The 142,147-nt window shown below is 32.7% G+C and overlaps 11 protein-coding genes and 3 pseudogenes across 41 annotated transcripts; 5 read left to right on the top strand and 9 right to left on the bottom strand.

Annotated features, from left to right (window-relative positions):
• Window positions 1–7,506: 7,506 nt before the first annotated feature.
• On the bottom strand, window positions 7,507–10,145 carry LOC111314923 (cyclin-D4-1-like). The gene is made up of 6 exons (XM_022916542.2): window positions 9,571–10,145; window positions 8,970–9,056; window positions 8,766–8,864; window positions 8,475–8,676; window positions 8,210–8,334; window positions 7,507–8,063 (listed from the first exon to the last, which is right to left on the bottom strand). Exons 1-6 carry the CDS (start codon window positions 9,898–9,900, stop codon window positions 7,821–7,823), a joined length of 1,086 nt encoding a protein of 361 aa, XP_022772277.2. The 5' UTR covers window positions 9,901–10,145; the 3' UTR covers window positions 7,507–7,820.
• Window positions 10,146–21,124: 10,979 nt separating this feature from the next.
• Window positions 21,125–23,635, top strand: CUTA (Nitrogen regulatory PII-like, alpha/beta). Of its 2 annotated transcripts, XM_022917365.2 has the most exons (6): window positions 21,125–21,400; window positions 21,498–21,613; window positions 22,058–22,120; window positions 22,655–22,686; window positions 22,948–23,042; window positions 23,308–23,635. In XM_022917365.2, exons 1-6 carry the CDS (start codon window positions 21,213–21,215, stop codon window positions 23,387–23,389), a joined length of 576 nt encoding a protein of 191 aa, XP_022773100.2. In that variant the 5' UTR covers window positions 21,125–21,212; the 3' UTR covers window positions 23,390–23,635. The 2 variants fall into 2 exon arrangements, with proteins under 2 accessions (XP_022773100.2, XP_089605679.1); XM_089749553.1 differs by lacking the exon at window positions 22,058–22,120 and having other exon boundaries at window positions 21,139–21,400.
• Window positions 23,636–26,280: 2,645 nt separating this feature from the next.
• LOC111315543 (14-3-3-like protein B) lies at window positions 26,281–28,736 on the bottom strand. The gene is made up of 4 exons (XM_022917364.2): window positions 28,174–28,736; window positions 27,860–27,982; window positions 26,654–26,770; window positions 26,281–26,542 (listed from the first exon to the last, which is right to left on the bottom strand). Exons 1-4 carry the CDS (start codon window positions 28,669–28,671, stop codon window positions 26,522–26,524), a joined length of 759 nt encoding a protein of 252 aa, XP_022773099.1. The 5' UTR covers window positions 28,672–28,736; the 3' UTR covers window positions 26,281–26,521.
• A 677-nt stretch (window positions 28,737–29,413) lies between these two features.
• LOC111315545 (uncharacterized) lies at window positions 29,414–31,732 on the bottom strand. Its single transcript, XM_022917366.2, has 5 exons — window positions 31,430–31,732; window positions 31,242–31,319; window positions 31,087–31,165; window positions 29,850–29,923; window positions 29,414–29,766 (listed from the first exon to the last, which is right to left on the bottom strand). The coding sequence occupies exons 1-5, from the start codon at window positions 31,526–31,528 to the stop codon at window positions 29,695–29,697; spliced, it is 402 nt and encodes a 133-aa protein (XP_022773101.2). The 5' UTR covers window positions 31,529–31,732; the 3' UTR covers window positions 29,414–29,694.
• Window positions 31,733–33,465: 1,733 nt separating this feature from the next.
• LOC111315541 (glucose-6-phosphate isomerase 1, chloroplastic-like) lies at window positions 33,466–38,738 on the top strand. 2 transcript variants are annotated; one of them, XM_022917359.2, is made up of 14 exons: window positions 33,466–34,044; window positions 34,163–34,285; window positions 34,533–34,631; window positions 34,739–34,822; window positions 35,455–35,598; window positions 35,676–35,741; window positions 36,081–36,149; window positions 36,238–36,345; window positions 37,101–37,153; window positions 37,250–37,388; window positions 37,486–37,642; window positions 37,821–37,899; window positions 38,345–38,411; window positions 38,490–38,738. In XM_022917359.2, the coding sequence occupies exons 1-14, from the start codon at window positions 33,496–33,498 to the stop codon at window positions 38,622–38,624; spliced, it is 1,872 nt and encodes a 623-aa protein (XP_022773094.1). In that variant the 5' UTR covers window positions 33,466–33,495; the 3' UTR covers window positions 38,625–38,738. The 2 variants fall into 2 exon arrangements, with proteins under 2 accessions (XP_022773094.1, XP_022773096.1); XM_022917361.2 differs by lacking the exon at window positions 36,238–36,345.
• On the bottom strand, window positions 38,640–57,276 carry LOC111315542 (uncharacterized). 13 transcript variants are annotated; one of them, XR_016330685.1, is made up of 8 exons: window positions 56,639–57,275; window positions 55,022–55,112; window positions 54,588–54,748; window positions 54,331–54,358; window positions 54,054–54,162; window positions 53,751–53,883; window positions 53,442–53,530; window positions 38,640–39,052 (listed from the first exon to the last, which is right to left on the bottom strand). XR_016330685.1 is itself a non-coding variant. In XM_089749300.1 (7 exons), the coding sequence occupies exons 1-6, from the start codon at window positions 56,894–56,896 to the stop codon at window positions 53,802–53,804; spliced, it is 729 nt and encodes a 242-aa protein (XP_089605426.1). In that variant the 5' UTR covers window positions 56,897–57,275; the 3' UTR covers window positions 46,747–47,241; window positions 53,755–53,801. The 13 variants fall into 13 exon arrangements, 6 of the variants coding, with proteins under 6 accessions (XP_089605426.1, XP_089605425.1, XP_089605424.1 ...); XR_016330683.1 differs by having other exon boundaries at window positions 53,755–53,883; XR_016330686.1 differs by lacking the exon at window positions 38,640–39,052 and adding an exon at window positions 46,747–47,241 and having other exon boundaries at window positions 53,755–53,883; window positions 54,588–54,745; window positions 56,639–57,276.
• Window positions 57,277–67,706: 10,430 nt separating this feature from the next.
• LOC111315535 (rho GTPase-activating protein REN1-like) lies at window positions 67,707–81,889 on the top strand. 5 transcript variants are annotated; one of them, XR_016330678.1, is made up of 27 exons: window positions 67,731–67,917; window positions 68,076–68,178; window positions 68,330–68,371; window positions 68,537–68,578; window positions 68,681–68,722; window positions 68,857–68,946; window positions 69,441–69,477; window positions 69,697–69,773; window positions 70,788–70,858; window positions 70,970–71,048; window positions 71,618–71,762; window positions 72,148–72,267; window positions 73,170–73,247; window positions 73,571–73,626; window positions 73,721–73,790; window positions 74,187–74,271; window positions 75,434–75,677; window positions 76,357–76,584; window positions 77,200–77,517; window positions 77,724–77,773; window positions 78,061–78,121; window positions 78,205–78,288; window positions 78,986–79,098; window positions 79,182–79,345; window positions 79,649–79,700; window positions 80,708–80,899; window positions 81,137–81,889. XR_016330678.1 is itself a non-coding variant. In XM_089749294.1 (26 exons), the coding sequence occupies exons 1-26, from the start codon at window positions 67,805–67,807 to the stop codon at window positions 81,209–81,211; spliced, it is 2,724 nt and encodes a 907-aa protein (XP_089605420.1). In that variant the 5' UTR covers window positions 67,723–67,804; the 3' UTR covers window positions 81,212–81,275. The 5 variants fall into 5 exon arrangements, 3 of the variants coding, with proteins under 3 accessions (XP_089605421.1, XP_089605420.1, XP_089605422.1); XR_016330677.1 differs by lacking the exon at window positions 69,441–69,477 and having other exon boundaries at window positions 67,707–67,917; window positions 68,134–68,178; window positions 68,870–68,946; window positions 80,617–80,899; XM_089749294.1 differs by lacking the exon at window positions 69,441–69,477 and having other exon boundaries at window positions 67,723–67,917; window positions 68,134–68,178; window positions 68,870–68,946; window positions 78,986–79,099; window positions 81,137–81,275.
• A 1,449-nt stretch (window positions 81,890–83,338) lies between these two features.
• Window positions 83,339–85,348, top strand: LOC111315537 (uncharacterized). Its single transcript, XM_022917357.2, has one exon. The coding sequence runs from the start codon at window positions 83,862–83,864 to the stop codon at window positions 85,116–85,118; it is 1,257 nt and encodes a 418-aa protein (XP_022773092.2). The 5' UTR covers window positions 83,339–83,861; the 3' UTR covers window positions 85,119–85,348.
• A 389-nt stretch (window positions 85,349–85,737) lies between these two features.
• Window positions 85,738–87,422, bottom strand: LOC111315536 (aspartyl protease AED3 pseudogene; annotated as a pseudogene). Its single transcript, XR_016330679.1, has one exon. The product of XR_016330679.1 is annotated as an aspartyl protease AED3 pseudogene (transcript).
• A 2,232-nt stretch (window positions 87,423–89,654) lies between these two features.
• On the bottom strand, window positions 89,655–92,668 carry LOC111315116 (universal stress protein PHOS34-like; annotated as a pseudogene). The gene is made up of 5 exons (XR_016330676.1): window positions 92,344–92,668; window positions 92,144–92,247; window positions 91,848–91,962; window positions 90,843–90,940; window positions 89,655–89,960 (listed from the first exon to the last, which is right to left on the bottom strand). The product of XR_016330676.1 is annotated as a universal stress protein PHOS34-like (transcript).
• Window positions 92,669–96,916: 4,248 nt separating this feature from the next.
• On the top strand, window positions 96,917–104,670 carry LOC111315534 (ubiquitin carboxyl-terminal hydrolase 16-like). 3 transcript variants are annotated; one of them, XM_022917354.2, is made up of 11 exons: window positions 96,933–97,684; window positions 98,345–99,722; window positions 99,809–99,897; window positions 101,046–101,131; window positions 101,227–101,389; window positions 101,503–101,623; window positions 101,765–101,922; window positions 102,767–102,851; window positions 102,932–103,144; window positions 103,715–103,776; window positions 103,863–104,670. In XM_022917354.2, exons 1-11 carry the CDS (start codon window positions 97,401–97,403, stop codon window positions 104,548–104,550), a joined length of 3,327 nt encoding a protein of 1,108 aa, XP_022773089.2. In that variant the 5' UTR covers window positions 96,933–97,400; the 3' UTR covers window positions 104,551–104,670. The 3 variants fall into 3 exon arrangements, with proteins under 3 accessions (XP_089605419.1, XP_022773089.2, XP_089605418.1); XM_089749292.1 differs by having other exon boundaries at window positions 96,937–97,684; window positions 98,345–99,698; XM_089749293.1 differs by lacking the exon at window positions 103,715–103,776 and having other exon boundaries at window positions 96,917–97,684; window positions 103,863–104,020.
• A 7,327-nt stretch (window positions 104,671–111,997) lies between these two features.
• On the bottom strand, window positions 111,998–113,330 carry LOC111314922 (AT-hook motif nuclear-localized protein 17 pseudogene; annotated as a pseudogene). Its single transcript, XR_016330833.1, has one exon. The product of XR_016330833.1 is annotated as an AT-hook motif nuclear-localized protein 17 pseudogene (transcript).
• Window positions 113,331–116,729: 3,399 nt separating this feature from the next.
• On the bottom strand, window positions 116,730–122,886 carry LOC111315533 (uncharacterized). Of its 8 annotated transcripts, none has more exons than XM_089749379.1 (9): window positions 122,687–122,886; window positions 120,641–122,521; window positions 119,931–120,047; window positions 119,699–119,825; window positions 119,157–119,267; window positions 118,697–118,799; window positions 118,019–118,586; window positions 117,855–117,911; window positions 116,730–117,043 (listed from the first exon to the last, which is right to left on the bottom strand). In XM_089749379.1, the coding sequence occupies exon 2, from the start codon at window positions 122,489–122,491 to the stop codon at window positions 121,100–121,102; it is 1,392 nt and encodes a 463-aa protein (XP_089605505.1). In that variant the 5' UTR covers window positions 122,492–122,521; window positions 122,687–122,886; the 3' UTR covers window positions 116,730–117,043; window positions 117,855–117,911; window positions 118,019–118,586; window positions 118,697–118,799; window positions 119,157–119,267; window positions 119,699–119,825; window positions 119,931–120,047; window positions 120,641–121,099. The 8 variants fall into 8 exon arrangements, with proteins under 8 accessions (XP_089605505.1, XP_089605499.1, XP_089605501.1 ...); XM_089749373.1 differs by having other exon boundaries at window positions 118,482–118,586; window positions 122,687–122,885; XM_089749375.1 differs by having other exon boundaries at window positions 119,157–119,225; window positions 122,687–122,885.
• Window positions 122,887–135,675: 12,789 nt separating this feature from the next.
• On the bottom strand, window positions 135,676–136,955 carry LOC111315114 (transcription factor bHLH30-like). Its single transcript, XM_022916715.2, has 2 exons — window positions 136,269–136,955; window positions 135,676–136,188 (listed from the first exon to the last, which is right to left on the bottom strand). Exons 1-2 carry the CDS (start codon window positions 136,467–136,469, stop codon window positions 135,676–135,678), a joined length of 714 nt encoding a protein of 237 aa, XP_022772450.2. The 5' UTR covers window positions 136,470–136,955.
• Window positions 136,956–142,147: the final 5,192 nt, after the last annotated feature.

Here is a 142,147-nt window from a genome sequence, read left to right as displayed (position 1 = left end):
TGAATAGGCTCATCTCTTTGGGTTTTTTTTTTTCCATTTCTTGGCCTTTTTTCTTTAGCCCAAACAAGTTCTCTTCAATCTTGTCTGTAGTCAGTTCTAAATTGGCTCTATCTTTGTTACTTTACAAACCTTCTTAACTGTCTCTTCTTATCAAGGCTTCGATTTCATATTTTAGGTTGACGTAATCTTTAGTATTATGACCTATGTCTCTATGAAAGGCATATATTTTGGTCGGATCTTTCTTTGTGTTATGTTTTAGTGGCTTCGGCTATTTGAGGTTAAAATTTTTTTCACTTTACATTAAAATCCTCTCTCATGAGATATTCAGTACAATGTAGTTCCTTTCTCCACTAGGGCTTCTAGCTTTTATATCATCTTCCTCTATGGGAAGAATCATAAAAATCCTTACCTTTTTTACGACCAAAGAGGATGATAAGCTTTTTTTATTTCAATCATTGATGAGAGGGATGAGCCTTTCTCACATCGATTATTTTTTATTGTAACTTTGACATTTATATATTTCTCAGCTATCAATAGGACATTGGCCAAAGTTTTTTGTGGTTCCAGTGACAAGGTTAACTTTAGGTGGTACTTTTTATTATTGAGTCCACTAGTCAGAGAAGTTACAGCAGCTATTTGTTCTAGGTATTTAATCCACAAAGCTTCCACATTAAAACGCATGACATGGTTATTTAAAGATTCATTGTGACCTTGGTGGATCGACATCAAATTCAGAGTTATCTTTTTCACTCTTTGATTATTCATAAATTTAGATAAGAAAGAGTGGTTGAGCTCTTTGAACATTATAATTGACGTCAATTCTAGGCTAATGTATCAAGATCGAGTTGTGCCCTTCAGGGTGGTAGCCAAGCCTTTGCACATCAAGGTTTTGTCTACTTCTTACATCACCATGTTAGTATTATAAAATTTCAAATGATCGAAAGGTTAAAAGTACCGTTATAAGTCTCTAGGGTTAGTATTTTGAACCCCTTAAAAGGTATGGCCTTATTGATTTTTTTGGTGAGGGACGAAGTTTTCAGAAACTTAAGCTCATCTTCAAATACCACTGTTTTGGTTTTCAGCTCTTTTTTTATGGCTTGTATTTGAGCTTTTAAATCCTTATTTGGTTGAGGTCCAAAGTTTGTCTGCTTGAATTTTTAGGTTGTGGCATGTATCATCGAATTATGACTAGGGTAATGGCGAACTGGAGTGTTATGCTCATTTTCTTTGAAGTGCGAAAAGGTTTTCAACTTCTCATAGCTTGATTATCTTACTGCAGCTCCTCGATCAGAGGTGATCATATTATGCACTTTCGAAACTTGTGACGGGGTTATGGTTAGCAACATTTGTTTAAGGGCATGTATATGCTTGGTCAAGGCCTGAAATTGTTTCATGGTTGGGCCTATATATGATAGCAAAGGTCATTATGAGTGCTAGTTATTATGTGTTTCTATTCCAGTCGGGATGGTCGTCTCTCATTCCTTTAAGATTCTCTTTTTGGTGGTATTGTTTCGTGCTCGGCTAGTGAATGAAAATATGCTCTTACTTGGTGTACCAAATGTTTGTGCCGAGTTTCGATCTCAGGGTGATCCTAGAAAGACAGAAGAGAATGGTGGTTACAGGCTAAGACAGAGAGTGTTCCTTGCATTTTCACTTTGAAGCGCAAGTCAAAATGAATGATGTCGAAAAAACAAATAGAAGTAGTATGAACTTGCCTTAACGGTGTTTGAACCTTCATATTTATAGATAAACAATAGGAGACCATTAAGGGACAACAAAGATGATACCGAACTGATGTGACACTAAATGTGTCAAATCGATCTGACATGTCAAGTTAGCATAAATCTCAAAATTATCTCTAATTATCTACTAAAGTTTTTAACAGAAAAAAAAATCACTATGCCTTTTTGACCACTAAATGCCTCCAACACCTTTTATAATGCAAAATGGAAACAAACTTTGATTACCAACAAACAAGATTCAAAATCCATATCCGAAAATTTCACCTTTTTTTTTAGAAATAAAATTGCAATTTAAAGACAAGGAAAGGGGATGCAAATATTAAGATTTGAACTTCAAATTTATTAAATGTTAATTTTAAAGGATAATGATATAAACTAAATGAGTTTAACTTTGAGTTAAAATTTTCACCTATTAATTAATCATATGAATTTAATATAATGTATAAGATTATTGTTTGACACGAACTTTTACAATAAGCTAATTTTACACTTGGTATAAATTCATAATTACGTTAGTCTAAAAGTGGTAAAAAAATTAAGCAAATTGGCATAACAACCTTCAAAACTGAAGCAATGGTCATTATGCATTTACCTAAGAAGAAAAAGTGGCCTGAAAAAGATCATGTTTACATACCATAAGTTACAAGTTTTACACAATCTAAAAGTGCCAAACATTTTCGTTATTTTTAACTATAAATAGTTTGAAAAATGATACATTTTCATCATCAAAAGAATCCATGCATTTTATCTATAAGTTGCATTCGAATCCATGATTCATCCAGTCAAACTTTTGTTCGAAAACATATAGATTACTTGTCGTGATTCCTTTTGAATTACATTAGATTAAAGGTGACAATTTAGATTCTCACATTGTATTTTTGTCAATTATCAAAAACCATGCCAATTACAAGTTTACGGCTCCATTTACTTTGTGAATTAACAAATTATTAATTAATTAATTCTCCATTGTTTTCTAAATTGATAATATGATTTAAGTGTTTTTTAGTATACAAATCAGTGCTAAATTTGAATATATTTATAAAAAAGTTGTAATTTGAGAATAAATAAAAAAATTATAGGTAATATGATTTGAAATTTACATTTATTTTTAAAGATAAATATATAAATCAATTAAACTAAACACTGAATTTTTAAATTTTTTTACTAAACTAAAATAAAATAAAATAAACATAAATGAAACAAGGGTTATTACTAATTAGTAATTGCCTTTGCATTTCTTTTGACAAATCACAGCAAATTGTTGGGCAATGTGGGTGAAGAAAATGAAGAGAAAATGGGGCAAAATACAGAACAAAAACACACAAGGACGGAGGGGAAGCAAAAAATTGTTGGGAAGTGTGGGGACAAAGAGTTAAACAAAAGTGAAAGCAGTTAGCTTTTGAGTAATCGGGCGGTTGGGCCATTGGAGTCAACCTGTTGTCAGGTACTAAACGTACCATTTATCACCGCATCAAAGTGGGCAGCCGGACAGCTGAAAACACGAGAGAGATGCGGTTGAATAAATTTGAGTTAAAATTTTAGTTCTCGTCATTTTTTTTTAAATTTTAATTAAGACCTTATTTATGAAAAAATAAATAAATACTATGACATGTGACTCAAAACATTGCATAGTTACATGTGATATTCATTAATTTTATCTACAATAATGAAATGAAAATGACATTTTTATATTGGAATTAATGAGTGGTAAATCATTGTCTCAACCCCTAGGGCATACTCCTTTTTATTCCTTGGCCAAAGATTTTATTACACGGCTTAATTACTTCTATACTACTAGAATGAATAGAAACTATCAAATAGTTAGTAATCTTTTACTTTCAATGCACCATTTCTTTTAGTGTTTTATTTTTGTTTATATTTTTTATGGGTTCATGTTATATATGACAATTTAAATAATGATAAAATATTTAATATAATATCTGAATTTAAAAAAATTTTAATATGATATTTTAATTATAAATCTGTTAATTAATATGATTTTTAAAAAATTACTTATGCATCACGTATCATTATTTAATCATATTAAATATGAGTATCATATTAATTAATAGATTTATATTTTAATATCATATTAAAAGTTTTTAAATTTTAAATGCCATTAATAATTTAAAAGTTATTTATAATATTAATTTTTTTATTTAAAAAAATAAAAGAGAAACGAACTTTGCTTTGCTATCTTTTTTTTTTATTAACAGAGAAATACTAAGGCTCTATAAGAAAATATTTTTGTTTTTTTTTTCATTTTTTAGAAAATAGTTTTTGTTTTTTTTTTATTTTCTAAAAATGTATTTGGTAAATAAAAATAAAAATTATTTTTAAAAAATGAAAAAATAAATAAATAAATAAAATATTTAATGATATTACTATTAATGGCATTTAATTAAACTTGCTCATAGGTCAGGCCAAATCTTGCATGATATTTTAACATTTTAAGCAAGCTCAGATCGAGCCCTACCTAATTTTTCAAGTCTCATTTTTTGTCTAAACGTGTTTTTATATGTAATAATGAAGTCAAAGTTTGCCTAAAGCATTGGTATTTAAAATTTGAGAAATTTTTTTAATTATTAATTTAATTAATTTTAATTGAATCTATGAGTTATTGGATTTTGATTCAATTTAATTTTGTTGAATGCAATTTAAAATTGGATTATTATTTTGTATAAAGAAAAAAAATGAGTTTTATCATATTATAAGTAATAAAATAAATGACCTTTTATCCATTAAAAAAAATAAATTTTGTCTCGTTATGATAAAAAATATGTTTTTAATTTTCAGGCTTGGTTGGACTCAAGCCTTAAATAATGAAACCCAAGTCTAATTCTATTTTTTAATTGGGTCTCATTTATTTGTTTAAATTTATTTAATGAGTTTAATATTTATGTCTAAATCTTTTTAAAATTTCAAATAAACTTTTGAGTTAGGATGGGTCACCTAGCTCATGAGCAAGTCTACATCTAATTATAAATATAATATATATTTATTAATTAATAATATTAAGTATGCAAATATGATAACCGGTAAAACACAAAGAAAAAAGTAATACACATCCCCTTGTTTTTGTAATGAAAAACATCTTCTTTTTTCCATATTTCAATCCATTTTCAATTTTGTTTTTCAAAAATTTATTTTCATTTTCAATTATCAAACACATTTTCAATCATATTTTTTATTTTTTAAAAAATAAAAACAAAATATGATTTTATTTTCTAAACTAAACACTACCTTAAGTTTTCTAGTGGATTCAGTGCCTATTTTCCTAGAAAGTAGCCCAATGTAGCCTTCAATTATTGGAGGTCCAACAAGGCTTCAAAGGAGATACTCATCTTTATCTTGGCCTATTATTAGAGAAGACTTGGATCTCTTATCTGTTCAACAGTCCATCTCATGGCTACTCGAGCTTAAACCCCCCCCCCCCCCCCCGCGCCCCCTTTTTATGGCCCTTTGCCTGAGAGATGGAACCAAAATCATTGTCCATTGATTGGTCGCATCTCTACAATTTTCAGCTTTTTTTTTTCTTCGATTCTCTATCCAACCTTTCTCTTTGTTTATACAGTCTCTGATCTCATAAACAAATAGTAAATAATAATAATAATTGAAAGGCGGCAGGGCATGTCTTGATTTGTAGAATTTTATATGGCAAGTGTAAACTTGTAATGATGACCACATTTTCTTGCCAATTATATCAATGAGCAAGTTAGGACAAAACAAATAACTGCTGTAAAAAAAAAGTCAAGATAAATGCAAAAGCTTTATCTTATAACATTTGACAGCTGAAAAAAAAAACATATTACTTATAATTTTTTTTATTATAATATTATAATTATTCAATTAAAATAAAAATTTATACAGAGACTCGTCACTTATAAATATAAATCTTACATAATTTTAAATTATAATTAATTAATTATAATATAATTTTTATAAATAATATGTTTTTGAAACAACATACTCTTACCTTAAAAAATACAAAAAAAAAAAAACGTTAATACCATTGAAGTAACAGTTTATGGTTGTTGATATTTTTAAATCTCGTTTCAATGGCTGCTTGTCGAGATTGATAGTTCAGTTTGTGATAATTAGCACTTAACCTTGTTTGTCGAGCTCTCTTATGTCACATTTCCAGGTTCTGGTTCATTTTTTCCATGGTTTGATTAGAGCCTTGAATGTTGTTGTGATTTGCCTTTTTATTCTTGGGGTTGTTAATTTTGCATTTATAGTGCCCAAAGTAGTTAAATTTTCAGCAACATTTGGGCGTCTTTTATCTGGCAAAGGTGGCAAAATGCAAAGCCAATCATAACTTAACTGACTACTATTTCTGGGCCAAGGTTAGCAATAGGTTTGGATGGGAAATTGAATGTACTGGATTTTAATGTGTTTTATCTCTGGGCTTTAGCTGGCCTGATTTATCTTTGCCAACTAAGAAACAGAGGGAGAAAAACTGTAAAATCAAGTTCACAAAGGCCATTGCTTTGAGACCTCCTGACCCTTTCAGCTTTCTCCAAGGTTCCATTTTCATGTTTCGAACAGAGAAAATAGCATCGTGCTCATGGGGGGATCATATTCATAGCATTCTCGGCCTCCATTACCGTTTGAAAAGCAATGTCAGTTCTAGAAATCAAGGGCATCCACTCGTTTTGATTGACTAGATTTGATCCAACTATTGACCTTGTTAATGTTAGCGGGGTCCCAAAATTAAGTCGTTATGAATTGAAACAGTAGTAAACAAAATTGCTGATATAAAAAAACTTTTCTCTGAGCTATATCTTAGATTAACATTAACTTATTAAGCGTTCAAACTGAGGATTCTGTGAATTTTGGTTGTAGGAATGGTCGGTTTACACTTTCAAGGATCTTGTCTTCTGTTTCATATATTTGTCTATGTTTCTTACATATCTACTAACTGTGATCTGAGGTCTGTTTGAAACATGTAAATTGGAGCCATAATTTTGTTGCTAGTTAATGTCATTTTCCCACTTTGTGGACATGGTGATTCAGGTTTGTTAGGAGTTTTTCTTCTCGTATAAACTTTTATTTTATTTTTTTAAAATAGGTTACGTGAGAATACGAGAAAAGGTTGCAGATGTTGAAATTTAAATTTAAGACATGCTAAATATCATCTTTAAAGACTCAAGCTCAATGCAAGGTAAATTTCACTGGCCAAATGTAAATTATTCTTAAGAGGACTGCTAGAACAGGATAGGAAATTTACTCTTGCAATTTATTACCATATGGTTTTGAAAGAAATTAAGTTTATTTGCTTTTAATGTTCCATATGATGGGTGCAGTTAGTTTGTGGTCACAAGCTAAACCCAGTTATAATTAGATAGTCATTTGCAGGGTTCTCCTTTTAACTTTTTCCCAATTATGTACATGTTTATTATATAATTCATAACTGATGGAGAAACAGGAAATGGCATCACCATTCTATATTCCAAGCAAAAAAAAAAAGGGAAGAAAATGAAAATCTTTTTTAGTTTTGTTATTCTTTGGTTCCTTAGTTGCTTTGCCTTTTCTATCTTCATCTTCAAACTTTATAATATTAGAATAAAAATAATTGCAAATAAACCAAACCATTTTACAAGCTGAAACAGAAAACAGACCATTTTTGCAAATTTATCTCATTACTTTTTTTTTTTTTGTTTTCTTTTTCTTTCTCCAAAAAACCCCTCCTTCCTACAACAAACTGTATCTCACAAAGCAGAAAAAAACACTTTTTTTTTTTTCATTTTTTCATTCCCATTTTCCCACGTCTCTGTTTCTAGTAGTACTAGCGGTTAAGAAGTCTAATATTATTTAACAGCTGGTGCCAACAGCATGAAATGCCTTGATTCACCAATCCTCCATGCTCAGCTCATGACACAACTTATTGAAGAACACTACCATTCATGTAGCCTTTTGTTCCCCTCCTTTCCCCCACATTTTCTATCCTCTCTCTCTCTCCCATCCTGTGCTTTTTGTTTTCATTTTGGTCCTGATCACCTTAAAAAACACACCCAAAGCTACTATGTAACAATAATAAACATATAGGAGTATTGATTATCTTGAAGTTCATCAGTTTTACAGCTCCACTTCATAGGGTCTGTTCATCTTTCTCCTTTTGGTATTGGGACTGGTATGTGTGTGTGAAGAATTTGCACATGACCCAACTGTTGTGTCATCACTTTTATAGCTCAAGCATGCGGCATCCAGCACCCCAATTGGGCTCTGAGGCACAGATGGGTCAGATGCATTTCTTTCCTTAACAGACCCACCAACTAATGACAAATCATGAACCAATTCCACACACTTCAGCACTCTCTCCTGCAAAAAAAAAAAAAAAAATCAATAAACCCTCTCTTGATTCAACATAATGAGCAAGTAATCAAACACAAAATAATATAATAAACAGCAAAATCAATAATATATGTTCCCTCTTTTTAGTTTGGATTTTAGGCCACCAACTTTACCTTTTGTACATGCTGAGTGAGAACAGAAATTGCTTTATCAGTGTCCACTTTTCTGGTTTCTACAGCAACAGATATTGCTACTGCTGCTGCAATCTCAGAAGGCTTGAATTCCAAGAAGTCAATCCCTGCATTCAATTCCCACCCACCAATAACATCAGATCCCTCTCAAACCTCTCCTTCATATTTGTGACCGCTCCAGACAAAAGAAAATTATTGCAAAAATAGTACACTTGTCTTTGTTCAACTGTGAGGAACTGAAAAGGACCTTTTATTGTGCTTGAGATGAGTTGGGTTGATCTCAAGATTGAGCTTCTAAGTGGGATTTTATCATCATTGAGCTTGTAAAGGAAATAGTCCATGAAGGAGAATGGGGTGATTGCTTGCATTCTCCAATTCAAGGTGCTCAACACTAGAAGCTCCATTCTTTGTATGGTTCTAGCTTCAAACATAAATTTAGATTCTCCCACCTGTTAATGCTCAGAATCATCAAAACTATAGCTAGATCAAACCAAAATTTAAACACCTAAGAAAACTATTAACTCTGATGGATTTTAACCTGTAAATCTAAAATCAATGGAACTTCAGTCTCCTCCTTTTTAGCAGCAAGAGATAGACATGCCACGGCTAGTAATTGTATCATCCAAGCTTTACCCTTCTGCATCATCCGAGATCGGATACAATTAAGTAAATGGAGTTTGGTGCAAAGGTAGGGTAAGACCAAAAAAGAAAAATCCCATGTTTGATTGGTTTTTGAACTTACGGGTAATTCATAGGCTGAGAGAAACCTGTCCAAGTAATTTATCGATAAATAAGCACAAAGAGGTCCAAAACCGTAATAGGCATGAACCTGTTGAACAAACAGGGCAATTAAAATCAACAATGAGAGAAGCTCAAAAGAAAGGAATGATGAAGGCAAATAATTGAATCGAACAGGAAAGGAAGCATAACAGTTCATACACTACAATAAGGACTAAAACGAGAAAGGGATTATACAAAAAGCAGAAACAGTGTGAAGCCGCTGAGAAAGAAATGAAGAGATGAATACAATTCACAAATCAGCATTGGCCCCAATAGCAAAAAAGAAAAAGAACCCACCAAAAACATATCAGATTACGGAAAAAAAGATACCAAAACAAAGAGAAAACCAGACCCAGTTCATTTCATCGACCTCAAGGAGTTTCGAAAACATAATCAGGATTAATCCAAAAAGGGTTTACTCAACAAAGCACAGAGGAAAACCATATAAATCTGGGATCTAAACCAAGACTTTAACTCTCAAACAATCCTAATATTGACAGAAAAAGTCCTATTTAGTGAAATAAAACACTCACTCTCTAAAGACTCATAAATGTGAAACCCACCTTCCAAATCCAATCAACAGCTTCTTTTCTAGCCTCCAAGTCCAAATCTCCACTTTGTAACCTCTTCAAGTAATCAACATTAGGCAAATGCTGATATTCTTTCTCAACCATCAGAGCCAAACACTCCTCACTCTGCAATGGCAACCCATCTTCATCAACACCATTCAAGACTCGGTTTTGATTCAAGTTTTGAAAAAATCTATGATTCCATGTTGACTCAAACTCTTCCAGCTCAGCATCTCCACCAAAGTAATCATTATCATAAAAAATGCTGTTGTCGTCTTCTGCACATAGAAGACTCGAAACTGCACAATCAAAAGTTGGTGCCATTGCAGACAAAAAAAAGAACTCTAATCTTATTTTCTAAACAAGAAATGGTAATAAAAGCGTGGGATGTCTATTTATATGCGAAAATTATTTTCCTTTAATCAAAGAATTGAAGAACAAAGAAATAGTTTTTTAAGGGTATAATAATATCTGTAAGAATGTAAACAAATTCACTAAGAGGGAATGAAGCTGAAGCAGTCTCCTCTCTCTCTCTCTTCCTCTGTCAGGCTTGAGGGCTTGAGGGGCTTGAAAAGACTGCCCAAGAGGAGGGTCTCTTAAGAAGGAAATCAGTACCCTTTTTACGGTAAAAGCAAGAGAGAGGGACTGTCAGAGAGAGAGAGAGAGAGAGAGAGGGAGGGCATACAGATATGAGAATCAGAAAGAAAATGTAATGTAAGCGCAAAATAGGGACACCAACAAGGGCAAATACAAGATTTTCATTAAGAAAGAGAAGAGAGAAGAAGGGTTAATGCTTGTGCATTAAGATGTCTTAGTGCTTTTGAGCTTTTCTTCCTTTACTCGTTTACAGCAAACTGAGGAATAAGTAATTTTTTTGTCTGTTTTGCTACTTGTATTATTAAATTAGCTGTCATCAATTCTTTTTTCTTCTTTCATAATCATGGGAATTTTGTAAATTCATGACCCCATCTTTCTGTCAAAATTCTTTGAACGTCAGAGAAAATAAACTTATCCAACATAGAAACATTTGCCTTCTACTATCATTTTTTTGGCTCCAAACAATCTCATGGAAAATAAATTTCCATGAATACTACCTTTACCATCGATGGTTTGTCAATATATCACATGTTACATTTCTTAACTTCATATTTACCTTTCTACCTGGAAGATGACGATGAAGAAGAAAAGACAGGTCTGGTTTTGTAATTTGGACCAAAGTGGTAGGACAAGATTGTAAGATGGAACAAGGTAAAAGTGATCAATGGGACCTTGACTCTGTCTTTTTCGTCCCATGCTGACGCGTGTCATCTGATTTTTCAGACGATGACTGGAAAAATCCGTTTCTTGCAGACATGTACAATAATACTGTACTTTTTTGTCTTTGGACTTTTATATACGTACTTTGTACAGAAAAAAGTATAATCTTTTTCCCTTTCATACGCTTGCAGTTATGAAATTTTAACCCTTTTTCTTTTTTACTCTCATGCGGGTAGCTCTCAAATGCTTTGGAATGTACCATTTCAGTAACAGTTCATCCACGGCAGTTTTACACCATTTTATTTTTGGTATCTATTACATTTTGGAATTTTATGCGTTGAATTGTTTGGAAGACAGGAAATATTTTGCAATTTGGTCAAATTCTGTACATTTGGTATGGTTGTTTACTTAATTTGTAAAAAGTGAAATTTGTTTCCTAAAATTGTGGTTCTATAATTGCCCATTTTTTTTGTATAGTTTCAGTGAATATCATGTGATGGATCCTCTAAAGACAAATTCCAAAGATTTTCTTTGGCAATATTATTCTTTCAAAGTTTTTTTTTTAATATATATATAATAATTTAAGGATAAAAAAAGTTAAGAAAGTTAAGTTTTGATTCAAGTTAAATGTTAACTTTTAAAAAAAATTATATAAATAAATTGAATTAAGTTTTGGATTCAATATAACCCTTTTGAAGTTGTAGTAAGATAAATCATTCAAACATAGATGAAACTTAATGCAACAATATCCTTGCATAATTTCCATACCTAGTTATTTGTAATTAAACATGTTAGTGTAAATATTGAAGATATAAAATTATTGTTTTTGGTAAATCTAAAATTTTGAGAAAAAGTTTTAACGTATGTAACTGTGTCACTTTTTTTAATGTTTTATTTGTCTCTACCGTATTATTTACTTAGTAGGTGTGCAAAAAGGTTATAGGCAATAAACATTGAGAATATAATAAAGCTCAGTGACTAACTATATTTTGCATTGACGAAATCAAACAACCGGCAATTACCAGCATATCACAAGATAACTGAACTTTTATAAAGATTTTTTGCAGTAAAATTTTTATAAAAGAAGTCTGCAGTTTGAAAAAAGAGGGAAAGTTTCAAAAATTATTTCATATCTTCTTTAGAAAACTAGAAGATTCTTTTATAAATAGATAAATATCTTTTCCTATAGACATGATTGCTTATTTTGAATAGAAAAAATTGTATGCTTTTGAACAGTTGAAACTGTTTATTTTGAACAAATTTATCTGTATGTTTTAAACATACTTAACTATCTGTCTTTATTTTTTTTTTTCTCTTTTCTAATGTGGGATTATTTCTCATATTTTATTTTGAAAATCTCTAAAAATCTCCTACCATTTTCAAAATAATACAGACTTATGATAACTTTGAAAATCAATTGCATAAACGAATGGATCTTTTGATTTGAACCTTCACTTAATGAAAATAAGATAAAATTAACCAAAATCGTATGATAGATTATGCCTTGAACTAGCTATTCTATTTAGCTAAATGAACTTATCTCACACAATGTTTTCAACACTTAATGAATGCTTAGTATCCAGAGACACATTTATGGCTATGTGTTTGCATCTTTTTTTTCATGAGTGCTATTAGAGCCAAGGTTTTAAGCTCTTAGAAGTGATCACACTTCACAGTTACATAGGTAACTCTTATCAAGAGTGTTATTCTAATTATAAGACTCTAACATATTTATGTTATGAGTCTATTAACAGTATATTACTTGTCTTTTCTTTACCATTGTAAGTATCTAACACTTTACCTGAGATGGCATTAAACATTACTATAGTGCTAGTAGTCATATATAGATGATATACTTTGTTTCATTGAACTTAAGACTTGACATTATGCCGAGCATTGAGTCGAGTTTTCATCATGACGACTTTATTTCATGAGCTTGAGCCCCATCTCTATTGAGGTATTTTTTTCCAAGTCTCTAACAAGATTTTTGGTTAAAGGATCCGTCAAGTTTTCACTTGATCTCATCACTCTATCTAAAATTAATTGTCAAACATAACTATGTCTTAATCCAATATATTTAAACTTTTCATTATATACTTAGCTCTATGCCCTTACTGTAGTTATTTCACTATCACATCGAATAGAAATTGGAAAATTTGGTTTAGGCTATAAAGGTACTTCATATAATAAATTTTTTAACCATTCAACTTTTTTAACTATTGCAGCTAATGCAATAAACTTGGTTGCTATGGTGGAATTAGTTATGCATATATGCTTTTTGGAATCCCAGGAAATGGCACCCCTACCAAATACAAAGATCCACTTGTTTGTAGAAGCATGATCTTTTATATTAGTAATCTAACTAACATAAGAATATCCCTATAGAACTGAAGTATATCTACTATAACGCAATCCATAATTGATTGTTTTCTTCAAATATCTAAATACTCTTTTAACTATTTGCCAATACAAATTACTTGGATTATTTGTGTACTTACTCAGCTTTTCAACAACAATTGCTATGTCTGGCCTTATATAAATCATTGCAAACATCAAACAACCAATTACTCTTACATATTGTAATTGATTGATTGTTCTACTAGTATTAGATACTAATTTTAGTTGAAAATTCATGGGTATAGATACTGGAATACAATAAAAAAGATCAAACTTTTTAAATACTTTTTTAATATAATGCAATTGTGACAAGATTATGTCACTATCATTCTGGATTATTCAAATTCTAAGAATAACATTCACTACACCCATATCTTTCAATGAAAAGTTATTTAATAAAATTTTTTTTATTTTCTTAACTTGTTTTAAATCAGTGTCAAATATTAGCATATCATCCACATATAAGCAAATTATGACTCATTTGCCATTTTCAAATTTGCTATATATGTATTTATTTGACTCATTAATTCTAAAACCATTAGCAAAAACGATTTCATCAAATCTTTGGTACCATTGTATTGATACTTGCTTAAGTCCATACAAGGACTTTACAAGCTTACAAACATTGTGCTCTTGACCTGGAATGATAAATCGTTTCATTTGTTTCATATATACTTCCTTTTCTAATTCACCATTTAAAAATATCGTCTTTATATTCATCTGATGTATAATCAAATTGTAAATCGAGGCAAGTGAAATTAAAAGCCTAATTGTAACAGTTCTAGCTACTAGAGCATAAGCATCAAAGTAGTCTATCCCTTATTTTTGTGTAAAGTCCTTGGCTACCAGCCTTGCTTTAAATTTATTTATGGTTCCATCCACCTTCATTTTTTTTTTTTTTTGAAAATCCATTTACAACCTATTGGATTATAACCGAGTGGAAGGTTAACCAAAACCTAAGTGTTATTTCTCATTATTGAGTTCATTTCATCATTTATTATTTCTCTAAAAAAAATAAAATCTTGAGACTTCATTGCCTTTTCATATGTAATAGGATCAAACTCTGCATTAAAACAATAAGAAATTTTATTGTTTATGCTTTCACCAGTCCTTTACACAAGAAACATAAAGAAATCTAGTTCAAAATCTTTTACCTTTCTAACCCTTTTGCTTGTCTTTATTTTTAACAAGATTTATCATTAATTTTAGTTTGTTCCAATGGATTTGGAATTTATTTTCCACTTATAGGATGAATTGTTTATAGTTGTCTCGAAATAGATTTAATTTATTTTCATCAAAACTTACATATCTTGATTCAATTTAACATTGTTAACTGAAATTAAATCATTTGGTTCAATAACCATGAACCTATATGCTTTATTATTTTGTGCATATCTTATAAATATGCATTATATTCCTTTTTCACTAAACTTTTTCCTTTTGGGTTCTGAAAATTTAACTATAGCTCTACATCTCCAAACCTTTAAATAATTAATATTTAGTTTTTTTTTCTTCTATTGCTCATATGAAGTTATTTTTATTTCTTTGTTAGGAATTCTATTTAGATATGACAAGCTATTAATAAAGCTTTATCTCAGAATCCTTGTCCAAGATCAGAATATGATAATATTTATCATTTCTGTTAAAACCTTATTTTTCATTTCAGATACTCCATTTTATTGTGACGTATAAATAACAGTAATGTAGTGAATTATTTTTATGGATTCAAAGTAACTTGGACTATAATATTCTCCACCCTTAGTTGACCTCAAGCACTTGATAAAAAATTTACACTGAAGTTCTACTTTAGATATATATATTTTAAACTTATCAAGTATTTTATTTTTGAAATATAACAGATAAACATAACAATGTCTAGTACAATCTTTTATAAATGTGATAAAACATTTCTTTTCAAATAATGTAGGAGTGCTATGCATGTCACAAACATAACTGTGAATTAACTTAAGTAACTTTGTATTTTTTTTAACTTAGAAAAATGATTTCTGGTAATCTTAGTCAATATGCAGGTATTATATTTATTAATATCTTAACTAAATTCAAGAATTAATAGAAGTTTACTTATATTATGCAATTTTTTATAATTTAAATGACTTAATCTATAATGCCATAATATGAAAATTCAAACATGTAAGCAGAAACAACAATAATATTGAGTTTGAACATTCCCTCATACATATTCCTTTTTCCAACAAAATTTTTTTCCTTAGATAAAATAAATTTATCTATCTCAAATACAAGTTTAAAACCAAACTTGTTCAATAGACTTTCAAATATTAAATTCTTCCTAACTTTTGGTACATAATAAATATCATTAAAAGTTAAAGTTTTTTCATAAGTGAATTCAAGGTCAACAGTCCCTTTGCCTTTGATTGTTGCTGTAGAAGAATTTTTTATGTATAGGATAGTACTATATTCACTTGGTTTGAATGTTGTGAACATGCTTTTGTCCTTGCACACATGTTTTGTTACCCAAAAATCAACCCACCAAGATTCATCATTTTCAAGCATGTTGATCTTAAAAATCATGGCAACAAATTTTTCATAAGTATCCCCTTTTGAGGAATCATTTTTCTTCTATAGCAATCAACATTCTTTCATAAAATGTCCTAGCTTACCACAATGGTAACATGAGCCTTTCTTTTTCTTCTTGAATTTAGGTCCATTAGCAATATGCTTGAACTTGAACTTTTTTTTGTCAAGCTTTGTAATCTATCTTTCCGCCAAAACATGAACTTTGACATCACTAGAACTGAAATTATATTTTTACTTTTTGTATTCTTTTTCAATTCGAAGATGATCAGCCAAAGTCTCAAGAGTGATTTCTTATTTTTTATGTTTTAGACTTCTTTTAAAGTCCTTTTATGATGAAAAAAGTTTGTCTATTATAGATGACACAATAATTGTTTCATCCAAACTCATATTATATTGTTTAAACTGATTAAACATTCTTTCAATTTTATACAATTGTTCAATCACAGAACATCTATCAATCATATGATAATTATTGAAATGACTATAAAAAAATTTCTTACTTGTTACATCCTCTGTCATAAACCTGGTTTCCAATTTGTCCCATAACTCATTTGCAATAGTCTCATTTTGGTATGTATCAAACATGCTATCAGAAAGATTGTTCAGAATATAACCTTTACACATGTAGTTTGCATTATCTCATTTATGCCTCTCTCTTATTGCAGTAATATATTCTTTTGTTTCATTTTCTTTTAGCTTGGGAGTAGTCAAAATATATATATAACCTTCAAGATTGAAAGCAAGAAATGCATTTTCTTTTGCCATTTTTGAAAATTACCACAATCAAAACAATCCAATTTGACAAAACTAAAAATCAATTTCCTAGGCATTGCTTTAGTAGCCATTATTGAACCAAATAAAACCTTAAGATTGTTAGTGCAAATACTGAAAATCTAAAATTATTGATTTTGGTAAATTTGAAATTTTGAGGAAAGTCTCCAATGCATATAATAGTGCCACTTCCCTTAAGGTTTTATTTGCCCTCATCGTATTATTTACTTAGTAAGTATGCAAAAAGGTTGTAAGCAATAAATCTTGAGGATACAATGAAGCTCATTGACTGATTGCATTTTGCACTGACGAAATCAGACCACTAAGCAATTACTGGTGTATTACAAGATCACTGAACTTCTATAAAAGTTTTTTGCAACAAAATTTTTATAAAAAAAATCTAGAATTTGAAAAAAAAAGAAAGAGTTCCAAGAATTGTTTCTATATTTTTTTTTCAGAAAACTAGAAGAATCTTTTATAAATAGATAAGTGTCTTTTTCTATAGATATAACTATTTATTTTGAATAGATAAAAATGATATGTTTTTGAATAGTTAAAACTATTTATTTTGAACAGTTGAAACTGTTCAAATTATTCATTTTGAACAGACTTAACTTTTTGTATTTATTTTTTCTTTTCTTTTTTTCAATATGAGATTATTTCTTTTATTTTATTTTGAAAATCTTTAACAAAACATTCCTTTTCCTGTTTGTTTTCTTTTTATTATTTCTTTTAAAACAGAGGTTGGAACTAATGATTTCTACTTAAATTGTTTCAAGTTGAGTTATAAACTATAGAAGTCGTTATCAAGAATTCAAGATAAAGTTGGTGCACTATTTATGGAGAAATCAAATGGAACCGGCAGATGGTGTGTTCCCGGTGACTGGAAAAGCTAGAATTATAATGATGATGGATTAAAAATCTTCTCAAAAACAGCCAAACAGTCCAGCTTTGTAGTAGGAGAAAGAAAAAAAAAAGATTAAAGGATTGTCATTTTATTGGCCAAAGAATTACAAAAAGAGAAGAGCTTTTGCTTTTCTTTCACTTTTAGGAGCGTCTTGATCTTTTGGATTCTGCAAAAATTAAAGTACAAGCATTTTTTTTTCTCTCTCACATTCAGCAAATGACTGCTTAGATTTGGATAATTACCCTTTAATTTGAGACATTAACTGTGTGACACTGTGGCTAATCAGTTGTTTAGTGGACTTCCAAAGTGTGATTAACCAGACATTGCCAAGAACACTGTCTGAATCCTTTGATCATTTGACAAAAAAAAAAAAAAAACCCCTCTGAAAAAATGTCATCATTTTACTTCCTGGGTAATGGTGTTAAAAACCAAAACATGTATAGACGACTAATAATAATATTTTCAAGTCAAAATGAAAACCGTAAAGATCAAGAAAAACATCTATGGACAGTGGTCCATTCCTGATTTTTTCGTTCTAGAGGTTCTCATATCCCACACAGATACCCCTCGACTAGGTTTAATTTTTCCTTATGGCAACCAATGCTTTTCTTGCTTATAAAATTTTTTTTCTTGGCGCCAAGGTTATCATTTCAAGTGAGCTTTGCTGATTCAAAACTTTCAACATGTTTAATTTTTCTCTGTGCTTTGTTTTCGGGTACTTTCCCTTCATTAAGGTTTTATAGGAATGCATAAAATTAAATAGTCACAACTGGATAGTTATTGATAAAGTTGCAAAATGCGATTGCCAATGGTGGAATGGTGACTAATGTATTATGATCGAAAGCCAAATTGGTAATTAAAGGTGAGAAAGCAGTTGAAATGAAAATCTAGTAAAACATTGCCAATTGCTATACAATTGACGACAAGAAACATTGAATTCAAAATTCAATCCTCATGATTAATCCAAACCTCAAACGGTAAAAACTTAAGACTGAATCAGGGTTTAACCTTGGATGCTTTTGTTCTTGATGCACTCATGAAAGACGTGCTTAAAAATCAGTTGTTAAAGAGGCTTTATTTAAGGACACAAATTTCTAACCCTTTTTTCCTTCCCCAATATTCTTTTAAATTTCTCCCTTTTGTTTTTCAGCTGCTTCGAAATTTACCTTTTTTCCCCTTTTGTAGTTTTCACTAGAAATTCCTTTCTCAGTTCAAAAAAAATAAAATAAAATGAAACTTCACCCATATGACCCGTGTCAGTTTTTTTTTTTTTTTTTGGCGCTAATCTCAAAAACCATATTCCCATTTTCCTTTTCTTAAGACTTTTTAATTTTGGTCTAAAGCAAGTCTTCTCTTCCTGTTTGAGATCCGAGCTCAACAGATAAGTGTCATGCCACACCCATTACACCATTTTTTTAACTCATCGCTTTGGTTTTGCAGTTCTTCTTCTGTCAAATGTAAGGCAGATGACTAGATTTATTAGTTCAATATTTTTTGCATTTGACTGAATATTCTCTCTTTCCTCCTAGTGTCAAAGACTCAAAGATCACAGCTAGTACTATTGGATTGTTGTTCATACATGTTTGGTCATGTAAATTTTCGTATTTCTGAACATGGTTAACTAGGGTTTTCCAATCACAAACCTTGTTTGTTTGATTCCATTACATAGTGTCCAGTATCTTGAGTTACCAATATATTTACTGTATGTTGTGTAACAGATCAGAAGGAAAGCTCCAAGCTGTTCTTCAAATTTCCCTAGTGTAAACACTATTGTTTCTTAACAATGACACACGATGAACTCTGCAAATCAAGGAATCAGTAGTGATCCAGATTCGGGAATGTAGCTTCACTGTATTAGATAAACTTGATTAAACTATTTGTTTTACTAGGGTTTTGCTCTTTGGGGCTTTAACTGATGATTTTTTTTTTCTGTTTCATATTAAAACTCACCCAAGTCCTTGAGATTCACCCCATCCATAATATAACGCCATAGCTAGTCATTTAAAATCAAAAGACAACAAGCCGATCATTGCATAGTTTATTGATAGAACGTTACATTTTTTTAATTTCAGTGATAAAATTCAAAGCAGTTTTAAATTAAAAAAAATCAAAGATAAGAAGAGTAAAAGAAAACAAAAAAGTCTATCCCTTTGCATTGGTTCTATTAGATCTTGGTCATCTAGGTATGCGCAACACCTCCAACGCCATGGACCACCATCAAAAGCATCCAGAACATTCGCCGTATCTCCGGTGTCTCCACTATTCACCACCTCCATTAAAAATTTCCCATATGGATTAAGATTGGGTCCCCATGTGTCCCCGTAACTCTCGTGTAATTTTTTTTAATTTTTCGTCGTCGTTTAATTCAGCCAATTAATCAGTCATTAACAATATACTTACAGTGTTTAAGCCAGTTTGAGCTGGCAAAGTCCCCTGCATTGGCTTAATCTATGTCTTTATCAAAGTAATCAACATATGTACAAAAGGGCATACCGGTTTAGCTCTTGGGCCCATTTGCCTGTAGAGAAAGCGTGATGGGAGGAGGCAGTTCTTTCAATTATTTTTGCTCACTTTTATCACAACAACAGGGATTATTATTATTGATTGAAAATGAAACTACTCTTAAAATTAATCAGTCAAATGTACTATTAGATGTCTGGAAGCTAATGGACAACTAAGAAAATTGGTGTAGCAGCCAAGCTGGCCTGGATCAAAATAATGGCTTGTATGGATGAGCCTCTCTATAGTTCAGTGAGTCCATGTCTTAGCTTGATTTGTCGTTTCTTTCCTTTCCCTTTCCATCAAGTTTTATTCCATTTTATTTTATATGTTTGTCTAAACTTTGCCTCTTGAGTCTATTGTTTTTGTAGCTTGTTAGGTACTTGAGAGTAGCTCCTTTTGCTTTCCAAATAATCTTAACTTGGTTCTAATACCGTCATTGATTAATAGATTGCAAGTACATGAAGAAAATGTTAGCTAGATCTTTCTACGAGCTGAGTTGCACATCAAGCTTGCAGGTCTAACTCGACCCAAACCAACCCTAGACATAATTTCTAAAGCCTAACGCGACTCGGCCTATAAATATATATTTTCAAAATTTTAATTTATTTTAAAATTTTTTATTTTATTATTTATCTAATTAAAGAAGATATTATATACATAAATTTTTTCAAATTTATAATTTTTAAATATTAATTTTAATAATATTTTAACTGATCCAAAAATAATCGAGGTATAAATATCTCTTTTTAAGTGCTACCTAAGGTGATATGATAAATGCAAAAGCGACCTTCCTTTTCACATTTACCTGCCTTGGGTTGTATTAATAAAAAATGGGTTTCAAATTCCAATGACAAATGAAAAAGCATAATTGGATTGGTCCTCTTGATTCAGTTGACAAGTAAGAACTACAAATTTTGGGTTTGAACCCATTTTTTTCATACCAAAAGGCCAGTGAAAGGAGCAAAGCTTAATTTTCAATGGGCCAGTAGAAAAGTAAATAGTATACTACTAATCCAGCAAAAGAAGAAAAGAAGCATAGGCCATTCCATAATGGGCCAAGAAACCCAATGATTCAATCTTTTTCTGAATATACACGTGGCAAAATCAGAGGAGCACAAGTAACATAAGAATGAAAATATTCTAAAATTGCCTTGCACTCAGGTGAGAGTATCGAACTAAACTCTGAACTCCAACTCCAAGCAACGAGCCATCTGGCACCAAATATAAATTGAGACCCAAAATCAAAATGGCTGCCACTGTCTGCTGTAGGGCGTCACAACTTGTTTCATCCTCCACAATACGACGCCGTCTGCCACTAGTCGGTGCGTTTTGCGTCCTCAGTTTGGGCTTTTCCAATCTCTGCCCAACTCTCTCTTCTTCCAGTTACCTCAAAACGGGTTGTGCTCAGTCTCTCCCCTTTGTTCCTCTACTAAGGTATTTTTTAGTTTGCATCCGCCTTTATAAAAATTCAAAATTTAACGCTAATTTTCGGTTGATTTTGCTCTAATCTCCGTTGGAGTTCTTGTTTTAGATCGAAATTTAGTACCCAATCACCGGACAAGACCGTCCACGCTGTAAAAATGGAAGGGAATAGCGACACTGTTCCAAGCATCGTCGTTTATGTCACTGTTCCTAACAGAGAAGCAGGTTGTGTTTTTTGTCCCTTTTTTTTTTTTTGCTGAAAAGAGTAACTGTGAATTCTGTCATCAAATGGAATCTGGGTTTGGGGAAAACAAAACATATTTAGCAATTTCAGCATTTGGGAATTTAAAACTAATTGATCAAGAGTCAATTTTTCAAGCTTTGTTATTTTTTTTCCCTCCTTTGTTGTAATCCGATTGTGGGTCTTGCTTTCATTAGTGAAAAGTTTTGCACTTTAGAAATAAGTGCAATGCTGAATTAGATTTGCTGATTCACTTTGAGACGGCATGGTAGAAATTTCTTAGCTTTTCTGTTATCCTTTTTGCTTCTTTATATTTTAAGTTGCCTGATGACTTTGCTGGAGGATCCATTATCATGTAGTGAATGTATAAAGTAGTTGAACTTGAAAGCACCTTTCTAATTAATGCACAATAATCAATATATATGCAGGTAGGAAGTTGGCTCAAAGCATCATCAAAGAGAAACTTGCAGCATGTGTAAATATAGTGCCAGGTTTAAGTCTATCTATAGTTCTTTTGATTTGTGCCATTATATGGCAATCTTTTTCATTTGAACATGATCTGTTTTAGGCTATGATTGCCAATTTAAGCTTGCATGTTTAAATGTAAATATTGAAATTATCGTGCAGACGGTTAATAATCTTTTAATGTTATCTTGTAGAGACCTTTGCAATAACTTGTTTCTTTAGTTCATTCATTTCAACATGGCAATTTGAAATGAACCACCTTGTAGCTTGACTGTCTTGCTTTGTAATAGTTAATGTGGCTTCTAACCACCTCTAGATGTTTTCAAGAAATCTTTTATCTCTTGGTTTTTTTTTTTTGTTATGTGATTACATTCATTTTCATAAAATCCCTCTAATTGAATCCAGTTGGTCTCCCCCCCTTCCCCCAGAGACATGCACATATTGAAATCATGTTTTTTGTAATTTCATAAGGGACTATTCCTTATTTCTGATTTATATTCATTTGAATAATAGTTACCGAGATAGATTTCTTATGAATCATGAATATATTGTGAAAGCAGGTCTGGAATCAGTGTATCTATGGGAGGGAAAGGTACGAACTTTCTTTTGGATACTTTCTTCTGTCGGAATAATGCAAGTAAAACATTAAAGCTTCAGTTTTCCTAACAAATTGAGATATATTTTGAGAATCTATAAGAAAAAATCCTTTGACTTTCAGAGCTTTTGCTTAGGCAGCCAATCTAAATGATTCTGATGGTCTTGTGTAGCTAAGTTTATATGCATATATACAAGCAAGAACAAAGTAATTAGGTTGTCTTATTTTGTTTAATCAAATTATCTCTATTGGCTGCAGATCAACACAGATCCTGAGGAACTGCTCATAATCAAGACAAGGCAATCCCTCCTGGGAGCTCTGACAGATCATGTCAAGGCAAATCATGAATACGAGTAAGCACAAAGCCTCTTTCTTATATTTTCAACAAAAATATTAAGACTTGAATTCAAAGTTCGAAATTGCAACTACAACATTGATAAGTATTGTTTTAAAAAGAAAAGAATCTGAGTGTTCCTTATCCTTTTGGGACGCTATTTTCTGTTTACACTGAAACTTTTGTTGAATTTCTCTCAAGCTAAGAAAAGAGCACCACTTTTTAAATTAAGAAATGACATTGGCTGGATTGTTTTCTTGACCTTACTCTTACATTTATCTCAGTGTACCAGAAGTAATTGCCTTGCCCATCACTGGTGGCAGCCCCCAGTATCTGGAATGGCTCAAAAACAGTACAAGGGACTGAATTTCTCGGATGTAGTATGATGTGCTAAGTGTGTGAAACCATTTAAGTGTTAACTTTAAGGGTGCCCGATCTCATATATGGTTTTTGTGAATAGACGGCTTCTTCTGGCTTGAATAAAGGTGGTGTGTCACATTTGTAATAGGAAGAATCAAATCTAGTTATGATGGGAAGAAATGTTTGAGTTGGTCGCTTTGAATGTAAGACAAGGAATTTGCCTTGATAAAAAATACAACCTGTTATCTATCATTCCGGATATTATTTCATTTTTCCCCTTAGGCTTTGTTTGGTAACCATGAAAATGAATTCCAGAAAATATTTTCCTCGTTTTCTTGTGTTTGGAAGGCAGAAAATAATAGTCAACTAAAAATGATTTCCGGTCAACAAAAAATTTAGTAAAGGGATGCGAAAATTGTCTTCCTTTTTCTTAGGGCAGAAGACAATTTCCACAGTGGCCACTTGCTTCCATCTGCCTCAGCAACTTTAAGAAGTACTTCAACTCCATCCTTTCTCTCATAATTCTTTCTTCTGTCTTCAAATCATTTTTTTTTTCATAACCCACCATGAATTCCATGGATCTCGTATAAAACTTCCCATCATAACCAAAAATTCTGCATCCGCCATCTTTAATCTCCTTCATCTCTTTCTTTACTTCCAATATGCATCATCCTGCATCACCAACCACCATGAAAATATCTTGCTTTTCCTTTCCATTTGTTGTCTCCAAAACAACCCATTGAAGCTATACAGATTTTCATGAAATTTTGGCGAAATTAAAGTCCGCACGTCAAGAGTTTGATTGGAATTTTATCAATTATAAATGGGTATCACGAATTTTTATGAATTTGTTTAAATTTTGATTTGAATTTTGATTAATGTGAATGGATTTGACATACGAGTTGATGAATGTTGATAGAAAATGTTTTCTGTTGTTGTTATCCAAAAATTTAAAAATATATATATTTTCCATAAAATTCTTCAAAAAATTGAAAACTTTTCCTTTTCGAAATGGATTTTCATAGAAATTATCTTCCATTTGGAAGTTATTCTCAGTTTAACAAAGGAAACCTTAATTTGGAAAAAAGAAAGCAGAATAGAAACACACCTGTCCTAGCTCAAGTTCACTAATATAAGCATTTCTTTTCTTTCTACCTGCATGCTTTGTAGACTGTAGTTGGATGGTAATGGTGGTCATTAGGCAAGATGGTAATGTTCTACATTCTGTATTTCCGATACTTAGGTTTGGGTGGGAGGGGAGTCAGCATTTTGATGCAATGGTGGGTGGGTGGCCATTATTTTACGACAAACTAGATAGTTGAGGTTGAACTGCCACATTTCCTGCGTTTCAACAAGGTCTCTTTACTGTCTTTTGATACGAGGGAGCCTTTTGATCATGGAGTAACCTTTATTGTCAGATGATAATGACTACCAATAAATTTGGTTAGGCCTCATTGAAAAGGTTTTCAGCATCTATCTCAACGAATAAACTATGGTACGGTTTGCCTGCGATAATGTTTAATTTTTCAGAGTTTGAAGTTTTGGGGTCTATCGGAATCTGATATAAGGGTTCAATTATAAAATATATGTTTTGATAGAGTAAGAAGATTTTGAATATTTATCTCTAAGATATGATAATATTTAATTTTTTACAAATATAAAGATTTAAAGTTTATTTGAGAGTTTAGTTTAAAAATTTTATCATAAAGGCACGTTATTTTTATCTTAAGAGAAGAAATTTATATGATTTTTATTTTAAAAAGAAATTTTAGTAAGAGAGATTTTGGATTAGATTTGTACAAAAGTTGAATTATTCTTTTAAATTTGAAATTTTCTTCAAATTTTAAAAAGATTTCGATGAAAAATTAGTTCGTTAAATGAATTTAAACGTAATTTTTAAATTCGTTTAAATTTTAAATCAAATTTTAAATAAAAAATTTAAAATTCAAATTTTACGATCTAATTTGAATTAATATATTTATAAATTTTTTATTTACATATATATATATGAATTACATATATTAATTACTTTATATATATTAAAAATAAAAAATATATATTTTATTAAACTTAATTTTTACATATATATAATTTTTATTTTTAATTTTTATAAATACATGAATTAAAATAATCTTATTAAAATTAATTTAATCATATTTTAAATTTTTATTAAATAAATTAAATTTAATAAATGAATTTGAAAATTATTTTTAATTTAAATCAAATTTTAAAAATTTCAAAAATCTAAAATTTTAAACCAAATCAAATTTTAACAAATATATAAATTATTAATATTAAACATAAACCCGATCCAAACCCGATCGTAAACACCTCTATTTTCGATCAATTCCAAAATATCTTGAGGTGGTGCCGAAATTTAGGGAAATTCATGTTTTTTGAGTTATACAGTTATGAGAAATTGTCGGGGCTTGTCCATATGAAAGATAATTGTTCATTTGAAAACTTATCTTGGTTGACGTGGCAACAGAATGTAACGTCCAATGCGACGGCAAAATGATGACGCTTTATCTTTAGTTATCCACCGTTTTCCAAATGCAAATTGTAAACACCACGACAAATTAGTATCCATTTGATCCAGCTTATGATGTGAGAGCCCTTTCCTTTAAAGAGATTCCCTCATGCTAGCCATCTAACAACAAATCACAGCAGATGGTGATATACCCCCTATCATAGGGTTTATGTGAAGAAGACAAAACAAATGTGTAGGGGTAATCTGGTCATAAAAGAGGATAACAATGGGACAAAAAATGGAATAGAAAGGCTAAGGTTTCATGGCATTGGTTTTCTATTCTACCCTTCTTTCTGTTTTTAATCCCTTTACGGCCCTTTTCAAACCTACTTGCTAATGCAAATTCTGCCACAGTAAAATTTTGCCATTTTGAAAAGCAAGTGACGCAGTAGACTGCAACTGTAAGGTAAATATAACTATTGCCAAATGCTACCTATCCAAGCCACTTCCAAATTCCAAAAACAAGTTTAGTCGGGGAGTATAGCAACATCATGCCATGGGTTGCTTCCCATTTTTAAATTACACACTTTAATCAGCATAAACAAAATGACATTCCAAGCCCACCTCCTCCAGAAGAAGAATAGGACAAATACAGGTTACAACACCTTCTACGGCTCATCTAACTGGTCCTGCATGACAACCAACATCAAATATATTTAGGCACCGTGTCAAAATCCCCCTTAACATGTTTTTCATGTATATGTAAGTGTGTGTGTGAGAAAGGGAGGGAGAGGAGAGACCTGCACATCTGAAGTCCAGAGAGTAAGGTTATCCCTTAGGAGTTGCATAATGAGAGTGCTGTCCTTGTATGACTCTTCTCCAAGTGTGTCAAGCTCAGCAATGGCTTCCTCAAATGCCTTTAAAGAAAAAGAGATATTTAATGAATATCCGACATTAATTTATGATTTATTCTTACCATAACTGGCATCTACACATCAACGTCCAATCATATTGCAAAGAATGTTCCAAAAAACTAAGTCAAGATACCAAAAATGTTACCATTTATATAAAGCATCCAAGTAAGGTCTCCAAACAAGTTACAGCCATTATTTTGCAATAATTTCAGAGGCTGGCTTCATTCCATTTATTTTCTCCCCATAAACGCAAACAAGAGAGATAATAGGGAAAACTCCAAACAATTCATCTCCTAACATACATCTGTTGAAATTTTAGAAAATTTGTACTAACTCGTTCACCACCTAGCTACCACCCCTAAGTTTGACAAATTTGTTCACTAACCAACTGTCAGAAGCAACAATAATGAAGACACCCACTACCATCATTTCATTCCTCAATAAGTTTTGTTGAAACTCTAGTATTGTTGGCTCTTTAAGGATTTGGTTTAGCAGATCTGCATCAATACATATATGGACTATAGGTAATACCAGGATGACACTAGTTTCTTGACAATCCTGATTACACAAATATCAAAATTAGATGGGAGTTTAAGGTAATAGAATGAAATGGAGCTATATATTCACAATAATAGAAAAGAAAATTATTTATCACTAAATCAATTTTAGTTGAATGGATTAAAGCTTATTCAAACTAATATCGATTCAAGCTTTAATGTAATCGGCTCCAGAGAAAGTCGACTACAGCAACACAATAAGTCAAAGCAACCTCCTCCTAGGCCTACTAGACATTAAGGCACAAAATTAAGGATACAAAACATTAAATAAAGAGCATTTGAGATGGTAAAAATTGAATTTAATAGCTTAGCAGAAAGGGAAAAAAAGAGAACTTCCAACTGCACACAACTAAGCTTTATAAAACTGATAAGACTAAGACTAAATTAGATATGATATACTCTTACATGCAAACAAAAAAGACCATGAATCAAAAAATCACATTGCTATACATTATTCATCGGTTTACGCAGGACCACGATGTATAAGACAATAATCAATGTTAATATGGCAAGATACAAACGAAGGAAAACGCACCTGCTTAGCCATGCTACATGCCTTATCAGACTGATTGAGAATCTCATAGTAGAACACCGAGAAATTCAGCGCTAGCCCCAGCCTGATGGGGTGCGTTGGTGCTAGATCCGCCAGCGCAATATCCTTCATTCAATTCAACACAAAATCCAAAGTTTCAAATTCAAAAAATACAAAAATTTTTAAGATCAAAACCATAACCTAAAATCATAATCCCCAAGTCAACATCCAAAATTCTACTCTAAAAGTCAACTATTTAGTCAAAGCTTGGCTTCAAGTTCAAAAAACTCAGATCTCTTTTATACGAAAAAAGTTACCTGAGCAGCCTTGTAAGACAGCATAGTATCCTCAGCAGCAGCTTTCCTCTCATCACCAACCTTAAACTCCGCTAAATACCGATGATAATCTCCTTTCATCTTCAGATAGAAAACCTTGGACTCACTCACGGCCGCAGATGGAATCAGATTTGATTCCAACAAAGTCAAGATACTAGCGCAAACATCCGACAACTCAGCTTCGATCTTCGATCTATACTCCTTAACGAGCACGACATGTTCCTCGTTCTTCCGACCTTCTTCTTTCTGCTCAATGGAAGAAACGATTCGCCACGCAGCGCGTAGAGAGCCGATCACGTTTTTGTAGGCGACCGACAGAAGGTTCCGTTCCTCGACGGTTAGTTCGGCAGCTGGAGTTGAGCCGAGGACCAGCTTTTGCATAAACTGGACCATCTCCTCGTAGCGTTCAGCTTGTTCGGCTAGCTTGGCTAAATAAACGTATTGCTCGCGGCTTAGGTTGTCGGGGACCGTCGTCGCCATTTGCCGAAATTGGTGGGCTCTCCAGGTAGAGTAACAGAGGACTTTTCTTAGGTTACTTTTTGTGCGTCGCTGAAGTTTCAGAGAGATTTTTTTATGAAGGGGTGAGGAGGGTAAAATGGTAATTACAGCAAATGGGATTAGTACAATAATTGTCCGTTAGTTGGTTTTTTTTTTTTTAATATATAATTTTGTTTAAGAAAAAAAAGAGATTAAGACGGATTTTGGGTAAAGGGAAGTGGGTTTAGTTTGGGGAATCTGATTTGAAAAGTGGTGGAAAATTTTTGGACTTGAAATGAAATCGGGCGGTTTCGGAGATAAGATTAACACGTAAATTGGGACCCAATCCAGCTTTAAACGGTGCGTTTTTAGAAGCTAAAACAACATACCTGGTTGTGATTTGATACCCAAGCCAGAGCCAGAATCAAAGCATCGGCCTTTATGGATCTTTCGATTCCCACCAGCTGGCCTTGGGGTTTTTAAACTGTATTTCTTTTGGCGGCTGTTTTGTTTCAGTAGGCCAGAAAAAGTCGTACCAACTGGAGATCATTTTCCTATTTTGTAATACACTGAATATCTTCTGAAATTCAAAATAATTTTCAAGGGGTCATTGAGAAGGCAGCTATTCAATTTGGGGCTTGGGACCAGAATCTTGATGCAAACCAGACCCATATGTAAAATGGGTTATTGAGGAATGTTGGATTTTTCTTTTGAGCTTTTTTTTGAGGTTTTGGATCTATCATGCTTCATCACAAAAGATGCTAGTGTTTGCTACTACTGAATTAACAAGCATGCATTGGACAGTTGGTCATGCCCTCATAAGATGGACAAGCATAAGATGTTACAGATGATGTTTTAAATTTCTCTAGCTCACTATACACAACCCTTGTATAACATAAACTTGTAATAAATCCAAGCTTGTCCTCGTCATCGACTGCGCTGTTTGCATTATCAACAAATCTGGGCTGCTCAATTCAAGCATTGTGACAAATATAAAGAAGAGACCTCAATTCCTCCTGCTTAGGCCTACCAAATAGATTGCCTAATCCCAAGACCATTACATGTTAATATAAGTCCATTGTAACGGTTCAGGTAGTCCTGCAATGAGTGAATTAAAACTTAAAATCTAATACATCCAAAAGTATAAATGTAGCTCAAAGTATGATAGAAGAAATTCTTACAATTATGTCATAGTCATACACATGCAACATCCTCTTCTTATCATATTCTCTCCGTTCGACTGGATCACCGAGAACTGATAAATGAAACCAAAACACCAAATAGTTAATTTCAAATTCATTGTCACATACATGTCAATACTCTTTACTCCATTTTTGTTGTTCTAGTAACCAAATATCAGCAGTTAAATTATAGCTTCAAGTCTTCAACTATCATTGATCATAGAAACTCAGTTCACCAATTCATGCCAATACACAAAAAGTGATCAGAGAACTTTGCTATTACTATCTCAACCATGAACAACTTTAACTCCTCCCTGTAGGCCTTCAAGAACTTCATGTGAGCACATAGCTACTACGTCATGAAGCAATAGCAACGCATGGTAGTAATTATCATACCAAATAAGATCACACTTCCCTAAATAACTGTTATAAATGGCACTCTGCACTGGCACAGTTCACATTTAGTATGGTAGTAATTATAGGAAACATATACTGCCTACAATTTTCATAAGAGTAAGAATTTGTGCATAGTCATTGAAATGCACAAAAATAATAAAAAAAGGTTTATCCGAAACTAAAGATGAATTGTGAAAATTATGAAAAAAAATTGTAGTCAAGTCCAAAACAACTACTTAATTTTAAGTCCTTGTTCATGGATATGCAATGCGCATCATAGACATATGAGCAAACACCATAATTCTCCTCAATTAAATCCACATGAAGGGTCTGCTATGAAATCATAAATTGAAAAGTGAAGATCAATCAAAAGCATATTATAATTAGCTAGATGCAATACCTCATGATTTGCAATTGTACTTATATTGTAATGATCCAAACTCCTCTTTGCTCTCATGCTAATGTTGCTTATCATCCTCGTCTTTTTTCCTTTTATGATAAGTTTTTTTTTTTTTTTTTTCTTTCACTATACCTCCTCAATTATACTCCTGCTAATGTTGCTAAAAATAATTCTCTTGAACTAACTACATGATGAACATATCAACTATAAAAGAGGCACATGTTGACAGAATCTTTCAAGCAAAATATGGAAACTACAAAGGATAAATGAAATGGTTCACCTTAAAAAAATCAATGAAAAAAATGCAACGGCAAAATTGCCAAACCAAAACGGAAACCCAGATAGGAGAATGAAACAGAGAGAAAACCCAGAGAATAACTTTACTCAAAAGCAAGCAAACACATAAACCCAAAAGAGGAAGAGAAAGAGTAAGATGGTTACCCTGGTAGGCCTCGTTTATCTCTTGAAATCTTGAAGTGGCGCGATTCCCATCGTCCTTTTGCTTATCTGGATGCCATTTCTGCAGAAACCATCTTATACTATTCAGTTGTAAAAAAAAAACTAAAGTGAACGTTAAGAAAAAGAAAAAACTGAACCAGTGCAAGACGGATGTAATTTGAGCGAATGGCATCTTCCGTAGCATCGTAATCCACTTCCAATATCTTATAATAATCCTGCATTTACACAACAAATTCCATAAATATACTTATTTTCAATTTTTTTCTTTTCTTTTTTTTTTAATAGTAAGAAAACGTTTTATTTTATCCCTGGGAATTGATTTTACCTTGGGCTTGGAAAGAAGAGAAAGAAAGTCGTAATTGACGTTACAATCTTGCTCCGGCTGCTGCGGTTCTTGAGGAGTATTGTCCCAATCGACCCACATCACCGCCGTAAGGCCGCGATATGTAAAAAACGATGGTTGTTGGTGGCGCTGTGGGATTGCTTTTAGGAGATAATAATACAATCTATATTAGAATTTGTCCCCGAAGGAGGGCAGGAATCTTCAATCGTGTCTGTGGATTCTAAGCGTGCCGCGTTAAGCGTTAACAACCCAACCGTCCTTCCTTTATTTTTTTTATTTTTTTCACTGTTTGTGAAAAAAAAAAATACGAGGAAGTTTCTCGATAAGATAGTAAAATGGATTAGAATTCAATAAAAAATAAATTTTGTTCGATTATCAAATCAAATGATTTGTCTTATTTAAACTTTTTTTTTTCTAGTGATGAATAAAATTTGTTTTTTTATAATTTAATTTTATTTTTTTTAGTGGTAGTAATTTTTTTTATACATAATAGATTGACATATTTATATTTTCCATTGGATGACAAATTACAAAGTATTTTAAATCTTCATGTATTGGAAGAAACAAGAGAATTAAAAAGTGTTAGGAAGATCATTCTCTTGGTTTAATCCATTCAATTTTAAAATTTAAAAAATCAAATTAATCTATCTTACTTGAAATAAAACGATTGAAATGTATCGAAGTAAATTGAATAATAAAATAATTAAAACAGACTTAAATCCATTTATTTGTTTGATTTTAACCATTTTAAAATATATAATTTATATTATTATGTATTTTTAAATTTTATATTACTACATAAAAGTTAAATGAGAGATCAACTTACATTACAAAATTTTGTATTTTTTATCAAATAAATCATAAATTATATATTATACACATTATATGTTATATCAAATAAATCATAAATTAAATTATATACAAAATGAATTTAAAAGTAAATTAATGTGATTGATTAATTCAACTTAATCAATTATCGATGTTAAAAATTAATAATTGATTGAATTAATCAAATTAATTATTTTTGTAATCAAATAATATCAAAATTAATAAATAAAATCAAATTAATATATTTTGATCATTTCAATTCATCAAATCGATTTCAACCAATTAATGCTCACTCTGAGGGATTGGTAAAAGATTTTTTTTGCACATTGTAAAATCGTTATAAAAGCTACAAATTATAAGTTAAATTTAAATATGTTTAAATTTGAAATTTTATTTTTTAAAATTATAATTGATGTTCAATCTCAAAATTTTAAATCTTAAAATCAGTTTCATTATCATTGAATTTTCAATTCATTAGTTAAACCTCTATTTTATAAGGGAATAAAATGATAAATTAAAAGATGGGTTTACAAAAATCACACTCATGAAATCCAATTATTGCATAATTAAAAATAAAATAACACATTTATTAAGTTGAATTTGTTTTTTTAAGTATATTTTTCAATTGAATCACTTTCTCTTTATTTCATCTAAATTTGATGATATTTCTTATAAGAGTTTTTTTTTTTTAATAAGTTCACTCAAATAATAAATTTTGAGAGATTCTTTAATTTATAAAAATAAATTTAACTCAATTAATTTATATAATTAAAATTTTAAACAAATAATATTTAATAAATTTAAATTTTTAACACCCACGAGCAATTTCTTCCCCATTTCTAAACAACAAGATTCTTTGTAAACGAACAAGCTTTCTCCACTTTCAACGGTTCATCAATCCAAATACAGAGGTCAAAGCCCTACCAGCAGCGCCACCAGTCCACCACCAGGCACCAACCAACCACAAAAGGAAACAATACCTAACCACGAACCAACCAAACCACGCGTGAACCAGGAACAACCTTCGTCCCGCACGAGCCAACTATCAAAAACCAAAATAGACGAAAACGACAAAAAGAACCTCATAAAACGCCAAAACATTCGATTCTTCAAAAAAATCAAACCCCCGCTTTCAATGGCCTGAACAAAAAATTGCTGTCTATATATATATATTTTCTATCGTTGTCATTGTCTCGCTGTCAGTCGTCTTTTTTTCTTCGATGGCCTCTCTTTCAGGCCTCTGCTCTTCCTCCCCTTCTTTGAAGCCTAAGCATAATGGAATCTCCAAACTCACCCCTTCGCTTCGCGAGGACTCACTCGCATTCTCAACTCGTTCTAACTCCAACTCTAAAGTCGTCGCGACTCACTCCGTTGCTCGCGGAATATCCGCCGATTTGTCCAAAACGAACAACGTCAGCGTTTTGAAGAAGGCCAGTCAAGGGGGAGAGCTCGAGAAAGATCCTAAAACGCTGTGGAGGAGATACGTTGACTGGTTGTACCAGCACAAGGAGCTCGGGTTGTACCTCGATGTCAGTAGGATCGGGTTCTCGGATCAGTTTGTTTCTGAGATGGAGCCCCGATTCCAAGTCGCGTTTAAATCTATGGAGGAATTGGAAAAAGGCGCCATCGCCAATCCCGACGAAGGACGGATGGTGGGCCACTATTGGTTGAGGAACGCTAAACTCGGGCCGAATTCGTTTCTGCGGCTACAGATAGAGAACACTCTCGACGCCGTTTGCAAGTTCGCCGATGACGTCATCAGCGGTAAGGTTAGTTTCGCGGTTCCGTTTTAACTTGCTGTATCAAACTAATAGATCATCAACATTCAAGCAGGATTAATTTACTAATCATTTTTGCTTAATTTCTTTCGTTCGCTATAAACTACAGATTAAACCTCCGTCTTCTCCTGAGCGTCGTTTTACTCAAATTCTCTCAGTTGGTATTGGAGGTTCGGCTCTGGGCCCGCAGTTCGTCGCCGAAGCATTGGCTCCTGATAATCCTCCTCTAAAGGTATCTGATCAATCATAACTAGTAGGTTCTATTTTAAAGTCGTTTTATTAAATTTGAACTGCGTATTACATTTTCTTTTAGCAGTAAACTTTGAGGGTTTAGTCTGCTGACAGCAAAAGAGCTCCTTATTTGTTAAAGCAAATGCTCTAAGTTCAGTTTTGAGTAGCCTTGTAACTGAATGAATTTAAGTTTTAACTATTTGTGTTTTTTGGAATTGGCTGTTAATATTTCTTCTCTTAATTGGCAGATAAGATTCATTGATAATACGGATCCTGCTGGAATTGATCATCAGATTGCACAGCTTGGTTCCGAGCTGGCTTCTACACTTGTAATTGTGATTTCAAAGGTCAGCATAAAAGCATCCTTGATATGATATTTGTATTCTTCTTTATTTACCTGTTTTATAGATTATATATGAAACATGTATCATCTAATAAAAACTTATCTACTCAGAGTGGAGGTACCCCTGAAACAAGAAATGGTCTACTGGAAGTACAGAAAGCCTTCCGTGAAGCTGGTCTGGATTTTGCAAAACAGGTTTTGATCTCAGGTTCTTGTTTCTGCTTTTATTTGTTTTCCCTTGCTTCACAGTATGATTTCAAAATTTTACTTTGGTTATTTAATTAAAGGTAGGTTGTCTTTGGAGGGTATCCGGAGGCTTTATAACTAGAGTTAGGTGTAGATGTCCATGCATGGCATTTGGAAGTATTCATTCATGAAATGCTGAAAAGCACATAGGAACACACACATATGGATTTTAGCTTTTTTAATTGCTTAACTGACTGATAGTTGTGCTGCCACCATAAAGGAGAGTGTCATACGACAGCCTTTAAGATCTGTTTCTCTCTCTCTCTCTCTCTCTCTCTCTCTGAATGGTCTTAATGTTCTATAAAATAAAAAGGTCTTATTTTGCCAATCAGCTTGTTGAATTTTCCAAGTTGTAAGAAGGTAGTTTGATTTTTTGAACCATTCTCCTTATTTGAAACTATACTTAATGTACTCTGTATGATCCCTTGCATAGAAACTTCACTCGGTAGTACTTAATCTACTAATGAGTTCACATGAGAATTTTGTATTCTTGCATGGTTCTCCTGTACTATGGAAGCAGATTTCCCACTAATAATTTGATTCTCAACTTCATATTGTTGCTTATGTATACTTTTATGCAGGGTGTTGCTATAACACAAGAAAATTCTTTGTTGGACAACACAGCGAGGATTGAGGGTTGGGTAGCTCGATTCCCTATGTTTGATTGGGTTGGCGGCAGGACATCTGAAATGTCTGCAGTGGGTCTTCTTCCAGCAGCACTTCAGGCATGTAGTCCATAGATTTAATATTTAATGTGGTTTTCAGTTCACTTTCGGACAATTCTAAGTGAATATTAATGCAGGGAATTGACATAAGAGAAATGCTTGTTGGTGCATCTATGATGGACGAGGCCACTAGGAGCACAGTGGTAAGTTTCAAACTGAGGTCTTAATAGTTGCTTTAATATATTGTGATGCCGCTTTCTAATGATTGAATAGGTTAGAGTTGAATCATCAGAATTGCAATTTTTAGTTGGTGACCTTCAGTTACTTATCTTCATTCCCTTGATGTTGCCCATTTTGGAAACTAAGAATTTTAGTAGGCAGTTTCTGAGCATGGGCCAAACATGCTCACTTCTATTTGAAGTGCTACCTTGTTTAGTTTGCTTTTGACTTCCTGTATTTATTCTCTATCTGGCCTGTTTTCCACCTGTTATCACAGATAAGATCTCTTGATTGACATACATATTTTTCCTCCTTTCCTTCAGCTTAGGAATAATCCTGCAGCATTGCTTGCTTTATGTTGGTATCGGGCAACTGATGGGATTGGATCTAAGGTATTCAATTCTAAACTATATTACAGATCTTGTATTGTTCAAATGTTGGTTTCTCATATTAATGGCATCTCTTGTTGGGTTTCTTCAGGATATGGTTGTCCTTCCTTACAAGGACAGCTTATTACTATTTAGTAGGTATTTACAGCAGCTAGTTATGGAATCACTTGGCAAGGAGTTTGACCTTGATGGTAACCGGGTATATAAACTTTTTAAGATGAGTCATACAACTTCCATTTAGGATGTATCCTGGAGATTACTTTTGGTTCATTGGTGGCCACTTTGCACAAAATGCTAAATTGTAGGACCCTTTCGGTCAATCACCCCCAAAACGCCATATGGTGGGTGTATTACTGGATAAAGCATGTGAGCTGATATGTTGACATTTTGTGTTTGAGGAGAATGAATGGTAGTTCCATGGGTGATTGAGTCTTAGGTTAAGTATTCCTCTGTTGTTTTATATTCTCTTGCTTACCTGGAGCCATTTTAATAGATTAATTGTTTTCACATCTTGACCATTGAAGCTTTTGGCATAATCAAAGATTTTTTTAACATGGTTGTTCTATTGCTGCTAAATATTAGCATTAAGTGATTGGGCCACTAGTTATTTAAAAGACAAGAGACTTTCTATTTGTTCTTTTCGTTTACATAGCATGAATAGTAAGTAGGAGAATAGTCTCAAGTCTGAGGAACCTTATCGAAGGCATTAGCCTTAATTCAGAAAAGTCTGTGCTTTAGCCCAATGCATATTATGTACAATTTATTAACATCAAAGCATTATGAGCCTGCTTCATTGAAACTTAATTGGGATCCAAACATTCACCGAGGGTGGAGCATGATGCAATCGAATTGCATTTTAATATTTTGGGGCCATGTGTTGAATATTTACCCTTTGATGTTTAAGTTGCTTTCTTACGTGATTAGACTTAGTAAAAACACTACTTAGTTCATCAGGTAAATCAAGGAATTACTGTTTATGGGAATAAAGGAAGCACAGATCAGCATGCGTAAGTTTTCCTTATGCCTTTCAAATTTATGCAATCTCTATTCGTGTAAGCAATGCCCTGGCCTGATGCAACTTTTCACATATAATCTATTTATAGCTATATTCAACAACTAAGGGAGGGTGTGCATAATTTCTTTGTGACATTCATTGAAGTGCTACGTGATAGACCCCCTGGTCATGATTGGGAGCTTGAACCAGGTGTTACATGTGGTGACTATTTGTTTGGAATGCTACAGGTTTGATTAGTGCTGGTTTTCTAAAACAACGGGATTTCTTGAATGGACACATGATAAAGGCTGGTAATTTTTGCATTTTATAACATTGTTTGTGCAGGGAACACGATCAGCTTTGTATGCAAATGACCGGGAGTCCATTACTGTCAGTGTCCAAGAAGTGACACCTAGATCTGTGGGGGCTCTCATAGCACTTTATGAGCGAGCAGTTGGAATTTATGCCTCGCTTATCAACATTAATGCTTACCATCAACCTGGTAAATATATGTCTCATCTTCTATTTAAGAAATATAATTCTTGAAGTGAACTAAAAAGTATATTGTGCGTAGTTGGGTCATATCTTGTACCGTAGCTATTTGATCTAAATCTTCTTTGTTCGGTAATTAATCTGATGGTCTTTCTTTCTCTGTTTTTTTCATTTAATTTTCATCTTAGGTGTGGAAGCTGGGAAAAAAGCAGCGGGTGAAGTGTTAGCTCTACAGAAGCGGGTTTTAGCAGTACTCAATGAGGCCAGGTAAGATGTCAGATCCTTATGATCAGGTGTTTATGGTACAATATATGTTAAAGGACCTAATGTTGTTTTATATATTAGATATTTATGCTTCAGGGAAACAGCATACTTGAAAGTTAAAACAGCTTTTGCAAAGTTTATTGTCATTTTCTGGACATCCTTTATGGATGAATTGGAATGCCTATTAACGTCACAGAATTGAAGAAAATTTTGACTGAAAAGTCATTGTAGATTACGGATACTGATATTCTCTCTCACGTTCTGGCTTGTAGCCCATCTTTCTCTTTCTCTTCTTCCTCTTTGTTTCAAAGGCTTGATGACCTGCAATGCAATTCCATTTTAGGCTCTGTTTTATTATCGTTTCATTGGACTTGGGGTGTTAATATAAGTGTGTGTTTTGTTTTATTGTTGTTTTTCGCTGACTACTTTTTTGTTTCACTTTGTTCAGTTGTAAAGATCCTGTTGAACCATTGACACTTGAACAAGTGGCTGATCGTTGCCATGCTCCCGAAGATGTATGCACAAAAAACTGTTGAAGATACTTCTTAACACAATAAAATGCTGTGCTAACCTTATTTGTTTCATGGCTGCAGATTGAAATGATTTACAAAATCATTGAGCACATGGCTGCCAATGACAGAGCACTAATTGCTGAAGGCAGTTGTGGTTCACCGCATAGCTTAAAGGTTTTCCTTGGGGAATGTAATCTGGATGAATTGTATGCTTAAGTTAACGCAATGAAATTCATGTTAAAGTTATTATGGTTGAACTTAAGAGAAAAAAAAGCTCCAATAAAATAAGATAACACCAAATCCCAGATTGGGTTTTTCTAAGGCTTAAAATTGAAATACATCCATCAAAATATGGTAAGCGCCCACTTCACCTGCATGATACTCTTGGCTGTTACACTAGCTTGTTTTGCTCTTGATTACTAGGGACCGATAACCGACCATTTTCTCATTCATCTGATGAGACAGTCCATCGCTACAAATTTTCACCCAACTCAGGCAATTATATCTGCATCATTGTGGAGTTAAAATCTGCCCAAGATTCCTCGAATGCAACTCGTGTTTTTTGTGGGTCGCTCGGCTAATGAAACCCAATACAAGAAACATCAATTTCCATGTTTGAAAAGCTTTCAGGTCGTCCATTTGTCCTTCAAGACAACAGGTAGGTGAGTATCTTACGTAGGTAGTGTTTTGAAAAGCATGCTTGGGCTATCTTCTTTTGAGCTAAATTTTTTTAAGATATGTTTGGATGAGCAACGTGGTAAGTGTTTGAAATTGCATTATATCCTTAGTTGCCTCTTCTTTTTCTTTGGACGCTATAAACATACCCTTAATCCTTTGAGTTCATCTTCATCTCCTCTTTATTTCAAAGCAAGATTTTTTTTTTAATTTTTATATTTCTAGTTGTCAAAACAAATCACAGCCGTTGATCACACATACCAAAGACTACAAATCGACAACCAGAATTGACCATCAGGTGACTTTTGTCTTTTTTTTTTGGGCCACAAATGTGTCATCTGTTTTCTTACATTAAAATATTTAATTGAACAAAACCAACGTGCGGCAAAAAAAAAAAAAAAAACCAATAGCCGATTTGGGTGAAACACCCCCCACTGCAGAAATAGAGCAAAGAGAAAAAGCATGTATCCGGTTCGTTTGGACCCACCTAACCCATGCGAACTATACAAAATGGGGGAAATATTAGAGTAACCAAAAAAAAAAGGCATCCGCACTTACGCCGTTCGACTATTAACAGTACTTTTATTAAAAAATAAAAAACGGAGTTCCTCTTTGCCACATCAGCTCACCCGTCACCTTTTTTTCACCCCATCTTGCTATTCTAATAAGGAATGTAATCGAATCAAATCGAGTCGAATAGTAAGAAATTCGAGAATATAATCGAGTCGAATCGAGCCAAATAGTGAGAAGCTCGTGCTCGAGCTCGACTCACAACTCGAAACTCGATACTCGATTCGAACTCGATCAAATTTTATTTTTCAAGCTCGAGCTCGATTCGTGATCGAATTCGAGCTACTCGAGCTCACTCGATTAGGCTCGATTAATATGTAAAAATAAGCTCGATTCGTATACTCGACAAGAGTTCAATTATTCATACTCGAACTTGAACTCAAACTTAGACTCGAAATATTTTATTAATTAAAATAATAAAAATATATTTAAATATAAAAACTTGACTAAGCTCGTAAGCTACTCGAGTCGGATATAATAATACTCGAATTCGACTCGATCGATAAGTCGAGCTACTCGAACTCGAGCTTGACTCGATAATAATCGAACCAAATTCAAGTTTTCTTCGAATCAAACCCGAATAACTTGCGAGTACTAATGTATCATTTACACCCTTAATTCTAACAAGCAGAGTCTCGAGCTCTCCGAATATAGAGTCAAGATAGATTATACTAAGTAGCCTTTATGAGTATCTCAGACGTTAGATTTTGATAAGCCTCTCAACTATATCAATCACACAGGAGGCTAACCTATTTGGTCATGTCAGAGTAAGAGCCAATATTTCACCACAGATAACACTGTAAAAACCCTTGATCATAATTTCGATAGTTTATAGCCCTCTTGTCAAACTAGTTCTGATACCATTCTAACAAGGTACAGATGTCCTAGACGTGTGTAATTAACGGGTTCAATTCTAAGCTCTCCAAGGATGAAGTCCTAACAAAACTACCTACAACACAGTGAATGATCGATTGTCCTAACAAGATAATATCAAACATAAGTAATCTATAAATCAGATATATAATCAAGCTATTCTAGTCGGTGTTCAAGACTTTGATGTCTTCTTGCCTTAACGTCAAACTGGTGACCTGACTTTTATAAAAATATGTCTTTCAATACAATAGCTTATTTCAGTAAGATCTTGATACATTAATTTTTCTTTTGGCTGAGAGTGGATCAATGATCTATTTGATAATTCTACAAAAATTTTTGATGCAAAGAATCCATAATACTGTGACAACTACAAAACATACTTAACTTGTATCACTGCAAACCATGAAATAGATAGAAGAAATACGAATATGAAATTTTAACTATAAAAGAAGAAAGAAAGAATTACAAAAAAAAAAAGAAAGTTTTTGTCAAAAATATTTTATAAGAAAGATTTCTTACAAATGGAAACTTTTTTATTGTTCCTTTTGGATGAAAGAGTAGACAATTTATACATAAAAAAATAAAAAAATAATAACCTAATAGGATCATATCATGATTAAAGTCATGACTTTACCAATAACTTGACATAAAGTTACTTTAAGAAAGTAGCTTTAAAAAAATGAACATGACTCAAAAATAGACATAAAGTAGATTTGACATAAAGTAAACTTAACATAAATTAGACTAGATATAAAGTATACTTAAAGTTGATGTAAAGTTTGGTGAGGCATCAACATCAACTTTAGAGTCTTTTGAAAAGCATTACCACACATAATTATACATAATTGGACTAAAACATAAAAGTCTTTTGTTTGAAGCACCATGAGTGGATTTCTAACTTTATTCGAAAAAAATCTTTAAGATATTAGAGGATTAGACAATTGTCTACCCACAAACAGTTATTGTTCAAAATCATCGGGTCTGAATCATAATTTTGGAATAATTAACTGTAGATCCTATTTTTAAATCTTGTTCGAATTTTGGAAAGATCTTCTAAATTTTGCCAATAATGGTTTATTGAAAGTTGAGCTAGTTCGGAAGGGATATGGAGATCAAAATTAACAAGTTTATGAGATAAGTCACTCCACCAAGTATTGTAGGTTGGTTCAAGGGTCCATTGTGCCAGGTGATTTAGTAATTCTTGGATATATGCTGAAAGGTACCACCATCATAGTTCTTTTTTAAAATAAGAAAGTTCTGTAAGGCTTGGAACCTTGTTAATTTTACAGAGCCTTTTCAACAAGAACTTGTAATTATGTGCATACTAAAAAATAAATTTATACAGAGAGTAAGGATTGCACACATAGATGTCAAAATAAGGTTAAAAGAAGGCATAATCATAAAAAATTTCACAAGAATGGTGAAACATGAGGATGACATGATAATTTTAATGGAGATTTTTGGTGAGAGAAAACTATATGTGTAAGGGTTTGAACCACTTTAAGAAATTTCCTATATGAATATCTATTTCATAGAAGAAATCATTGTTAGTGAATATGACTGTGGTAAAATTGAGTTCAAAGAAGTTAAACTCAATGGCAATAGTGTAGAGTTAGCATAAATATCATAAGAGAACCAAAGCTTCTTTGAATAAGCTTGTTGTATCAGAGATTTGAAATAGATGCAAAAAAAGATGTTGGGGATAAAAACCAATGGGTTGAGGCCATGATCTGCTCTTTTTCTAAAAAAAATAGTCTGCATCTTGTAAATAAGGTCATGCACGTGTCTTTGAATTGTCTTTCTTACAATGATCTGTTAAATTTCAGAAGGAAGATTATGAATTGAGAATATTAATTGAAAATCTAGATCTAAAACAAAAGAGTTATATTTTGGCTATATATATAAAGATAAGGATAAAAAAAAAGATTGGTTACTATTTGAAAAATAGGGTCAAAAGAAGGTGAATGTAAAGGTAAAAAGGTCATCATGAAAATGATTAGAATAATCTGTAAAAAGTTCGAAAAAGGTTTAAGAGAAGGTTTGGTTAGCATGTCTGAGAGGATGTTCTCTACCTTTTATATATGTTGTAGTGAAAGAATACTTTAAGAACCACTAAAAAAGTTTGAATAACTATGCATTTGACATCTGCTTATTCTTGAAATTAAGCATCTGATCAAAAGCTAACATATCTAATTTCACAAGAAAATGTTATCAAATGAGGTGAAATTTAACTTTTTGAATTTCATACATTACAGCTAAATTTTTTTTTAGTATAGAGTGGTAATGGAGTTTCAAATCTTTAAATGTACTACTTTTGTAATCACATATCTGTTTGGTTTCATCTTTTTCTTCTAAAAAAATTATCGATCAAAATTTATCGTTTACATCTGTCTACAATATCTTTTTTTTCATCTAAAGAAATCTTTAAAGTAGGAAGTGACTGCATTCTTATCTTAAATGTCTGTATTACTTTTGTCTGTATGTAAAACTACTTTAGAGGCTCTTTTTTAACATCTGTTTGAAAGAATGAGTTAACCGTACAAGATTTAAAAGAAATTCACTCATATAATTTACTATGCTGAAAAATTGTTATGCTTATTTTTTCGATAGATTTTCATTAGAAAAATCTGCAAGTGTCTTAACAATGTGAGTTTGAGCTATGAATTGTCCATCTTTCAAATGCATGCTTAAGAAAATAATTTTTGAAGGGTCAATGATAATTTTTTTCTCTGAGAGCATTATCTCATACTACTAAACAATTTGCTGAAACTTATCCAATAACTGTATGTAAGATGTGACATCTGAAGAGAACAGTAAGATATCTTCAATGTAAATTAATGCATTATCAAGGATGAGAGTAAATATCTTCGTCATTACTAAGACACATGTAGATTTTCCTAATGAAAATCTTTTCAAAAAGTAAGTACAACATTCCTCAGTGTTGTAAATTACATGAGTGAATTTCTTTTAAATCTTGCACAGTTAACTCACCCTCTCAGACAAATGTTAAAGAAAGAGCTTCCCAAGTAGTCCCAGATACAGACAAAAATAGTACAAACATTAAAGATAAAAGCACAGTCACTTCTTACTTTAAGATTTTTTCAGATAAAAAAAAGATATTGCAGACAGATGCAACCGATAAATTTTGATCAACAATCATTTTAAAAGACAAAGATGGAACAGACAGATATGTGATTATAAAAGTGATAGATTCAAAAATTCGATACTCTATTACCACTTTACACTAAAAGAAATTTTAAATGTAAAATATAAAATCCAAAAATTTGAATTTCACCTCATTAGATACCACTTTCTTATGGAATTGAATATGTCAGCTTTTGATCAAATGCTTAATTTCAAGAAGAAACAGATGCCAAATACACAGTTACTCAAACTTTCTCAGTGGTTCTCAAAATATTCTTTCACCATAGTATATACAAAAAGCAGAGACATCTTTCCAAACATGCTAACTTGGTCTCCTCCTAAACCTCCATCAAACTCCCTGCAAATTATTTCAGTCATTTCTATGATGACCTCTTTATCTTTACTTTCACCTTCTTATGACCCTGTTCTTCAAACACTAACTAATTTTTTTTATTTTGTCTTTATAGCCTAAAATATAAACCCTTTGTTCCAGATCCAAATTTTCAACCAATATTCTCAATTTATAACCTTTCTTTTGAAATTCAACAGATCATTACAAAAAAGACAATTGAAAGACATGCGTATGACCTTATTTACAAGATGCAGATAATTTCTACCTTAATCTCTTTTTAGAACACACTCATAGTTCTTACAAATGATGCTAATCTAGTCAGAAATCCACTCATGATGCTCTAGAAGGGATTCTTTGTTTCAATCCAATTATATATAATTATGTGTGATAATGCTCTCTAGATACTTTTCAAAAGACTCCAAAGTTGATGTTGATGCCTCATCAGACTTTATATCAACTTCAAGTCTACTTTATGTCAAATCTATTTTATGTCTACTTTTGAGTTATGTCTATTTTTTTAAAGCTACTTTCTTAAAGTAACTTTATTAAAGTAACTTTATGTCAAGTTATTTGTAAGATCATGACTTTAATAATGACATGATCCTATTAGGTTACTATTTCTTTACTTTTTTTATGTATAAATTATGTGATCCTTCTAAAAAAAAAAAAAAACAAGTTAAGCCTCTTCAAGAAGTTTCCCTTTGTAATAATTTTCTTATAAAATATATTTGACTAAAAACTATATTTTCTTTGGTAATTCTTTCATCATTCTTCTATAGTTAAAGTTTCATATTCATATTTTTTCTATCTATTCTATGATTTATAATGATACAAATTAAGTATGCTCTGCAGTTGTAATAGTATTATGAATCTTCTACATCAGAAATTCTTGTAGAATTGTTAAAAAATCATTGATCCACTATTTCAACAAAAAAAAATTAAGTACCAAGATTTTACTAAAATAAGCTACTGTAATGAAAGATATATTTTCATAAAAGTCAAGCTACCAGTTCAACGTTAAGCCAAAAGGGCGTCAGAGTCTTGAACATTGACTAGAATACCTTGGTTATATATTTTATCTATGAACTGCTTATATTTAGTATTATCTTGTTAGGGCAATCGATCTTCCGATATGTTGTAGGTAATTTTGTTAAGACTCCATCCCCGGAAAGCTTGAAACTAAACCCATCAATTAAGCGAGTCTAAGACATCTCTACCCTTTTTATTAGAAATTCTGCTTGTTAGAATGGTAAATTAGAAATCCACTCATGGTACTCCAGACAAAAGACTCCTCTATTTTAGTCTAATTATGTATAATTATATGTGATAATACTTTTCATATGTTTTTCAGAAGACTCTAAAGTTGATGTTGACATCTCACCAAACTTTACATCAGCTTTAAGTTTACTTTATGTTAAGTCTACTTTATGTCCAGTCTACTTTATGTCAAGTTTACTTTATGTTAAGTTTACTTTATGTTAAATCTACATTATATCTATTTTAGAGTCATGTCTACTTTTTTAAAGCTATTTTTTTAAAGTAACTTTATTAAGATAACTTTATGTCAAGTCATTTGTAAGGTCATGACTTTAATCATAACATGATCTTATTAGGTTACTATTTTTTTACTTTTTTTTTATGTATAAATTGTTTGTTCTTTTTTCTAGAAGGAACAAGTTAAGCTTCTTCAAGAAATTCCTCTTTGTAAGAAATCTTTCTTATAAAATGTGTTTGACTAAAAACTCTCTTCTCATTGGATAATTTCTACCTTCTTTTTCTATAATTAAACTTTCAAATTCATATTTCTTCTATTTGTTTCATGATTTGCAGTAATACAAGTATACTCTACAGTTACCATAGTATTATGGATCCTCTGCATTAAAAATTCTTGTACAATTATCAAATAGATCATTGATCCATTATTTCAACCAAAAAAAAATTATTATACCAAAATCTTACTGAAATAAGCTATTGTAGTGAAAGATATCTCCACAAAAGTCAGAACAACAATTCGACATTAAGCCAAAAGGGTACCAGAGTGTTAAACATCAACTAAAATACTTTAGTTATATGTCTGATCTATGAACTATTTATGTTTAGTATTATCTTGTTAAGGCAACTAAACCTTCGCTATATTACAGGTAATTTTGTTAAAACTCAATCCTCAGAGAGCTCGAAACTGAACCTGTCAATTACACTACTCTAAGACATCTCTACCTTGCTTTTTAGAATGGTATCAAAGAGCAATTCTGAATAAAGAGAAGAAATTCTTGTTTCTATTTCTTGATTATTGAGTTGAATAGGAAAAGCCAAAAGAGAGTTTTATTTTCATGGATTTATCTACTATTAGTAATTCTAGTTCTCAACCTTCCACTTCTAGATCTTCTTTTAGTTTATCTTTTTCTTCTTCTCTTGTACTTAAAAAGTCTTCTTTTCAAGTTAAAATTCTTGTATGAAGTAGATTACAGCTCAAAAAAAAAAAATCCATCAAACAGTTATTCCCATTGTAAATCTTTATATAGCTTTCTTAAACTCTTTCACTTCTATTACTAGTTCTCTAAAAACCTTTTTAAAACTAAAATATCAAGTTTCAAAAGAATATGTTCAAGTCACAAACTTTGATCAATGTATTCTTCCAGCAAAAACTCAAGAGAATTTTGTTACTTTTTAAATCCCAAAAGAATTTTCTCAATAATGGTCAGAACAAAGATATACTCACATCTATTTTGGTGCTATCAAAATAGCTTTGACCTTTCATGGTAAAAATAGTATTCCTATATGTATCAAAATGACCTTGTTAGACACAAGATTCAAATAATACAAGCATGCAATACTCGACATAGTTGAGATGAAACTCAATGCAAGAACTGTCTTCTTCAGAGTCTTCCCAAATTATAATACGTCTCTTCATAATCTAACACTATTAGATGCTTTGAAAGTTCAAGTGTAGATTGTAGGTACTAAGATGAAAGGACTCCAGGCAATCATTTACTACTAGATGACATATAAAATTCAAGATCATGCCATTAACTTACCTCTTTCAAACTTTGGTGATGTTGTCTTTGTAAAGATGGAAGCCACAGACAAGAATTTCAAACATGTTCACACTTCAAAATAGATCTCAAATGAAGAACTTGCCATACTTTTCCCAAAGTCGTGGACGACAAGTTATCAAAATATTTGAAAGCAAGATGAACCTATTCAACACTTTAATCCAACCTATAAGACAAATTAGGATGACACTGTAACAATTGAGTTTGATCACAACAAAGAAAAAAATATTCCTCCTCCAACAATCTTTCTAATATAATTCATGATGCAAAGATATCAAGCTGAGCAAAATGTTCCAGTTACACACTTCCAATATGATGGAAAACCTGTATATACATACAAATATCTACAAGAATATTGCTATTGGAATATTAATTACAGATGCAAAGGTTGTCAAAAAGACTTATACAGAAGCCTCTTGGATGATGATGATGATATTCCAAACAAGCCAAAGAAGAAAAAATCTTCCCAGCAAAAGCTTAAAGAAAGATATGAGAATGAAAACTTTGAAGTTGATCTCCTCAGTGAACCCTTAGAAAAGTTTGAATATTATGTTATTTATCCTAAGAAAGAAAAACAATTTCTTTAAACCTATAAAATTCAAGCCACACAAAAACCAAATTTCACCCAACCTTTGCCTCAAATTTCTATGATGCAACCAAACTACCCAAGATCAAATTTCCCTCATTTCCAAGAATTCCAAAAAAATCAATATAAGTACACCCCAAAAATCTCAAACCCCAAAAAAATGTTTCTCATGCTAAAGTAATTTTAAACTGACAGATTGAAATTTCTCTCCAACAAAATACATACTTGTATAAAATTGAAAACAAGTTAGACCAAGTTAGTCATCACTTTGATCAAAACCTTGTCAACTTTCAAAACATTATTCTTGAAATTCAATTAAGGATAATAACTTCAGATCAAGAACTCAGATACATGATTGAAACCAACACTGAAATCACTTATACTTTCACTAAAAGAGATAAAGAAATGAAAAGTATTAAGATTCAACTTACAGATCTTCAAAATCAGCTCCATCAAAAACAATAACAACAAGTAGCCTTCAGTTACAATTATCTTCACTCCAATCAACACTGAAATACATAACACCCCTTATCAAGCCTATACTCCTATTTCTTACCAACCATACAATTTTTCAACCTCACCTCCAATACCTTTCTTCACCCCTTTTCAGTATAAACTCCCTCCTACATCCATACCAATATCTTCACAACCAAAATAATACTTCACTCCTATCTCAGACCAACTAAAACAACCTACATTTGGCACAACCGAAAAATAGATTCACAGATTCCAAGAACAATAATTAGTTAATCAAAAACTCAAAAGAGTTACAAAACAACAATTTCTTCAACCTCCAAAACCAAAACCAAGCTCAAGTTCTGTCCCTCAAAACCCTACACATCACACAGACCAAAAACCTGTACAATTCATGATTTCTCTTACATAAACCCTTTCAAAAATGATTCATTAGATGGCACAAGAAAATTTTTCTTAATTTTCTCTTGAAGATATTTTTTCCTCTACTTTTAAGATAAAATCTCAAATGGAGACAATTAAGTCAAATGATTTAGTTGATTAAGATGAGTCAGAACTTCCTCAGATCTTCACGACAAAACCAACATTTGAAGTTCCAAATGATAATCCAAAAGTACACAACCTTGATGCAATGGACATTAAACAACACCCTTTTTCACAACAAACACATGTTCCTCCTTCTATATCAAAGTTTTTAGTCTTTACAATTGATGATATTCCTATTTCAAAATGGCCTTCAAGGTTCCAAAAATTCTTATTAGCATAGGGATTAGTTGAATTGAATTCCAATCCTAATGTTACGATAAACACACTCTCGATCAAATTTGTTTCCAAACTAGTTAAAACTCTAAAAAACTTTTGAAACAATATCGACGAATACAAACAACTATAGTTTCTTCAATGCCCAATAATTATAGAAGCTATATCTAAGTTTTCAGCAATATTATACGACCAAGACATTCACAATTTGAAAAATATCAGAAAATAATTTTTCAAATTAAAATGTTGTTCTTTTCATCTAAAATACCTTGACAAATACTATCAACAATTCTTTTAGTATTTTTACATCCTTGATGGATTTAATAATGTCAACTTGAAGTAAGTTTTTTTAAACTCTGTTCCAAAAAAGCTTGCACAGTAGAAAAGACACTGCTCAATCTTAAATCTCTTGATGTTAGAACCATGAACCTTGAAAATATTTACAAGATGATCTTGAAAGCCCAAGACAAGATTTGCAAAGAGCACAAATACATTGCACATTTGGTGAACAACTCCAAAAAGCTAGAGAAACCATGTTCCTACTCTTCTTCTAAACTCCAAATTAAATGTTCTTTTAGGGACTCCACATGTATTTGCCATCACAAGAAAAAAAAGCACATTAGAAGATTCAGATTTCTCATAAACTTATATTTTTTCAGATTCAAGAAACTATTTAGAAAATCACCAAAGCCCAAAAGATTTTCAAGATTTAAGTTTGCCATAAAAAAAAAAAAAACCCAAAGATCAAAAGTACAAAATATTTTCTCTGTGAAAAATCAAGACATTTTGCAAAAACTACCCAAAGTCAAACAAAAGATCAATAAAAATGATACAAGATATTGCTAATATCTTTGGCATTAATCTTTCTGATGATAATTTTGAATCAATCTTCTCCTTTGATGATGAGCAGAATAAAAGATTATTGTTTATGCTCAAGCAATTTGATGATGATAATTTAGATTCAAATTCAAATAAATTTACAAATGATCAATGCTATGAGTACATGTCAGTCTAAGCACTCCAAAAAATCCAAACATTTCAACCTCTAAAATTACCTTTAGCCCCAATTCAAATATTCACTCACAAACATTCTCCTCCCATAATAATCACAGCATTCTTTGACATTGGTGCAGCTTAAACCATAACAAATCTCATTGTCTTACCCAAAATCTTTAAAAAAAACAAAAAACATTTTTCAAGACCACTAATGAAAATGTATTCTCTACAGACTTTATCAGCAACCTTGTTATCCTTTAAATTTTCTCATGTTGTTAAATAACTCAAAAAATTTTAAGATCTTCACTTCCTCAAAAAGACCTTGTTATTGGTTTTGATGTCATAACCAGTATGCTAGATTTACAAATTAATGAAAAAGGTATAAAGTTTGAAATTATTTCAAATTTTAGAAAAACCTTCCCAACCTTTTCACCATGTCTATTCAACCATATGTCTTTCAAAAATTTAGACAAAAATTCATTCAGATCTCATATGTAGAAAATCACTTAAAAATCCTCTAGAAGTGCAATCACCTTTTTTGAAAAAACCATTAATTTTTCATTACCCTTCCCTTCAAAAAGATAAAAATGTCAACCCAACAAAAACAAGTCATTCAGGCATAAACCTTAATCACTTCAAACTAGCAACCCAAGAATGTTTCCTCTTTCAGGCTCAAAGATTAATTGAACCAACATCTTTTCAATGGGCATGTGAAGCGTTTTATGTCAATAAACGTTCTGAACAAGTTTATAAAAAATTAAGATTAGTGATTAATTATAAGCCTCTTAACATTTTTCTTGTAGATGATAAATTTTTCTTTCCAAACAAAAACTTTGTTTGTAAATTTATCAAAAGCAAAAATCTTCTCCAAGTTTGACCTTAAAGCAAGATTTTGGAAACTTTGTATACATCTTGAATACCCCTTCATCCATCCCTTCAAATTCTCTGACCCACTTTGTTTCCCAAAAGAAACAGTTTGTTTCATATGATACCTTTATCACATTTACTATATTGCTGTAGAATTTCCACTCCTAAAGCTTAAAACATTTCTTCACCTTTTTCAATAGACAACCATCTACCTAAAAAGATATCAGATGGACCCCAATCACCAGCATCTCAAGTTTTTCTTCAACTAGTTCAGACCTATTCCAATTTGGATCAAATAGATAAAAACCTATGAGAAATACACAAGTTTTCCCTGACCTTCACATTATTTTAATTTTTCACAGATCTTGCAATTATTTGGCAAATGAGTCCCAGTACTTCCCCGTATACGATAATTTATAGCTCACAAGGTTATTCATTATTATATTTTCTTTTTTATTAGCCTACTAAATATACTGAATTTCAGAGATAGATTTATAAAATGAATCACCAGATTCCTAAACAAAATTGGCTAGAGCACCAAGATGATGTTCTATGGGAAAACTATCTTTCAGATTGATAAAAAAATTTATGAAATAAGAATTCATGGCGCATGGACAAAACCTCTTCCTAAAACCACAAAATATGAACTTAAACATACATGACCAGTAGAAAAAAACTCTTACTGAAAACCTCCTGAAGTTCTTAAAAAAATAAAATGGCAAGATTCACAAGACCCCTATAAAGATTTTGACCCAGATCAATGGTTAGAAAATATAAGTTATGACTTCACCACAAGTACAGATAATTCTCTACCTTAACTTCTCTCTAAAACACACTCATAGTTATCATAAATGATGCTAATCTAATCAGAAATCCATTTATGATGCTCCAAACAAAAGACTCCCATGTTTTAGTCCAATTATGTATAATTATATGTGATAATGCTCTCCATATACTTTTCAAAAAACTCCAAAATTTGTATAATTATGTGTGATAATATTGACCTCTCACCAGACTTTACATCAACTTTAAGTCTACTTTATGTCAAGTCTATTTTATGTCTATTTTTAAGTCATGTCGAAAGTAACTTTATGTCTAGTTATTTGTGAAATCATTACTTCAATCATGACATAATCTTATTAAGTTACTATTTTTTTACTTTTTCTATGTATAAATTATGTGCTCTTTCTCCCAAAAGGAATAAGTTAAGCATCTTTAAGAAGTTTTTCTTTGTAAGAAATCTTTCTTATAAAATATGTTTGGCTAAAAATTTTCTTCTCTTTTAGTAATTCATTCTTCCTTCTTTTATAGTTAAAGTTTTATATTCGTATTTTCTCTATCTATTTCATGATTTGCAATGATACAAAATTAAGTATGCTTTACAATTGTCACATTATTGTGGATCTTCTACATAAAAAATTCTTATAGAATTATCAAACAGATTATTGATCCCATCTCTCAATCAAAGAAAAATTATTGTAACAATATCTTACTGAAATAAACTATTGTAGTAAAAGACATATCTCCATAAAAATCAGACCACCAGTTCGATGTTAAGCCAATAGGGAATCAAAATCTTGAATACTGACTAAAATGTCTTTGTTATATGTCTTATCTATGAACTATTTATGTTTGATATTATTTTGTTAGAACAACCAATCATCCACTATGTTGCAAGTAGTTTTATTAACACTCCATCCTTAGAGAGCCCGAAATTAAACCCGTCAATTTCACGAATCTAGAACATATCTACCTTACTGGTTAAAATTTGCACCATTTAAATTCTTGAATCGCAGTCATTTGTGGGAAATCTAGCACTGACTTAAGAAAATTTTAAATAAAAAAAGAAAATGAAAAAAAACAAAAAATGAAAAATCCCATAATTTCTTTCAAAAAAGCTTCAGATTTCAATATTCTCTATCTATTTTTTATTCAGAGCTGAAGAAAGCTTGTAAGCATAACAAAGGCTTTTGGTTTTTTTTAGTTTATCAAATCCTTTTAACTATTAAATTACTACATTCTAAGCTTGTAATTCTATAGTAATTTCCTTTTTTTTTTTTTGATAAATTATGGCTAATAATCCTGAATCTTTTAAAAGATGGACCTTGATGGGATTTGCACCGAGGAAATTGATGCGTTATGAATAAACAGTTTAATACACTTAAGTTATATTTGATACACAAAATTATGATAAAATAAAATAAAATAATATAATATTATGAATAAAATTAAATTAAATAATATAATTTTATATTATATTTGATGTATATAAAGATTAAGATAAAATAATTTATTTATTGATCAAAATTATTTTTTCTTAAAATCTATACAATTTAAATTATTTATATAATTTTTAAGAACATAATAAGACATGTAAAGTTAATCCCATGCATTAAAAACAATCCCTTACTTTTTTTAATGATAGATTTATCCTATTAGCATAGAATATCTTATTCTTTCAATAATCTAATCTTTTTATTTAAGTGCATAACAAATATGTAATTAGATGATTAATATCTTATTTTTCAACTAATCCTATGTACCAAATATTTACTATAGTTTTTAGGTTTCTTGAACCCGTCAAAGTTAATGGCCCAAAAAAGAAACATGTTAAAGGCTATTATACGTATGAAAACTTGAATCTAAAGTTAAAGAGAATGACATGAATTTTAGGAGAATCATACCCCAAAATCTAGCTATCAGAGAAGAGTCCACAAAAGCAAATGTTAGACATCCATTACTACCTAGGGCATTTGCATATGCTGATCACGAACTGCAGAAGTTACCAAATCAAAAGGGTGAGTGAGCCGTCACAAGGAAGATGATGCTAATGAATTTGAATTGCCATCAGAAATGCTTCTTCAAGAAGAAATATTTACAAGGATTAAATTTAGAAAAATGGATCAATGGATCTGCAGCATGAAAAAGAATGGTATTCATGTCACACAACATGCAAAAACACCAAGGTTGCATTCGACAGCAAGAAAGCATACATACAACAGTGAATTCCAGTATCACTCTGTTCACCAAGTAGAGCAAGGAAATCAGAGAAGCTTTGATATAACATGACAAGAAGTCCAGAAGGCTTTTGAGGCAGTTCTTAGAAGTAAAGGGTTTTGGTATATCCTGTTGAGAACGAACAAATAAATGTATTGTATCAGCCAAAAGAAATGAAGTGAAATCAGAATGATGTTAATAGGAAGATGCATTAAATCATAGGCAACTGAGGAAACTGCTAGCAGCACAATGGAGGAAATAAGAAACGCTGGTTTGTCAAGATTAAAATTATAACCTACCCAATTGCAGTTGCCCCCCAGGATGCCACATTATAAATGACTTTACTTCCATCCCATGCTTTTCGAAGCTTTCCTTTTTTCTCTTTTACAGAGAAGGTCTTGCTTAGTGCTACAAGAAAATTCAAAAGTGTCAGAATTCCCACACCATATCAATGGCTAGAAATATTGTATGGATTATGGAATAAAAGATATTTGAGATGGAAATTTAAGTTTTTCAGTTAAATGTATCGCGGTAAAATTGGATGCCAATCTAACTAATGAAAAGAAACAAACTCACCTTCCTGAAGTTGATTGAGAGTCAAATCCTGGGAAAGGAAAAAAAAATTCTTTAGCATCCATTGCTGAATAATCCATGACGAACATGCATAGACAGTTAGTTTTATTCAGTCTGCCAATAAGTAAGACCACAACAAAACTTTTATATAAGACAATAATTTTTTCTGGCTTAAGTGTATTATGTGTGAATGAGTCAAAAGAAAAAGATTGAAGTCCATAATACTTATAACACCAACGGAGAGCAAGAAATTTACATGCCTTAGTCTGTTTAAGGGACAGCAAATATGCAGCCATAAAACAAGCAATGCCTTCTACTATATCTTCCTGCCTAACAAGAACATAATCTTCTTGATCCAAATCAACAACTTCGTCTTCCCAAAGATCATTTTCATTGACCATGTCCCAAGAACTACCTTCTTCTGGTTCCAAAGAAGAATTTCATTATTATCCACACAACAAAGATCATTTTAAACACAAGCAAAAGTTCCCTAAAAGAAAGAACTTCCATATACTGAATAAATATGCCTGTTCAATGTCTTTGCAATGAGTTGAAATCATATATATGCTAAAGCAAAAGTTCCCTAAAAGAAAGAACTTAAATATACTGAATACATATGCCTGTTCAATGTCTTTGCAACGAGTTGAAATGATATATGCTAACAGTCTAAAAGGGACCATCTTTGGATGCATACCAGCAATGTTTTCTGGAACTGGCACCTGAGCACACTCTAGCTTTTTGAGGAAGTCAGAGCATCGAACTCTAGATTTGGGAAGATCACACAACTGCATTTAAAGTAAGGTACATGCATTAGATATCCAAGTTATTTGGAACCATTTTGAATGAAAGCAAATGCAAACCTCATGAAGTACTGCAAATTCTGTAGATCTCCTTTCTATCTGGTTGCTAATTTCATATGCATAATCTATTTCATAAAGCCATTTACATTAAATAAAAGAATTCATAAATTCAAGGGTTTTAGTATGTCAAAATCAGGTATAAGGGATCGCCATATTTAAGTGAGATTTCAATATTTATTGCCATTAAAAGATGCAAGTTGTGACTAGAGAACTATAAAAGTGGAATATAAGCTTTAATTTTGATCCATGACGTTTAAGAAAACAAGTGACTGCAAAGTGGAACAAAATGAACAAAAAACACACAATTCACCACTCCAAAGTGAAATACTATCATCAGAGGGGAAAAAATTCATTTTTTTTACTTTTCACAACCATCAGTAACTGAACTTCTAGAAGTGAAAGAAAGTTCCAGTTTTTTTACAAACTGTGGGCTCTGATTTTATGCTTTATTTATCAAATTTGAAATCATTTGGTATTAGTTCCTAATCTCATACCTTCGGACCAAAATTTTGCTTCATAGGATGAATGTTATAATGGAAAAGTTTTAATCTCTTCTCCGTTTCATTCTCATTTGGCTCTTTTTTCAAAATAAATATATGTATACATAGGGTGAAACAAACACATAAGAAAGGAGCATTGCAATTGAGATGACATCAATGAGACAAATGCTAAGTGGCAAATGGACTCTGAAACAATGGAAGGCATCATCTAATGAATTGTACAACGAAAAGGGTGTTTTAATCTATTCACGTTTTATTTAACAGTTGACTCCTGCCCTACACCCTCTGGCATACTTCCGTCAGATTGTTTTTTTTTTCAATTTAATACTGAAAGAGTGCAATCCCAGCCTACACTGGCTTTTAACCAAGAATACCATTTCTCCATCTTATGACAACAAGCAAAATTCTCAACCTAGCCCAGACTAAAAACGGAAACAGACACAGTGATCATGGCAAAACCAGCAAACCCACATCAAAAACTAAAACTAACCAAAAGCAAGGCTCAACCAGTAACTTAATGTCTTGCAAAACTACATAATGCAAGCATGCAGCACTGAAAAAGAAATAGACACAGATATGCAACTGGTGCATCCAACACAAATTAGACCATTATCCAAATGAGAACCGCCATTTAGCTTTAATATAAGTTCAATTGTCTCATTCAAGCTGAGTTCAACTCAGATCCGATCATCACCCAAAGTAGAAACAAATAATCCTAGAATTCTCCAAAAAAATAGTATAAGTTTAAACAAACTAAATCTTCATAAAGAACATGATAAATCCACCAAATCGAAACCACTCGTTCTTACGAGCTAAAAACTGATTACGTAAGATTCTCACTTAGACTTCCTTTCCTTCTCTTTCCCTCGTTTTTCTTAGCATCGGAAAGAAATACAAATCCAGAACCAAACCCTGAGAAAACAAACAACAAACAAAAAGAACAAAACAAACCTCGTCGGCCTCTTGATCTCTTCGAAGGCCCAGACCGCAGAGTTCCCCTTGAGGATCCACGTCATCTTCATCGTCATCATCGATTCCAACTTCGTTGTTACTAAGCAATTCGAGAGCTCTCTGGCATTGTTCCAGCACAGCTCGCAAAGTCTTCCGCTTAACGCGAAACTGATCTTGCTCTTCCACAACTTTTATCTTCATCTCCCCCACTTCCATCGCTAACGATTCGTTGCTCGAACCCGTTACCTCTATCTTCATATCGCCAACCCTAATACAATCTCAAAATTCCACCAAACCCCCCCCCCCTCGAATTCAAACCCTAGAAAAATCTAATCAGTTCAAATTAAAAATTTTGAAATTTTCGTCCCATAAGGAAATCGGAAATCACGGAAGCACGAAATTGAATTTTATTTTTCTTTTTTAGAATTATTGTGAGGAAGAACATACGATTTTTTCTTTTTAAATCTTTTTTGGGTCTTGGAAAAAATAAAATAAAAACTAAAAAAAAAAAAAGAAAAGGGTTGGAGAAGGGGCATATAGCCGCCGTGACAGCGTAGGAGCAGCGAGGCCCGTTTTGGTTGGGGGTTGGTTCCCGAACACGCGGGGGAATGGAAATTTGGTCAAATTCATCTATCACAACTTATCGTTTCGTGTAATCTTGGTTTGGTGGAAACTAAAATGTACGTTAGCCTATCTCCATCGTTTTCCTTGTGATGTGCTGTCGTTTTAAGAGTTCGAATTTTATTGAACTTGATTGAACAATTTTATCATAGCTAAAAGAAAAAAAAAGTAAAATATATTTTCATCAATTGCCTTTTTTATAAAAGAAAATCATAATTTTGAGATAAAAATTAAAAATAATGATATTTAAAATTTATTAAAAATTACTTTTTAAATATAATTATTTAAATTAATTAAATTAAATATCAGATTACGTTGTTATTATTTTGTTAATAATAAAAAATTAGAGAATATAACATAATCATAAAAATTTTAAAAAAATCTTATTGAGATTAGAAAAAATTAATTATTTATTCAAATTTAAAATCATTTAACATTTTTTAATAAATTGCCGTACATGGTAATAATTCCTCGCTGATATCACACTAGCCTGCAAATGCTGAGCCTATTTAATTTTGAACTAAAGAAACATGAAAAAAAAAAAAAAAAGGAGGAAATTTTATATTGAAATCTTCCTTAAATTGTTATATTACATCCAATTCTCTTGTGGAAAGTCTACGTTTTGTCATTTAAATAGAAAGAATATAAGATTTATGATTTCTTAAAAAAAAAGGAACATCAAAGAAAATAAATGAATTCTTACATAAAGTTTTGTGTATGAAATGTGATGGGTGTTTTCAAACATAAAATATCAAAATTACCTAAAATTTTAAGTTTATAAATAAAACCATTTTTAAGTTTTAAGTCTGTAAAAAATATTTTTTACAAATGAAATCATATAGGTAAAATAATTATAAATATTAAAATTTAAATCTCAAATTTAATAATAAAAGAATACTACAAAATATGTTTTAAAAAATAGAGATGCATAAATTGACATCATTTTAATTATTTGTCATTATTAAACAGAATCATTTTACTTGATAAAAATTTTAAATGGAGTTTGATGAAATGTTCAAATTCATATAGCTGTTATTTAATTGAAAACTATGAACATGAATTGCAATAAAACTAAAAATCTGATTTGGAAAATATGGGTTTGGTAATAATACCATGGTTTTTTTTTTCTATGCTTTATAAATTTGAAAAGCAAAACCAATAAAGTGACAAAAACTTATGATTAAATAAAAAAACATATTGATAATTAATTGGAAAATTCTTTATATTAATACATGATTTATTTTAGAAGCTTTCTTTTTTGGTACAAAAAAAAATATTGTAAGTGTTAAAATTTAAATTTTAAATTTATTGAATATTATATTTTAAGAATGATTATATGAACTAATTAAATTAAATTTTTATTTTTTTTTCATTTTCAACATTAGTTTTTATTTAGTTGCTTTGATTTTGAAACTTCATTGATTCAACTTTAATGAATTTCACATAAATTGTCACTTAGCTTAAACTAATACTTCATTTAAGCAGGGGTTAAGCAAGGACCACGCCCCCTTCTAAAAAAAAAAAATTCACATCTCTTATGCTCTAGTATCTGAGCCCACCAAAATAATATTTTGGCCGTCCTTCTCTTTTGAAATTATTATTTGGCATCCCCTTTACTCAATTATTGCCTTCACCTTTTTGTTTAAGATAATTATACACAACTTTTTTTTCATATATCTTCCATCTATTACACCATTTCATTTTATTTCCATCATAATAATTAATAAAAATCCAATGGAGTTTTAATTTTATTCATGGTTACAAATTTACTACCTACGAAACAAAAAGTCGAAAGGGTTTTGTTTTCTTTTTTCATATTTTCTTTTCCATCTTAACAAATATAAATAGAGTTTTGAATTAAATTCTTGTAATTAGAAGATTTATTTCATGAACCATAACATTTCAAAACATATTTTTTTTAGTTCTTCACAAGTTTTACGTATATCCATTAGGATATTCAAGCAGAATGAAAAATGATAGAAAGCCATCCCTAATTCTAGAGCATACAGCTTAAATTATTTTATTGAACACCTTTTTATTAAATTGTCTTATGTAAAAAATAAGTATTTCTTATTAAATCACAATAAATGCATTTTCAAGTAAAATTAAAATTTTAATCCTGATTATCTCTTAAATCAGTTGGCATTTAGAGGATGCAGGTTCGAAAGTAGGGGTGAGCAAATATTGGTTCAAATCGATTTAACCGACCCAAGTCGATGAAATATGATCATTTCGGTTCACTCTAGTCAGCTTTTGATTATAATCGATTTTGGGATCGATTAAATTGATTAAATCGATTAATTATTGGTTCTTAAAATTGATAACCGAATTAACTGATCTTATAATAACTAATGGTAAATATGTATATTCCCCTAAAAAATCTTAAACTTAATTCACTTTTTCTAACCTATCAAGACCCCTCCGTGCCATCCCCCATTTTTGCTCTTTGTCTCCCTCTTAGTCTATTGCATCTTTGCCTCCCTTTTAATCTCTTGCTCGATTGCTTTCTTCTTAGTCTCTTTCTCAATTGCTTCACTACCTCTCTCGTACGTTGCTTTTCTCGCCTTTAATTTGTTGCACAATATCTATACAAAATCAAAGTTTGACAATTGTAGAGATCTTTCTTTGCTACACATGACTTACAGCCATTGTAAGTTCCTAATAACTTTTCTTTTTTTCTTTACTGTGATACTATAATAGTTGCCAAGATGGAATTGAACTACACCCATCATTTTCACCTTAAAAATTTCTCCATTATTCTTAAAGCTAGTGAGGAATAGGTAAACGTCCTTTCATACATGTCCTTGTTTAGGGTTGTCTTCTTCCCTCTCTGTCAATGATCCAATAGTGCTTGTCATCAAAGCATAAAACAGACTCTTAATTATCTCCTTTATTACCCAAAAAAAATGTCGTACTCATTCAATTCCCCAAAGTATATTTCCATTTTTTCCATACTCTTTTAATTTTGACATAATTTTAAAAAATTTACATTTTATTTATATTTAAAGTTATCATATTTTAAATTCAAATAATTGAAATTAATAATCTTTCATTTTTTTATAAATGAATTTAAATGTTAAATTTTTTAGTGACATAAATGCAACTATCACAACGATTAATGATTAATGTAAAGTTTGTGAATCATTTAATTCAAATGGTTAAAAATTATGATCTTACAAATTATTGATAACATGCAAAGACACTGAATTCTGAGTTGTCAATAATGGACGTAATAAAGAGTTCCTAACTTCCTACTGCTTACCTATCCTTTTTGGCCTTAGACATTGAATATTGAGTTATCATAAAAGCTAAAATAAGAAACTAATTAACTTAAATTGTGCTAGATACTTAAATTAAAAGCTAAAACAAATTAGCCTAAACTATGCTAGATATTTAAATTGTTTATTGATAAAACAAGCAACTGATACATAGTTTGATCAATAAACTATTTCATTATTTGAATATCCAATGTGTTTAATAATTGTGTGGCCATTTTATTATTATTATTTCATTATTTGAATATAATTTAATTATTTATTTTTTATTGTTTGGATACAATTTGATTATCTTTTTTTTTTTTGAAAATGTCAAATGAAGTGGATGATATGACTTTAGAGTCTACACCTAATCAAACACAATCAGTCTCTCAATTTTCTGCACACGATGAAGTAACAAAAAATGAAGCTGCAAATTCTAAATTGATGAGATGAGCATCTAAGCCATGGTCAGAGATATAAGACCACTTCACTAAATTTGTTAACGATGAAGGTAATCGTAAAGCTAGATGTAATTATTGTGATAGATAATTTTTTGTTGATCCTAAAAAGAATGGAACCACTACTTTAAATAATTACATGAATTCTGGTAAAAAGCTTCTTCATGTTAGTGAGAATTATGGTACTCAAACAAAATTTGTGTTACTATCAAAAGGAGTGAAATCTTTAAGCACATGAAAATTTAATCAAGATGTTGTTAGAAAAAGTGTAGCCAAAATGATCATTCTAGATGAATTGTCATTTAGATTTATAGAAACGAGAGGATTTAGGTATTGCATGACAGTTTCATGTCCTAGATTTAGTGTACCATCACAATAGACAGTTGCTAGGAATTATTATAAACTTTATATTGATGAAAAGAATCATTTGAAGTAATTCATGAAATTATCTTTTATAAGAGTATCTCTTACAACTGACACATGAACTTCATTACAAAGAATAAATTATATGTCTTACGGCTCACTTCATAGACAAAGATTAAAAACTAAACAAAAATATATTAAATTTTTGTCTCATTTCTAGTCATAAAGTTAAAGCCATTGGTAAGGCAATTGAGAAATGTTTGTGTGATTGGGGGATTGATAAGATTTTTACTGTTATAATTGATAATACTAGTTCTAATGATGTTGCAATTGCATATTTAAGGAAAAACTTTAACAACGCTGAAACTAGTATTTTGGTAGGCAAATATCTTCATTTGAGATGCATTGCATATATTATTAATCTTATTATTTATGATAAAATGAATGAATAAATTGCTCGTGTTAGAAGGACAATAAAATATGTAAGATAATCACATTTTAAATTAGCGAAGTTTAAAGAGTATGTTATGAATGAACATATTCAAAGTAAGAGTTTATTGTGTTTGGATATTAGCACTATATGAAATTCTCCTTACTTGATGTTGGATGCAGCTCAAAAGTTTAAAAGGACATTTGTTGCATTTGATGATCTTGATCTTTATTATAGAGGTGAGCTTTTGATGGGAGATAAGGTACCCGATCAAAATAATTTGGCAACTGTTAAAAAGTTTTATCTTTTCTTGCAACAATTTTATTATTTCATCATGAAAGTTTTAGGTATTTCTTATGTTACATCTAATACTTTTCTTGATAATATATGTGATGTTTATTCCATTTTGCCAAAATGGCAATTAAATCCTAATGTTGAATTGAATACAATGGCAAAGAGAATGAAGGATAAATATGATAAGTATTAAAAAAATATAACGAAGATGAATATGTCAGTTTATATTGCTTCTCTTCTTGATCCTTCAAAAAAGTTTTCTTTTGTTGAATATTGCTTCGTGAAAATGTATTATTCTGATGGAGCTTCATTGATGATTAAGAAAGTATAACTAGTAATAGAGGACTTGTTCAATGAATACAAAAAATGTTAAAACCTCTATCTGAGCAAAGTGGTGAAAGTAGACAAGTTAACCAAATGTCATAACCCACCGATGATGAAAAGTGGAAATGGAATGACAAAAAAAAAGCAAAGCTTTGAGTCCAAGAACAAGAGGTATAGGATTGAGCATAACAGAGACAAACATAAATAATAATTGGTTAAATATTTGAGTGATGAGCCTAATGATGATGATGGTGATGACTTTGATGTTTTAACTTAGTGAAAACTCAATAGCCATAGGTTACTTATCTTTTCTCATCTAGCTCGTGATGTATTAGCGATTCTTATATTCACAGTCGCTTCTGAATCTACTTTTAGCACTAATAGTAATGTGCTTGATGCATATAAAAGCTATTTAACTCCTAAAATTATGCAAGCCCTTATTTTAACTTAAGATTGGTTATGTAAATCTTTTAATCTTGATTCATTTAAGCCTGAAAATGATTTAACATAACTTGACAAAATGGATTTGAGTAATTTTTCATTTATACCATCATTTATTTTTTAAGTATTATTATTTTTTATTTTTTATTTGTTTAAAGCTTACTTTTGTTATTTTTTGTTTATATATTTTTAGATTTGTCAAAACTTGTCTTAGATCTGGTAATTGATTAAGAAAAATGTGCATAGACCTTTTAAGGTAATTTCATTATTAATTTATATGAATATTTGTATTTAGAAAATATTTATTTTATTCTTTGACAACTAATTAAAGTTTTGATCTTTTTAACATCTTAAGAAATAACGAAAAATGTGCACCAAAGCTATGGGATTCATTTATAAATAGTGTTGTTAGAACTTGAAATGTCCTTTAATTAGCTTGATTTATGTTTTTTATAAACTTTTATATCTATTTGCCAACTTGGAGTGTCGTTAGCTTATTTTATGTTTTGTATGAGTTGTTAACTCAATTTGTCAACTTAAAATATCTTTTATATTTTGCACCAAAGTTATGAGAGTTATATTTGCTTGATTTGCTTTTTTAAGTTAGTTTGTTGACACTTGAAAACTTGTTTATGTGTTGAAATGACAATTATTATGTATTGTTGGCTTTGTTTGTTATTTGATATATGTTAGAGTAATACTTTTTAAAACATATTGTTTAATTTATTTTGATTAAACAAGTTTATATGGGTATTTATTTGTCTTTTTTCTTGTAAAATGTTGTTGAAATTATTAAATTCTTTAATGATTTAGTTTGAATGATGTGTGAATTTGAGTTATATTGAATTAAATTTGCAGCTAAATAATTATTCAAAATATGAGAAAAAATGATGAAAAATTCAATTATTTAACCGAACTAATTTTTGGTTGGTTCAATTAAATCGATTATTTAAAATTTTGTTGGTCAGTTCGGTTACTTGTAGAATAAAAGTCGATTAATTCGGTTATTACTTTTTTTAGACTGAACCAACTAAACTAACTGATTGCTCACCTCTATTCGAAAGAGTTTATGCGCATAATATCCTTTTTAGTCAAGTAAGTAGCATGATAGAGGTTTTAAGAGTAAATTAGAAATTAAAAAAAAAATGGTTTTGTGAGAAATTGTGTTTTAGGATGTTATTATTTTCATTTTTATATGCTTGATGAAAACCTTAAATCTTTATCAATTAAAATATTAAATTTAATTTTAACAATGCTAATTCAATTATTAATAACTTTAAATAAAAAATTAAACCTTTGTTGTACCTTAAGTACTTAATAGTCATTAATCATGTTAATGTAAATCAATTACAAAATTAGTTAAAAAATCACGTGTTAATAAAATATTAATAATTTATTTCAATAATTCTCCCAAACATAAAAAAAGTAATTTTTTATTATTTTTAGGATTGTAAATAAATCGAATATGAATGAATAAACGTATATCTATAATTTATTTGTTTATTTTTAGAAAATGTTCATGTTTGATAAGAAAATTACTCTATTCATTTATGTTCATTCGTTAAATAATAGGTTGTTGGTGTTTGATTCGTGTTTGTTCAATTAAATTAAATGAGCTCGTTAGTGAACATTAAACAAACATGTTCACGAATATATATAAACAAACATATTCATAAATAATAAACAAATCATAATTAAATAATTTTAAACAAACCTTAAACAAACATAAATTAACCAAAACAAATATAAATAAACCTTAAAATAGGATTAAGGTAAACGATAAAAATATAATTCTATTAGTATTATTATAAACATATAGCAAATGAACAAAAAACAAATAATAAATGAATAAGTTTGTTTACGAATATATATGAACCAAACATACCTCTATTTGTGTTCAATTTATTTAATAAATGAATATAAAAATATTGTTCAAGATCATATGTTAAACTTAATAAATGAATAGAAACTGAATATATTCACGAACAATTCATTGAAAGTTCCATTCGTTTACACCCCTAATTCTTTATAACATTACAGTGACAGAGAGGTTACATTTTCTTATTCACATTTTTTTCTTTGGTAAGTTGAGACATTTTAATAACGTATAATAATCTCAATATTGCATTTGGTCATGTTGTAACGTATAGATCCCTAGACCTATAACTAGATTTAACTTTAAGGAATCGTCACCAATCTTTTTTATTAAATGTGATTGGTCATCTATGTGAATCTATTCTTTTTAAGGATGTTCTAAGTTTGATTAAGAGTCTTAAAAGAATATGTTTCAATCTATTAATCAAAACAAGATTAAGGAGTTTAGTTACATATAAGGAATGTTGTAATATTCCACACGCTCATTCAAAAGACAGTATCATTTAATTTTAAATTATCCTAAAGATTTTTAGTTATAATGGTCTTTTATTAAATTTTAGTATTTAAAATATTAAAAATAACTTTTAAGATTTCTCCATCAATCTAATAGAATTTCTAAACATATTTTATCACTTGAATAGTATTAAAAAATCACATTAATTTTTTTGAAAAGACTATGTCGTCAAACAAAGACTTAACCATTTATTAAATTTTATTTTATTAAAAATATGTCTAATTATTCCACATTTCGGATCAAAATTATAAATACTTTTTCACCTAAAATTTTCTTAGATAATTATTCATTTGTGATTATTAAAAATTTCATCTTAAGATCTTATTTTTTATTTTTAAATTTTTTACTATTTGGGTTAAATTTAAAAATATCTTTATTGGAATTTAGGTTCTTACTATTAAACTTTATTTGTTATATATTTCTTAATTTTTAAAATGAAAATAAAATGTCAATTATTGTTTGAAATCTCTTTCAAATTCTTTCACTATTTAGGTTAAATTTAAAAAAGATTTTTACCTAAAAATCTCTTAAAAATTCAACCATTCGAGATTTTGTTGGGATTTCATCATTGGCTAATTGTCATATATTTTTAAACAAATTTATAAGTTATTTTTTTTATTTTTGATTTGAAAATGAATGCAATTATTTTTATTGAAATTTGTGTAAATTATTCAATCATTTGAACTAAATTTAGAGCAAACAACTCATAAAAAAAACTTATCATTTTTTTATAACTTTATCATGGAAATTATTTCCATTCATTTCTAAAACCTAATTAAAAACTATTTAATTGTACCAATTGGCTTAAATTCTCACATTTACTTAATTAAAATTTACTTGACTTTTTATCACCTTTTCTTATGCCAATGCATTTTATATATTAAATATTTTCTAAAGATATACATAATAAGAAATAATAAATATATGAAAAGAAAAAAAAAGTAAACGAATGTTAGGAAAGAAAGGAAATGGCAATACCAGGGCAGATTTGAATTCTTGATTTTTGTTTCTCCCAGTGAGCTTGATACTAGTTGAATCAACAGGTTGGACAGACTAGAAGCAAGCTATGCAACGAGTTAGGCTACCTATTCCTTTTTTCCTTTTTGTTTCTTTAATAATTCCAATCCCAGCAAAACAGCTCGTTTTAAATCCTCTTTACCAACCTAAAGTAAAACTCAGATTTCATATGCACTTATTTCCTTCTACAAGAAATGGCGCCTTTCTCTGCCTCTCTCTAGAAAATCCACAAGCAGATCTCAAGACATCGACGGCCTTAGAGCTATCGACAGAATTTTTATTTTTCCTGTACTGCTTGTTGCTTGTATTCTCTGTTATTGTGACAGACTTTGGGTTAATTATCATGTTTGTATTTTAATTGTTTATTGGTTTTTGGGTATTTCTTATCTTGTTGATTTGTTGATTTTGGTGGTAGTTGCACTGGGTATAGGTAGCTGAGTGAACGTGGGTTAAATGGCTGAAATCAAGTAATCCATAGTGATGTAGGCCTTCAGGTCTGTGATCTCGGTGAGCGATATTCTAGGCTGGCTGGGTTGTTTATACGTGTGGTCCTAGTAGGATTGTTTTAGCTGAGTGTGACTGTTTTGATGATTGGATCAATGATGGTTTGGTTTTTTGGCTGATGGCATTTTCTCCGAGGATCAGATGATTTTTGTGTTTTTCACTCGGAATTGTCGTGTCCCTTCCGCCATGAAGATGAGTCCATTTACAAGGCAAAAGTCAAGAGAATTTTAGCTCAATCAGAATTAGAAAAATTTCAAGCTAAGAATCATCATCACATCCATCCTAATACCTCTCAATCAGTTTTGATGAGGATTATCATCAAAATAACGCCAGCTAAACTTTTAAAACTTAAATCTTCTTTTTTTTTTCTTTTTTTAGATCAACTATAATAAGAAAATAAATAAGATAAAATAAAAATAAAATAAAAATAGAATAAAGAAGAAAGATAAAAATAAAGATATATAAAAAAAACATAAAACATATTTATAAATATAAAAATTAAAATTAAAAAAAAAATAAAAAGAGATAAAATATGAAATTGAACCTTAAGATTTTAAATTAAATCAAATTTAATTAACTTAAACTTCGAAATAAATAAGATGCCTACGGTAAAAAAAAATCACAATATTACATGTATAAGTTAATAAAAAGCATTTGACTGAAATGCTAAATATACGTATTTAGCCAAAAAAAAATTTTATTTTAAGTTTAAAAAATTGTAACTTGTAAATTTTTGTCAATAAATTTAAATATCATAATATTAAAATTTAGACCTTAGTCAGCACTAAATTTGATCGACGAGGTATCCACGTAACTAATGGACCCCACACGAGATCAGAACAACCGTGATTTCGGTAAATTATCTGGGCTGGTGGGCCCAACTCTTGAAAGTCACAGGGGTCAAAAGACAGTCAAGAAAAGGGGCAAATTACCGGGAAATAGGAGTGACGTGTACAACTTCCGCATAATTGTCCGCTCCCTTGGATTTCCGAGAGGGCTTTTAGCTTTTGACTAAACGGTTTCCGTTGAGCAAAGAATGCCGAGCCAAAACACTCTCTCACAGAAACAATGAAAAAAAGAAAAAAAACAGAGAAAAATTCTTTCTGGCCTCCCTTTGGTTTCTTCCTTATTTTTTTTTATCTCTTTTCTTTTACCTTTTCCTCTTCCCGTTTTTCCACCAAGTAAGTTTCAAATTCACGTAAAAGCTTTTTTGCTTTATTTTTTTTGAAAATTTTTTGTGTTATTTTGGTTTGAATTTGAGTTTTGTAATTGTTTTTGTTTGTTTAAATGTTGTGAATGAGCGACATTGTTGAAATTTATGAGTACAAGGTTGGTGCAGAGGCAGCTGATCCTTTGGTTTTGTAACCTGTTTGGGATGTAATTTTTCTGTTTGTCAGAGGATTATGGCTACCAAAAGGGATGAACCATCTCAGACACAACAGGTTTTGATCAAACTCTTTCTATTTTATTGCTTTAATTTTCTATCTTGTTTATAGAAGACACCTTTTATATTCAGAAGCAGAAAAAGGAAGAACTACATTTTGTGTTTTTAACGGAGATTTTACTTTTTTTTTTTTTTAATTTTGTGATCAGAAAATGCCTAGTAAAAAGGAAGAGCCGTCTCAAGCACAACAGGTTTTGGTCAATCTCTTTTTTCTTTTTCCCCCTTTTTCTTGTGTTAATTTTCTGTTCGTTTTTAAAAGATTTTGATTTCAGAAAACAGAAAAAAAAAAAAAAAAAAAACTACGTTTTGATTTAACGGAGATTTTACGTTCATTTTTTTTTAATTTTATTGATCAGAAAATGCCTAGCAAAAAAGAAGAACAGTCTCAAGTGCAACAGGTAGGTTGTTTTTCTTTTATTATTATTTTTTGTTTTTAATTATAGTTTTAATGAAAGTTTGCACTGAAAATTATTTTCTGTTTTATTTCTCATTGTTTGCAGAGGATGGCTTCCAAAAAGGAAGACCCCTTTCAAGGACATCAGGTGTAAATCAATCTTGCTTTCTTTTCTGATTATTTTTTAAGGAAAGGATTTGAACAATCAGGGTACAAAGAAAACCTAAATTCTGATTTTTAAAGGAGATTTTGTGTTGAAAATAATTTTTGTTATCTCTTAAGGGAGATGCTGCAGTTGCTGCTTCTGCTGCTCCAGATACAACCGGTCCACCAGGCCCGCCAGATCATCTGAATTCTCGTGCTGGCATCTCGGTAAACTGCTCTCTCTCTCTCTCTCCTACTAATTGTTATTTGCTATTCTGAATCTGAACTGTTGATTGAAAATTGCACGAATGCACGTGACCATTCATTCCCTAAATTACCTTGCATACATCTTTATCATCATTGAAATCGAGTTTACAATCATCTTTGTCTACAACTTGTCTACATCTTATGGGCTTGGGATTTCAACCAAAAGTTTTGAACCATTTTGTGGAAAGATTGCCTATATAGCAGTTATTTTCTTTTGATATTATCAAGCTTATTTTAGCTGTTACTAACCACATTAAGCTTAATCCTAGACTCTTTAGTGACCATGAGGAATTTGGATGCAAAAGAATGAACTCTGTTTTGTATTTTGAGTCCATTGCTAGATTTTACCCTTCTGAGATCATTGCTTACATTGTCCTGCATTCTCTGTTTCTTAAGCATGCAATTTACGAAGTTGTAAAAGTTAGTACATTTTAAGGTTTAAAGCTATCCTGCAGGTTTTAAAGAGTGGGCCACTTTTTTTATCATCCAAAGGTTTGTTTATTTTGTTTAGTTTTATTACCCTTTGCGATTTAATTCTGTTACTCATTTGCCTTTCACCTTATGTTTTATGAAGCACAACCTCTACTTACATTTTACTAGAAAAATATGCATTATGACGTTTATGTTGAAAATCACCGTCCCAGGATAATGGCTTGGATTCCTCTGGGTTATTTTTATCTACTTTTTGCCCCTATTTTTCTTTGATTAAAGGAATTGGATGGACATCATGGAAGAAAAGGTGGTTTATTTTGACACATACTTCGCTAGTTTTCTTCAGAAGTGATCCAGTAAGTACTTGCAATCTGGCAGATTGTCAGTCTCAACATGGATGCATGTGCTTGTTTATCAGTTTTTTACATCCTCTGTTGCTGTTTTCTTGGTGTACAACTGAATGATCATAGAGAAACAGTAGTAACTTAAAAAAAAAAAAACAGTAAAGTGATATGAGGTTAAACAATGTGGTGCTGTTTTTCTTACTCTACTAGATTTTAAGACCCTCAGGGTCAGGGATGATGCTAATTTGCTACGATTATCTTTTATGTGCACTAACTCTTTATCAAAAAGACGAATGAAAATGAAACTTTTGTGTCTATCTCACGCAGCGGGTCTTGTCACTGGTTTTACTGTTTTTAGCTTGTCCTCGGACAGACTAAATAAGAATATCAGGATATTGTCATGCTACATTAAGCCTAAGGAAATTGGGAAACATGACCTAAAATTTAAGTCATTAGTGCAGCTCTAAAGTACTAATCAAGGAGAGGTGAATGCTAATTTAGAGTGATCCATTGGCAATTTGTACAGATTTAAATTTTTAGTGTAGTAGAAATGGTTGTTTTGATAAAATAAAAGAGATGGTTGTTACTAAACACTGCTTAATTTGACAACTATGGTACTATAATTTGATATATCAATTCGTTCGCCAATTCTTCTTTGGTTCTCCAGCAGAGTGAGTCTAGAGATGAAAGATGGGAAGTATTAGATAGGTCCTCCTGATGTTGGGCCTCTTCTACAGGGTGTGATATTTGAGAGGTTCAGCACGAAGAATAATATAGAAAAATGATTTAACTATTGCTTGGGTTGAGGAAAGGACTTGGGTTTGGATAATGGGAAGAACTCTACTGTGCATACCATGAGGAAAAAATAAAAATCTAGATGGGTTGATATTTATTGTTTAGATTTTATAATTATCCTGGTGATGTCTTGTTCTCTTCTCTCCACATTCCATGTACTAGTCCATTTCTGACCACATTTTTCATACTTAAGGTCTTAGAAGATTAATGTACTATTATTTTGCTTCTCAGAATGCCATTTCTCAGAAGGGGAATGAAGTGAATTTAACTCTTGGCAGTATTGATCTCAACAATTCAGGCAGGTTGGCTTGCTTTTCTGAATTGATTATGAATTCTTGATCTCTTCTTCAAGTTGCAAATATCATGAAAGTTGAAAGCGTTTACTAACTCATGGCACCTTCCAAAATTTCTAGTGTGGTTGTCAAAGCTGATAAAAAACTCATAACTGTACTATTTCATGATGGCCTCGATGGACGAACCTTCACACTCAAGGTGCTTCCTCCCACTCTCTATCTATAATTTCTCCTTTGATTACATTTGTTACTGTTTTGGGTCATACCTCTAAACTGTTTAGTTGAGTGGGTTTTCAGATTCATGAATCTTCAGTTTTATATGTTCCTTAGCTTGATAAATAGTTATTAGCTTTCTGCTTGAACGGCATTAATATCAAGATTCTGCTAAAACAGTAAAAGATCTTCCTCGTATCTTAAGACATCCAAATGAATCTAACCAAGACTGAGCTTTAATGAAAAGCTGAAGACCTGAGCAACTGACATCTGTGTGTTACCAGGATGCCTAAACAGGAAAATTTCATCTTTGGTATCGAAGCTTTATTCAAGTCTTCAGTCTATACCCTGCTGATAGCATTCTTTTATCTTGTGAAACCCACTACTAATAACTGTTTTGGCCACATATCTGGTTTTGAAGACAGAAATGCATGGAGAAAAGCACTGATTATGTGTCTATCTGGTTATGGGAGAATTCAATGCTTAATCAAATGGAAAACAGTGAGATTTTATGAAAATCAGATGACATTATGGTTCTTTTTGTTCGTGTCGCAGGCTGAAACTTTGGAGGATTTATATGAGTGGAAGGCTGCACTTGAGAATGCTTTGTCACAAGCACCAAGTTCTGCTCATGTGATGGGACAAAATGGTATCTTCAGGAATGATAAAGCAGAGGCAGTCGATGGTTCTAAGGAACCAGGTAAGGTTCTGCTGCCATATTTTTTGAGTGTTGTGTAACTTTGCACTAAAATATATACTGGGGCATTATTCGTATCTGGACTCCTAATTTAAACACTGGAAATAATGCATGATCTATAAGTTCATTTGTACTATGAAACAAAATCAGAAAAGTTCAAGCATTTTACAAATTAGCAGCCTTAGTTGTCAGTTCCTCTTATTCTTTTTTCACTGTGCCTTCCTTTCTTCTAGTTTTCCTTTATCTCTTCACTCTGTTGTGTTATTTTATAAGCCTGTTGAGTTGTTTCTTGAATGTACAAGTTAGCAAGTTTCTAACTTGGTTGGCTGTTTTGATTTATTTTTCCTCTCATATGAGGTATTGATGCTCTTATCTTTCTCTTTGTTAGTGAATAATAAACAACCTATGAGATCTACAGTTGTAGGCAGACATGTTTTGTTTGCACTGGAAGATGTTGATGGATCTCCAACATTTTTGGAGAAGGCCCTAAGATTTATAGAAGAGCATGGTGAGTTTTTCTTTTGTATCAATTGTTGCAATTTCATTCAAGTAGTATGCTAAAGTTCTAATTCCATATAATGGGTAACTCTCTAATGCCTATATAATCTAGTGAATATATGTGCATGTGTGTTTTTATTCATTTACCTTTCTTGAGATACCCATGTTCTGGATCATCTTCCTGCACCACTGCATGTGTCTAAACTTTTCTTTGTTTTTGGATAAATGTTATTTTATTCATCCAAAAGAAGCAAGATAAACTTGCTTCAAAACTCCAGTTGCTCATGCAACTAACAGTCCAAATGGATTAAAAAGAAAACAGACTAAGTCACTTAATTCAAATCCCAGGAGCTACACAATTCTGATTCCTTGGGGTTGATGATTAATTGAGAAAATTGCCAAGCTTAAGCTGAATGGACTCCCTAAAGTAACTATAAAATCAGGGCGATGTGAAGGACATCCAACTCTGTTCTGATTCCTTTTTTTCCAAATGAATTATATCTGAGCTGTCCAAGCAAGTTTATGACTAATGGTGGCTAGGGACTTGCCACTAAGATTTCGATTGGCCCATTGCAATTCCAAGGACCAGTATCCAATCCCTCTATTGATACCAGACATTTGGAGGATGGCATTCCAAACTTGCTGTGAAAAAGAACAGGAGAAGAAAAGATGGTCACTATCTTCCAGTGCAAGGTCACAGAACACACAGTCAGTGCGAGTAATAGAAGAATTATTCCAGAATCTAAACTTTTCTTTATCTTGTTTCAAGATTTTTCCATAATGTTCACAATTTTAGTGGCCTCTGAAGCTGTGGATGTGATATGTTACTGTTCAATGATTTAAGTCTTATGGCAAAGCACTGTTATTCATGTTCTTTGAGCTACTTTTGATCATGTTAAAATAATTTAACAGGAATTAAAGTAGAAGGGATCTTAAGACAAGCTGCAGATGTTGAAGATGTTGAGCGCCGAATTCGGGAATATGAACAGGGTAGACACAATCTGTCCCTGACTATATTCTATATTCTGGTTTTATTTTTGACATTGGTTACAGCAACCATAGGTTGTGTTCTTTTGTTATAATTTCTGTGGATTTACACATTCAATATTTAATGTTTGGCTGTAAACAATGCTATCAACGATAGCTTCATAAAACCATAAATTTTAATTGATATTCATGTAAGGAAGATTCTTTGCTTATTGAATAGGACAGAGGAAGAAGCCAAAGCTACTCTGCATACTTGTAGTTCTACATTACTGTACTTTCTGTTCAGTCTTCTTCCAACTCTTTTGGGTCATGCTTTTTTTATGCAGGAAAAACTGAGTTCTCTTCTGAGGAGGATGCACATGTCATTGCTGATTGTGTCAAGGTATGCCTTATTTCCATAAGATTCTTTCATTTAAGTTACAGCATATACTGCTCCTGGTACTTTGTTGTTTAATCTTCTTCATGCCATTTTCCAGTATGTCATTCGAGAGTTGCCATCATCTCCTGTCCCTGCATCATGCTGCAATGCACTACTAGAAGCATGCCGTAAGTCTTTCATTTAAGTGCTTTTGTTTCTGCTATCTTACAATGTAATAAATTAAGTTCATAACAAGCTTCACCAAAACTGGATTCTTGATGCCTCTAATTTTAAAGGGAAATATGTGTTGCATAATCCCTATTGGAGTTAAGTATACTGTGCTTTATTATTCATTAATCTAAGTAAAATAGGAATTTCATGTGCTGGGTTCTTGTTTAAATCATCCATTGGGTGAAGGTCTTGCATTCTGAATTGGTTGGCTCCCAGATGGATGCGGTGGTAATTGTCCAGTTGAATATCATTGAGCTCTATGACATTGCATTTTGGATGATTTAACTATCTGTATGATTTTTGAAGATTTGGTTTTGTTGTTATTCTGTTATTGGACATCATAAAATAATTAGGAACTGAGCGTGGTGGTAGAGTCAATGCTATGCGTGTGGCAGTATTGGACACGTTTCCTGAGCCAAACTGTCGCTTATTGCAGAGGTAATTTATTCATCACTTCACTCTTTGCTATGTTTTATGCTTTTCTTAGTACAAGTTATATTTGACATACAATTTGTGTGTTTATTTCCTGAGCTTTATGTATGCATTAAGAAGAGAGCTTTATATTTTATGGAGGTTAAAGAAAGAATATTTTTATAGTACGGATTTAAATGATAAGAATATTTTTATAGTACAGATTAAATGATATGCGAACAATGTAGATATGCTATTGTTGATTAAAATTATGCAATTAATGTTCTTTCGTACAATACAATTATTAATATTTTTTATCAAAATTAAAAAAAGATCACGTGCAATTAACAGTCCATTCATGTATATAATTAGAAAACCACATTAAAATAAGTCATAATTGAAAATGATATAGAATGATAAGTGTTGTGAAAATAAATGTGAAAAAAAGGGTTTTTGTCTTCACAGAAATTTCTCAGCTATTAAGCCACTTCTGTATAGAGTAGAGATGGATATGAGGAATTGTTTTTCTTTGTTGGCCTGTGGTTGATTGAATTAATTTTGAAAGTCATAATTCAGTTACGTTTACATTGTTTCTTTTTGGATTTCTTGACAATTTTCACTTGCAATTCTCATTTTATCTTTGGAACAGATGGGAAGGGGGCCAAATTCTTCTTTTCTTTTCATTGTAATTGCACTTTTTATTTTCTTTGAAATTTTTTCATATGATTTGTTTGGGTGCATGAAAATTTTCACCCAAACTGGTTGATTACCACAGATTCTTGTTGCTATAACAAGTTTTAGTGTGAGCAACCCTCTGATATAAGTCTTGGTTCTTGCAAAATGGTTGAGTGGGTAATTGGAAATATTATCTTTTAGAAGACATAAATGTAGAAACTGCAATCAATAATCCTAGCACACCAGAACTTGTTGAATAATGTAAAATTTTCACTCAAAAAGCAGAGTGTATCTCTTAACTTTCTATTAGTTTTCAGCAGTAAGATGATTATTATTGAAAAATTATGAGTGAAATGACTTGAGAATGCTTTTCTTCTCGTAGCTACAGGCATTTTGAAAAAAAAAAAGAGATTCGATCCTACTTCCACAATTAAAATATCACCCTCATTCTTAGCCATCTTGGCTTCTACTTGCCTTTATCCATATTTATCTGTTTTATTTTCCTTTCTTTCAGAATTCTAATGATGATGCAAACTGTGGCTTCTAACAAAACTGAAAATCGAATGAGCTCTTCAGCCGTGGCAGCATGCATGGCTCCCTTGCTTCTTCGCCCCCTTCTATCTGGTGACTGTGAGATTGAAAACGATTTTGATGTGGGTGGTGATGGTTCAATTCAACTGCTGCAAGCTGCTGCTGCAGCCAATCATGCTCAAGCTATTGTTATTACATTATTGGAAGAGTATGATCAAATATTTGGGGTAAGCTGTAATTATTGTCTTCCTTTCACACTGCTTCTGATACAACTTTCTGTTGTCACTGTACAGACAAGTATGTACCCTTAAATTTATGAGCTGTAGTCAAAATTTTTTTTGTATTGTCCTGGTCTGTATGTGCTATTAATGGTACAGAATCTAAAGTAACTAGATTATGACTGCCTTATGGTGGAATTTGAATACTGTTAAGTCATTATATCCTCTTATAGAACTGTATATACTGTCTACTTGTCCTTCCTATTTATACAGCAATTACCCTACATTCTTTCCTTACAATGCAAAAAAATAAATGTGAGAGCAATCGTAGCAGAGCTAATTGAATATTTCTAAGTCTTTATAATATAAATAGGGGTCCAGTTAACGAGTGCCTATAGGCACTGGTTAAGGGTAGTTAAAATACTATTTAAGGAAAGGTTTTTGCATTTAATCATTCTTTTTCACTAAATTCAAAAGCAGATAATGCATTCATTACATATTTCTTTCCTCAAATTTCTCCTTAACTAGTGCCACTAGGTGATGGTTAACATTTACCCTTTTATGATATTCTTGAAAACATAAAAAGATGAGAAATTTTGCTGTTCTTTTTCCATATTCCAATCTTTTATTGCTTTGGTTTGGATTTGGTTTTTGCATTGTGACTATGAGTTCAGCATTTTGTTGGCAGGAAGGTTATGTTTCCTCTGATTTATACTCTGACACGGAAGAGAGTGGAAGTGAAAGTGAGGAGGCAACTGATGATGATGAGTCCTATGAAGATGATGAAGATTATGAAGATGATGAATGCGATGATGCAACACAAGCATCTGATGCATACAATGATGATGAGTATGAAGCAAGTGGAACAGGCAGCGAGAGTGGTCACTCTGTTAACAATGATCTGGATGATGATAAGGCTTGTTCTTCTACTTTCTTACAATGGCATTTACATTTTTATATTTTGTTCATAAACTTTAAAAATGATGGCAGCAACAAACTTAATACAAATTTTGGAACAGTTAAAGCTTTCTTCTCCATATTTCATTTACCTCTCTTTAATGCTTGAAATGCGCTGAGCCCATAGTTTACCAGATTTATTTGCTCGATCTACATGTTTTAATGATTTTATAGCTTTTATATCTGTTCTCTTTGTCACCATCAGGCAACTCAATGTTTCTATTGTCTCCATATCTTTGTTTGTTTTCCCCTTAGGATTTATGCTCATAATATGAACTTGATTTACTGCTGAGCAAAATGCATTCTAAATCAACTTTGCAGCATCATATAGCAGAATCAGTGTATATGATTCTCTCTTTTTTCACCTTATAGGAATCATGATTTGTTCTCCTTTGCTATTTTTAATTGGTAAGGGGCAGCTTGTTATCATGTAGCCTTGTGGCTGTTACATTCTGTGGTCCCTCGGTTTTGACTTTGAGAATTGTTTCTTTTTAACTTGAAAAAGGTGAAAAGAATAAATCAGTAACAAAAAGATGATGTTCTATACTTACATGAACTAAAAAAAAAATTGCAGGATTCTGATTATTCGAGCTCAGGTTCTGAGTCCGTAGCCTGTGATGCTTTAAAAGCCACCAAGAAGTTTTCAAGTTCAATTCACTCTTCGCTGTCTGAAAATGATGATTTAGAAAGGAGTGACAATAATAAGAGAAGCAATATTTCTGCAATGGAGACCAATAAATATGCTCAGCTGTCCAAAGGTGTTCAGGAAGTAACCAAGTTGGAGGATAAGTTAAATCATGATAATCAAATCTCATCCATCCCAAAATCCGCATCTATTGGAAATGAACCTGGCCACGATGTCATGCGTTCCACTGTTTGGGGACGTACTGCTGTAAGTGTTTGTTTCTGCATTTATAATGTGTTATGCTTTTGGCCTAGTTTGTTTGGCTTTCTCTCTTGGCTAATAAGCATTTCCAAGCGTGCATTCTAGCTGTTGCAAGTTACCTGAGATTATTAATTTACAATTGCTCAAGTTGGTTTCTGAGTTTATAATCTTGTAGTAACTAGTTATTTAATTTATCGGGTTTGCTTGTCCAGGCAAAGAAGAACCTTCCTATGGAATCCATTGATTTTCCATGTGAAGAAGAGTATGTGATGTTCCCTTGATCTGTATAAAGAAACCTTGTAAAAGTTTGCCTGCTACTAGTTTTCCTGGTTATTCTTGCATATAGCATAGAGGACCCAATACCCACTAAAAGTTCCAACCGCCTTTTAAAGTATTCTTTATGCTTAGGATGAAGCAATCTGTACTTTGCATAACATAATGTTTGAAGCCAAAAGGGAAATTGCAAAAACAATATAGAGTCAGACCTTTCTATATTGTTGATATTAACTCTATTTTCTGTTTGACTTACCTAATTTTGACCCAATTTAGGGCTGAAATAGAGACACTTGAGGCTGCGAAATCTGACTTGCAAAAGAGACTCACAGAAGAGGTTCTGCTAAATCCACCCTTTCTAATTATTGTTATATCAACTTCTTTGGAGTCTTTTCATAACACATCATCTTTCTAGTATAGATTGAAGGTAATTCCATTCTTGAAGCTAGCTTGGACAAACGAAAGAAGGAATTGCATAGGCGTCGTCTAGCTCTTGAGAAAGATGTATGTTTGTCAGGAGATTTTTTTTTCAATTCTTTTTTGCCCTGTCTTTTCTGTTTCATGCATTAAGTTAGGTTATGTGTCAGCAACAAAGATGCATATTGCGATGTTGAAAAAAATATGTATTAAAGGCAACGTATTCACTCGATATTTTAAAAGTTAGTTAGAGATCTGTTTATGCATTAATTTCTTTCTTCCCTCTTCAATATCAATTATTTTGCAAATGGAATAGCTAAAAAGAAGTCCAAATTTAGGTGCATGAAAAGCATATAACTGCATTGTTTTTCATTTTGATCCTTCTTTTTACCGCAAAAACTCCTATTCATATGACAAAATCCTTGTGCAAATTGGTTGTTCTTATTAAATGTTTTTTTTTTTTGGCATGCTACGCAACTTTTTCCATTTTTCTCTAGCAGAAAGAGTTGGATTGAATCAGCAGTGAGTAGATGGCAAGGTTTCAACGAAGTGCACAAAAATACTTATAGAGTGAACAATTATATGTTTGCTGGAAGCATACATTTGTAATATGAAAAAACTTTTTTTTTTTTGTTTTGTTAATGCATGGAATTTAACATTTGTATTTGCATTTATATGTTATTCATTAGTTAGTTGCACAAAGCTAATGGTTTTTATGGCCAATACCGTTTTAGGCTAATGATAATGGCCCAGTCTTGATTGTTCCTCTTGATTGTACTTATAGGTAGCAAGATTAGAGGAAGAGTTGCAAAGGGAGAGAGATAAGAGGACAGCTCTGGAAGCAGGACTTAACCCACCGCAAGGACTCGTATTTCTCCCAGCTACAATTGATGAAAAGTTAGCCAATGGCCTAACTCAGATTTAACTAGTATATGTAATCATTATTTTGCATCAAATTTTAACTTGTGAATATGATAAAGACAAAGGCAGATCTCAAGGACATAGCTCAAGCAGAGGCAGACATAATCAATTTGAACAAAAAGGTTGATGATCTGGGGATGCAGATTAATCAACAGCTTGAGCAAAATTATGTTTCCATGAATGATTCGTGCAATCGACATCAACCAAATCATCAAGCAAAAATGTAAGCTTTCAGATGGTTCTCTCTCGCAATGTAATATTTTGTTGGGTACTTGTTACAAAACATTTCTTTACTTTGTCACTTTCTGAGAGTTGAATACATGTCATCCTTGTAGTGATTCAAATTGTTTAAAGAAAATACATCTGGAGTTGTTTGGCAATTGTTAACTTGCCAATAATTCAAGCTTCAAAACATATAATCCTCTTTAGATTTATATTTAAACTTTTATATTTTTTCAATTCCCATTCTTATCTCTTTTATGAACTTGATTTAACTATATATATGTTTGTTTTACTCTTAATACAGGAAGGATAAGCCAAAGGGTACTGATGCTGCTTTTGAAAGGTCAGGAAGCAAGGTAAACTCACATTCATTAGAGGCAGCATGACATACTCTAGTCTCCTAGAAATTGAATGAAATTGGTTCTATTGTTTTACTTTGATAAGAGCATTTCATTTTCTTTGAAATCCAAACCTCTACCTGGAAGTGTTTGCATTTGTTAACCTGGAAATAACATTAGTTAGCAAATTGATTTTCCTGAAAGTCATTTGAAGATAAATTCCTATGAATGGTCAAATGGTGATTAAGCCACTGCTCTTTCAGTGCATAAACCTAAATGGTTGTTGTATATTGATGTATGGAGATTCAAGATCCGACAGGCTCTAAAGGATGTGATCAGTTTTCTTTTTCCTGATGAATAACTTTATGATTGAATTTCATGTTATCTTCAGATTAAGTACGAGTTATGAACTCTAATGCAACAGAGATTTTTATTTATGAAGACACTATGTTTCATGTACAGTGATCTGAAAGGCTGTAAATTGAGCATTAGGTCTCCAAGCTTGGCTGGGTTTGTTTTCAATCAAAGTTGAGCTTGATTTGAACCCCTACTGGCACTTTCTCCTCTCTTTTTCTCTCCCTCTTTTGTTTTTCTTTTTGGTTTTTTTTCATCAATGAGGTTAGCATATTGAGCATTTGCTCTGGATGCAGGCTGAGCTTGAACCTGTTAAAGCTTTACCGTTAGTCACAAGACTTTACCATGCGAATTAGCAATTATAAGATCATCACCAGCCTTTGCACCACTTTTTCTTTACCATTTATAGGTCTTCTTTCACTAACTTAATCCGGACAATGTATTTCTAGGGATGTTCAAATTTTAGTTAAAACCCAATTAATTTGATTAATCAATCGGTTACTGAATTAATTTCACTCGGTTTTCGAAATGATTTTGGGCTCAATTTAAGATAATGAATAATCCTAACGTGTTCTCTTAGGCAGCTGCGAGTTATCTGTAAAGTCACAGCCCCTGGCAACGTGGGAATTTGTTTCATTGGAATTCACTGAACCCAGAATCTGATTTAGCAGGATAAATATGTGGACAAAGGAGAGTGCAAGAATGAGAAGACGCAGGAATCATCTTCGACAAATAAACATCCACCTCAAAACCAACAGTTAGATCACTCAGCACATAACAACAACAGTATGCATGCAGCAGAAACAGTTGCACAGAAGCCCCTTGGTTCAAGTAATTCCAAGAAGTCTACTACGAAGGGTGAGGTATGTTCTATTCTATTTTAACATGACACCTTTTTATCAAACTGTAATGTAGTTTTCTAGATTTTGAACCCATCACCTTCCGAAGTTTCTGATTCAAGATAAAATTACTATGTTCACTTCATCTTAGAGAACATGTTTGTTCTATCATTCCGTGATAACTTGTCCTCATACTTTTCAGCACATATTTGGTAATGACTGGTTTCGTTTTTAGTGGTTTAAAGCTAATCTGTTGTTCAGGGAGCCAATTCCGCATCTTCAGCACTGACAAAGCTGACAACCCGGCTCAACTTTCTGAAGGAGCGGCGAAGCTAGATTGCAAATGAAATCATGGAGAAAGGCCGAGGTTCAAATCAAGCTGTTCCAAGCTCAGATAAAGGCAAAGGACCAGAACCTATTCAATCTGTTCAAAATCCAGAAAAAGGTAGAGGACCAGACATTAGCCAATAACTCTAGATCCAGACAAAGGGATTGGATAAGAAGGCCAAAGAGTTCCATGCTCACAAAACCCCAAAAAAAAAAAAAGGAAATCGGATAACCGAACCTGGATGGAGGTAAAAAACCAGAGGCCATGGTGTCCTAGAGTACAGACAAAGCTCAAGACTAGCCCAAGGACTTACTCCAGATGATACTGGGTCGTATGCGATCTCTCAATCATTGTTTCTGCATGCAACATTGTTTATAAATCACCTTAGGCTGATGATGGTGCTTTGAATACGGGGAAAGTTTACCAGAGAGAGGTGCTAGGAGACTGATTTTGATGCCCATACTGAGAGGAGAGGTTGATATCCCTCAATCAAGATGTACATATCAACTAGTGTGTCTTAGATGTAAGCTGAACAATTCAAAATCTTGGTGACTGATTTTTGTTGTCAGAGAAACCAAGTAGGATTGTATAGTATCCACGTGCTTTTGCAAGGGCAAGCAAAATGCAATTACAACGTTTAATTTAAGATTTCTCGGTTTATATTAATATAAGCCTGATGATGGTGAGCCGAGGATCGAACCTCTAGTCATAGATTGAGCCTTTTTCTTTTACCAAACAAAACCACCGTAAACGGCCCTTGCCTCCAAAACGTCGGCGAAAAAACAATTTAGAAAGCGCCCTAAACACTTCCCTTCTCAACGTCTTTATTACAAAATCAACAGCCCCTATGTCCCTCTCCTGCAAAGCTCGATGCCACGCGTGCCCCTATGTCCCTATCCCATTTTCCATGACCCCATTCTCAAATATCGCTTCCTTGATCTTATCGTATGTTTACAACTGTGACGCCGTGACGATCATTGCGCGTTTCACTGTGAGGCATGAACCCGCCTTCGAAATCCGTGTAATAACATAAAAAACGCTCTTGTAATTACGGCGTTGCGTTTGTGGGAGTCTTCCGTCGGGTTGCATGCCTACCATCGCCACATCAGCTGGGTTGCTGACCACCGCTCGCATTCCGCTGGTGAGAGAAGGTCGTTTTTTGGCCTTGAAGTTGCATGCGGACTCTGATGAGGTCGAGAGGGTGAGTTGAACAGCGGCTACGACAGAAGCTACGCCGCCTTGAACAAAGCCTTTGAGACCCATGTTTTGTTGTCTAATTCAGGCCTGCAACTTGTAGTAAAGAACCATTGGACCTTGAATTGGGCTGACCCAACTCAAATACCAAAATTCCCAAGCCTTGTTTGTTACGGGAGTTTGTCATTAATGAACTTACTTACCTGCTCACCTGAGCTAGCTTTAGGCTCAAGATGCCCATTGTTCTTATTTGGTGTTTTTTGTTCTGTTTGGACATACAGCCCTTTTATTGAAAACGAAAAGACCCCTTAGGCCTTAACTGCACCTTGCTCTGAGCCTGATGTTATTACGGTGAAATGGTGATACCGGGATAGTAACATTGTATGGAGCTGAGCGAAGTTAATTTGCTTGAATCCTTGAGTTGAGGACCAACTGGATAGGTGCCATTGCAGCCTTAACTTTGTGGAAACTGTGCCAATTGCACAAACCTATTCTGTTGGACCAAATCCGTGAAAAAAGAAAAAAAAAAAATCAACCAAAGTTCTTAGTTGATTGAGCCATCTGGTATTATTGCGTAGAAAGAACGACAACTGATATCAACCTTCTTTTAAGTAATTTGGTCAGTATCCGTTTTAGATTTCATTAACAAAATATGCACAGGACAGGATCAAAGAAGAAAACCAGGTCTTTACAGCTAATCTCAGTTGCACCCCAATCTCACACGCGTCGGTTGTAACAAAATCAATGCTTAGCGCTTCCGAAGGAGAATCCTACTTCAAATTAAGGGAAGAAAAAAAAAACCCAGATTAGATATGAGCCTATGAGAGTAATGGCTTAACTTATTTCTCGTGACACCACCCATTTGGCCATTGCCATACTCCTTTGCTTTTTCCAACATCTTCCCTTATATTACTCTTTCCTGCCTCACATTAATCAAACCTCGTTGCCAGGAAAAAGTTAAATCAAAGGCACATAAAAGAGACTAGGGGAAAAGAGGAGAAGAAGAAGAAGAAGAAAAGAAAAGAAGATATCTCTTTCTCTCTCTTTCTCCCCCCTTTTCCGCCATGTTTCTTTGATCAGGGCATGGTGAAGCTGGTGTTAAAAATGTTTCGTTAAAATCATTAAGTTTTGGTATATGCAACCCATGATTGTGGAACTGGGAAAAGGTAAAGAAATGGAGGTTCAGCGGCTAAGGCAGCTGCTATTACTTTGGTCAAGAATGCAAAGTATTCGTGTGGTTCTCGTGGGTGGAAATCACACCGCTGCCCGGTTTTGCACTCGCTAAATTTGCTTCTCCCAAATGCTTTTTTCCTCTCCCTCTCGCCTACTATATTCTTTTTATTATTATTATTATTATTATTATTCTGCTATTTCTATTCACATCTTCTCATACAAGACCTTTTTTAATCCGTTTTTGAATCGTAGTGTTTAAGTTTTAAGCCCATTTTATCAAGAATTCCCGCCATGGCTGTCCAAATTTTTTATGGACTCCAAACCAAATGCCAGAACAAGAACAAGCCTTTGAATTATGGTGGCATTAGTTTGCCTGCTGATGCACATTTGTTCATCAAGGTCCTTGATGCTAGGATTTTTAATCTTCTTGCTCGCTTCATGGTGATTTTGGCCTTGATTATTGTTTTACTTCCTTGGTCGGGAATAGGATCCATTGTCAACAAAGAATCTGCAGGCCCTGCTGATGCAATTAAGCCTAAAGTTGTCTCTGCTGATCCTATTAATCTGGACCTTTTGCCATTGCTCTTTCATGATTTGAACAGGGAAGGTATTTTGAAACAGGGAGACAAAGGACTAATGTTAAGCAATGATGATGAAGAGGCCATTCATAGTTCTCTTTTCTTGAGGAAAAGTGATATGGAATTCAGTTCTGTATCTGATTTGGAAAGACAAAGCTCAATCCCTGAAGAGTCCTTTGACTTTACCTTCACGCAAAACTTCCAAGCAGCCTCAGAATTCATTGATCGCACTCTCAAAGTTGGTGGCATTGTTGCTGTTCAGCTGAGTGGAAGTTCCTCCTATTCATTCCACAAGCCATCTAATTACAGAGTCGTCTACTTCAGGAAATTCCAGTCAAACGTTTTGGTAATGAAAAAAATTGAGAATGCTAAACCAATCTATAGCACCCAGAGGCGGCTTTTTGGGTACACATCAAAAGCAAAGAAAGCAGCATTGAAGAACCTGGAAGATGTTCTTCTTGAACCACCAAGAGCATCTTCAGGGAGATCAAAAACTTACCTGAAGCGAACCAAATACTTACCAGACCTATTGGGAGACACACTTGAAAGCTATCCTCGTCGGGTGTTCATTGATGTAGGCTTGCCAGAGAAAGAAGGTGGTAGTGGCACAGATTGGTTTGCCAAGAATTACCCTACAAGGAATCTGAATTTTGAGATGTACAAGATTGAGACTCTGACCAAAGAGTCTTCAAGGAAGGAGTTGCCAATTGTAGTGGAGATTGGGATGTCGGATTGGCTCAGGAAGAATGTGAAGGAGGCTGAGTATGTGGTGATGAAGGCAGAGGCTGAAGTGGTTGAAGATATGGTAAAGAGCAAGGCTATTAGGTTGGTTGATGAACTATTTTTGGAATGCAAGCCTGAAGGACATGGTGGAAAAAAGAACATGAGCAAAAGGGCTTACTGGGAATGCTTGGCTTTGTATGGGAAGCTAAGGGATGAAGGTGTTGCAGTGCATCAATGGTGGGGTTGAGTAAGGTTTTAACAAGCATAGAGAAACGTTTTTAAGGTGAGAGAGAGAGGTATACCATAAAAGTCATGAAAACAAGAGAAAAAAGGTAGCTTTTTCTTTGTATTTCAAGTTTGTTAATTATGTTTGATGTAATTGCCTAAATGTGTGTGTGGTTTTGATATTTCATGAAATTATTTTTGAATATGATAGAGTTTTTCGTTTTGTTATGAAATAATTTCAAAGGTTGCTTCTTTCATCTCTTTGGATATTGTTCTGTGGACAATGGACATTTGATAGGGAAATGACGGAATTCAAGAACATCATATCATCATCTTGATGATGCTTTTGATCCTTCACTTTACTATTATTGATAGTTTTGTACATTATCCTCTTTTAATTGATTTACTTTGATCATGCATTATTTCATCTCTTAGTAGCCTAAAAGATGAAATTCAAAAAAAATTTCATAATTTTTCCCAACAAAAAAAAAATGACGGACAGATTATCTTCCAATCTCTAGATTTCATTTTAACTTGCCTTGTGTCCATGTTTGTCCAAAGCAAAAGAAATCAGTTTTGTACATATTTTGAAACAAGATCATATATTTTTCAATAATGAATCAAAGGGTTTGTCAGAAAAATGATTCAATAATTGGTTTTCTGATTAGACAACTTGATAATCCAATGAACCTCACCACATCATCTTAGAAAAGAGCTAAAGAAGGCTACAACAAGGCAAAACAGGCTCTAAAACTAGGCATGATCTCCTATAAAAAGTACCAAAACAGGACAAAGACCACTCATAATGAAGCTGCTTGCATTCCTTTTTCGCAAGCAAAAACTTAAACTTACTGTTATCTAAAGCCTAGCCTTAAGCACAAGAAGGCAAAGAAAGAGCAATAATGATAAAGCTAATGAAACTAGTTACAAGCTTCACGAGCAATTCCCAAGCGAGAATTGGCCACATCAAACAGAATCCTGTAATTCTGCTGCTGCAAATTGGCTATTACATTCATGGCGGCGTTCACATTGTTTGGAACTGGTGCTATGGCCAAGCAAGCGCGTGACCCTGCACTGGTATGTAAGAGGCTGTTTTCCATTGGCAATGTCATGGGCAAGCCTTCAAAATGTAATGTTATTAAAGGTGTCTCAGCTTCTGCTGTTGCGTCGAAGCATGTCTCAAATACTCCTATTCTTGAAAATGGGCCTTTCACATGCTTCACAAACTCATCTCGGATTGCCTCATATAAGGGTTGGACAAATCGGGTTACAACCGTACCCGAGTCAATTATGGTCCCCGCCCCGCTGTTCGGGTTAAATGCTAGTAATTCCGGGGCGATGGGTACCCTAACCCGGCCTACGCTGACCCCGGTTAGGTTAACGTAGTAAAGTGAGGGCCGGTGCGGGTTTTTTAGGAGCGGGGTGGTCCGAATAGTTTTGGGCTGACCCACCGGCCCGAGTTTGAGGGAACCCGAGAAGTAGTATGACTTGAAACTGGGTAGACAATATGAAAAAACATTTGAATAGAGTGCCCCGGATTGTGAAAGCAATGACATGGGGCCCCGCCCCAAACCCAAGAGTCCTTGGGATGGGACTGACCCACCAGAGATAGTGTTAATACATCCAAAAGCATAATTTGGGATAACGTCATTGGCTAATCTTAAGGAATCTTGTACCAAGTAGGCTGAGAAGGATGAATCCCCACCATAGGATTGGTTAAAAGAGCAAGCAGAAGTCCCCGTATCCGGGCATGAGAGTCCACGGACCTGGGCACACTGGGGCAAGGAGCAATCCAATGAACCATAGCTTGAAGAAGTGTTGGGTGAGAAAGTGGTAGCTGAGCACCCGGTGCATCCAGAGCACGGAACCCAAGCAACATCATTGCTAGTATCCAGTACCATGAACACGAGCTGACCTGGAGTGCCAATCTTGACCCTTACGACATAGTTGCCAATGTTTAGAACCTGTTGCCCTGAAGCAATTGGAACAGAGGTGGTCTTTTGGGCCACCAGGCTGGACAAGTACTTGACTCTTGCCGAGTCTTTTGATGCCATGTTAATGACTGTGTTGAGCCATGAGTCAGGTTTAGGTGGGTTGAATGGTGAACATCTGCCATAGATTGGAATGACCGACAGGTCTGAGTTATCTGGCTGAGAGGCACAAGGGTCTAAAGCCCTGGCGGTTGAGATGAGAAGAGCAAAAAACAGGAGTGTGGCAGTGAAGTCCATGCCTCAAAGCTAGAACTTCAGCCAGGAGGTAAGTGAGGAATCTAGTGAGTGTGCATTAGAAATGAGAAGCCAAGAAGATTTTATACATGCAATTAGTGCACTTAGAATTACTGAAACAGCCTTGGAATTATGACAGGCAAGAAGCTTTTAGGTGGGTCCAATGTGGGCCAATCAGCACGCAGAGAATAGGCCGCAAAAATTGTGTCCCTATGCGCAATGATGTTCGATCATTCTCAAAAAGTAGCCCCCAAATTGCAGGGTAAACTAAGGCAAAAAGACAAGCTTTAATGCAACGAGACGGCGAGGACAAAGCAAGCCTTGAGTTTCAGTCAGCGAAGTAGGTAATGCTTTAAGCTGAGCATGCCTTATCCAGTTAGATTTCCACCATCAAACATTGCGGCCCTTCTCATCCGCCGAAACATCAATCCTAACAAATTTAGACTTAGATCATGCAAGAAGCAAGTACTTCTTGAAAATAGTTTCATTAAAATAAAAATTTATACTTATTGGGGGTGTGTGTGATTTGTGTATTCAAATTATGTAAAATATTAAAATTTATATATTATTTTATATAAAATTATGTATTATAATTTGTATCAATAAAAAAATATATAATTTATTTTTTTAATTTTGTTAAACATATATATAATAATTATTAAAATTTTAAATCATATCAATTTTATATCATTTATTTATATCATATTTATATTATATCATTATATCGTATTTTAGATTATCAAAATTTTCAACATTTAATTTTGGTTATAAAACGTTTGGTTTACAGTATAATATAGTGATCTTTTCATGCTAATTTCAAATGAAATTAATAAATTTTTTCGAAAGGCATATTTTATCTTTGATTTGAAAATTAAGTATAATTTTTTATAAATTCGTTAAAGTCAATATAAATAAACATGTTTAGAACAACTCCCAAATAGAATCTAAAAAAAAAAAAAGGAAAATCTAAAAAATCCCTTATTGCTAAAAAAATTTTATCATGATGAATTTTTCATAGAAAAGTAGTGACCATGAACCATGGAAGAGCATGTTGGAGTGGCTTCTTAAGTCCTAACCATTTATCATTGGGTCAGTGTTAGGATTGAAAATGTGGGTAATATTGGAGGGTATTATTAGTATAAGGTGGATTAGCTGTTCAGCTCGTGAATGCCTGCTTGAGGAGTGAGGACATTGTTATTTTGTCCGTACGTAAGTTTTGCATGAGATGTGGTCGGTCACGGGCTCACCAAGAACATTTTTCCCGACTGAACCGTGGCCCGCCGTCTGAAAATTCTGTAAGATTAACATCAGCTGAACCTCAATCTGCAGATTCCAATGGAGCTAGATCTGCTGCATCTCATCTGTTGTTCATATTTTAGAATAAAAAATGCTTAATTTCTAATAAACTTTGAAAAACTGAGGACCAGACCACAAGAGAGGCTTTGTTTTTTTGCACTTTTAACTCCAATATTTAGTCAGAGCTCCCCACAGCAAGCTCACGAGGTTGTACTGTTTTGAACATTACTAGTTGTTGTTGTCTTGTGAACCACAATGTTGTCTTTAATTATTGGCCAAAAAAACCAAAAAGAGTCGGAAACTTTGCCACAGACGTCAATTCCATTTGTAGACAACTGGTCGAATTTTAAAAGGAACTATACCTTGGAGTTCGGATCCTTTTCATAAAAATATCAACAATTCAACATATTCCAACAAGATCTTTTCTTTTCTTTTCTTTTCTTTTCTTTTTTTTCCTGTCCTTTTTGATTTAGAATGAATTTCCCATGAATTCTTCATTTTTGTTCTAGCTATCATTGGAAATTTAGTCATAAAATGCAACTAAGATGCAGTGAGAATCCCTCTCACCATGCAACTAAAGGGACCCTTATTGTATGAACATTAAGTATATATCTGACACAATAATCATGAATCTTAGAAATAAAGTCAATAAAATTCAATATGAAAGTTCAGTTCATGATTTTCACTACCGAAGCTGCATTAAACCAAGTCCAAAATTTGACCTCAAAACTTCAAGATACTAAAAGTGCAAGTTTAGCGTAACAGTCAGTTTGGATCCCATCACACCTTCGGTGCAATATAATTAAATTTATCGTACTTTCAATTAAATCTAAACATTAATTTCAGTAATATCAAATCGGTATAAATTTTTCATTAAATTTTTTTTTCAATCACAATTATATATTTTTTTTCAATCGTAACTATAGTAAATTTTATCATTGTTTTTAATCTCATTGCAATCAATTTCACTATCCATCCAAATAAAACCGTAACTATAATAGGGTAATTGGAAATTAAAACCGATGCGCCAGCAGCAGTTGAGAAAGAATATTGGAATTTTATTATGGCCTTTTTAGGTATACAGTAATAAAAACACAACCAAATAAATCAATAAGTATTAGTATAAAGATATTGCAAATTGATACAAGTAATGGCACATACAGGGATGATACATGAATCTTTTCAATGGAAAGCCACTCCGCAGGGAATTTACGATATTGACAGCACAGCATAGCTTTTTAACAAAGTTCTCTCTCAGTGACAAGTCTGCAACAACCCCACATAGAACAAGACAGCAATACCAGTCACATATCACAAAACCACTCCAGAAGAACACCATTTTGCTGAGCATTGCACAACAGATAAACAATTGAACATAAGTCGATGTTCACAACAAAATTTATCAGAAGGAATGACATATCACCTAACAAAGTTGAAGATTATGCCCAGTCCATATTTGGATAAAGAAGACAATTTGATGTGTACGGAGATGGCATAAAGACAAAGCATGCTAATGTACCACCCCCAACTTTATTTCTCTCTCACGCCATACTTATCCCAAGATTGCCGATCCCCTAAAAACAGAAAAATGAAGGGAAATGCGTTTCCCCTGTAGGTAGGTATGCAAAAAAGCAGCAGAAACATGCTACTGCACATTTTTGGATATTGTAAGACTAGAGAGCTTCCAGACAATTATACCAACCTGACAACCTTTTGGCAACAGATTCTAGTAGTGTTATGAAGAGAAGCTTAATGTCAAGGCTAGAAAGCGATCAGCTGTTACTTCAAGGCATGGAAAAATCATAAATTTTCCACTCGATGAGGAGCAATAGTTGCTGGTCTATTTAGAGTTTTGACTAGACAGCAGACGGTAGATATTCAAACAAATATTATTTGATGGATCAAAGAATGGAACCAAAAGGCAAATAGTATTAATTATTAATGGCAGCTGAACTTACACTATCAAGAACAAAAATTTACTTGAAAAGAGAACAAGATGCAAATGATGTACTTCCATGCACATTGCAAAAAGAGTAAAAGAAAAAGAGGATCTTGATCTTAGCTTCTCATCAGTGCATCTATAAACATGAATTATATGCAATCAATGACAGGTTTATAGTAAATTAATTAAAAAAAAAAAAAAGAGAGAGAATAGAGAGAAGAGGACAGGGGAAAAAGAAGATAGATGGAGCCAGATTTGTCATATACAGTGGTTTAATGCATACCTTCTTAAGCTTGGGAGGAAATGTTCTTGCTCTTTACAATCATAACAGGGCATTGTGCACGGTTGGCGCAGTAGTTACTTACACTTCCCAAAAACATTCTGCTGTCATCCAACATAATGAATTTCATCCCATTCAGCTTTGTGATAGATCATAACTTTGTAACATATTTTCAATTTCGTTGCCTGTATGAAGGCTTATAATCATCCATTCCCATGATATTATAAGAACAGAAGAGGCGTCTTTAAATGCATGCAATAGCAACATCTGATGAACGCTATAGGATGACATTGATTCAAACATGAACTCATATTTACTGCTCCTTCAAGCAGGTTTGAGGGATCTCAAAGGACAGACTCTCTTTTCCCTCAAGCCACTTTAACATTGCCACATGGTATCCTCAACATAGTAGTGAATTCGAAAAAAAATCATGCTAGGAGACAAATGAAACTCATAGGTGATGGCTATAATATTTACTCGTATTAAAATCACAAGAAGGAAACTACTTCTTCTTTTGAGCACACGTGACAATGATTCAAAAGACTTCTATTAGAATGCATTACTCTATCAAACAAATTCTCCAATCCAGTAATATAAGATTTTAATTCACCTTTCAACTAGAAGCTATTGCGATTAATAAGCTTCTATAATAATAGCCTCTATGCTAGCTTGATTACAGATACTTACTAAATTCTCATGCCTGAACAGTGACCATGATTAAGAGGGTAAAACAACTTAACAACAATGTCAAATATCAAGTGAAATATTCTCAATATTTATATCTTAGCATCAAAATTTATGTTATAAAACTTGGATGGTGACCAACAACCAATGCAAATAACACGCACTCAATCAGCATGAAATTGAAGGTGTCTAATCAATAAGCTATTACTATTAATATGGTCTAACTAATACAAAGTTTTCCATTCAACCAGTCCATCAGCCTTCTAAAACAATTTGACCAATTAATTTGACAAAGAAAATTAAGTTGCAAGGAGCAGTATATACCTTTTAATAGGGCCAAAAGCACGGGAACCATCACAAGCAAATCAGCATGCAAATTTTCAACTACACAAATCTTTTACTTTGGAACCCCAATCACAACTTGGGTTTTCACGTTTGCCTGAATTAAAAATATTTCGGTCTTAATCATTTTTCTCAGCAAGTTAAAAACCAAATAATAATAATAATAACAACAACATACAAATTATGAATTTAATCTAATTAATTAATTAATTAAGGTCAAATCTCAAAAGACATTTTGTCGTTTTCCGAATAGACGTTAATTATAAAAGAAAAAGGACCTTTTTTTCAGAACAAATCTGCAGAGCATAATTCAAAATCACTTCAGTGATTCTCTTCTGGTGCGCCTCGATGGTCGCCATGAATCCAGGAACCTCATGGTTGCCTGAAATTCAAATTTAAAAGAAAAAATCAATTCGTATCTGGAATAAATTAATCCAATCCAATCCAATCCAAAGGAGGAAAAAAAAGGTGGCTTAACTGGGCCCGCCGAAGGGGATGGCACCGGGATTGAGACCAGTAGCAATGGACGGAGGAGATTGGACGTGGAGTATAAGGAAGTAACCGAGAGATTCGGACATCGGTAGAGTCGGGAGAAGATGATCGGATCTTTAGAGTATCGAGCGCCCATCTTAAGGCGTCCATGCTCCCTTCACTGCCATCAACGGCTACGATTACGCATCCTAAATTTCCAGGCATGATTTTGACTGGTTCTTTGACTTCCGCGACGTTTGGAGATGATCCTGGTGATGATTGATCTTCAGTTTCTCTCTTTGTTTTCTAGCGTCATTAACTGACTCGTTCGCTAATAACTCTTTGAGTTGTGTACGGAGTGTGGCGAGTCTTGTCTGGGCTACTGAAGCGCGCCAATGTCCGCGTTACGAAATTGCTGGCCTTGAAGCCCAATCTTTATTGGAGAAAATGGCAAGCATCCAACCCAATAGATCTGCTAATAATTATCCACCCAAAATGCGTTTGACATTTTGCGTTTTGTCCCAATTGGGTCGCTTGTTAGATTTTCTACATTAAATCCTTTAATTTAAAATTTAAATACTATTATTAAAAAGTTTTATATATAAAATATTATTACTTTTATCAAAATTCAAGAAAATGAATTAATTTTAATTTTTTTCTTAAGTATCTTTTTGGCACTAGTTAATATTTTTATTTTTGAAAAGCACTACTTATATTAATAGTATTTTTTATAAAGAGATTTATTATTAAAAAATATAATATGAAAATATTTTAGTATATACTTATAAAATAATAAATAGAATCGATTAAAAGATCCTTCAATCGGAGAAATATTGTTTATAACAAACACATGAATTTTTTTTTTTATTTTATATATGACACGAAATACTATAATTTGATTAAAACAATTGATAGTTGATAATAAATTTACGTAAAGATTGAAAAAGATTTATATGAATGATTATAACTGTATTTAATGATTTTATATAAATTAAAAATTTTAATTTTAATTTTAAAATGATATTGATGGAATATTAATAGAGGTATTAAACAAATTCTTTCTTTAACGAGGGATGGATCGATTTTAAGATGAGGGTTTTGAATAACGACCTTTATTAATAATAACGTAACAATTAACCATGAACTGACTAGATAATAGAGAGACTTTATTAACCGAGCAAGTAGAGAAGAATTCACTTTGCACGAAAATTATCATCGTCCTTTAAGCCTTATTCGGGAATCCAATGCGGGGAGAATGAATCTCTATGGCCACCATCACTAAGCGGGCCATATAAAGCTTAGCCAGACATTTAGAATAGATTGTTAACTTGAAATTTCTTGTCTCCTTTTTTTTTCCTAATTAAAAAAAAAAAAAAAAAAAAACTTACAAATCCAAATTACATCATCTTCGCTGCGAGTGACCCCATTGCAAAGAGGGTTTCATCATTTCATTAGGGAGGAAAAGAGTTTTCCATCGTACCATATAGTAGCAAAAAGAACTGTCACTGAAGCAAGTGCACAATTATTGAATATTTTTATGTAAATTATAATTGATATTCAAATTTTAATATTCATGAATTTCAATTATTATGGCATTTAAGGTAATGGGGTACACCTCATCAAATTTTTAGCATTATAAATTTTTAAATCAATTAATATATTATTAAAATTGACGTTTATAAGTTACAAATTTAAGAAAACTTATGTATATAAATTTTTTTAATCAAATAAATAATAAGATAAAAATTTAAAAATAAATTAAAAACTTAAAAATATATCTAGCATGCATCATCCTATAGGCAATTACTCTTTTTTTTTATTATTTTTTTGGATAAATAATTGAGGGAATCATATGTTTTTGTTCCTTTGTGAAACTGATTCTACTGGAGTTAGGTGTGAATTAGACAATTTTGTAAGGTTTCCTTTTTGTTATTATTATTAAATGAGAAGATTGTAAACTAGTAAGATGATCAACACGTTATCATAGGTAAGATAGATATATTTTTATCTATTTTATATAAATAAAATTACAATTTGAGAATAGAAAAATGAATTGTAATTATTAAATTTAAATGATCAACACCCTGGCAAGGCATGATCGAGAAATCTCACTAACTGAAAAAAATTGCATTGCTTTTCCAATTTTAAGCTGTATATTTAATCAGGGCTGGAAATTTCCTTACAGATAAGCGGCTTCAAGCAAGTGAATATATCATGAGATTGCATTTATTTGGCTCATTTTTAACAATAAAAATTTAGGTAAAAAATTAATTATAATGTGAACTCAAATCTCATATTCGATCATGCAATAAATTTTAAAAATTAATTTTTAATATATTTAAAATTTAAAATTTACAAATAAAAAATTCAAAGTAAATAAAAAATTTAGATATTACACTTATCGAACTTATTTATAAATAACGATTTAAGTTAAAATTTGATTATCGTATGAATTTAAAATTTAGTTAGATGATATAATCGCTCTTAAAAAATTATATTTAATAAATTTAAAATTTAAATGAAAACATTTATAATTCATTATCTTATTGTATAATATTTTGTAAAAAAATTATTATTATACACATAAAAAAAACAAAATCCATTCAAAGGAGCTTCCGAGAAAGTTAATAAAATACCTGTTTATGTTAACTTGATATAAAATATAACATTATAAATGGTAAAGAAAGTAATGATAGCTTCTCAAGAAAATTCTGATAGCTTTCCGAGAAAATTACGAAGGTGGGCATGAGAACTATGGGTGAGGGATCAGACTGTAGGGTCACCTTGCAATTTGAGAGGAAAAAAAGGATATGACTTGGTTGTTCCAACCCCCAAGTTTCAACTCATTTGCCACGTTGAAAATTATAAATTAAGGAAAAGAAAAGGAATTAGGGTTCTTTTCCTTGCAAGTAGTACTACCATTCATGTCTAGAAAAAAAACCTGAAGCAAAATTTTCCTGAAATTAATGGTCAAGAAACCTTTTTTATTGACGTCTAAAACAAGGTGCGCAAAATTAGACCCGTTCAATCCTGAATCCTGATTTTGAAATAGAGTCAAAAGGTTTATAAAAAAAATTGTGGGAAACAAGCATGATTTCGACCAATAAGCTCACTTACGGTCAAATTAAGTATTAAATTTTATTTTTTATATATAAAAAATCACAGCTTGAGAATGAAAATATGAATTTTTTTATTTTCAAATTTTTTATATAATTTTTCAAAGATAACAATATGAATTGTTTTTTAATATCATTTATAAGATTAAAAATTTATATTGATAATGTATTAAATATTAATTCATTAAATAAATTATCTAATACACTAATATTAAAATTTTTAGACTTTACAAAACTAGGATTAAAAAATATATATTTTTAAGATATATTTAAAAAAAATAAAAATTAAATATGTGTGAATTTTTAATATCATTTATAAAAATTAAAATTTTATATTGATAATACTAACCCTAGAATTAAAGTCCGACGCTAGATTGTATGAAAATTTAGCTCATTTCACACTCAATTTCCAACCGCAAACCACCAAATTTGCTGGTGTAATTACAAAAATTATATATATATAATAAATCAAAGTTAGTCTTATAAGATAATCATAATTATAGATAGATTATGCGAAAAGGTAAAAGTCATAGCTTCTTATCATCAAAAGCTAGAAAAAAAAAAAAAAAGCATCTCCCAATTAAATTCCTGGGAAAGCAATTACTTGTAGAATGGTTTGTTTCCAGCCGTGGAAAACCGGAAGACTAAACAAAAAGAAAAATTGATTTGGGAAATGGTGAGTGAGCCATCATCATCAGCTGTGCACCCTTTCCACCAAATCAAAACAAATGTCTACCGTCCGATCCCTGGTATCACAGCAACCGTCCAACGCAGTACCAATCACGAAAACAACCCCCTCACTAAAAATAAATAAAAAGAAACAAGAGAACGAAGCATAAATAAAATGGAAAGTTTAATCGAACCGGAAGTTAAACCGGTTGTACCCGTGGCCCCCACCTGGTCCGAATATTTGATGACCAAAGATTTCACGCTTCTCGATACCTGAAAACGAAATTCCTTTCCCTCGACCATCAAATTGCCCTTTCTTTATTACGTATCGAAAAGTAAATAGTAATAATAAATAAATAAATAATATTCAAGATTTACTTGCTAATTTATTTTTTAGTAATGAAACGTTATTAATTAATAAATATTAACGTATTATTTATGATAATTTATTATTTTCTTTGTCCTTTTTGTTTATTTTTTTAAAAATATAAACAAAATTATGTCTTATTTTTTAAATATCTAAAATTTTTTATATTTTAAAATTATTTTTATTATTTTTAATTTTAATTTTAATATCAAATACGTTAAAATCAATTTTCTTTTTTTAAATTTCATAAAAATTAATACAAAGCAAATAAATTAAAACAAAAAGAGTATATTTAACAACCGAAGAAAAATCAATAATATTCCTGTTCATCTGTTCATTTACTCTCTGAATATAACCAAATGAAATATAAAAAATTTTATTATTTTTGTGATTTATTGTTAATTTTAAAATATTTTTAATAAAATTAATTAAATTTAATAAACGAACGAAAATCAAAGTTTTTGTTTCTGTAATGACATTTCCATGTACACACTGCTTAAAAATATTATTTTCCGCCTATTTCTCTCTCTAGCTTTCTAAAACCTTGATCTAGAAAATAGAAAATTTTTATGTTGTCGGAAAATCCGCGAGCTGAAGAAGAAGCTTAAACTTTCACTTTTTTGCTAACTCAAGCAATATCAACATTCTTCTCTTACTGTCAGTTCCTTTCAGATTTGTTTATATTTATTTTTTATAAAATTCTCGATTATTTAATTTACGAGATCACGGGGCAGTTCAACGACCTTGTTTTAGTCCAAATTAATGGCTACGATTGCATGCTTGACGGCCGGAGTTTGTTTCCCTTGCCAGAGCGACCCACACGACGACGTCGTTGGAATCTAGTGTAGTGGTGGGATTAGGACGCTAGTAGTGTTTGCCGATTCCGTTGGATGCCTATTGGGTGCAGGATAAATGCTTCTTGCCGGGGATCTAGGGTTTTCGAGCCTGGTCCTTGTGGTCTCCCTTGTTCTTCCTTTGATCGGCTTTTTCATTAGGCGGAAATGGCGGCTCTCTGTAGCCAGGCAAGCGGAGATCAAGAGACTTTTGATTTTGGCATCGGAGGAGACCGCTAGGGCCGAGCTTGAAGCCTCTGGTGGATACGGTACCATTTCCATTTCGCGGAACTATCACCAGTGCGCTGTTTGCTATTGTCCTACTACTACGCGGTGCGCCCGCTGTAAAGCCGTTCGATATTGGTTCGTAAATTTGTTAATTTCGAATTATTGTTTTAATTTATTAATTATTGAGAACTTTTGTTTAGGGCATTTAGTTTGAACTATATTTGAGATGAATCTGATTCTTTATTTGACAATAATATCTTTAATGGTATGCAATTGAAGAATATTTGGTTAGAGAAGTGCTTCAATTAGCTCAGGGCAACTGTGGGTCTAATTTAAACATTCCATAATCTGTATAAATGTATGTAGGCATATAATTTAGCGGTACAAGGTGTGTGCTTATGAAGTGAGAAATGAAGCAATTTAGAAGACTTGGTTCGTAAAAATTAATAATAGATTCAACATCCACAATCTATCATGGATGGGGAGTTTGGAGCTTGTCTTAAAAACCTGCAGTTTTTCCCATGCAGTTTAGGAGTTGAGGTGGTGTATGCTCGATAATAACATTTGCAAATAGTTAAAATGTGGTTCGTTTGAGGGAAAAGAAAAAAGAATACCACCCTAATGAATGGAGAAAATAGTTTAGCTTTTCCCTGTCATTTTATTATAATTTTAAGGATGTGATTTTATGGGACATAGTAAATTATGGCTTTATTGAGCTTTTTTTTTTCTGATGACAGTTTTTATAGAATTGTCTTTCAATGGTATTTTATTTACATCAAAATTTGGATGTTTTAGTTCTGCTAAGTGTCAAATTATTCACTGGCGACAAGGTCACAAGGAAGAATGCCATCCTTCTGCCATTACCGCATACCAGAATCATGATCAGGGAAGTGATTCGGGTCAAATAGTGATGGAACAAGACCAACATGGAGACGGATATGAGATCGAAGAAAAGCAGCATGCTAAGCCAACTGGAACATCCTCCACAGAACCTGCATTCTCTAATTCCACCACAGAACCTGCATTCTCTAGTTTCACTAGCTCTTCTGTGGTTTTACATGGGAATGATGATGATATAAAGGTTGAGTTCCATGCTGATGGGGAAGGAACAAACTCTGCTTTAGAATCTCCCAGTGCTTCATTTTCTGGATTTTCTTCTTCTGCAGCTGGTAGTGAATCATCTGACGATGTTTCTGTATGCGAGAGCATAAGTTCAAATGAGCCTGATAAATTGGAGATATCGTCATCTGCTGATGCTAATCTCGACATGTTTTGGACTGCTTCTGGTGTCAACAACGTGGATCAAACCAATCCATTATCCCCAAAATTTGCTAGGTTGGTTGGTTTGGTAGATAAATTTTGTAAATTAAATCAGACAAAGCCTGATCAAAGTGGAGAGAGCCAATGCAGAGTAACTAGTTCTTCAGGTTTAGGCATTAGTGGTACATGTGAGGGCTTAATTGCTGAGGGTTGTACACTATCTTCTGGTTTCTGGGGCAGAACTCTGGAATCAGTTCCATCTACAACTGATGCTGACAATGAGTCTTTTAGTACCTCACTTGATTCTGAATCTTCCTTACATTTTTCATTTAATTTGTCTGGAAATGCTTCTTCCTCACATCCACAAGGCTCCAAGGTGAAAGCTTCCAAATTGGATGATTCTCCTCAGGGTGCTTTGCGGCATACCAAGCTTTCTGATAGAGTAACTTTGTTAGAAAACGTTGGTCTAGATGCTCCGAAGGTCAGCAACTCCCAATCTTCAAATATTGAATGGACTAACCATATGGAGTGTGGATCTAGCAAAATTTCTCATGTCCCAAAACCCAGGGAAGCTATCAATACAGATGTTCCATTAGTCAGTAGTTTGTCATCATGTTTTGAAAAATCAGGCTCTGGTGCTGTCATTAATGGACCTAGCACTGCTTCTCATCCGTTAAAGTCTTCTGAATCCAGTGCCAAAGAACATGTTGTTCCTAGTGTAAAATCTGGAAAAATTGATGGTGTTAATGCAAATGCGGCTACATTACCTCAGGTTTCAAGTTGTTCTTCTAATGGGAGGCATGGATTGAAAACCTCTATGTGGAAAGTTGTTGATCAATTCAGAGGATCTAAATTGCCGAAATACTATCCATTTGGAGTGAGTAATGAGGTCTCTGGAAAATATAATGATAAGGTTTGCTTAAAGTTGCAATTTTTTTTAGCCGTATTTTTAGCCTCTAACTAATTGGCTTTTAGTTAAATTTTCTTTTGTCTTTGCAGGGACTTTTTCCTTATGAATCGTTTGTCAAACTTTATAATTGGAACAAGGTGGAACTGCAACCATTTGGCCTTGTAAACTGTTTGAACAGGTGATAGAAGATTGGGTTTTTTATTATGACTAATAATTATGGAAAAACTATGTAGAGCATAATTTTTTATATTATATTATTGGGTAAACCCCACTTACACCCCTTGTGGTTTAGCGTTTCGCACAAAACCATTTTTTTTTTTTCCATATAGCACCCTGAGGTTCTTATGCATTCCCACAAGGGGTTATGGTGCTAAAAAAGTAATGAAATGACTTTAACACCCTATATCTGAGCTCAAATTTTCAAATTTGTGCCTTCAATACCTATCAAAACATTAGAATTAAACAAATTTATGAACCTTTAGCCAAAAAAAAATTTATGAACCCAGAACTACCCAATCCCATAATCCTTATTCTGCAAATTTATAAACCCATAGATATTCAAAATACCCATAATCTATTATATCCCCGCTCAAAATTTCTTCCAAAATTTGATAAAAATACTCAAATACCTTGTGGTGGTTATGTTGGAAACGGTGAAATCATAAGGGGTGTAGGTGAAGTTTTCCTTATTTATTTTGTTCATTTACTTTTTCCTTTTGTATTTTCAATAACACAGATCATATGTAGAAGCTACTTTGTTGATTAAGACAGAAAGTAGAATGTGTTTTTTTCCTTTTTACTGATTGTTGTCAGTTGACATGCTTTATATGAATCTTTTGCACTGAAAATGGTGACTGCAACTCCTCAAATTCTCTTAGCCCTTCGCTTATCATGGCGTCATTCCTTCAGCTTTTTATCATGGCATCATTCCTTTAGCTTTGTTTGTTCGATTTCTTGGTGAAGAATCATCATTTATTTACACTCAATTGACAATATGATTCTCATTGGCCCTCACTATTATCCCTTGTGTTGCACAAACCTATAGAGAACAGTTGGATATTGAACATTATACTTTGATTCGGTTACTCAGATGTCAATATATTATGGAGAAAGAGCCAGAAAGAGTGCTAGTTACACTCTTTTAATTGCTCATGTTCTTTCAGTTTAAGCCATTTGTGATGTTGATATCTGCTTGTTTATCATATTCCTCTAAGGTTTAAATTTTCATCTTTTAAGTTCTGTGGAACCTTGGTTAGGTCTATATTTGACTATTTTATTCCCTGTAAGGTTTCTTTCTGTTGTTAATGTGCTATTTACTTTGCACAGCTGTTATGCCAATGCTGTCCTCCAATGCTTGACATTCACTCCTCCTCTAACTGCTTACTTTCTTCAGGGACTCCATTCGAAAGCATGTATGTCCCTGTAATGTTTCCAAAATTGAACTATTTACATTTTTAAGTTTTGAGGTAGCATGTTGGATGACTCTCACTATAAATTGCTTTATCAGGTGCAAAGAAAGAATGGTGTTTCACCTGTGAGTTTGAAAATCTAATTTTGAAGGCTAAGGATGGGAAATCTCCACTGTCCCCTATAGGAATACTGTCCCAATTACAAAATATTGGTAGTCAACTTGCTAATGGGAAAGAGGAAGATGCACATGAATTTTTAAGGTAAGGTAGATTTACTGATGTTTAATGCTTGAACCTTTATCAATGTTTTCTTCACGAGAAATGAGTAATCCTTTCAATAATGTTGCAGTTTATTGATGAATTACAATTGGCAGGTATGCTATCGATGCCATGCAATCTGTTTGTCTTAAAGAATATGGGGTGGTTTCATCAGGTTGTTTAGAAGAAGAAACGACTTTAATAGGCTTAACATTCGGGGGCTACCTTCGGTCAAAGGTAATAGCTTAAGACCAAGCTACATTCTAGCTGCATCTTTCCCTCTCTCTCTCTCTCTCATGCACCAGATGTCTTATCAGCATCAGGAGTTTTGTGTTAAAATGCAAATGATGCATATAAACTTGCTACTATTGTCTGCAGATAAAGTGCATGAAGTGTCATGGTAAGTCTGAACGTCACGAAAGAATGATGGACCTTACAGTTGAAATTGAGGGAGACATTGGAACTCTGGAAGAGGCTCTTCGGCGGTTTACAGCGACTGAGATTTTAGATGGAGAAAATAAGTACCAGTGTAGCAGGTTGGTTCAGTTACAATTTTCAAAAATCTTTTTAGATATTTTATCGACATTATTATCATGCAATGAGAACTGAAGATGAACTTTTATGGAGATAATCATAACCCTATGTCCAAAATTTCATAGCTTTTTATTTATTAGTCATAGTCTTTCAGTTTCTTTAGATTTTGACAATTTGACTTTTGGAGAAATAACAAGGAGAAATTCTCTCCTTTAATCTTAACGTGATGGGAGGATGGACGCTCAAATCAAAGCCATTATTTTCTTTTTCTTTGGCTTCAGTTTTAACTTGTTCGAAATATGGTCTTTGTCTCTATAAATAGCATACTTTGAAAAAGCTCTTGGCCGTATTTTGATGTTTCTGGAGAAACAAATTTTCATCAAATTTGGAAGCTATAAAAAATTGTTTATGTACATCATATTACATTATTTTGTCTGTTGTGTCATGTGATCATGCAAGAGTGGATATTATATTCATTGACAGTTTCTCCTCCCCCCCCCCCCCCCTTTTTTTGACCAAATTTTCGTTGATAGTTGAAATTTGAAATCTAAATTTTATGCTTCTGTTAGATGTGTATACCAAAAAATAAACAAATTTTACAGCACTTCTGCGATGAAATTATAACTGTTTGTCCAAAAAGCTGTGTTTCATCAAAGATTGATAAGTACTCAAGTAGTGAATAGCATAGAATTACTCTGATGATTGATTTTATTAAACATTTCCTTTTATTGTTTAGTTCTTGTGCTTGTTGATTTTGGTGGTGGTAGTGTGCGTGATGATATACAGTCTGTATGGTTGCATCGATTTTTAGAGGTTGCTCACTTTGTCAGTCCTTGGTTCGTTCAGATGCAAATCTTACGAGAAGGCCAAAAAGAAGTTGACAATATTAGAGGCTCCAAATGTCCTAACTATTGCTTTGAAGCGATTTCAGGTACACTTTTCAATAAAGAATGATGTTTTGCTCTTTGTTAGTTGCTGATTCTTACAGCTTAATTGTGTATTATGTTGCAGTCTGGTAAATTCGGAAAGCTTAACAAAGCGATTCAATTCCCTGAGATCTTGAACTTAGCACCATATATGAGTGGGATAAGTGATAAATCACCCATATACAGGCTTTATGGGGTGGTGGTCCACTTGGATATTATGAATGCTGCTTTTTCAGGACACTATGTGTGCTATGTTAAAAATGTTCAAAACAAGTGGTTCAAGATTGATGACAGTGTGGTATGTTCTCTACGCCTATTATCTGCATACTTTAAGCTATTTCATTTGTTTACTGCATGCTTCCTTTACTTAATGTCAGAAGTTTTTGCCATATGTGATGGTTTACCTGTTGCTGCCATATTTGTAATAATTGGCAATACTTTTAAACGCTTCACTTTAGGATCACTTAAATTTCCTGGTTAATAGGAGATATAAGAAAATACTCCCACTTTTTTGGAAATTTTCCAGGGAGGCTTTGTTTTTTTCCTTTTGATTTAGGACCGAATTGGACTTTTATTAATTGTGGTAATTTATGTCTTCAGTTTTAAAGGTAGTGAAAAAATAGAACATACTCCTCTTAGTTAGCAACTTTTTCAGATGTTTAATTTGGAGGCATTAGCCTATGTTTTTTTTTTGTGAGATGTACCAATGGCAGGGTCTAAAATGCTGTCCTAAAGCGCAAAAAATTGAGTTTGGAAATATCCACTCATTTTCCCTCCTCTTGTTCTGTCTTCATGTTATACATTACTGTTACACTTTAATTATGCTAAATGATCTCTTAAGTCTTTTGGGTTGGTGATAATTTGGCAGGTAACATCCACAGAACTTGAAAGAGTTCTAACAAAAGGAGCATACATGCTTCTTTATGCAGGGTAAAGAATCTCAGTTGCTCTTTGCTTCTAAAATTTATATGCTGTCATGGCTGGGGTTGTTGTTTAACAAACTAATTACCCTGCAGGTGCTCACCCAGGGCCCCAAGATTGGTGAGCAGAAGTGAGTCCATTCCATCGAGGGTCAATTCAAAGAATCAGCTGAATTCAAGTTCTTCAACAAATTCTAGTCTTGATGAAGTCTACCCTAGCTCAATTTATCCAGATATTCGAGGGAGCATTGAATCTTTTTATTCAAAATACAATCGGCTGCAAAGGATTTTAGAGGAGGACTCAAGTGATAGTTCTTCTCTTTTTAGCAGCAACTCTGATGAAGGTTCCTGCTCTACTGATAGCACACGAGATTCTACCTGCGCAGATGACTTATTGGATTCTATATTTGGTGATTCAATACGTGGTTTGAACAGCCCCTGTAGGAGTTCTGATTCCGATGCTTCTTCATCTTCCTCTTCTACTCCACTTTACTCAAGGCATTCACCCCTTGCTGATTTAGACCGATACGCTTCAGGTTCTCCTGAAATTTGCAGCTCAGCTAAAGAGAATGTTGTTCTTTTGGACAGACGACCCAGTGGAAGTAGCAGACAGATGGATGAGGAAGGTAAGGGAAATGATCCTTTTTTCCACAATGACACGAGTAAACAGTGTAGAAAGATAGGTAGTAGTAGGTCTAGGGAAACTGACTCGGAGAGATTAGGAGGGGTTAATGCTTTAAATGATGTATCTCTTAGAAAATCGAGGAGGGAAAGAACCGAATAAAAAATTCTATTAGGAGGTATTAAGTGGAGGTAAATAAAGATTTGGGAGGGGTTTGCATGTAATGTACTCGTGTAATTAGCTGGGTTTGTTTAAAGAAAGCAGCCATCACCATTTTGTTTATATCTCTCCATTCTCTTGGTTAATGCAAACGCTAGGCACTTCCCTTGGCCTTTATCTACAAAAACAACATTCATTTCAAGAAAATGAAAACTTCTCTCGTAGTTTGGGACAAAAAACAATTGTACTACATTTTGTTACCGTCCATTACGCAAAAAAAAAAAAAAAAGAAGTTAAAAATGAGACAGAAATTTTACAACTTGGATTCTTCAAGCTGAGTAATGGGGTTTCACGTTTCAGTCAAAGCTAAGAGATTGGTGGAACATTTGTCCATCCCCATTTCGTACATCTGGATCTTGGGTCGTCATAGTGTATTGGTGAGATCAGGAGCCGTTACAAATTCACTTTGGAAAAAAGCTAGGTTGACTTTCATGAACTTTATCCACTAATTCATAATATTCAATCAATATAAGGCCGTAATGAGTTTGACGGTAATCGAAAGTCAAAAATTTCGGGTTCATTTGACAACTAATTTGAAGAAAAATTTTGTCGTTAGGTGAAACTGTTAGTGAAACGTGGCCAATATTGCTAAATTCAAAGTTACGCAGGAAGCACAAAAAAGAATGGAAGATTTGGCCTTTGAAAGCAGATTTAATTAGATTAGCTATCATCTTCTTCCAAGAAATACTTATTTATTGATTTGGAATCGTGGATTAATGAACTTTAAGAACAATCAAGGAATCAAGCTTGATAATATAATAATTTTAAATATAATATTATGATATAATATTAAAATTGTATACAAAAAAATATAATTTAAAATTTTAATAAAAAATATATTTTATATTTAAAGTATTAATATAAATCATAATAATTATTTTTATATTTTACATATGTTAAATGTTAAATAAGCAAATCAAAATACTTAAATTAAATGGTGTCCTGACTTTCAAAACTTGTTTCTGTCCAAAGACGTCCCAAAATGCTCTATGCTTATTGTCATCGATGTGATATGTAATGGGTTTTTCTGTGTGCCTGCAGGTCGAATGTCCTATAATATTGATCAAGAAATAACAAAACAAAGTGATGCAAGTGGGGTTATAGCTTTATCTGGCCCACATTGAAAGCCAGCAAAAGTCTGCCATTGAGGAGTCATTGCCAAGCATGCATGCATTTTATCAAGTATCATTTACTTCTATCTATTCAACAAGTCTTGTCATCAATGAAACTTTGTAGCAACTTGGAGCTAAAATGGGACCCCCCTCCCCCATCCCCAACTTGTTCAAAGAGACAGATCACATCGAAATGGGCAATTGCACAACCTCTTCATTGCGTCTTCCGTGCCTTCTTTTGTTCGCATTAAAGTGTTCTAACCATGCATTCATAGCAAGGTTCACATGCATTTTAATCGGTTATTAACCCGCAAGAAAAAGTTTGCAAAAAAAAAAAAAAAAATTGAAATAACTTTCATATGATAAAATTTATTGTATATATTTTTAACAAAGAAAATAATAATAATGATGTTTTTTGTTGCAAAATTTTTTTAATAATTATAAACTATCATTTTGTAATAACATTAAATGTGAATAAAAACAACTTTTTCTAATAAAAATTTTACATTGCTTTTCCCCCCCTTAAAAACCTTGAGCCTGGAAAGGTTCATCTCCGCCCCTTCTTTTGAATCCCGTATGTCTCGGAGATGTCGGGGCAAAGCAGCAAGAGACAACGAATCATGGGTGGTTGTCGAAAGATCTTTGTGATAATCCATCTGTGACAAAAATAAGTCTTCTTTTCGGCTGAGAGACAATGGTAGTGCCTGTCTTGTTCTTGCCGTTAAACAAACTTAAGCATATTAGCAAAGCTGATTTAAGCCTCTTTCTCAATTCATGATAGCCTTTATTTGATTCGGTGATTATTATGTTCCAGAATTCCTCCTCATTCATCTGCATCACTAGACAAATTACAAGATTCACATTAGCATGTATTGCATGTTAGTAGTATTTTTCTCCTTTAGGATTCAATCTTCCAATAAATTTAGTAAAACTAGCCAGATAGATAGACTTTGTAATTTCTAGGTTCACATTGTATTGATCATTGATCCAATATCTAAAACTATAAAAGCAGTGACAAAAAGAATCCACATTGTTAAATTGCAGATAATTGGATATATATCAAATTGGAGGTAGTCTTGAATATATAAATATCATAAGATTCCCTTAAACTATTATCAAATTATTTTAGATTGAATGTCATCTAAATTTAGTCAGTCTTGTAAACAATATTGAATTGGCAGGTAGTACTTTTCTTCAAACAAAAGTCAATTGGCTAAGCTGAAAAATTGGACTTCTCCTTGTCTTACAAATATCTATGCTGATTAATTAACAACCTTTTTGGTTAAATTATTCACAAACTAGTACTAAATTACAATGCAGCAATCAGGCAGTCATGCTGTTCCATATCCTATTTGTTTTTATGAAGATAAAGTAGTGGATTTGTTCAGAACTTGGAAAATCTACAACTCTTTTACAGGTCAGCTTATATATGGAACACTGAAAATAGTCAAACTGATGAATAATTTAAATATGTATAAAATAATAAACAGGCCAAACCCCTTTCGGCATACGCCAATAATATAATAATGCTAGCTTTATTATTTTCACGAAATAAAAGGAAGAAAAGTTCAAGCTTCAGAATGGTGTAGCTCGGACAGTCATTTAGAGTCAAATTGGCCCCAAATGGTTTTATTTTTTTAATGATAATAATCATAACCAGGAGCTTGAAGGGGAAAGCATGGAATCAAAGTAAAGAATTGTCAAAGAGAGAGGCGCCAGCTTATGAAGGATTTTCATTCCCAGATCCTGGAATTAAGATTGGCCGCTGGTTTTTATTTTTCCTGACCAGCCAACTTGGAAAGAAAAGCAATTTTAGTTTCTGGTCTGATTTAGGGCATCTGCCATCCACTTGGTAAAGAAATTTCCCGAGAATTAGGGCTTAAGATTGAAATTTTTCATTTGGACAAATGTTGACATAATACTCTCAAACAAAATACAATGATATGATATAAAAATAATATAAATAAAAAATATAAAAATTATACAATTTAAAATTTTAATAAAAATTATAAATAAATTTAACAAAATAAAAAAATATATAATTTATATTTTCGTATCAACACAAATTATAACATATAATTTTCATATAAAATATGATATTAATATATGAATTATTAGTATTTTACATGATACGAATACATAAATTGTTAGGTTTTACAAAACTATTTGATGTTTGATTATTTGCTTGGGGTGCTTCTAAATGCACTCTTATTCTTATTTTTACATTTATTTCTTTTCAAATTTATTTTTAGGTAAAATTACTTAATTGTCGTTTTTTATTTCAATTATAAAATTTTCGGATATATATATATTCTGTAAATTTTATAATTTATTTTATTTTTATATTCGGTAACTTACATATAGAGTTTAGAAAAAATCAATTAAAAAAAATCTCGTATCCTGAGTAATATTCACGGCATTGTAAAGAAAAAAAAGATAATTTGTTTCAAATAATTATAGGCTCATTTATAAATTAATAGACAAAAATTATACATGTAAATCTTTAGATTTTTTCTTGATTTAAATGATTTGGAATAGAAACTTTAAAAACTTTTGAATATACAAATTTGTAGATCTTTAAAAATTTCTGAATATGCGAATCTGAAATTTTTTAAAAATTATGAATTTGTAAATTTGAAACCTTAAAAATAAAAATGATTGAAGAAAGATAATTAAATAAATTTATTTTAAAATATTTTATTTAAAATAAACAAAAAATTTGATGCAAATAGAAGCTTCCTTTACTCAATTTGATTAAGGGGTAGTGCACAAGAGGCAAACTTGTTGGAGTTGTCAAAAGGACAAAATTTATATAAAATTTTTTAAGTAAAATTTGTAAATTTTAAAAAATATATTAATAAAATTTTTAATAAGGAAATCAAATCTATATATTGATAGAGTTTAACATAAAAATTAATAAAATATAAAAATATTATTAAAAATATTATTTATAATTCAAATTTAATAAATACTTATTAAATGATCAAAATTTTATTAATATTTTTACTAAAAATATTTATAAAAAATTATATCAAAATTTATTAAATTTTTTTTAATTTTACACGTTTGATGTATACAATGAGACATTTTAATTTATCAATATTAATTTTATTTTTAATTTTTAATAAAAATTTATAAATTTCACCCAAAAAAACTTATGATTTATTTAAATAAATGATAAGATTGACTTCGATAAAATTAAAAATAGTAATAAAAATTATTATAAGTATGATAAAAAATTATTATAATTATTATTGAAAAAAAATTATAAAAAAATTGATATTAAATGAATTTCAATAAAATTGATATTTAAATTAAATTAATAATATAATGAACTCAACTGAAGTATAAAAATACAGTGAAATCTAAACCCTATTTATTGTAAAAGGCTTAATCTAAGTATGTTAAGATAGCATTAATTGAAGTTCATTATTAATTATGTTGATGGACCTGCATGTCAGTGAAAGAAAGATAAGGTAAGTTAATTCAACTAACCCTTGTTTTTTTTTTTTATTATTATTTAGTACAAAACGCCCCAACTAAAAACTTACGAAGTTGAGATTTGACCAAGTCTCATTTCTTTTTCTTTTTTTTTTTATTAAAAAAACAAAAAAGATAATTTATAGCCATTTAATCCCAAGTAGAAATTAAATCTCAAATTCAAAACCCCATTTTCCATTACTACCAAAAAAAAAAAAAAAAAAAGAGAAAGAATCAAAGTTTCTCAATAGTAAATAGTAATAAAAAATATTCTTAAAATACATATAACAAGAAAGAAAATTGTTGTACAAGGGTTGATGTAATAGTAAATAAAGATGATCAAACTATTTAGTTAGTTGAAAAAGAGAGAAACCTATATATATTTAGGTAATTATTTCTATCAACCTCCCTCATTTATAATTTTGTCAACAATTTATGTCCCCCTGCAAAATTGGTATGTACTAGACAGCCAGAAATATCAATAGAAGGATGATTAAATTGATAATTACTAATATTAACCAAAACATCTCCTTTTTATCTTTAAAATATCAATTTTTTTTGGGTGGGATAGAAAGCTATAACAAGTTGTTTTATGAACTTAAATGTTGAATATTTATCCTTTTTTTAATGCTTTTATTTGTTTTTTTTTTTTTAAGTAAAGTACTTGTTTTAGAAATGGGAGGGAGAGATACAGGTGGAGTTAATTATCATAAAAAACAAAAACAAAAATATTATCACATCTTTTTTATTTAAGTTTCATTTAAATGGATGATAAGATTAATTATGATAAAATTAAAAATAATAATAAAAATTATTATAATTATGATTAAAAAAAATTATTATAATTTCGATTAAAAAAATTTAATAAAAAATTTATACTAAATAAATTTTACTGAAATTAATATTTAGATTTAATTAAAAGTACAATAAATTTAATCATACCGCATCATAGATATGATGAAATTAAAATAGAACCTTAGTTTTAGAGGAATTGATTAAGGATATTTAATTATTTTTAAAAATTTTTTATTATATTTATTAAAATAAATAATATATTAATAAAAACACATCGAATTCGTAAAATTATAAAATAAAAATATTATTATGATAATATTATATTCTATTAATAACAAGATTTACTAATTAATGGTATTATAAAGACGAAATCAAGCTTTTGGCCTTAAGAAAAATACTGCCTTCATCATATATAATAGTAAATTTTTTAAAATATATATATAGCAGTACTTCAATAAAATCTGTTTTTTTTTTTTTATAAGATGTTGGAACATGATCTAAATTCTATATAAAAGAATGAAAATGAAACCGAACCTCCCCATATTTTTTTTTGGGGGGTTAGAAATTAAAGCAACTCGATTCATAATTAATGTTTTTTAACTGTCCATGTTTTCATAGAATTCTTCTGTTCGAGCATGGAGTCGCTTGGCAACGACTTTAATTTTTTTTCTTTTTTCTCAAAAAAAAAAAAACCCATAAAATAACCATTAGAGACATAAAAGTGAGGGAAATATTCTTAGGGAACTGTCAATTGTGCCGTAGAAAATGAATCATTTTATAAGTTAGTAGTATATGATGTAATACGTTATTTTCATTCATTCATTGTTTCTTTTAAATAAAGAAAAAATTTATGGTAAAAAATGCCTAAAATGCAATTATATTGCTCAAGTATTTTTTTTAAATAAAAAAATTTTTTTATTTTTTTTTACTAAAAACATGAATAGAAGTGATGATAAAAAAATAAAATTATAAATATATTATATTTACAAATTTTTTTCTTACTTCTTCACGCAAATAGGCCCACGATAACTACAAAGCAAGAAAATATCCAATCTTTGAAGAAACAGAAAAAAAAAATGATAAGATCAGGCAATAAATGTCTTGTCTCCATGAAATATGACCATTCAGAGCCAAGCACCAGTGTCATTTAACTCGTTCGGGTGAGAAAGCGGTAGCCAGTACCCAACAGGCAACTGCAGCAGCTCAAGAATCAAAGATTTTATGGAGAGATGGAGGCAATGACTCCCTCCCTCCCCCACTCACAATCCCAACCCCAACCGCTATCTTTGCTATGCTTTCATCACTGTCTTATTTTTTCCCATCAAAGAAAAAGATACAAATCAGAAAGAGACAATTCAAAGTACATATATGATCAGATAAAGAAGGAAGAAAAGAATGGGAAAAGAATTAAAAAGAAGAAAAGAAAAGATACTATTAAAGTGGGGTAAGAGCTTTCAAGAACGCATTGGATAAAAGCAAACGCAAACCCTTTTTTTTTTCTTTCTTTTCGTTCTCTTTGTGAGCTGCCCTGAAAAGAATAGGTAGCTAGCATAACCCTAGCCATGTTTTCTTCAGGCATACGCTTAAACGGAGAAGGTATGGAAAATAAAATGGATCAATCGAATCAGCAGCATTATCTTCAGCCAGTAGTGCAGCTGCCGCTTGCAGAAGAGTGCAGAGATACGTATGATCAGTTCCAAACTTCAAAGCTCAGCTCAGCTCAGCTCTCCCATATTGAAACAGAAAAGAATCTGACAACTATCTAACATGTAATAAAATTATAAAAACAGAGAAATATACAAGAACCAATTTAAACAGTAGAAAGTTTGATGACGAATGACAATTTTCACAACCCACACCCTTATTACGGATGATTTTCCAGGGTCGTCTCAGCTCTCAATCAAAGCCAATGAATGCTTTTTCAGCTTTTCCAAAGCTTGAAAAGTTTTTAAAACATTTTCTCATGGAGAGAACAAAAAAATTAATCAACTAACAATTCAAAATTAAAATTTAAACGAAGGTAATTGATGATCATATTATGATGAAACAAAACACTACAAAAGCCAAAAAGGAAAAAAAACGATAATCTAAACTCCATTAATTCACAGTGCTTCCCAAAGAAGAAAGTTTTAAAAGAAAAAGAAAAGCTAGAACTTAAACTCATCAATAAGGCGGTGGAGGTGGCGGTGGTCTAGCAGTTGGAGCCCAAATCACATCTGCTCCACCCAAATGACAACTATACATGGAGACCCCACAAGAATCTGAACCAGCAGCGTGACCACTATCTCCACCGCCACCAGAAAAAGGCGGCGACTGTCCCTCACCACCACCACCAGACGACACCGTATTCCTCGCTTCTTCTTCTCCTGGTAACCGATGATACGAAGGATTGTTAAACGTAGCAGCTATTATAAACACCGTGCCAGCAGCCAGTAACGAGCCAGCTACGAAACCTCCAACGATCTGCCCTTGAGGACCCGCTAAAGAGATAGAGAACGTATTAGGCATGTGACACAGCGTCGTTTGAGGTAGGAACGTGGCTGAGAGGGATAAGATGTCGAATCTGCCATGGAAAGTTATGGTAGCTCCCGGAGTAGTTGAAGGTTGACGGAGAGTTACGTTGGAAACAGTTCCAGATCCTCTAAGTACGCAGATTCCAATGTTTTTGCAACGAGAGAAATGGGAGATAGCTTCAACGATGTCGTTTCCTCCAGGGATTTCGAGAATGTAAGGACTCATGGCAGGGTCAGGTTCCCGAGTGATGATGACGGGTGGTTTGGGCTTGTTTCTGGAGCCTGGAGGACGACCTCTGGGTCTACGAAAAACTTCAATGGTAGCTCCATCGCCAGCGCTCGCACCGCCGCCGCTTCCACCACTAGGAAGGGTAGCGTTGTGGTTGGTGGTAGGGTCTTTGGGGGTAGGTGTGGTGGTGTCATCGGAGTCAGGGTTTTGGGATTCACGAGAGAGTTGGAACTGATGAGAGAAAGGATTATTTTGATGAAGGTTCTGATGAGGGTGGTCAAGTTTTGAAAACATGCTGTTGGGGTTATCATATTTGGGCTCTACATGTTCACCTTTCATGCTGTGGGGGGTGGGATTTTCCTTTTAAATGGCTCCTAATAATTTTTTAAATAAATTTCTTTGTCTATATATATGATAGTTGAGATTTTGGATGTGGGATTTTGTAATAAAAAAAGGTGGAAATGAAAAAAAAAAGATTAATAGGCAAGAAAAGAACAAGAGAACGAACAAGATGGAATGGAAAGGGAGATGGGTTTGTGGGGGGAAGAAAGAATGGGAGAGAGAGGGGTAAAGGCAAGGAAAATAGAGGGAAGCAGGGGAGGTGGGTGAGCTTTGAAACCAAGTAAAGACTAATGGCGCCGCTGGTTGGAGGTAAAGTAGGGTCCATACATCACATTCACACACGAGAGAGAAAGACGAAAATTGACAAAATTGGAAAGTACGGGACATTAGTTACCTCAGCAATGCATAGCCTTTGTTTTTTGTTTAAAAGTAAATTTGATAATTTGTATTTATATTATATTTTAAATAAAATTATATATTATAACTTATCTTGATATAAAATTAAAATATATTTTTATAATTCTATTAAAATTATAAATTATTTTTATATTATTTTCACGTCTTGTATTTTAAATTATTATATTTATTTAAAAATTAAAATATATTTTTATAATTCTATTAAAATTATAAATTATTTTTATCTTATTTTCACGTCTTGCATTTTAAATTATTATATTTATTTGCAAGGAGAGACCTGAAAATTGAGACAGAGAGATAGGAAGCGAGGCCCTTTGGGCCCTCCCGACCGAGTGGATTGACAATGACTCCTTGATGTTCTTCTTTTGGGTCATGGGGATGCCTTGCTTTTTTTTTCCACCAAAATTTTCTTCTTCTTCCTTTCTTTTCCTTTTTAGTTCATCTTTATTTTTGTGGGAGACTTGTATTTTATTTAATACTATTATTTATTATTTTTGTAATTTACTTTTCTACTATGATCACCTTCTAAATTATTATCTCTGTTATTTACATTTAAATAGATTTTCCACAAATTTGAAGTTCGAGTCTCTACAATCTTTAATATAAAAAATATACATATTTAATATATTATTAATATAAATATTTATTTTGACCAGAAAATGGTTTTCCTTCTTGTAAATTCAGCCAACTAAACTTAGAATTTGAATCTGAAACCTTTAAAATTGTCAACCGAATATACTTTTTAAAAAATAGAAAATACTATATCATTGATGATAATGAAATTGATTTCCAGGAAAAAAAAAAAACTATTTATGAGAACTGGCACATACCCAGAAATGAAAAAAGACGTTGTTTCCTTTAAAAAAAATAATAAAAAATGAAACAAAAATGCTTAATATGAATGTAGGTGGATAGAAGCAGCTGGGGCTCCAAGATAAGGATTGCATAACAAGTTGAAGCTGATTGCCAAAGATTCTTAGTTGAAACCTACCCTTTTATGGATAAGGAAGTGCAGTTATGTAGCACCCACATGATAACGTAAGGAATACTTCAGAAATTAGGCCACCTGGCATCGTTACATTGCATGGTCAAATTCAATCATCCTCGTTAATTCCTCGTAGCTCATTATTATAATTTATAATATTATTTTTAAAAGATAATATTTAATAAATTTAAAATTTAAATTATAGTATTATAATTTTTTTTATATATATTTTCAACCAAATGAAAAAAAAAAATTATCAGAAACTTTATCTTAAAACTCAAGGCACTTAAATCCATTGTTATCATGTTGTGCTACTTCAAAAAGGTCGTTAAGAAAGGCATAGGGAATCAGGGGCGTAGCTAAGGGGTTGGAATGAGCCACGGTCCTTCCAAAATAATTTGAACATCCTTATATGTATAGTATTTTTTTTTCATAAAATTTATTATTTGACCTTTTTTTTCTAATTGAATTTACTATCTGATCCCTCTTTTTTTAAGACTTGACTTCGCCTTTGTAGGGACCAATAGGTTTGTGTGTGGAAAATTTATGCAAAAGCAATAAAGGCAGTCAGTGAAAGTGTTTTACAACATGAAATTACAGGAGACAAAGACCATTTGAAAGCAAGGATTGTCGAATGAAATCTACAGAAAAGCTTTGGCCCAAAGCATGGGATAACTTTAGCATGACAAAGGAATGAAAGGATATATTAAAAAGCTGAAACTGCTAATTTGAGTAACTAGAATCGAATAAGACATGTATGCAACAACAGCAGAAAACAAAGCATTTACATTATTAATAAGGAAATGTTGGCATCGAACAACACATTTTAAGACCAAAGCAACAGTCAAAAGGTGAAGCTTGACTTTGACGTTAGCTTCTGCTGATTGGTCTATATAAAGTTAAAAATTAAAAAAAAAAAAAAAAGTTATGCCTTAGCAAGTTAATTTGATTAGATTAATTTTAAAAAAAGAATTTTAATAATTTTAAATTTTAAAATCAATAATTTACTTTTTTTTATATAAAAAATTCATATTTCTTTTGAATGAATATTTTAGCAAAAGAGTATGGAGAAGATAATTTGATATCAAATTTTGAACCTTAATTATCATAACTAAGAAATTTGTGGTATTATCGTGTTGACAATTGCAATATTATGTGAAAATTTGATATATTTTCCCCATTTTTTCCATTATTTTATCATTTGACTTGAAAGACGGCCAAAATGGTGGGAGATTCCGCTGATTTTCCTTTGGCATTTGATGAACCCCCAAGTAAAATATTAACCGATCAAAGAATAAAGACACGGAGGATGAATATATAAGAGCTGTCTAGATGAGGTCTGTTGAAAAACATCTTTTGATTAGCCAATTAGGTAAAAGTTATAACATTGACCAAACACAATGCACCATTTTTGGCATCTTAGCCATTTCATGGTGTGGTGACCTTTTTTTTTTTTTTTTTTTGAAAAATTCTCAGCCAATCTAGAAAATTTCTTTTGATTACTCGTCATCTCGAATATTACGATTATTATTATTTCGGCATTTATCAGCCTTATTTAATAATAATGATTAAAAAAATTACAAATTAAAATTCATACTTAAACAAATCTTAATAAAAAAATTATAAATATTAAATTTTAAAATTATTAAATATCATCTTTTAAAGATAATAATATAAATCAATTAAATTAAAGCCTTAAGTTCTCTATGAACCTTCATAAAACGAACCTTATTTTATCAGTGCGAAATTTAAGTTTTGACCGCAGTAGCATATTTTGTAAAAGTTTTGAACAAAAAAAAAATTTCTATGTAAGGAAGCTCTCTATTAATATATAGTATTACTACTATAACTGAATAATAGTAGTAAAAATGCCTAAAGATGAGAAATTAAGGATTTTTTATGGAAAAAAGTATCAGATAATTGGACGCAAAGTTCCTTGAGGTAGGAAAAAAAGTGTGAAAAGAAAATGGAAAGCCCACAATTAGAACCAACAGTTGTGGATTAAACGCCCAACTATTCGGACTATGGTATTGCTGCAACGCCAGGGGCGGGGTCCAGTCAGAAGGTCAAACTTTACTGCTTCAGCCTTGGAAACGCCTTGATATTTCAGGGTTTGACAAGAGATTCCACCCTTGGACCGGACAAACCTGGCATAAGCATAAGCCAAGCTGGAAATTTGGTAGTCGAGGAAGTTCAGCTGTAGACAAGGATGCATTTCATGACTAGGAAAAGCAGACAAAGCATTTAATAAGGCAAGCATGTCTTTCCCAAATCATGGAAAGTTAATTTTCGTTTCCAACAGAAGAATCATCATGCGATGCAACTTTAGCAGTATTTTTCAAAATAGGGTTGTCACTTGTCACTTGTCATTTTATCAGAGCTAGGATTGTCCAATGTTGGTTAAACAGACATCCGGGAGCCAACAAATATGAAGCATATTAAAAGAAATGGAGATTCCACACTATCATATTCGAGCAACATATGAATTGGCCTGAGTGACATAGCTCACCCTTCGATATGGATTATAGGAACTAGATTTCTTAGCTATCTGCAAGTATTTCACCTGCATCACAAGAGCAATCTTAATATTAGGTATCTTTGAAGAACTTAAAACACAGAATTAGGGTTTGGAAACATTGCTGAGACTTGAACCCTTGTCCTCTGTACTATCAAGCTGCTCGAGAGCTGGCTTTTACTACTAAACAACAATCCTTATATTGTTCAACTTAAAATCATCTTTATTGGAAGCATTCAAGATGGCAATAATAAAGACCTGATAGGTGATATGGTTATTCAGAAGAGTTGTGATCCCTGATCTAAGTGTAGAGATTAATGATCGTGCTTGCACTTTTGTTCCGGAGAGGGAGAGAGGTTGGACATAAGGAATTATCCTAAACAGGGTCCCAAGACAAGTCATATAGGCATTCTCCGTCATGAATACAGGCAACTGACCAAGACTAATTGCTCCATGGAAATGGTCAATATTTAAATAGCATAATATAAAAAAAGCAATAAGATTTATGAATTCCTTATTTATAACCTGCTTCATTTTAAACCTCTTTCATCCCAGTTTTATCATAGACCTGCTAGAACTTTTGCTTTTTATCAGCCACAATACAGAAGCCTAATTCCTCTAGGCAACTAGCACTAAGATGCTATCTTTACCTGAAGCCTTGAAGCATTATACATCGGTATTGTGAAAGTCATGCTAACTGTTCCAGCTTCCTTTATGATGTTTGCTGAATTAAACCATAAATATTTCATCAATTAAAAATGAATCTAACACATTCTCAAATGAAGTTATCACATTGAGAAGACAAAATTTAGAAAAAAGAAATTTATTTTGAAAAAAATAAATTATGGATAAGACATACCATGTGATGCCTGTGAAAATGTCAGCTTTGCACAAAGTGTATGTTCAGATCCACCATCTGTCAAGCATTAAAAAATGATGACTATATTGAAAGGGAAAAAGATTCCACATAACTGAATTATTTGATGGTGAAAAACATCTCAAACCATATGCAAAAATTTTTACCTTCTTTCAAGTTTCTTGTTTGCTTCTTTAAAATCTGTTCTTTGCTCAGCTTAAGGTTAAAACGCAAAACTAGCTCCGAAAATTACTAAGTATCATAAAAGATGAAAACTACAGAAATATATCCATTTACCCCACCACATACAATATTGACAATTGGAAAAGGAAATACAACAATTGTGGCATTTGTACAACAATTGTGTTTGCAGTTATGTTAGCAGGGAACTCTGCACTTACTTTAAGAATCACTTCAGCCTAAAATTTCAGTAGGAAAGCATAAATAACTGAAGCAGGAACAATGCCCTAGAATTTCAAATTTATTCTAGAACTAAATGAATTATTTATATTTGAAATAAGTTTTTTTTATATCATTATTTGTAGGAAATACTACATGCTTTGGAACTATAAAGAAAATGATTTAATGAAATCATCATGATGTATGGAAAGTCAAGAAAGACAAGCTCGCCTCAAGGTGTCCTGCTTCTTCAATTAAACAGTTAATATGGAAAGGAGGCTAGAACTCCTGTGTCCTTCAGTAGTTCATGACTGGAAATTCACCATCCGGAGCTACCTGAAAGATAATAGCAGAATGAAACACGCACCTAAACAATGGAAAGACATTTAATAGTCTCTTAAATGTCATTACAATTTTCTAGCTGCTATCATCTAAGGTTCACTCACCGGCCAGAGTCCTGTCCATATCAAAACTATCAAGATGCACTGATTCATGAAAATTTACAATCATCAAATATAACTGCCCCAGCACCAGATGAAATCCTATAATCTGCCAGAAAAAGCAGACCCAGTGGAATGGCAAATCATTGAATTGAAATAGTGGATGAAAGGTAGAGACACAGATTAGGTTAAACGATATTTTGCCAAGAACAATCATATCAAAGATAATAGTTGACATGTTAGAGTTGAAAATCATGGCTTAATATCATATACACTCAGACAAGGAAAAGGAAATAATTCTCTCGAAACAACCTTAAAATAATAACTCCATCAAGCACAAAAACAGTTATAATAATCAGCAATAGTTAACTATTTGCAATGAAAAACTTGAAGGCAGCACCTCCATGGAAAGAGAATTCTCAAAAAAAAAAAAAAAAACAGTATAATCGATGTTAGAAAGCAGTACAATGGACCAAACCCCCTCCTCTTCCGATGCTCAGGTCTTCATTAAGAGCTAATCGAATTTCTGGATTTCCTGTTTGAATAGTGCCATCAATCTTGGAGTTAGTATATATCCCTGTTTAAAACATCAATGAATTGGTTAACAGTGATTCATACAATTATGCACTACATCATGGCAGTGTGTGTGTTTGTGTGGACGGCAACTTTTTGTTTAAAACAAATTTAACTGGAAATAAACTACCGGAGAGAGAGAGAGAGAGAGAGAGTAAAGAAACTTTGAAGATAATGGGGAGAGAAAGAACAGAATGGTAGTTATTTAACTTTAGTTTGCTCAAAAAGAGAGAGAATGACAATAACTGGGCAAAAGAAGTTTAAAAAATAGGATAGTATTTCAACTAATCCACAAAAATTTAATTAAACCCAGTTGGTCTGACACCAACTCAACCACTAGCTTTATGTCTTGTATTAGATTATAAAGTGTCTAATAACTAGACATTTGAACAATTTAAGATGTTGAATGCAAATAAAAAGAGTGCAGCTACTCACACTAGAGCTAAATGTGACACTGATTTTCTCAATTATATCCTCAAAATTTTCCTCTCTTCCTACCTCCAGGCTCATTTGCTACAACAGACTTTGTAACGGCTGTCCCAGGCATTCTTTTGGTTCCTTGCTGCATGCATCCAAATTCAATAAATCAATTGCTTCACAAGTGCATGTTAATAAATAAGAGAGAACCATTTATATGATGGTTGATAATCAGGTAACCTCATCATACCATAAAGATGGCAGCAGGGCCAAGAGGTTGCAAACATGCAGCATTAACCACAATTGGCTCATTAAATACATAGGACTTCAAAACTTCAGTAGATGTTGTTTGCACATAACCAAAGTCCTAGTGAAAAAAACAAAAAGTACAGGATCTGTTTAAATATTTTCAGAAGAACAATAACAATGCAAAATCAACAGTAAATATTGCACCGGGGTAAAAAAAAGCTTAGCAGATTTCATTGGAGGAAATGTTAAATTTTCTAAAGTAAAAATAAATTAAAAAATAAAGCCTATTATAAACTCATATTGACTTCTTGAGCTAAGCCATGATGCAATAATCCCTTAGTAGTTGGTTAAGAGTAGACAAGCCTTTTAAATAGAAAAAATATACCACTGAAAAGTTAAGTATGAAAAGAGCTTACAATTACTTCGTCAAGCACCCCCCAAAAAAATAATAAATAACATAAATAACATAAATAAAGACCCCCTTTTCTAGGCAATCAAGTTGAATATTTAAAATTAAATTTTATCAAAGGCTTTGATCAATAAACAACTTAGCATGTTTGAGATGCAACTGGAGATACCAAGTTTATCTACACTCCTAAAACAATGTAAATTGTTCACATTCAACAAATTTATAAGAATAAAAAGAATATTTTCTTCATTCAATCACAACAAGAATAAAATAATTCACTTTTGAAAGCAGCAATTCCTTACATGATTCCATTAGGATAATTCTTCTGAGAATTGATCTTTGATGAAAGGCAAAGGAAGCCAAAAACTCCAGAAAAAAACCCAAAACAGAAGCAACCACATGACAGGCAGCCAATCTCATAACAAGCTTCATAGATGTATCTACTATGAATATGCTACACAATTTTTGAACAGTAGTAGAGTTTCCAGGCAACATGCATCACAAAATCTAGTTTTTTATGTTGGAAACTTGTATGCAGCGCATGCATTGCACAACAGTTGCAGCTTGATTCAGAGTTACTAAATTGTCTTGGCGTACAATTTTATCACCCAAAAAAAGCCATTGACATTACAACAAAAAGACACATCACATTATTCTGACCAGGACCTAGATCCAAGAAGAATGATCCTCAATGTTAAATCAGCTGAACTAAAAAAAAATTCCAACTTCTAGCACTGGAATTGAAAATAATGGCTGAATTATTAGCAACTTAGTATTCGAGCAATGCGGATCTTAGACTTAAGCTTTTTTGCTTCTCTAGGAAATCCAGAATAACGAAGACCAAGCAGGACAGCCCGTTGGGCAGACTTCAGTATTTTCATGCCACTTCGCAAACAAGATAGCAGTAGCTTGGCTGCAGAATGGTACCTTCCATCTCTGCAAAGATTGTGTACCAAAGAGGAGTACGTATACGAATCTCTTACCTCCATTGATTTATAGACTTTCATTGCATCATCAATCTGACCAACTTTACACAACCCATCAACCAAACAATTAAATGCAACCAAGTTTGAATCAAAGCCCATCATATTCATGTACCTCAAATGTTGTGCAGCCTCATCAATGTTACCTGCCTTGCACAATCCATCAATCATTATTGTGTGCGTATACTTGTCACATTCCAACCCCTTTTTTTCTATCTCATCCAACAACTTATAGGCTTCTTCCAACTTACCATCTTTACAATACATATTAATTAGGGTGTTATAAGACACTATATCAAGCTCAATACCAGTCCTCATCATGTCCTCCCTGTATTCAGTTGCCTCTTTTACTTTACCTATCTTAATTAGAGCACCAATAACCGTACAATAAGCAAAACCATCAAAAGTATACCCTTTACACTTCATCTCCAACAATAGCTCAAGCCCTTCTTCAAACTTCTTCTTCCTAAAAAAGCATTTCAATATGGTAGTGTAAGTTATGGCATTGGGAACATTACCCGATGCCCATATTTCTTTAAGAATCCTCCTTGCTGACTCTAATCTACCAATCTTGCATAATCCATTAACAAGAATATTGTAAGTCACTAACTCTGGCACAAATCCATGTCGTTGTAAATCCCTAAACAACATAAAAGCATTCTTGGTATACCCATTCTTGCAAAGACCATTCATCATAATGTTAAAAGTAGCCGGAGAAGGTGAATGTTCACCAAGTATAATATCCCGAAAAACCCTATTGGCCACATCTGGTTTTCCTAACTTGAAGAAGCCATGCATCAAAGTATTGTAACTCCAAACATCAGGGGCTATGCCCCTTTGAATCATTTCATCAAACAGATCAAGAGACCGAGCTATTTGGCATTTCCTAGTGGCACCAGCTATCAAAGAATTGTAAGAAATAATATCTGGGGTAATCCCAGCCTCTCCCATTCTATGAAGAATAGAGTAACCAGCATCAATTCCAATGACACGACAGTATGCATCAATAAGACAATTGTAAGTTACAACATCAGGGAGCACTCCCAATCTTATACCATCAATAATAACAGTTTCAGCTTTCTCCAATTTATGGGCTTTGCATAATGAAGCTACACAAACATTCAATAACCTAGTTGATAATCTACGAACCATTCTTCTTCTTCTTTTCATTTTCTTAAAACATTCAACAACAAAAAAAACCTGCCAAAAGGAGAAGGATATTCATGAGCATTAATAATTTCTATAGCTTATATCTATATCTAAATTATATACTAGTATTATATATGTATATAATCATTATATTATAACAAATTGGGAAGAAGAGGAGGTGAGGATAAACTACATAAATGGGAAAAGAAAAGCTACCTTTATCTTGGATTATATTCTAATGGGCAACGGACGAGAAGAAAAAAAAAAACAAAAACTCCACTTGTGCGCATTAACCGGTGGCGTGTCTGGGTCTCCGGTGGCAAACTTGTCAGTTAGAAGCCTCGACACTGCAAGCATTACTCTGTTTGATTTCGAGTATAAGATTGGAAGATATTAGGTTGGGAACTGTACTTCGAAGTTATAGAGCTTCAGTGGAGTCCATCGCACTAAAATGAAAGATTAAAAGTCTTAATTGCCCTCATCATTTTTTTAATTACAAAAATATTTCTGCTGAATACTAAAAATTATATAATATGTAATTTTGAATTTGTGAAGAAATATACAATAATAATTAGTTCACATATATCGCAATTTTTAATTGGTAAAATAAAAACGTATTTGTACATATATTAAATAATTTTTTTATTTTTAATATCCTTAAATATATTATTATTATTAGTAACTTTTAAAAAATTTTATTATTTTGATAAAAATATTTTAATAAATTTTGTAGATTATCAAATATATTAATAAATCATTAAATTATATAATATATAACTTTAATATAATGTTTTTAATGATTAATTTTTATTTTCACATCCCCTTATCATTGTGTTTATATTCAAATACATATATCATCACTATAATTTTTAATCTTATAATTATAATAATTAATTTTATCATTATTTTTTTTTAATTTTATTGTTAATTCAAATGACATCTACACAAGAGGCAGAGGAAGTAGGTTTGGAGGCTATTTGTCATGAGCCACCTTTGTATAGGGTCATGACCGGGACTTAGGTTGCCATGAGCCACCCATGTATAGGGCCATGGTCGGGTAGATCACTTGTACTAGGAAAAGTGTCCCCATTTCAAACATTGTAACGGTTACTGGTAGCATAGCTCTAAAAGTTCTAAGGCTCTTTAGGGGGGTGAGCCGGGAGCGTAGTGTTGGGCTGTCTCACCAGGTGCTATGCGAGCTTAGGCCACCCACCAAGGGCTGCCCCCTGGCCCTGGTGATGGTGGGAGGTCCCGATGTATGATTCCCATTTATAATATAATTTGTCCCGATTAAATACCCGATTGTTGCCTCGATGTGTTTCTTTCTTTCTCGATGTGAATGTGCCTTGTTGTGTGTATGCTTGAGATTGACCTCGCTATATTGTGCTTTATTGTGAATGCTTGAGACTAACCATGATTTATGGTTATTTGTTCAGATCTCGATCTATTGAAGGCTGACTTGGGTGGAAGCGTCCATTCAAGTGCCGCACGGGCTAGTGCTTGTTGAGAGAAAAGCTTAGTCTATGACACGTGGTATCAGAGCACGGTTGAGAAGTGCTAGAGAAATGGATGAGATGGCCACAAGTGGTGGACCGGATCATCAGCAAAGAATTGAGGAACTAGAGGCCGCGGTGACCGCTATGAAAACTCATATGGTGACAAAAGACCGAGTGAGGGAGATCGAGACAACCCAGCAGGAGTTGTCCGATACTCTCCACAATGTGAGCGAAGAGGCTAGAGATGCCTTGATCATTCTCCAAAAGGAGTTTGAGGAGCTCAGGGCTCAGGTGAGCATCCTACAATTGGCTGTGGCCAGATCGGGTTCGAGCTCGATGGACAGGGGACAAAGACCCAAGGTGCCGGAGCCTCGATGCTATGAGGGGGCAAGGGATGCTAAGGAACTTGAGAATTTCTTGTTCGACATGGAACAATACTTTCGAGCTATACACACCAGTTCAGATGAAGACAAGGTGACAATGGCATCAATGTACCTCGTAGGGGATGCCAAGTTGTGGTGGCGTTCCAAGTTTGTCGATGACGAGTGCCCGATCAAGACTTGGACGGATCTGAAGCGAGAGCTGAAAAACCAATTTTTTTCGGAGAATGTGGAGTACATGGCTCGAAAGAGACTTCGAGAGTTGGTGCAAATCGGAACGGTGCGAGAGTTCGTAAGGAACTTTTCTACCTTGATGCTAGATATTCGGGACATGTCCGAAAAGGACAAGATGTTCTATTTTCTTGAGGGCCTCAAGCCGTGGGCGAGGACAGAGCTACAAAGGCAGAAAGTGCAAGATGTGGCCACGACCATGGCTGCAGCGGAACGCCTTCATGATTACAATGATGGCTCCTTAAAACGAAAAAATCTTCCATCAACGGGCAGTAGCTTTAACCTTGGGAGTGGGGGAAAGATCACTAGGTTGGATTGACCCTTCGGTGAGGGATCAGACAGGAGGTCCTTTGGGCGAGATAGCACCCAGCCCAAGACAAACAACACGGGGATTTTTAGGTTCAGACAACCGCTAGCTTGCTTTCTTTGCAAGGGACCGCATTGAGTGGCTGAATGCCCGTACCGAGGAGCCCTGAATGCCTTAAGGACCTCATCCCAAGAGTCCATGAAAGCGCCAGAGAGCGTTGAAGAAGCTGAAGAGGAGCCAGCCAGGATGGGCTCAATAAGGTTCCTCAGTGCCCTCCGCACCCAATTGAACACTATAAAGAAAGAGCAAAGTAGAGGCTTGATGTACGTGAACTTGACGATCAATGGGAAAGCCACCAAGGCCATGGTGGACACGGGTGCGACCGACACGTTCATCACACCAGAAGAAGCAAAGAGGTGTGGTCTTCAGATTAGTAAGGACTGTAGGCGAATGAAGGCGGTCAATTCGTCAGCCTTTACAATCAGTGGAAGCTCAAAAAGTGTGACAATCCGATTGGGGCCATGAGAAGGGAAAGTAGATTTCACAGTCTCCCTTATGGATGACTTTGATGTAGTTCTCGGGTTGGACTTCATGACGTTGGCTCAGGCGATCCCTATCCCCGCGGCTAGCTACTTGTTGTTCTTAGGAGAGCACCCATGTGTGGTGCCAGCCAATATCTTGCCAAAAAGTGGGAAGAAAATGATTTCGGCTTTACAATTCAAGAAAGGGGTAAAGAGAGGAAAATCCTCGTTTGTGACCATGTCGATCTACAAAGAAGGGTCAGAAGTAGAACCAATACCCGATGGCGTAAAGAAAGTGTTAGAAGAATTCAGAGAGGTGATGCCAGAGATGCTGCCTAAGGTTCTACCCCCTCGACGAGCAGTGGACCACGAAATTGAGCTCCTCCCAGGAGTAAAACCCCCTGCTAAAGCTCCCTATCGCATGGCCCCGCCAGAGTTGGTCGAGCTGAGAAAACAGTTAGATGAGCTTCTACAAGCCGGGTTCATCCGACCATCAAAGGCTTCTTTCGGAGCGCCAGTGCTATTCCAGAAGAAGCATGATGGGAGTTTGCGCTTATGTGTCGACTACAGGGCCCTGAACAAAGTCACCGTAAGAAACAAATATCCTATCCCGCTTATAGCCGACTTATTTGATCAATTGAGCCGGGCTAAGTATTTCTCCAAACTGGACCTGAGATCTGGATACCATCAGGTCAGAATCATTGAGGGAGATGAGCCAAAGACCACTTGTGTAACACGGTATGGCGCATTTGAATTTCTTGTTATGCCCTTTGGACTAACCAATGCTCCTGCCACATTTTGTACGTTGATGAATCAGGTGTTCCATGACTACCTTGACAAATTTGTAGTCATTTATTTAGACGATATAGTGGTGTACAGCTCCACCTTGGAAGAACATCAAGAACACCTACGTCGGGTTTTTGAAAGGTTGCGGGACCACCAGTTATATGTAAAAAGGGAGAAATACGCGTTTGCTCAAACCCAAATCCACTTCTTCGGTCACATTGTCGAACGTGGCCACATTCGAATGGACATGGAAAAGGTTAGGGCGATTAAAGAGTGGACTACACCAAAGAATGTTAGTGAACTTCGCTTATTTTTAGGACTAGCCAACTATTATAGAAGGTTTGTGGAAAGGTACTCTCACAAGACCACAGCCCTCACGGAGTTATTGAAGAAGGAGCACAAATGGTGTTGGACCAACGAGTGCCAAGAGGCCTTTGAGAGATTGAAAGATGCTATTATGAAAGATCCCATCTTAGCTCTTCCCGATATTGAAAAGCCTTTTGAAGTTCAGACGGATGCATCAAATTTTGCTATTGGAGGTGTGCTTTTACAACAACATCACCCGATAGCATTTGAAAATAGGAAGCTAAGCGAAGCGGAGAGGAAATATACGGCCCAAGAAAAAGAGCTCCTGGCGGTGGTTCATTGCTTGAGGGCTTGGCGACATTACTTGTTGGGTTCACACTTTGTCGTGAAGACGGACAATGCAGCCGTTAGCCACTTTCTCACCCAACCAAGGCTTACAGTGAAACAAGCTAGGTGGCAGGAATTTTTAGCGGAGTTTGACTTTCACCTTGAGCATACCGCTGGAAAGACCAATCAAGTGGCGGATGCATTGAGCAGGCAATCAGAGTTGGCGGCCCTCAGAAGAATGGCCCCAATGGCAACCAATAGAGCCACTACCGACATTCATAAGTTGATTGGAGATCATCTAGGGAAGGACCTGCAAGCATGTGCCATCTTGAAGCTAGTGGAAGAAGGGAAATCCAAATACTTCTGGCAAGAAAATGGTGCCTTGTGGACCAAGAGGCCTCGAGTGTTTGTGCCGAGAGCAGGAGGGCTGAGATAGATGCTGATGAGGGAATGCCATGACACCCCATGGGCGGGACACCCAGGCTGGCAACGCACTTTAGCGTTACTGAAACAAGGATACTATTGGTCCCATATGCGACAAGATGTGATGGACTACACGAAGATTTGCCTCATTTGCCAACAGGACAAAGTCGAAAAGAGGAAACCTGCGGGCATGCTGGAACCATTACCGGTACCCACCAAACCATGAGAAAGCATCTCTCTCGATTTCATTTCGAGCCTATCCAAGGTTGGGGATCTTGGAACTATCTTGGTGGTAATTGAACGGTTCTCCAAGTATGCCACATTCATCCCCGTTCACAAGTATTGTACAGCAGAAGACACAGCTCGACTATTGTTCAAACATGTGGTCAAATATTGGGGCCTCCCTCAAAACATCATCAGTGATAGAGACCCGAGATTCACGGGGTCTTTTTGGAGGAAACTTTTCAAGATTTTGGGGTCCCAACTCAACATCTCTTCGAGCTACCATCCTCAGACCGATGGCCAAACGGAACGCTTCAATGGATTGTTGGAGGAGTATTTGAGACACTTTGTCCAAGCCAACCAAAAGGACTGGCCTTCACTGTTGGACGTTGCTCAACTATGCTTCAATTCCAACAAGAGCTCTTCCACTACCAAGAGCCCATTTGAGGTGGTCACTGGACAACTACCAAGGCTACCCCACACTTCCTTGGAACAATATGGAGGAAAGAATCCGAAAGCTTTTAACTTCAGCAAGGAGTGGGAACAAAACACAGAGATTGCACAAGCTTACCTGGAGAAGGCGTCAAAGCGGATGAAGAAATGGGCAGACAAGAATCGCAGAGCTCAGCAATTTCAAGTTGGTGACTTGGTTTTGGTCCGACTAGTTCCAGAACAAACCAGGTTCTTAATAAAGAGAGATCGCAGACTGGTGCGTAAATATGAAGGTCCAGTAAGGGTCATTTCCAAGGTGGGGAACGCTTCTTACAAAATCGACCCACCGAAGTGGATGAAGGTGCACCCAGTTTTTCATGTAAGCAACCTGAAACCTTTCCATGCAGATCCTACAGACATTAGCCGAAGGGAGCCAACCAGAGCCGCCATCACCATGAAGCCACCCTCAGAGCGTCGAGTCGAAGAGATCTTAGCCGACAGGGAAACCAAGATATCTCGAAGACCAATTCGGAAATACTTAGTGAAGTGGGAGGGCTTAGGACTAGAAGAAACCAGCTGGGAGAAAGAACACGACCTCCAGAGATTTCAAAGGAAGATCGAAGAGTTTCAAGCCAGCAAGTCGACGAGAACGTCGATAGAATAGGTGAGGGAGGATGTCATGAGCCACCCTTGTATAGGGCCATGATCGGGACTTAAGTTGCCATGAGCCACCCATGTATAGGGCCATGGTCGGGTAGATCACTTGTACTAGGAAAAGTGTCCCCATTTCAAACATTGTAACGGTTACTGGTAGCATAGCTCTAAAAATTCTAAGGCTCTTTAGGGGGGGTGAGCCAGCAGCGTAGTGTTGGGCTGTCTCACCGGGTGCTATACGAGCTTAGGCCACCCACCAAGGGCTGCCCCCCTGGCCCTGGTGATGGTGGGAGGTCCCGATGTATATTCCCGTTTATAATATAATTTGTCCCGATTGAATACCCGATTGTTGTCTCGATGTGTTTCTTTCTTTCTCGATGTGAATGTGCCTTGTTGTGTGTATGCTTGAGATTGACCTCGCTATATTGTGCTTTATTGTGAATGCTTGAGACTAACCATGATTTATGGTTATTTGTTCAGATCTCGATCTATTGAAGGCTGACTTGGGTGGAAGCGTCCATTCAAGTGCCGCACGGGCTAGTGCTTGTTGAAAGAAAAGCTTAGTCTGTGACACTATTGCTGTGAGGATTGCCCTCTCCGTGGAGACAGGCCGGCAAGTTTGATTTATTCTCGACCCATAAACAGTAATGCTCCTGCTAACCTGGATATGGATAATAATAAGCAAGTACCAAAATCAGTACCTAGGAATGAACCCAATGAAAGTGAGGAAGAGCGGATTAAGTAGTCTACAAGCTGCTTAGGGCCTCTAACTTGGGGCTCAAATAATATGGATAATGGAGATCCAGGCTCTTTGAATATTTCTTGGGCCGATGATAGTGGAGTCAGGCTTAGCGTGGAAGAGCCTGATGATGATTTGATGAACTGAGCTAATATGTCTAGACAGAGGCTGAAAGGATAAATATGATGATGTGAGCCAGTCGTTTAAGAAGAAAGATCATAAATTAAACTAAAGGGCTTTCTAAATACATCGCTCAAATTTCTTTATATACTTCGTAAACTTTCTTTCAAAGATGTTCATATATTAAATATCAAATTTATTCTTTAATAAATTATACTTTTACCTCCGTACATTTCATATACTCTTTTTTTTTTAACTTTTAAAAATAAATTTTTGAAAAATATTAAGACTTTTTAAAAATAAATTTTTAAAAAGTTTAAGGGTTTATCAAAAATAAATATTCAAAAAATCTTTAGATATTTGAATTTTAAATTAAAATTTATTGAAAATGAATCTTCAAAAAAAATTTAAAGTTTTGAATTTCTAAGAGGTTATAAATTTTTATAAAAACAAATTTTCAAGAAAATTTTAAATTTACCAAAAATTCATTTTAAAAAAAAATTTACTTAAATATTATAGTAAAACTTAGTTTATATTCACGTACATTTCATCCAAATTTCAACCAAAATTTCAATAAAAAAGAACCTGAAACCATGACCACCCACAGATGATGAAGTTCAACAGGTTGACCTGGGAATGGAAGGCGACCCACGCCTAATCTTCTTAAGTCCCCCCTGTAGTCGTAGTACTCGGCTCGTTGCTATTTTGATTCAAAAGGTAACCCACAGTTCCCGACTTTCTCCGATTTTCGCAGCCGTAACCATTTGTCACTCCAATTACTTCATCCAAAAACAATTTTTTAGAGCTATAAAAAAAATCAAGGATAAGCTTGCACTCTAGAAGCGGTAGCTTCCCGCTTCCTTCATTCCTACTGCTTCTTTCGGCCCTTCCCTTTTCTAAACCTGCCTCAAAAAATGTACAAAGTGGACCGTTGTTTGGCTGACCCTCTCATTCCCATTCCAGTTGAGTGCCGTGGTTTAGCCAATGAGGCAGCGGTATCCTAGCGGCTTAAAAAATTTGACACCGAATTCGGTTAGGCTAATGAAGAAGAAGTTAGTTAAGTGTCCGCAGTCCGAGAAATCACTATAAAACTAAAAAACACGACTGATTTGACGTTAATTTGATGACTTTAGGATTGAAAGTGAAGAGGGAAGAAGAGAGAATAAAGGAGTGAAAGGGTAGGAAAGAAAAATTAAAAAATGAGCGATGGAGTGTATTTAATAAAAATAAAAAATTTACTTTTGAATTTGAGATGTATTTAATAGAGAGTATATAAAAAAAAAAAGTGTAAATAAAATTCTCTTTAAATTAATTAATGGTTAAAACATTAGTTTAATTTTCAAAAACTACCCATGAATGGAGATAATGTGCAAAGGACATAATCAAATTAGGTCATTTGCTTAAATTATGAATGTTTAATCACTTGTTAATTAATTTTTGCATAATATAATCTAGTAATATCTTGATGAGTATATAGTAATTGAAGAATTAAATATATCATCTAATATGATTATTTATTTTTTACGTGTTTATTTATCTTTCGTTATTTTTTAATTATTATATGAGTAATTTTTTAAATATGAATATTTTACTATAATTTCAAAAAAATGATAAATATTTTTTGAATACATAAAAAAATTATGTGATATAAGCTACTTTAAAAATCATAATATAGAGTTTTTATGATTAATAATTATAATTATAACATTTTATATTAAATTAAGCAAAATAAAAAAAAATTACTATCATGATAACTGCAATGATCATAAATATTTTTATTATATCTGTAACTGTGATAAATAGACATGATAAAAAATACGATTATTATCACAATTTAAACCCTTTAATTTAAGACTTTTTATTATTTGTCTTAGAACACTAATTTGATAAAATGTATTTCCAAAAATCAAATATGAATAGATGTAATTATATTTATCGTAAAAAAAAAAAAAAGATTTTGTTCAACATTAATAATTTTTTTTCTAGGCAATCAATGTTTTCACTGGTCGATTCAATTAAAAAAATTAATAATCAAATTAATTAATTAACTTTAAAAGTAATCCCATTCATCGAAAATATTTTTAATAATCGATTATAGTCAAACTAATTTATTTCGATTTTGATAAGTCGATTCCATTAGTTAACAGATAGTCTGGTTTCACAAAAGGACAGGAACAATGTCTATTGATTTACCAAATGCATTTTACTCCTAAACTGATCAAATGAAGGTAAGAACAATATTGTTTGTTGAAAGGATTAAAAAGATTAGTCATCAAAGTTTCAAAAATCTGCAAAACCTGAAGGCCCAATTTTGCCTCATAAATCATATGAAGCCACCGCACCAACACATTAAACAGGAGGGAGGGCAACTGAATTTGAAATGCTATCTGATGCATGTGAGGGATTGAGGGAAAAATCCAAGTTTTTTCATGTTCTTAACCCATCCATCCAATATTTTACTTCACATATTTTCAATTTTTCTTTCTTTTTTTTTTTTTTTTGTTAATCCTTAATTGCTTTAAAACTTTTAGCTAAATGGTGTTCCAAACTACTTGACAGTAGACATAGTTGGAGCTTTTAACGATAATCTTATATTATCAATTTTTTTCCCGAAAGTGCTTTTTGTTTTTCCGTTTATTACTGGTTAAAGCATCAAAGTAACAACTGATCTGAGCCGAAGGCTCCTCATTCTTTAATGGTTAGAGATTTTTAAGCATGGTAAAATTACATATTTGCCATTGTAAAAATGAAAAAATTACATATTTGCCATTGTAGAAAAAACATATTATAAAGGTCCATTTGGTATTTATTTTCACACTCCGATTTAACCAAATAAACTTACAATATTAACTAATTAAAATTAAAATCGATTAAATCGAATCAAATTAACTAAATTTAATCAGTTTCGATTGATTAATTCAGTTTGGACCAATTTTTGCTCTCCTTACATTGAGCAACCAATCTCTAAACTCCTTTATGCAATGCATCTTGAGCGGATCCCAGGTTCAAATGGATAGTGGCAAGGTTCTAAATATTTTTCCAATGACATGCATCTTCCTTCACGAGACCTGCAAAAGAAAGTTCGAACACAATCTAATAAGGTGATAATTTGATTCTCTTCTATATAAAACAAAAGTAAGGGTACAAATACACATAATATACATCAAATTTTCACTTTTGACCCTGTATTATATATATATATATATATGCATATTACCAAGGGCTAAGTGTAGGTTGTTATGCGCAAGCGTGAAGTTTTTTTTTTTTTATTTCTTTTGCAAGTAAAGTGAGAAAAAGGGCATTTGAAAATGTGTCCCGTCTTCGGAGCTAAAACTGCAATTAGTGCATTATTTTAGTGAAGTATTGATAATTAAAAGTGGTAATAATTTCGATTAAATCGAATTTAATTTAAATTTTTTATATTATATAATATTATAAAATTTTAAAATGTGATTCGGATTTGAATTGAATCAAATTTTATTTATTTGATTCGGTTTAATTTATTAATTTTTAAATTTTAAATTTTAAATTTTTTATATAAAATTTTAATATATTTAAGTAAATTTTGATATAAAATTATTATCTTTATTTTATAAAAATTAAGAAAAAATATATAATTTGATTTAGTTCAGTTTTTTTTTTAGTTTTTTATTTTTCGATATGAACTTAATATATACATTTAATATCTAACATTGATACAAATAGAATAAGAAAAAAAATCAATCCAAACTAGGGAAGGTATTTTGATTCATACCTAATAAGTTTCGATCCGACTCGATCTTTTATGATCGATTTTTTTTTTTAAATTGAGTATTGGGTTGGGTGATAAAAGAAAAAAATTTGAGGTTGGGTCAAGGTTGGCTTTGCCCCTACCCGATATATATAAAAAATTATTTTTAATTAATTAATTAATTTTATGTTTATATATTTATATGTATTTAATTTTATATTTATATTAAAAATAATATTTTATTAATTTTGGGTCAAATATGATTTTATATAATGTTAGATTGGGTCGGATTAGGGTTTAAACAATTTTTTTTTTTAAATTAGGTCAGATTCGAGGTGAGCAAAAACCCGCTCGACCCGACTTGTTGCCATACATAATCCAAACCAAATCGAATATTATGATTTCGAATTAGTTTTCAATTTTTTTCAAAATTTTTTCTCAACCCTACCGATGATTTAGTTATGCTAATTTGCTTGTGCTCCTAAAGATAAAAATCCAACATTTATAATTCAGTGGACAGACATAAGGATGGAAAGCAGCAATGCTAGATAACCTTGTAAAATTATGGACAGAGCAGGGAAAGCAGTTACCTGTGATTCTTTTAGACGCTTGGTCCTGCAAGGCTAGGTCTTCCATGTCAAATACCTTCTGCAAAATCCAATTGAGACAGTTCAATCCAATATCGTTTGGACTTCATCCATCAATCCCTGCAATTACATGCCTATCACCCAAATTGATTTGATAAGAAATTTAATGCTAACGAGGGAAAGAGCATCTTTATATGCTAATGCAACTTTCAACATAAAAACTACCCATAGGAGAATGATGTCTGCCAAGGTAGCTTTTGCAGAACAATTTAATAGAAGGAAATGCAACAAGCAGAAGGGGTGAATAAAGGTTATATCGACAAACAGCGGACGGATTACACAAGCTTTAAACCCCAACTCAACCCACAAAAGAATTTATGCAAGCTGATAGTTCTCTGGATTTGATTATGTCCAAACCTGGTTGTAAAAGACATTTATTGTTGATGAAATACAATTTGAAAAAAGTCAAACATAGCTACTTTGCACTTAATCACAAGATGGAATCAGATTAAGCATATTTTATTGCATCAGTACTTGTGATTGAGAATGTTGTTTGCATGGAACTGATTAGAAACATGGATTGAAATGCTTGGTAACCATACATGTTTATTGGACAATTTTAAGAATATTGGTTTTAGATAGGGATGGTAACACAACCTGCTTTTTTAGGATCGATTTTATTTTTAAATCAAATTTCGAATCAGATTGAATAATAATAAAAAAATTTTGAATTGAATTTTAAATAAATTTGATACAGTATATATATTAATATTTTAATTAATTATATAATTTTTATATTTATATTAAATAATAATATTTTATTAATTTCAAATCGAATCAAATTTAAATATTATAAATATAAAATCAAATCAAATTCAAGACTAACAAAACTTCGATCCAATATGCCATCCTAATTTTAGAGATAAAATGCCATACAAATCCACTTGTACGTACAAATTGGAACAGTAACAATTACAATTTCGAATGATAAATTCATGGCTTGACAACCATATGAAAGACATACATGGTGCACGTAAGTAGTTAAAATACCAATGTTTTTATTTTTCATTTTTTAAAAGGATTGAAAAAAAAAAAAACCATTAAGAACACTTTTGGTGACTGTTTTGAAATTTGTTCTCTATAAAATAAAAATGAACATGGGCTAAATTATAAAAATAAAATAAAAAAAATTTAATGCGAACAATTTGGAACTAAAGACATATCTCTTTTGTAAGAATTATGTTAAAACTTAATCGTTATATTTGATAATTCTTCAAACTTTGAAATAAAGTGTTTTAATATATTTAAAATTTAAATTTAAATATTTATTTTTATGAAAAATATAGTTTTTTTGTACAAAAAATCTATTTGATTGCTGTTTTGGTTTTTATTTTTTAATTAAAAATAACTAAAAAAAACCTAAATACAAATCACAAAAACCAAAAGCATTTACGTAAGGCGTTGATTTTGCCTTTAAACACAAAAAGGGGATGAGGAAAGTAAACGTTTAGGGTTGGTGAAGAGTTAAGTTAGAGTGAGTTTTTAATCATCTTGAATTTGATTTGATTTTTTGTATTTATCAAACTTGAACTTGATTCATTTTTTTTTCATACTCCGATTCGATTTGATTTAATTCGAAATTAATAAAATATTATTTTTTAAATATAAATATTAAGTCGAATTTATTTAAAATCTGAACTTGATCTTATCTCGATTTTTTTAATAATATTTGATTTGATCCAAAATTCGATTTAAAAAAAAAACGATCCTATAAGATCAGATAGGATAAGATCAAAACTTATCGGGGGATTGCCTAACCTAGAGACGCTCCTAAATTATATTAAACCTTTTTGTCTTTAATTTGACGAAATACTCATTTTTCTAATTAATTTCGTTTTATATGCAAAAAATAATTATATTACTACAAATATCACATCAACAGAATCAAACCCTGCCTACCAAAAACCCATGACCGCTTTCACTATCCGACCCAAAGTATTGAACCCGTTTACTTCCTGCCCCTTGGACCAGCCCAGAAACCCGATTCTCCACAACATCCTTCAAAGCCCGTTTCAAGGGCCCAATGTCGTCCTCTTCACCACGCCACTGCATCACCACAACGCTCTTGGTCCGACCACCAACCGTCGTCATCTCAGCCCGAACCACCCTAGCCTGGACCGACCTGATCACCCGACTCAAATCCCCGTACAAACCTGGCCTATCGTCGCAGCAAACGTTCACCTTCAACAACATCCCTTCCTTATCACAAAAACTCAAATCGGCCTCGTCGCATTCCCCTGGAAACAGCCACGACTTGTCAAGCTCTGGTTGGCTGTTACTGCAGAAACCGTCACCGTCACCGTCACCGTCACCGTCACGTCGCCATACGTCTTCCACTTGCTTGTTTAGCTCCCTCACGTGATGGACAACCTCCGCTAGCAATGAAGCCTTGTCCGTCTGTCCAAAAACGAAAATGAATTACGTTAGTGTAAATAGAAGTATATATAAATATGTTTTTTTTTTCTTTTGATAAGAACCTTGGTGGTGTTGGGGAGGAGAGAGCGGAGAGTGGACAAGTGGGCGTTAATACGCTGCCTGCGTCTCCTTTCAGCCTCCTTGTGACTCTTACAGACTTCTGTTGATTTTCTTTCTGATAAAGTCTTGATGGAATCGTCTCCCCCCTTTAAGTTGACATGGCTGTTGTCCTCAAACCCACAGAAACTTTTCACAGGAAACATTTTGTCCTTACGATATTAAGGTAAAAGAAGTAGAAGAATGGTCAAAACTAAATTAACTAGTAAGTGAGAATTGACCCGGTTGATAGTTTTGACTGCTAATTAACTTTGAAAATTTATTGATGGATGAATGACACGAAAACGATGAAAAGAGAAACGGAACGTTGGGGGCATGAGTCACGGCGGTGCCGACAGTAAGAAGACGAATCATGGAAATGATGATGCTGCCAACAGTGTATTCGCTTCACTGCTGCTTCACTTTCACACGCATTCCTTGCTTCTTCTCTTTTTTATTATCGTCGCTGGCTGCTGCTCTCACTGCATATATATATTGGTTACATCAACACGATATATCATTGTTATTATGATGATCAAAACCTGGTTCTTCTTCTTTGAAGCCATGTCTGATATCACTGTGTCAGTCAGTACGTACTAATTTCGTGTTTATATCTTAATTTGTAAAATCTTCTTTTTTGCATATATTGGTGACAAAAACAAAAAAAATGAAGAAGAGGGACAACCTGTAAAAATTGCATGTAACAGTGTTGGCTGGACCCCCACCAGATTCTGACACTGTAGAAACTAGAAAGGTGAGATCAACATCTGATGGCAGTGAGCCCGACAGCATTTGCATGGCGATTTCCTTTTGTTTTCCTACATATTAATGTTAGGAAAATGGGATCTAATCCCATGTAAGTGATTTTGGATCAAGTAAAGGTCATGGGTCTTGATCATTTATTTTACACAGAACCCTAGCTACTTAATAAAAAAGAGGTGGGGTTGTTTTAGGTGTGTGTCGAAAACCAAGCAGAGAAAGAAGAAAAGCCAGGAAAAGCAGAGAGAGAAAAAATAGAAGGGAGAGTTGGTTGAATGAAAGTCGATCCGTGATCCGATTAAGTTGAAACCTTGTCAGGAGGTTTATGATTCAGAGTTTTACATTCTGAACGGTGAGGATCGGGTTTGAAGCTCTCTAAGAACAAATTCAGGGTGTATTTGTTGAGTCACTTATTTAGTGAGATTTCTCCAATTGTTTCTCTAGTTGTTTAGCTCTAGTTTTAGCTAGAGAAGAACATTGTATAACTATTATTTGATAGTGAAAATTTTTCTGATGGCTCGTGATTTTTTCCCTTTACACTAGAGGGTTTTTCACGTAAATCTTAGTGTGCTTTATTTTTCCTGCATATTTGATTATTGATTGTTGTCTATTGCTTCTGTATTGTTGTGATTATTGCTTCAGGTGTAACAAGTGATATCAGAGCGAGGGTTATTTTAAGACATTGATACAGAAGCAACTTAGGATAGAAGTAAATTCTGTTTGGGATCATGGAGGGTGATACAAGTTTCATGATAAAAATGATAGCATCAAATTATTCAATTTGGAAGCCTATGATGGAGGATCATTATACTGTAAAGATTTGTATGAGCCAGTATTGGGTGATTCGACTAAACTAGCAGATATGAAAGATGAAAGTTGGAATAAGCTAGGTAAAAAGATGTTGGCTACAATTAAAAAATAGGTTGATATCAACGTATTTCATCATGTAGCGCAGGAGTCAGATGCTCACATTATTTGAGAAAAATTGACAGCATTGTATAAGAGAAAAATAGGTATGAATAAAGTTATGCTTGTTAAAAAGCTTGCAACTTTACAGTACAGGGATGGACGATCTATTACAAAGCACTTGAGTGATTTTTAATATATATTTAATCGGATGACTACTATGAAGCTTAAAATGGATGATGAAATGAAGGCATTATTTCTTTTGGGTTCATTGCCAGACAGTTGGAATACTCTAGTTGTGACTGTTCTTAATTCAGCTCCTGATTATAAGGTGACATTGGAGATGGCTAAGGACAGTATGCTTAATGAAGAAGCAAGGTGAAAAGATGTAGACCTTGAGAATCAAGCTCTGGTTACAGAGAACATGGGTAGAAACATCGACAGAGGTCAAGACCCAAAAGGTCGTGGTAAGTCTAAACATAGATCCAAGTCTAGAGGTAAAGTGAAGTGTTTCTATTGTGGTAAGGCAGGTCATATAAAATGAAACTGTAAAATCTTGAAGCAAGAGTGAAAAGATGAAAAAAGTAAGAGTTCAGATGATAGCAATGTTACAGCAGTGAATTTAAATAGTGATTCAGTTACTTTGATTTGTACACACGATGATTGTAATCATGTTAGTGATCTCGGCATTGAGTGGATAGTTGACACAGGAGCGACATATCATTGTGTTATTAAAAGAGAGTTGTTTACAACTTATAAAATAGGATACTTTGGTTGTATCAAGATGAGAAACAAGAGTGTGTCACAGATTGTTGAGATTAGTGATATTGTTGTACAAACTAGTACAGGCTACATGTTGACTTTGAGAGATGTCAGACATATTCCAGATATGAGAATGAACTTGCTTGCTATTAATATCCTTGATAAGGAGGGATATGAAAACCGACAAAAGAATGGACAGTGGAAGCTTTTCAAATGATCTATAGTAGTTGCAAGGAGAAAATTATGCTGCACAATATATAAGACATGGATGTAATTGAACGGTAACCAGGTAAATACCGTTGAAAATGATGCTTCAGCAAACTTGTGGCACGGGAGGCTGGCATACATGAGTGAAAAAAAGTTATAAGTTTTAGCAAGACAGTCTCTCATTCCCTTGACCAAAGATATATCTCTCGATTCATGTGATTATTATTTATTTGGTAAGCATCATAGAGTTTCTTTTCGTAAAAGTTCTCAGAGAAAAGAAAATATATTGAAATTAATTTATTCTGACGTATGTGGTCCCATTGAGGTTGAGTCATTAGGTGGTAGCAGATATTTTGTTACTTTTATTGATGATGCTTCACGTAAGGCTTGGATATATATGTTGAAATACAAAAGTCAGATACTGTAGTATTTTTAAAAATTTCATGTCATGATTGAAAAGATGACAGGATTACCCTTGAAGTGTATTCAAACTGATAATGGTGAAGAATACACATCTAAAGGCTTTAAAGAGTATTGCTCAAAGCATGAGATCAGGCATGAGAGGACAGAACCTGGAATACAGTAGCATAATGTATAGCTGAAAGAATAAATCGCACCATTATGCAAAAAGTCAGATGTATATTGAGGATGACAAAATTACCAAAGTCATTTTGGGATGAAAGAGTCAACACAGCTTGTTATTTACTTAACAGGTCACCATCAGTTCCTTTGGGCTTTGACATTTCAAAAAAAGTGTGGACAAAAAAAGATACTTCATACTCTCATTTGAAAGTTTTTGGGTGTAAAGCATTCATGCATGTGTTGAAAGAGCAGAGATCAAAGCTTAATAATAAAGCCACACAATATATGTTTGTAGGATATGGTGATGAAGAATTTGGTTACAGAGTATGGGATCCAATAAAGAGAAAGACAGTTAGACGCAGAGATGTGGTCTTTCATGAAAAAGAAATCATAGAAGACCTTGAAAAAAATGAGAAGACTACACGAGTTATTGTTGAGTGTGATGTTTCAACACCGACAGGGATTTCATAGGAAAGAGCCACAGATGATGAAAATGAGCAAGAAACAGAACTTGAAGATATGAATGAGTCAGCCACAGTTGATGATGAGCCAGATGCTATTAGTTTTGAGCAGGGGAAGCAATCCTCTCTACCTGAGAGTGTTGAGCAGGGGGAGCTACCTTCGACATCAAGTGATGTAGAGTCTCAGCCCAGGAGATCTACTAGAGAGCGTAGGCCATCTACCAGGTATTCAAGTTCAGATTTTATTTTAGTTACTAGTGAAGGGGAACCAAAAAGCTTTCAAGATGTGTAGGTTACTCCGGATAGAGAGCACTAGTTAAAAGCAATGAAAGAAGAGATGAAGTCATTACGAAAGAATGGTATTTATGATCTTATTAAACTTCCAATAGGAAAGAGGCTATTAAAGAATAAATGGGTGTTCAAGTTGAAAAAAGATGGTGACAAACTAGTGAGGTACAAAGCTCGATTGATAGTAAAAGGTTTTTCTCAAAAAGCAGACATCGATTTTGATGAAATTTTTACTCCAGTTGTAAAAATGAGTTCTATTCGAGTGGTATTGAGATTGGCAGCTAGTTTGAATCTTGAACTTGAGCAACTTGATATTAAAACTGTATTTTTACATGATGATTTACAGGAGGACATTTATATGAATCAGCCTGAAGGTTTTGAAGTGAAAGGGAAAGAGCACTTAGTTTGTAAATTGAAGAAAAACTTGTATGGCTTGAAACAAGCTCCGCGATAGTGGTACAAGAAGTTTGATTCTTTTATGGTGAATCATAGCTATAAAAGAACAGCAACGGATCCTTATGTGTATGTTAAATAATTTTTTAATGGTAACTTCATTATCCTATTATTATATGTTGATGATATGTTGATTGTAAGACAAGATGCTAGTATGATTTACAGGTTGAAAAAATAATTATCTAAGTCTTTTGATATGAAAGATTTAGGTCCAGTAAAGTAGATTCTTAGTATGGACATTATCCGGGATAGGAAAGCTAGAAAGCTGTGGTTGTCACAGAAAAAATATGTTGAATGAGTGCTTGGTAGATTCAACATGCAACATGCTAAATCAGTTAGCAGTTCACTTGCTAACCATTTTCATCTAAGTAAGAAATCTTGTCTAGTGTCTAAGGAAGAGCAACTAGCTATGTCTAGTATTCCTTATTTTTCTGTAGTCGATTCTTTAATATATCTTATAATTTATATAAGGCCTGACATTGCTCATGCAGTTGGTGTAATGAGCAGATTTCTTTTTAATTCAAGGAAGGTTCACTGGGAAGCAGTGAAATAGATTTTTAGATATTTGAGGGATACCTCAAAAATATGCTTGACTTATGAAGTTTCACAACCAGTTCTAGAAGGGTTTACTGATGCTGACATGACAGGCGATCTTGATGGTGGGAAATCTACTTCAGGGTATTTGTTCACTTTTACAGGAAGAGTTGTATCTTGGTAATCTAAGTTACAGAAGTGTGTTGCTTTGTCAACTACGGAGGTTGAGTATATTGCAACAACCGAAGCATGTAAAAAAATGCTTTCGATGAAACATTTTCTTCTTGAATTGAAGTTGAATCAGAAAGAGTATGTGATATTTTGTGATAGCCAGAGTGCTTTAGATTTGAGTAAGAATACCATGTACCATGCTAGAACAAAGCACTTTGATGTTAGATATCATTGGTTATATTCAGTGATTGAAGAACAACAGATGTTATTGAAGAAAATCCATACTGATAAGAATATAACAGATATATTGACTAAGATACTTCTCAGAAAAAAGCTTGAGCTTTGCAATAACTTGATCGAAATGAGTTCCCTGGCCAAGGTAAGTTCCAAATAAAACTGCTATGGTGATAAATCTCCTCCTAATGGGGCTGGAGGGAGAGATTGTTAGGAAAATGAGGTCCAGTCTCATGTAAATGGTTTTGGACTAGGTAAAGGCCATGGGCCTTGATCATTTATTTTACACAGAACCCTAGATACTTAATAAAAAAGAGGTGGGGTTGTTTTAGGTGTGTGTCGAAAACTAAGCAGAGAAAGAAGAAAAATCAGGAAAAGCAGAGAGAGAAAAAAGATAAGGGAGAGTTGGTTGAATGGACGTCGATCCGTGGTCCGATTGAGTTGGAACATTGTCAGGAGGTTTATGATTCAGAGTTCTACATTCTGAA

Source organism: Durio zibethinus, chromosome 20, assembly GCF_047325235.1.
Source record: "Durio zibethinus cultivar Kanyao isolate XHJ-2024 chromosome 20, ASM4732523v1, whole genome shotgun sequence".
Classification (NCBI taxonomy): domain Eukaryota; kingdom Viridiplantae; phylum Streptophyta; class Magnoliopsida; order Malvales; family Malvaceae; genus Durio; species Durio zibethinus.
The sequence above is the reverse complement of the archived record's forward strand: the minus strand, read 5'-3'. Positions and strand labels throughout refer to the sequence as shown.

Bases quoted from the DNA above. Each gene is read 5' to 3' on its own strand.
- LOC111314923 (XM_022916542.2), bottom strand. From the start codon at position 9,900: ATGGCACCAACTTTTGATTGTGCAGTTTCGAGTCTTCTATGTGCAGAA. The intron at 8,677-8,765 runs GTTAAAATCCAT...GAGCATTAACAG, and splicing joins CATTGATTTTAGATTTACAG to GTGGGAGAATCTAAATTTAT. The intron at 8,335-8,474 runs GTCCTTTTCAGT...AATTGAATGCAG, and splicing joins CATCTCAAGCACAATAAAAG to GGATTGACTTCTTGGAATTC.
- CUTA (XM_022917365.2), top strand. From the start codon at position 21,213: ATGGCTGCCACTGTCTGCTGTAGGGCGTCACAACTTGTTTCATCCTCC. The intron at 21,401-21,497 runs GTATTTTTTAGT...TTCTTGTTTTAG, and splicing joins CCCTTTGTTCCTCTACTAAG to ATCGAAATTTAGTACCCAAT. The intron at 23,043-23,307 runs GTAAGCACAAAG...CATTTATCTCAG, and splicing joins AAGGCAAATCATGAATACGA to TGTACCAGAAGTAATTGCCT.
- LOC111315543 (XM_022917364.2), bottom strand. From the start codon at position 28,671: ATGGCGACGACGGTCCCCGACAACCTAAGCCGCGAGCAATACGTTTAT. The intron at 27,983-28,173 runs GTAACTTTTTTC...AATTGAATGAAG, and splicing joins TGTCTTACAAGGCTGCTCAG to GATATTGCGCTGGCGGATCT. The intron at 26,543-26,653 runs GTCTCTCCTCTC...GTTGTCATGCAG, and splicing joins TCTGGACTTCAGATGTGCAG to GACCAGTTAGATGAGCCGTA.
- LOC111315545 (XM_022917366.2), bottom strand. From the start codon at position 31,528: ATGTGGGTCGATTGGGACAATACTCCTCAAGAACCGCAGCAGCCGGAG. The intron at 31,320-31,429 runs GTAAAATCAATT...GTGTAAATGCAG, and splicing joins CTCTTCTTTCCAAGCCCAAG to GATTATTATAAGATATTGGA. The intron at 29,767-29,849 runs GTAAGAATTTCT...CACTCATTGCAG, and splicing joins TGTATGACTATGACATAATT to GACTACCTGAACCGTTACAA.
- LOC111315541 (XM_022917359.2), top strand. From the start codon at position 33,496: ATGGCCTCTCTTTCAGGCCTCTGCTCTTCCTCCCCTTCTTTGAAGCCT. The intron at 34,286-34,532 runs GTATCTGATCAA...CTTAATTGGCAG, and splicing joins CTGATAATCCTCCTCTAAAG to ATAAGATTCATTGATAATAC. The intron at 37,643-37,820 runs GTAAATATATGT...TTTTCATCTTAG, and splicing joins TAATGCTTACCATCAACCTG to GTGTGGAAGCTGGGAAAAAA.
- LOC111315542 (XM_089749300.1), bottom strand. From the start codon at position 56,896: ATGAAGATAGAGGTAACGGGTTCGAGCAACGAATCGTTAGCGATGGAA. The intron at 55,113-56,638 runs GTTTGTTTTGTT...CTTTAAATGCAG, and splicing joins GAGATCAAGAGGCCGACGAG to TTGTGTGATCTTCCCAAATC. The intron at 54,359-54,587 runs GCATGTAAATTT...TTCCTTTCCCAG, and splicing joins TGTCCCTTAAACAGACTAAG to GATTTGACTCTCAATCAACT.
- LOC111315535 (XM_089749294.1), top strand. From the start codon at position 67,805: ATGAAAAAAAGAAAAAAAACAGAGAAAAATTCTTTCTGGCCTCCCTTT. The intron at 70,859-70,969 runs GTTGGCTTGCTT...CAAAATTTCTAG, and splicing joins GATCTCAACAATTCAGGCAG to TGTGGTTGTCAAAGCTGATA. The intron at 76,585-77,199 runs GCTTGTTCTTCT...AAAAAATTGCAG, and splicing joins ATGATCTGGATGATGATAAG to GATTCTGATTATTCGAGCTC.
- LOC111315537 (XM_022917357.2), top strand. From the start codon at position 83,862: ATGGCTGTCCAAATTTTTTATGGACTCCAAACCAAATGCCAGAACAAG.
- LOC111315534 (XM_022917354.2), top strand. From the start codon at position 97,401: ATGCTTCTTGCCGGGGATCTAGGGTTTTCGAGCCTGGTCCTTGTGGTC. The intron at 101,390-101,502 runs GTAAGGTAGATT...TACAATTGGCAG, and splicing joins GATGCACATGAATTTTTAAG to GTATGCTATCGATGCCATGC. The intron at 102,852-102,931 runs GTACACTTTTCA...ATTATGTTGCAG, and splicing joins TTGCTTTGAAGCGATTTCAG to TCTGGTAAATTCGGAAAGCT.
- LOC111315533 (XM_089749379.1), bottom strand. From the start codon at position 122,491: ATGAAAAGAAGAAGAAGAATGGTTCGTAGATTATCAACTAGGTTATTG.
- LOC111315114 (XM_022916715.2), bottom strand. From the start codon at position 136,469: ATGTTTCCTGTGAAAAGTTTCTGTGGGTTTGAGGACAACAGCCATGTC. The intron at 136,189-136,268 runs GTTCTTATCAAA...GTTTTTGGACAG, and splicing joins TCCTCCCCAACACCACCAAG to ACGGACAAGGCTTCATTGCT.